General features: G+C 44.8%; 1 protein-coding gene and 1 pseudogene across 1 annotated transcript; both read left to right on the top strand.

Moving 5' to 3' along the window:
- The first annotated feature begins 46260 nt into the window (after nt 1-46260).
- Nucleotides 46261-47496, top strand: LOC149868703 (uncharacterized; annotated as a pseudogene).
- Nucleotides 47497-51523: 4027 nt separating this feature from the next.
- LOC149868704 (cysteine-rich protein 2-like) lies at nt 51524-93662 on the top strand. Its single transcript, XM_090037268.1, has 4 exons — nt 51524-51665; nt 80710-80804; nt 85807-85861; nt 92404-93662. The coding sequence occupies exons 1-4, from the start codon at nt 51524-51526 to the stop codon at nt 92484-92486; spliced, it is 375 nt and encodes a 124-aa protein (XP_089893394.1). The 3' UTR covers nt 92487-93662.
- Nucleotides 93663-144179: the final 50517 nt, after the last annotated feature.

Consider the following 144179-nt stretch of genomic DNA (forward strand, 5'->3'; position numbering starts at 1 on the left):
GCTAAACTGAGGGGGACATGGCCTCAGCAGGGCTCTAATTAGGGAAGGGTGTGAACCCCCACCTTGTCTGCAGTCCCAGGCTTTTCCCGACTTCCTGCTCAAGGGGCAGGAGTGTTGCCAGCCTGCAGCCCCAGGCTAGCACTCTGAGGCAAGGTGGGGTGTGCAGTGTGTGCAACTGTTGATGATACAGGGCTTTTCACTCTTCCCTGCCTGCTTCTGTATACTGTCTGCAGAAAATTGACAGGCAAGCAAGCCGGGGAGAAGGGGGAGGGGGGAGCTGATAACAGTGTTTATCACCCTTATCTCAGGGTTTGCTGCCCCATTAAGAAAACAGAGAGACCTTACCAGCTATCTGTTGATTCAGCACAGACCCAGCATGTGGTCTGCTGGCTATCAGAAATCTCTCAGCAAGGCAGAGGGAAGGGGGGAATTTGTGCTTAGCAGAGTGTGGTGAGGGGCAGGGAGGGGAGCAAACAGCTCTTCTCAAACAGCATTTCCAAGGGAGGACATTAAGCTACCTGATGATTAGTTCCAAAAAGCCTGTATGCCTTTGTCTCTCCCATAGCATAGACTGTAGCCAGCATGTGGTCTGCTAGCTAATGCTGAGGTGTCTGTGTAAAGCAGAGGGGTGAGGGGGGGTAATCTGTTTAGCATGGAGAAGCCAGGCAGACACAGAGGGGAGGGGCCAGCCCTGCTGCGGAGCAGAGAGTCACACCCAGCCCAAGAGCATGCCGGGATGCTGAGGACTCTGAATTATCTTAAACCAACAAGGGCTCTGGGACAGACATTGCTTGAAACTGGTTTGAACCAAAAAAGTTAACTGTGATACTACATTCAACCAGGTTTATCTCAAACTGGTTTCAGCCATTTTCAAACTGGTTTATGTGTACTGAACATCTGTTCTGTTACAGGTTTAAATCAGTTTCTGATCCCTTAGACTGGTTTATGTGTAATGTCTGTCCCTAGGCCAGAAGTTTGGTGCACATAAACCACTTTCAAGATATCCAAAACTGGTTTAAGACAAACCTGAATGGATGTAGTATCAGACTTACCTGATTTAGGCTAAATCAGTTTATTGAACTTCTGTCCCAGATCCCCTCCAGATTCCAATTAACTCACAGTCCCACAGCATCCCAAGATGCTTTGCACCTTTTCTGCAACCCCCCCACTCCTTGCAGGGTGGGTGGGCTAATCTTGGCCCAAGCTGTCTGCTTCAACTGAGCAGGGAGGTATGCTCTAGCACTCCCCCTCCCCACCAGCTTCTGGCTTGGGCCTTTGCAGACATATAGATCCATTTTTGGAATCAAAAGTGAATATCTGTTCTCATGCCTATTGGTTCAGTCTATGCAGCTAAGACTAACCTGCAAAGATTAAACTAATTCAGCCCTGGGCTTATTGACTGTCTGTACTTAGCTTGTGTGTGCTTACGATCAGCCGGTTGCCCTGGAGACCCCGTTTGCCATATTTGTCTTCACAAGCACTCATTCATTAAGGTCTGGGCTTCTGCCCTTGGAAAACAAGGTATATAGCAACTATTGAAATGATCTCCCATGCTGCATGTACTCTCATTGGCTCGGTCTGCTCTGGATTATAACAACACCAACATTCCAAATATGGCTACAAATGATGTCAAAAGCATCTGTGGCTTGGATGGAATTACAGGTCTGCAAATCATTGGATCATAGAAAATTAGGGTTGAAAGGGACCTCAGAAGGTCATTTAATTTAACCCGCTGCTTATAGCAGGAACATCACCAACTAGCTCATTCCAGCCAGGGCTTTGTTGAGCTGAGCCTTAAAAATCTCCAAGGATGGAGATTCTACCACCTCTCTAGGTAACCTGTTCCAATACTTCACCACCCTGCTAGTGAGAAAGTTTTTCTTAATATTTAACCTAAACTTCCCTTGCTGCAACTTGAGACCATTGCTCCTCATTCTGTCATCTGCCACCACTGAGAACAGTTTAGCTCTATCCTTTTTGTAACCACCCTTCAGCCTAAAGGCTGCTATCAAATCCCCCCTCAATCTCCTCTTCTGCAGACTAAATAAGCCCAGTTCCCTCAGCCTGTCCTCATAAGTTGTGCCTCAGCCCCCTAACCATTTTTGTAGCCCTCCACTGTACTCTCTTCAATTTGTCCACATCCTTTCTGCGGTGGGGGGGCCCAAAACTCGACACAGTACTCCAGATGTGGCCTCACCAGTGCAGAAGACAGGGAAATAATTACTTCCCTCGATCTGTTGGCAATGCTTCTACTAATGCAGTTCAGTATGCCCTTAGCCTTCTTGGAAACAAAGGCACACTGCTGACTTATTGTCCACTATAACCTCCAGGTCCTTTTCTACAAAGCTGCTGCTTAGCCAGTTGATCCTGAGCTGTAGTGGTGCATGGGATTCTTCCATCCTAAGTGCACTTAGGATTTTGCACTTGTCCTTATTGAACCACATGAGATTTCTTTTGGCCCAATCTTCCAGTTTGTCTAGGTCACTCTGAATCTTAGCCTTATCATTCAGCATATTTATTTCCCTCCCAGCTTGGTATCATCCACGGATTTGCTGAGCGTGCACTCCATCCCATCTTCCAGATTGTTAATGAACATATTGAACAAAACTGGCCCCAGGACTGACCCTTGGGACCCTCCACTTGATACCAGCTGCCAACTAGACATTGAGCCATTGATCACTACCCACTGAGTGCAATGATCCAGCCAGCATTTTATCTACCTTACAGTCCATTCATCCAACCCATACTGCCTCAGCTTGCTTGCAAGAATGCAGGGGGAGACTATATCAAAAGCTTTGCTAAATTCAAGGTATGTCACAACCCCCTGCTTTCCCTACATCCACAGAGCCAGTCGTCTCATCACAGAAGGCAATCGGATTGGCCAGTCATGGCTTGCCCTTGGCGAATCCATGCTGACTGTTCCTGATCACTTTCTTCTCCTCCAGGTGCTTAGAAATGTGGTAGTGTAGACAAGGTGTACAATAACATAATAGTACAGCTGGGGATTCAACTCTCGTAGTCAATATAAAGACTCCCATTGATAACAGGGGCTTTGGAACTGTACACAATGCTCACAATGGAGCATAGATTGTTTTTGTGACAAGTGAAAGAACTCTGTGAAATCACAGTTAATATTATTGTGAAAAATAGCTGTAGATAGAATACTCACAAGGAAGTTTAATCTACTAATGTCTGCGTGTCTGCATGTGCACATGTATACATTCATGTTAGTATTACAGCACCCACTTTATGCCCAGTTCACTGATCCCATGCCAGGTAGGAAGATTAAGCTCTTTTCTCAAGGGTGTTATGACTAATGGTATCACGGGGCAGGGTCCTAAGAGCGGCCGTGATCTCTCCTAGTGCCCCCTACCGTGCCAAGTGGGTGTCCATGCACCCTTGTTCTCGCCCACCACATCTTTGATGATAAGATTATTAAGGGAGGCTGCCTTTTTATCCTCCTTGACACGGTACCCCGACATACTCCAATCTGTGCCCCGTCTACAGTGACTCTGTGCACTCCTGCCTCAAGGACTACCCCTAATACCACACCCCAAGCCTCTCAGATGTACCAGACATTGTCAAGTCAATTACTGTTGCCCGCACCCTCGCAGACACCCTCTGGGCTTGTCTTCTCATCTATGCGCCCTCCCTGGGGCCTCTCTCATCTATGCACTTGGGGCTCAGGTGGCCATAGCCATGCCTGGCCCCCTTAATCCCCTCCTTGGGTCTGCACCTCCTATGGGGCTCAGGTGACCTCAACCTTACCTAGCCCCCACTGCACTGTGCCCCTTCCCAGGGCTGGGGTCAGTACCCCCTTAATGCTGTGCCCTCTCTGGCACCAGGGTCTCCACACCACTGTGGAGCCCCAAGAGGCCTCCTCCAACCCCTTATAGCCTCACCCGGTCCTTTGGTGTAACAACCAAAAGCAATAACATAAGCCAATCAGCTGCAACTCAAAGATAAGCCTTCTGGTTAAAATGCAAACTCTAAACCATCAGACAATTTATCAACCCAAATCCCTACCAGGGCTTCTTCCACCTCGTCTCCTCATATGGAAGCTGTTCTGGCCATTAGGCTTCTCTACCCTGCTTTCCTCAACAGAGCTCTAACTTCCTCAGCTACCAGAGAGAAACCAACTCTGGCCTCCGCCTGGCTTGTTTATATAGGCCAGGCCCTGCCCCCTCCTGGTCAGCTGACCAAACTGTGGTTGCCCCGGCGACCAGCACCTGTAACTCTTTCTAGGAGCAGGGCACTTCAATGCCCTGCGACACACGTCCCCCCTTCAACTTCGAGTCTCACTAGGAGCGGGGCACGGAAGTGCCCTGCGACAAATGGTTTCAGCTGCAGATGTTCTCAAGTCAAGAGAATGGCCACCATGTGAGCCCTGGGCTGCAGAAAACTCCAGGCTGATCATACTTCTGGAATCACCTTTGAAATTGCTCCTCCTTCACAACTGCTGTCTCCAGTTGGCTACCTCTGGTTGTGTGTTTTTCAATTTTGCCTTCTTAATGAAAGGATACAATTGACAAGGTTATTGGAATTTCTGTGTATTTATTCATGCTATTAAAATTTTGAAGGTATTTGAAATACAGACTTTCAGAAAGACCAGCATGAACACAGGTGAAAAAGGTTCTCTAGACACTTTTTTTTCCTATCAAAAGACTGGATTTTCAGTGTAAAGGATTTTTTCAGGAAAAATATCTGCTTCGCTGAAAAAGGGATTTTTCCATTGAAAAACAGAAACCCCAACCTCCTAGATTTTTGGCTGAAATCTGAAGTGGTCTCTATTTATTCAGCAAGCATTGACCAAAGGTTGATTTAAGTAGCTTTTAGCTTCACAAAATTGTATACATTTCAGTTGCTAAAAATTCCTCATAATTTTGTTTTTTGGCAGAGTCAAAATTTCCCCCAATAGATTCTGCAAAACAAAAATGCTTTGCTCTTGCTGAAGTGAAAACAAACAAACACAATACAAACAGCAAATCATGGCCACTTTTTATCCATCAAAAAAAAGAAAAGAAAAAAAAGAAATCCATTTTCTGACCAGGTACAGGGAGCCTAGGGTATGGGAAGTTTGAATGTTAGCCTCCTTGTGGGGCTAGATAAAGATTGATTTGATATTTAAAAGGGCTCATTTGTGGGTAGCAAATAGCTTTGGGTTCAGCCTTGTTTTAATATTGAGTGAAAACTGGTATTTGTGTATGGGATGGAATAATTGCATTCCAGATACAGACAACAGGATGATTGGCTAGGCTGCAGTACTGTAGAGAGAGACCGGGAGCCATAAGTTAAATATAAACCAATAGTGTGGTCTTGTTGCCAAAAAAGACAAACAAATAGTAGGCTATATTAACAGGAGCCTCTCTTGCAAATTAAGGGAAAAGATTATCCACTCTATTCACGACTGATGAAGCTTCACCTGGAGTACTGTGTCCAGTTTTGAGCCTCGCACTTCAAGAAGGACATGGACAGATTGGAAAGAGCACAGGGCAACAAAAATGATTAGGGGCCTGTGAAACAAGACTTAGGAGGAAGGGCTGAAAGAACTAGGGTTATTTAGTTTGGAGATGAGACTGGGGGGAGGGGATCTGATAACGATCTTCAAATAACTGAAAGGCAATTGTAAAGAGGACAGAGACTGACCATTCTCGATGTCCATAGGGGACAGGAGTAGGAGCAATGGTATCAGGTTGCAGCAGAATTTTAGTTATACATTAGGAAGCACTTCTATGAGGGTGATTAAACATGGGAAGAAACCAGCTAGAGAAGTTGTAGAATCTCCATCCTTGGAAATTTTCAAGAGCATATTAGGGGAGTGAAAAGCTCATTGGCCAAGTTCATGGATGATACTAAGTTATGGGGCAGTGTGGTCACGTCAGAAGATAGGTTGCAGATACAGGCAGACCTACACAGGCTCAAGACTTGGGCAGACCAGATCCAGATGAAGTTTAACATGTCCAAGCATAAGGTGCTCCATCTGGGGGCAAACAACCCTTAACATACATACAGGCTCAGTGGTGACAGCTTGACTTGTACCATGCCCCAAAAGGGACCTAGGGGTAATGATTGACCATCGCAGGAATATGAGCAGTAGGTGCGAGGCGGTGATCAGCAGGGCAAACAACACGCTGGCATGCATCAACTGATGCATATCATGTAAAACTAAGGAAGTGATACTCTTGCTGTACTCAGCACTGCTGAGACCACAGTTGGAGTATTGCATCCAGTTCTGGGCGCCACACTTCAATAAGGACGTGGAAAAACTTGGGAGGGTCCAGAGAAGAGCCACCTGTATGATCAGAGACTTGCAAGGCAAGCCATACGAGGAAGGGCTGAGAGACCTGGGCCTCTTCAGCCTAAAGAAGAGAAAGTTGAGAGGGGTCTTGATAGCAGCTTACCGCTATATCAGAGGAGTTCATCAGGAGCTCGGTGAACAACTGTTCACTAGGGCACCCACAGGGAAGACCAGGACCAATGGATACAAACTCCTGGAAGGCCGCTTCAGGCTTAATACCAGGAAAAACTCCTTCACAGTCAGGGTGTCCAGACTGTGGAATAAACTCCCTCCAGGTTTTCAACAGCAGACTGGATGGTCGCCTCACTGGGATCACTTGACCCCAGTTGTCTTCCTGCCTAGGGCAGGGGGGCTGGACCCAATGATCTGCAAGATCCCTTCCAGCCCCTAACAATTTATGAATCTATGAATCTATGAACCCTCCCATCCCCTGCCATACCCCCAAACACACCCACAAAATCCACATTTTTCTGTGACTTTTTCTGACTAAAATGAAACACATATATAGATATATAGATATATGTATGTGTGTGTGTATATATATATATACATATATATAAAAAAGTAACCCCATAGCCACATTTTTCTGTGATTAAACTGAAACATCACTAATATATATATATTAGTGGTGTTTCAGTTTAATCACAGAAAAATGTGGATTTGGGGTTACTTTTTAAATCTGAAAACTGGAGATTTTTTTTAATCAGAGAAAACCAGGAGCTTTATTCATAAGTCTTGCTTCCCAGACCCCTAAGCATTTTTGTTTTCTGAGCTGGATTCTCTTCAATCTGTCCACATCTTTCTCAAAGTGTGGGGCCCAAAACCGCACACAATACTCCAGGTCACTGCTGAATAGAGTGGAAAATCCAATCCCTTGATTTTCAAGTGACACTTCCATTAATATAGTCCAGTATGCTTTTGCCTTTTTTTTGCAATAAGAGCACGCTGTTGGCTCATATTCAGCTTATGGTTCACTGTAACTCTCAGTCCTTCTCTGCAGTACTGCAGCCTAGCCAGTCTGAATTTGTGCATGTAATGATTCTGTCCCAAGTGCAGGATTTTGTATTTGTCCTTGTTGACAGACCATTTCTCCAGTCTATCCTGGTCATTCTGGATCCTAGCCCTATCCTCTGGAGCATCTGCAATTCCATCCAACTTGGCATTGACTGCAAATTTACTAAGCATGCACTCGATCCCATCATTCAAATCATAATGAGCATATTAAAAAAAGACCCAGGACTGATCCCTGGGGAACCCAACTAGACACTGAGCCACTGATGAAAACTTGTTGAGTATGATGATCCAACCAGTTATGTATCCACCTTACTGTACTTTTGTCTAGTCTGTTTTCTTAGGTTGTTATTGAGAATGTCAGGGGAGACAGTGTCAGAAGCCTTGATAAAGACAAGGTATATCACATTCATTGACTTCCCTCATACACAGAGCCTGACACCTTTTTATAGGAGTAAATCAAGTTAAGCGTGGCTTGCTCTTGGAGTATCCATACTGGGTGTTCCTGATCATCTTGTTCTTCTCTAGGTGCTTCATAACAGATTCCTTGAGGACCTGGTCCATGATCTTTCCAGGTATTGAGGTCAGGCTGAATTGTCTGTATTTCCCTTCATCTTCTTTCTTCTCTTTCTTAAAGACTGGCATTATATTTGCCCTTTTCCAGTCATCTGGGATCTTATCCAACCTCCACACATTCTCAAGGAAGATAACCAGTAGCTCTGAAATGACCTCAGCCAATTCCTTCAGTACCCTGTGGTCCATCCAGCCCTGCTGACTTAAAAGCATCTAGCTTCTCTAAATAATCCCTAAACTGTTCTTCTATTACTCTAGGTTATTTGTCTCCTTCCCCATCTTTCTGCCAACTGCACTCACTATCTGGTAGCTGTTCCTATTTGTGAAAGCAGAAGTAAAAAAAAAAAAGGCAATAAATACTTAGATTTCTCTGTATCACCTGTAACTAGATATCCTTCTGCATTTCAGAAGGGACCTATAGTTTCTGTGGTCTTCCTCTTGTGACATACTTTTAGAATCCCTTTTTATTGCCTTTTATGTCCTTTGCCAGTAGCATCTCAAAGTGTGCCTTGAACTTCCTAAGTTTCTGTCTGCATGCCCACTCTTCCTAGTACTATGACTAAGTTTCCATTTTTTATAGGATTCCTTTTTGAGTTTCAACTCGTTTAAGAGATTGCTGGCTAACTAGGCTGCTCTCCTGTTGTACTTCCCACTGTTACCTTGCAGGGTAGCTTGCACCTGTGCCCCTAAGAAAGCCTCTTTACAGTACAGCCAGATCTCTTGAACGCCTTTCCCCCTCAGATTTTCTTCCCAGTATGTCTTGCCCATCACCTCTGTGAGTTTCTTGAGGTCTGCTTTTATGAAGTCCAGTGTCTTTTTTCTGCTGCTTTCCTTCCTTCCTCCCCTTGGGTTCTTGAACTCTATTGTGTCGTGGTCACTGTCACTTCAGTTACCTTCCACCTTCATATTCTCAACCAATTTCTCCTCGTTTGTGAGCAGTAAGTCAAGAAGAGCTTTCCCCCTAACTGGCCTCTCTACTATCTGTATCAGAAAATTATCTTCAACGCGCTCCATGAATTTGCTGGGCTGCTTGTGCACTGCTGTTTCCCTCTCAGCAGATGTCTCGATGATCAAAGTCTCCCATGAGAACCAGGTCCTGTGATTTGGAAGTTTCCGTTAGTTGCTTAAAGAACACCTCATTCACCTCTTTCTCCTGGTTTGGTGGCCTGTGGCAGACACCCACTATGATATCCTCCTGCTCCTCTCCCCTCTGACCTTTACCCAGACCGTTTCAACAGGTCTACTTCTGAACACATGTACACTGCAACATTTCCTCCTTTCCCCCCTTCCTGTTCCTCTTGAACAAATTATATTCAACCAAGTGCATATTCCAGCCATGTGAATTAACCCACCAAGTCTCTGTAGTCCCAATTACATCATAATTCTGTGCTTCTGCTAGGAACTTTAGTTCTTCCTGTTTGCTTCCTATACTACTCACATACACATTTCAAGTTCTGACTGTCCTAACCTCTCCCTGAGAACACTGCTGAGGATGTGCACGAGCTGTCTTCTCGCAGTACCATGCCACTCCTGGGCTTGGCTAAGAAGCAGTAGATGATGAGACAGGGTGGTGATTCAGCCCTAGGCAAACCAGAATAGCAGAGGCTGCTTTCCTAGAAACCTGTGCAGACTTCACCCTGGTGTCACAGCACCAGATGCCAAGGTAAAAATTCCTCTTAGGGTGGAAAAGCACATGGTCATTGTGTGTAGGAGCTTGCTGCCACCAGTTGTGACTTGTCAGTGCATATATTCACACCAAGTGAGTTAGCAACTTGTGGGGCTGTGGCCACAGAAGTATATGCTGCTATTATAAATGTGCTGAGGTTGTTGTAATGCCTGGCAGTGCAGCACACCAGGGGCCTTCACTACAAACAGCATTAACACCAGCTGAACTTAAAACTGGTGTAAACTTCTGAGTTGACACTCGTTTCCTATTAATAGCAACTTATTTTGGTTTATTTGAAATCTGTCCCTGAATCAAAAGCAAGGTTACACCACATGAAGAAGGGCTACAGTTGCAGAATGGCTACCACTTTCAGAGGCATGAGTATAAGCCCAGTTCTGGACTTATGCTAAAAGCTGGTCCCAATTGACCCTGTTGTTTGGCTTGGAGTTGAAGGGAGCTGCTATGTCTTAAGCTAGGGGCGCTCAACCCCTGCCCTGTTGGCCAGTACTAGTCCTTGGCACCTGCTGATGCAGCCAGCGGGGCCCCTCACAGGTCTGTGGGGAGCGCCATGGGCTGTGGCCCCGAATGCTAGATCGGGGAACTGTGGGGCCTAATCCCAGGGTGCTGGGGCTGGGTGGAGGCAGCACAAGGCCCTGGAGCCCCATCCCAGCATGTGAGGGCCAGGCAGAGGTGGCACAGGGCCCTGGATCCTGATCCCAGTACCCAGGGGCTAGATGGAGATGGTGTGTGTGGGGTAGGGTGCAGCACCATTAATTTGGCTCACAGGACCAAACCTTGAAAATCACTGTTTTAAGCAGATGAGCCCGGTGGTTTGCAAGGATCAAGAGAATCTTTTTCAAATTCAATTTCAATTTGTTAAGGATTCTGCCTGAAAGTCATGAATCTTTGTCAAATAAATTTGCAAGTTTCCATACTTAATCCATTTGAAATCACACCATCAGTCAGTGCAGTTTTACTTGTTGTCAAGCCTTTGGAGAAAAACTTCCTTCAGACCAAAGTTGTGTCTGGATAAGGAGCAATCTTAATTCTCTTTTCTCAAGAACATGCTACTCACAGTGGTAGCAGTGCAGTGGGATGTTATTACTGTAGCTATTGATGGATAAAAACTTGTAATCTCCTGATGTCATTTTGTAACTTTCATTTAAGCCTCCTCTATGGGCATTTGTAGACATGTGTGCAATGCAGCACCGGGCACTTTTGAAAAACTTGATGAATCAAGTCTGCTCTGATGCACTGGATCTCCGGTGCATCACAGCACAAAAAGGTATGTGTATAAATTCCCAATTTTAGATGTTGGAGCCAAGGGAATTGTATTGGAAGGAGAGGAACTTGCATGTGAAGCTAGTTAAATATGTTTCTTTCTGGGATTATCATTTGAGCACAAATGCATTTTCAGAAATGAAGACAAACTCATTAAAGCTTTTAATTAAAACTTAAAAGCTTTTAATTAAAAATGTAAATTATGGCAAACCATTTTAATTTAATTTGTCTCTTGGCATCTCTGTGAATTTTCTTTTGGCATAGTCTTATTGACCTGGAAGGTAACAAAGCACTGTAAACGATAGTCACACCTTTTAATTAGTACCATACATGGTTTGTTGTTGTGACTTAGAAGAAGCAGTGGCACCTTATTGAAAGGACACATGCAGTAACACTCTTAGCAGTCCCTTCACAATGTTATAGATAATGCAGAGTAATCAGGAGGTATCTTCAGTCACTGAAGTGTGTATATTATCTATTATACATGACTTACCCATTCCATGCTTTGTGCCCTCCATAAAATGCATTGAATTTCAGCAGAGTGGGTTCCCCCACAAGTAATATACTGAAGTAATTAACTACCTCTGAGAATAAATACTTCCCTTGCTTTAAGAAATATAGCATCCATCCAACCCAATTCTTTCTAAATACTGGACTAAAGTAGCTACATTATTCTTCAGTGAGATACATTTCCCATCAAACTGCTGATTCAGTATGAGTGCTGCATCACCCATTCACCATTGGGTTATGGTTATCCCACACAGAACAAAAGAACTGATTTAATTCCTGAATGTCAGGATTAGGCTGTTAGTAAAGCTGGGGGGGGGGATATTTTTCTCTCAGAAGTTTGATTTATCATTTTTTTCTGCCCTAAATTAGGACTAAAAGTCAAAATTTCAAAAGAATTTTCTGAACAGAAAACCCCCCAAAACAAGTCTACTGCAGCATATCTTATTTCAACAGTTTTGAGACATTTCAATTTAATTTTTGTCTACTTATATTTGTTTAAATTCAAAACAAAAATTGTACAGACAGAAAAAGAGTCTAATTTTTTTAAATATAAAAAATGTCCACAGGAGATTGACAAATCTATATTTCTCGATGAAGAAACATGCCATCTAATAATTCCCAGTTAACTCTGATTAGCGATTCATAACATCTCCCTTTTTAAGCACAAAATATTTGTACCAGTTCGGCCTTTCTATCTGTGGGCTATCCCAAGATCCATCTCTCTTGTCTACTGACTATGCTTAGCACTCAGGTTTTTCACAGATGCATTGGTATTTGAGCTATAATGTAGGAGGGTGCTTATCTATCATGTGACTTTCCTTGGCTACAGTTTCCAGATTTGGTCTCAGCCAGTATCTGCATACAGAGCCATGTATCTGCCCAGCTAGAGCACAGCCGACTGCACGGATTCAGCAGCTGTGTGAGTGCTGGCATGTTCATGCTGCATGTGGAACAGGATCACAAACTGTGTAGTCCCAAAAGTGGCATGTACACGGCTAGGTAATTGCCATTTAGGCACATGAAGTGAAATAGGATTTTGTGTTCATAATGTTTATGTCAGTGATAGAGTATGTACAGACAGCTGCAACTTCATTCCTGTGGATTGAAAATATCACATCATAGGGCGCTTGTACACATGACAATCATCACAAGGTTCACACAACAAAAATTTGCTTTGTGTGGCTTAATAGTGTCACACATTACACGTTCAGGAGGTTTGGGGGTTTCAAATGAGTTTGCAACACTGCAAACTAAATTACATCTGCATATAGTTTAGCTTTAACATTACTACTTGTAATGTTGCAGTCTTTAATCCGACAGCTTACTTCCCTGCCACAGGAGGTAGGCAGCCCCCCCACCCCAAAGGATCGGGCCCCTCGCCACTTCCCTTTTCAGCAGGTGCCTGCTGAAGGCAGAAGCTGCGAGGGGCCTGACCCTGTTTTTCGCCTGGAGCCTGCCCTCCACTCCTATGACCAGGGGGTGAGCTGCCAGTGGGTTGAGTGGCCCCTGAGTTGCGGAGAACCCCACAGCAGTGGTGCCCACCAGGTGGGCTGCTAGTAGACCAGGTGCTGCCCCAGCTTGGAGACAGCACCCGGCTGGCTCCAACTCTTTTCTGAACCTGCCAGGGTTTCCAGCACCCTGTGCACTGTCCCCACTGCCTTCCTGCTGCCTGAGACTGCATGGGAATGGGCTGGCTTGCCTCTGGGGCAGTCCAGGGAGGTGGCAGGAGGGCAGCTGGGATTGCTGGTGGCCAGAGAAAGCAGCAGGGATGGTGCATGGGGCACTGGAAGCCCAGGCAGACGTAGGGAAGCTTGGGCTTGGCACCCTCCCTGCCACTTTCTCTGGCTGCCAGAACACCAAGCCACCCTCCTGCTGCCTCCGTGTGCTGCCCTGGGGCATGCCAGCCTGTTCCTGGTTGGTCCTAGGTGGTGGGAAGGCAGGAGGGATAGTGCATGGGGTGTTGGAAGCCCTGTTGGGCTCAGGGAGAGTTGGATCTGGCCAGGTTCTGCCTCTGAGCTGGGGCAGCACTCAGCACACTAGCAGCCCATCTGGGGGGTGCCACTGCTGCAGAGGGAGGGACCAGAGCCCTTTGCAGCTTAGGGGCCACTCAGCCCACTGGCAGCTCATCCCCAGCCACAGGCAGGCTCCACTGGAAAAAAAAAAAGGATTGGGCCCCTTACCATAACAGTGATGGAAGCCTCTAAATTGAAAGAGTGGATTTCAGTTAAAAACCCACCGTTTCAATTTAGGGGGAATAGAATAAAACCCTGAGGACTAAACCCCTGTCACATGTACAAGCACCTATAATATCCATTTTCTGTGGCCCTCATTTTGATTTTTTGCCCCTCTCATTTTTCATGAATTCCAGGGTACCACAGAACATGTCATCCAGTGCAACATCTATATCAGTGCAGACAGACAATATTGTGGGTTTTAGGTTTACATACCCTTCCTATTGGTACATAAAACCAGATACAGTGAGAACTCATAACAACTTCAGATGTTAAAGATAGTAAAATATTTAAAGAAACAAATACCTGAGAAAATGGACTTACTACATTAACTGGTGAACTTGATACATCAACTGCTAAGCTACACCTACAGCTCGATGTTGTATATCAACATACCTCCTGTAAGCTGGGTAAAGTTATTGTCAGCCAGCAGTCAGCTGAAAACCAGGTCTCATGTGAAACAGCTATTTGTTAGGTCTTCTGACAAGGCTTCATACACAAGGTCACACAATGATCTTGGTCTCAGTCTAATTAGAATAAAGAAGGTGATGCTGGTTGTAAGTCATATATGAAAGCTGAGACACTCAATCTGAAGAATAATGAAAATGTACCTCTGTGCTGCATAATAGAATACAAGTGAATACAGAAAGGACATGGATGTGTACAAGCTGCTGGGCAACAGCACTTTCTCTGCTTTTCTTACTGTGTTCACCTAGTCCCAGCTAAAATATATGCAGGCCTTCTATTCACTAATGGATTAGGAGCTGTCATTTCACTGCACTCTACAGAAACCAGATGATACCTCCCTTGAGACTGCTGTTGCCCCTGCTTTCGCTTCTCATTCTAATAATTTATTACCCCCAGCATATCAAGGTTTCCTGTCTTCTCCCTGCAGTCATCTACTCATGTCCCCTTTGTAGCCATAGCCCTCGGCTGTTTTTACAGGAATTGGAATTTGAGTAGGCTTCGTATTTCCAACAATATTGGGGAAAAATCAAGAACTAAAATGGGTCAAAATGTTTTCAGCAGAAGAAAATACAAGTTTCAGAAACGTGTATAATATAAGTGTATAAATCTAGCCTAGTTCTACGAAATGCTGTGAATGTTATTGTTATGAGATTTTGGAATGAGGTGTGTGTGCGCATGTGTATGCATATCTGTGTGTGTGTGTGTGTGTGTACGTGCGCGTGCAGACATGCATGTGTATGGACCAGGTCAGACAGGAAAGAAACTGCACACATTAAGAAGACCAAATATTCCAGTAAAGCTTTGTAGAATGATTATTGTATTTAAGTCAGACATATGATTCTACTGGTTTAATTTATTCAGTTAGAAATATGGGAATTATTGAGTTTAATTGGGCTTTTCACTAGATGCCTTAAATTATTTTTAATGCTAAATATTTACTCACTATAAGAGCTTTGCATTTTGTACCAGTGCTAGATAGACCTCTTTGGAATGATGTTGTTTGTTACTAACCGTGTAAGTACATGGTAATTACTATGCGTTCACAGAGTAATTCATTATGTGGTTATTGCTGTCTTCTGAAGCACAGCATTATGAGATCTGAAAAATGCAAGATACATGGCAAATAATCTTTGATTTCCTTGGTAATGTAAATTATAATTGTAAAGTAAATTGCAGGGACAAGCAATTACTATGCATAGTATTTGCAATTCAGTTAAATAATTGTAGTGTGGTTATACGTATTTTATGTACTAAAGTGATCCTTAAATTTGTTAAAATCCTACAAAATAGTTACAACCTTTTTTGGCAATGTGTCGAACTCCTTAGATTGCTCCTGGTCTTGCCAGGGCATTACAGGATCCTCTGCATTCTTTTGCACTCCAGCAGGCAGAAATGCTGTCTGAAGGCAGTAACTTAGAGTTCAATTCAAAGCCAGCTGATGTTAATGGGAATCTTTCCATTCTAGCCAGCTGGGCATTAGTGAGGAGAAGCTGAAGTCTGTGTGGTGCAGATTGGATGCTTAGTAATTGGAATATTGTGCCAGAAGCATATAAGAACAAAGTTCTGAGCTCTGCATGGATTAATCTGGACACCTGGGTAAGGTTGAGGGTTCTAGGTTCAATCTTAAAACTATTAAATGACTTTAAACTTGCTTCTCTGAGACAAGCCTCTCTCCCCCTGTTGTTCCACCATACCTGAGAGCAGAAAAAAACATAAGCTGGAGCCTCATTGCTGAGAAGAAGCTGCCAGATGGGTGAACCCCACTTTGGCTTTTACATCTTCACTTGGACTGATGCATCTCCAGTCTGATGAATCTCAGGGCATGCAGCAAAGCCCCATTTCCCTCCAAGCACTTGGAAAGTGGAGCAGGCATGAGGATTGCAAATAATGAGTAAGGAAAGTATCAGTGGAGAGGAAGATTTGAGCACCTGGCGTACCCTGTGCCCAGCACTCAGGATGTGTGTGTTGGTTGTAGTACAAGAAACACATGGAGCGAGGTCCTTTACAACAAGTCTATCCATTACATGAAAAATAAAGTTAGTCTGTTTTCTTATTCTTGGCTTCACTCTTAATCCAGAAACAGAATATGCTTCAGTGATGTAAGCTGGGGTAAAGCAAGAGGAAAAGTACTATTAGAAAGTTGTCAGTCTGCAATCAGTTGTAAATCAAGTCTCATGTGAAATAGCTATTTGTGGGAAAGCAAAGTAGACCATGGCTGCCAGACCTTCCCAGAAGCACCAGATAACAGCAACAGCAATGGGACTGAGATACTGCACATCACAGAAGAGGTGGGTTACTAGCATGTAACACAGCCATCCCACATTACTGCCTCTTACACTCTCTTGCCTCATGGTTGCTGCCTTTTATCTTATCTGCTTGAAACTTTGATGGGGCCTCTACTAGCAGGTGCTGTGGAGTCCTGGAATAGTAGAAGACTATGGTATCATTGTGGCCATATTTACTTGAATACAAGTTGAGGTCCCCTCCCTCCCCCAAATCAGCATGGGGAAAAAAATCCTCGTCTTACATTCATATACAAGGGAACTGCATTAAATATACTGTCCACTGTGAACTGCTCGTAAAGCAGTATGTGCTCACTAGTAGGAACCAACTATGATGTTGATTAAATACAGCCAACACTGAGCATAACTATAAAACATATCTTTGACAAACTTGCTGATAGCAACCTTTTTCTTTTTGTTGGCCCTTAAAAAAATGGGCAGGTGTTCCCTCCACAGGGAACTGGAACCAGGCCTGGAGGTACTGCAACACCAGACTGACACTGGTAAGGCCAGAGCCAGCCTGACACCTTCCCCTTGGTGCCAAAAATGCTATATTTGATATGCTGATGGGAGCCTACTACAAAAATGGGTTAGTACAGCCCATCTGAATGAGATATAGGGCAGTGCCCATTGAACACAGTCCCCCTCAGCACCTATTCTTTTTCAAGTCTTGGTGAGCCACATATAGTTTGACCTCCTCTTCACTCCCACAGCTGATGTATGACTTTCTTTCTGATTTCCAATGACTCCTGTTTCTTTACTAGATTTAAATATCTGGCAAACATCACCAAACTGGGCCCGAAACAGTTAATCTAGAATCCCTCTGTTGGCCCTTCTCTCAGCCTGTCACATATGATTAATGTGGTCTCACCCTCCATGAGGTGAAGCCAGATCAGGGTTGCCCTTTGCCTCATGTGCATATAAATTTTTGGAGGATCCCAGGACTTGTGACAGGAACACCCAGCTCCATTCATGAGTGGGGGCTAATTAGCACATGGATCCATTGTGAGGGGTATCTGCGGTATACACACATACTGAGCAAAGTTGAGCTGTGGGGTCACCAAGGGTTGAAATGCTGTTGACCCTCCTGGGGCCCAGCTCACTGAATTATATGATAAATTATGAGCCTTTTGGCTTTGGACTAGTATCATTTCAAAGTACTAGTTAAAACTGTGTTTATAGAATACCAGTGCTAAAACTTGCAGCAGTTTTGTCAAAGATAAAATGTGTCAGTTTTGGATTAACTAAATCTGTGGGTAATATGCAAATTACTATAGCTGTGTTTATTTCAAGGGCAGTTTTTTCAGATTTGCTTCTCACTTCTATGTGCTCAGACAGAGCATGGTCTGACAGTGAGGAGAAGGGGAAAGGGGTGTAGGAGAAAGCACATGGAGGCAACAAGGCTACCTGACTGCCCCTCCCCCCCATTTATTTTCCCTGACGTAGTAGTGGGAGGGGGACAAATTCAAGACAAACCTCCAATAATTAAATTCTATACTTGGAAAATTATATCAAATTTATAAATTTTCCATATAGAGAATCTAATTAAGGGGCGGGGGTGTCATTTTATAATCAGAGCCATCTTATATTCAAGTAAATGAGGCTGGGGCACTAGGTAACACAGATAATGGTTCCTGCAAGAACTAAAGTCCATGGGGGAATAATGAATGAAAATCCCTAACATTGAAGCAATACAGTATTTTGATATTTTAGTGACACCTCCCCTTGGAAATAGCACACAGATAGGACTGACTTTGTTCAAAGGCTTTAAAACTCTCCAAAAGCCTTTCCCTGAATATGCTGAGACCTGAGACCATGACTAACAGAGACAAACCCTACAAGAGGACCTGAGGTACATTAGGCCTCTTAAGTTCTCCATGCACAAGATAGATGATTTCCTGGTAAGAGACCCATGTGTTTCCTTTGTTTATTGTTTTAAGGCTTGTTTTCTCTGAAATGTTTTACTACTTCTCTGAAGAGTACTTTACTGGGCATATCTACATAAGAAGCTTTACTGTGCAGTAGACTAATTTATTACGCAGTAAATCATCACCATCTACACATGCAGATGCTTACTGTATAATAAATTATTCTACTGTGTGGTTAGTTTGCTACCTGCAAATGTTGGCAGCTGCAGCCAGAGCCTGGAGCTCCCCCCAGTGATGGCAGAGGCCCATTGCAGAGCTGCAGGAAGTTTGGTGCTAAGAGCAGCAAGTCTGCTGCCTAGTCCCTGCATAGGAGCACTTAATCCACAGAAGTTTATTTGTGAGCAAACTGATCCTGGATCAAATGCATGTGTAGATGTGCCCAGTTACATAAGGATGTTTGTCAGTGCTTACTGAGGCACTTTTAGGATTTATACTCCTCCCAAAGTATTCTGAGTTTTAATTTCTTAAAACAATGATGACCCTATTTGTTTTTGTGGATGTTTCTTTTTACTTTAAATATTTTCACTATTTGAACCTGTGAAATCTGTAAGGCATATAAGATTGACTATTCCTCTATTGCACACCCTTGTTCTCCTAAAAGGAGAAAGGAAACATTATTATTTGCAACCAATTTGGAAGTCTTAACCAAACATTCAGAGTTAGCTCAATGCTTTTAGATACTCTTATTACTTACTAGCCACTCCAACCTTTTCTTTTGTTCCTGCTTATTTTTCAATTGTATAATTCATGTATTGTCTTACCTAGAAAGTTCTCTGATAACCAGAGGACTAGTATCAAGAGAATGAAAATGAATCACAGAATCATAGTGTCCCAGAAAGTGGGGTGACGCAGGATACTTACCTGCAGCCCAGAACGATGCTCTCGGGGAACAGCAGGTGGAATCCACGTGACTCATGAGCCACCTCTATGTGCAGCTACGGCCAGCCAGTGACATCAGCACCAGACACCAGCCAGTGAAGAGAAAAATGGTGGTGGCTGCGGTGGAGGGGGTGGATGGTTCTGGGACGGAGCTGCTGCAGATGCCGCAGGAGAAGCAAGTCCCAGAAGAGTATCCCGAGGGGGCTGGAGAGCCAGAGCGAGGAGCATCAGGGAGAGAGGCACCCTATTGGCATCCAGAATCAGGCTCCAGGGGAGTTAGTGCTGGCCTGGAGGAGGGAGAGTGGAGGCAGCCACGAGGACATCATGAGACGCAGGTGGAGGGTCGGGCCGGTGGGGAGTGGAGGACGGCATGCTGGGAGGCAAGAGCTTGGGAGGACCCAGATGAAGGGTTGTGATTGAGGCGGGGTCGCCGCCCAAGCCCAGGAGGGCAAGTGTGAATGGGCTTGTGCTCAGGGGATGACGGATAGGGTATAAAGTCCCTAGCCCCACTTAGGGGGCTAGGTGAAGCAAAATACATGAGGTTTGGTGGAGCAGCACAGCGTTTGGGGCTGCAGGCGATTCGCCCCACATTGGGGAAGTGAAAGCACCCGGGGTACCAGGCATAGGGAGGCCATAGAACCGGTCCTGGAGGTAGCTTCTTGGGGAGCAGGGTTAGGAGCGAGGCTTGATAGGAGCATACGCGACCGGACCCCACGAGGTGTCAGTATGCAAGTGGGGAGGGCAGGATCCACTAGGAAGGCCTCAAGACATTGCTGAGGTGGCCCAATGAAGGTGGCGTGAGGCCGGGGTGCAGGGGTGGTGGAGCCCTGTGAACAACTGCCAGGTCAGACCCAGGCGCCGAGGGACCCGTCAGACAACCCCGCCCATTGCGGAACATCAAGACGTGGCAGACAAGAGTGGGATCATTGACGTGGGAGGGTAGAGCTGCCTCGATGCTTCTAAAGGGCCCAGAAGTGGAGTAACATCTGGCAGGAAAATCGGAGCCACCTCCACGTGGATAGTGAAAGCCTGGCAGGCATACGTAGAAAACTAAGGCTGGAAAGGATTGTTTAGTACAAAGCAGGATCATCCCTATTGAAAATGATTCATTTGGGGATGTCCTGCATTTTTCTAAAAGCCTTAGCTCTCAGGGTCAGGTGATTAAATGAGACTTTCAGCTTCCAGGTAAAGTGAAAAGTAAGTTTCTGCCCTCCAGGACAGGAGAGTTTGGGCTCCCATAAACCAAAAGGCAAAGATGGTAGAATCTCCATCCTTGCAGATTTCTAAGGTAGGCCTGTGTGAAGCGATTAGTATCCACTTCGGATTCGGATGCGGCTGATTCAGGGGACAGTGATTTGATTCCGTGATTCATTTTGGCTGAATCTGATTCGGAGATTCGGTAGCAGCCGGATCTCCGAATCCCCAAATCAGCCAGGCCAGGCCCATCCCCTTTCCCTCTCCCAGCCCGGCAATGGCTGCCCCACCTGACCCAGCTCCCAGCACTTGGGGGGAAAAAAAGCCCCAGATCACCAGGTGCTGCTGGGTAAGGTGCGATCCGTGCTGCCCCCCACTGCATCACGCTGCTTGGGGGGCTCTGCACATGTACCCCTATGCACCCCCTACGCGTTGCCATTGTTTCAAAATGTTTTGAGTTTTGAAGCTGAAGCTGGGCTTGCCTGCAGGGAAACAGAAACTAAGGAGAGGGAGGGGGAAGAGTGGGGAAGGACTGCTCTGATATTGACTGTGTATCTGGCCAGTGACTGTGATCCTTCCCTGAGCGCCCTTCCAATCCTAGTGCTCTGGGGGAGGGATGGAAAAAGAGCATAAAAAGCAGCATTGTTTGAAATGGCCTGCTTTCTGCCTTGGGGTCAGTTGCTGAGCTGTCTTCTAGGAGCTCAGCAGCATCAGACAACAAAGGCTACCATTCATCTCCTACTTGCTATCCTAGCAAGTGGGTTTCAGTAATACCTGTTGTTTTCTATACCCTTTTATTTTATTATTATATTCATTGATTCCTTTCAATTTATTCCTCCCCCAAAATCCTCTTTTTGTTTTTGTTAGTCTATTCTGATTCTTTTTAAAACTGTGCTTTCTCTCACAGTGTGCATTTCATTCACTGTGCAAGGAAGCACAGCATAATTATATTCCATATTATAATATAGAATTTATATAGGAACACCCACATACATATATATTTATTGTATTTATTACATACATATAGTACATAACTACACATACATACAATTATTTTATCTACAAATATTACATAAATCAGATAACATTACAGAAGAAGACAGATTTTCCAGCACAACAAGGCAAAGACAAGGCACTATGAAACACACCATGAAGCGTGCTGGAAAGGCAGCTGGCAAGCCTTCAGGGAGGGGTGGAAGAGAAGGTAGAGGGAGAGGTCTAAGTTCCCACCCCCCCCCAACTGAGATTCAGCCTCTTTGCTACAACAAGCAGGCATGAGGCTTCCACTAGTACAGGCAGCAGGGAGAGGGGAGCAGTGCCAGTGCCACTGCCTGTGCCTGAGTCTGCATCCCCTCCAAGACCACCAGCCATAACCCACCCTCCCCACCATGACAACAAGCAGCAGCACTAGCACGACAGTCTCATCCACCCTCATTTCACTTCCCATGCTGAGTCTTCCAGTGCCAGAGGAAAAGCTGGAGCTGGATCTGAGGATTTCAAGGGAAATTCTGTGGAAGAAGGGGCAATCATCTGATTTCTTGCTCCATACCCCTCTAGTTTCCCCTAGAGTCAGGTCTCCTTCCCCAGAAGGCACTTTCGAGGAGGCTGAGGTAGAGCTTGTGGAAGCAAGCTGCTTAGCTGAATCCGCTCCTCCTGTTGCTGTGCCTCTGCCTGCTGAGGAGGGGGAAATTGCAGCATCCACACATGCACCTGCACCCCAGAAGTGAGTGGGTAGTGAGGTCTGGGATCATTTTGAGCTGGCAGATGATTCCACATATGCTATCTGCCTGCACTGCTGAGCCAAAACCAGCCAGGGCAAGGGAACAAAACACACAAGCACCACGGGGATGCTGATGAATCTCTGCAGGCATCACCCCCTTGCCTCCATTTCCATTTTCACTGACTGGCTTTCTTGTCTGCATTGCATGCCAGCCTGTGGCTTCTTTACTATTCCTTCCATCCAGGAACAGCACACACACACCAACTGCAGGTGCTTCCTCAGCCAGACAAAGGGTTTTTCAACCTGAAACCTTGTTAAGATATCTTTCTGTAGTTATTCAGATGGTCTACTAAAAGATACTAGAGTAGATTGACCCAAAGAACCTTGTCTGCTAGTGCCATGTCCTTAGACCAGCACCCCAGTCAGCTGACCGGAAGGATGCAGGGCCCTGGGCACATCTAAGCCCCAAGGCTGGGGCTGGCAGGGAGACTTCTCTGGAAGCTGCTGAAGAAGCTCTTGCAGGAGAGGAAAGAATGGCTCTGTGACAGTTTGGCTGCCTGAGATGCTGCTAGTGCTACTGTGCTGCTTACTAAGGTATTATTACCTGTTGTTATTTAAAGTGGTGGGCCGGACTGAGGCTGTAGGGAAGGAGAAGACCTCACTGGGGCACACTACCATGTCATGTAGAAGCCCCAGCACCAGTAAGGGCACGCCTTAACACACACACAGTCACACATCATGAATTTTGCTTGTCAGCAGCTTGAGGTGCAGTTTCCCAGAAACCCCTGCCCCTTTCTCCTTGAAACTTGGAAAGCTTTGTGGCCTCAGCAGGTGCTACCATGCCTGCTGTTTTCACCTCCCTGTGCCTTCACAAGTGACACAGGTTTTGTTTTCCAGACTTTGAGGTACAGTTTCTCAGAAACCCCTGCACTTATCTCCTTGAAACTTGGCAGCCTTCATGCCCTCAGAAGGCTGCCAAACACCATCCTTGCTGTTTTCATCCAAATGTGCCAAAAAATGACAAAGTTATAGCCTATGGGAAAATGTCAAAACAGTGTCAAAACAGCCAAACAATTTTGAGGAAACGAAATGAAACAGTGATTCAAAACGAAATGAAACTCGAATGAAACGCATGATGAACTGGAAGTCAAAACAAAATGGTGCTGTTTTGCACAGTTGTGCTATCTGAATCAGCCTGAGTGGACTCCCTGGTGTGTGACTCTAGGGCTTTGTGTGGCTCTGCAGCCCACTGGCAGCCCTGAGAGCTTTTCATGAGTTAGAGCATCTATAAGTAGGAATCTATGGAAATCATGAAATCTAGCATTGCCTGCAAACTCAGGAAATGTCTGCAAAATCTGAGGAAAAAAAATCTTACTGAAAATAAAATGCTGGGTCCCCACGAGGTAACCCAAAGGAACCAGGGGCTGCCAGCATGAAGGGAAGCCCAAGATGCCTTCCACCCCGTCCTCATCACTGATTGGCTGAGAGGGTTGCCTGTCATGTGGCCCTACCCCTCTCCCACTATCAGCAATGAGGGGCAGGATCACATGATGGGCAGCCCTCACAACCAGTCAGCATTGGGGTCAGGCCTGTATCTGTGATTTGTCTGTGATGCTGCACCTTTCAGGAGAATCAGCACAGCTGGGAGCATGAAGTTTAAAAGCTGCTTCTCAGGTGCACTCTGGCCACTGTTTTTCCCGGGTCACCATTTTAAGCTTGGTGTTCCTTTCAGATTCATCCCTTGGTACTGAATCCCCTGGGATATGCCTCCTGACAGGTTCATGCTCATGTTACGGGATCCAAAGGTATATGTTTACTGAATGATCCTATTAGAGGAACAAGATGCACAAACCTTCTTGAAAGGGTCAAGGAAAGCATCTCTTGGGTGACTACTGGATTTCCTAAACTGTGTGAAATGTAGATCATGTGCTACCTCCATTTTGTTGCAACAGTGCCTGGAGATGTCAAGAATGGGAACCTATTGGCTTGGACACTGTGAGAAGACAGACAGACAGAAGGGTGGGAATAGAGTCACCAGGGCATATAGTGATTTGTCCAATGTCTCAATGAAGGTGAGAGCTGAGGATATAATGTGGAACCTGTGGTGCAGTCCACTATCAGATCCCATTAACACTTCTGTTTCAATACCCCAGTGATGCCCAAAGACCCCTTTGTGCTATGTGCTGTATATACAATGAACAAAAAGATGGTCTCTGCCACAGCTTTCATTCTAGGAATAAGACAACTGGGAAGGGAGTTAGGAGGAGCACAAGAAAACAGTGAGACATTAAAAGAGAAAGAACCCTTTTGAGGCTCTTATGACCCAATTTAGTTGCATCATTGTAAAGAATTCAGATCTTCCCATTACAAGCGAGCAATTTTGAGACATAAGGGGAGACTCTTGGGACTGAAAGGACTTCCCTAATTGATCAGGTTTGCATGTGATTGATCTTCTTGCTTGAGCCTGGGGGGGAAGTTGTTTTGTTTTCTTTCTGCACTTGACAAGGAGATTCGTCTGCCTAGGAGGTGCCTTTGTAATTGGATTCAAACCAAGAGTCACACAGATCCACTCTAGCTTGCATTATTACCACTTACGTTTCCTATAGCTACAGACTGCTTTTGGTAGAAATTGCTTGTAGGTGAGCTGGTGTTGGCCCAGACGTGACATTTATGACATATGTGGCTATCAGAGAACTGAAGCAGTTGTGACATGTATGGCCCCCCGTGTACTCATAGATTGTTAGGGGCTGGAAGGGACCTTGTAGATCATCAGGTCCAGTCCCCCTGCACTAGACAGGAAAGACAACTGGGGTCAAGTGACTCCAGAGAGGTGACTGTCCAGTATCCTTTTGAAGATTTCCAGGGTAAGTGACTCCACCGCCACTGGAGGGAGTTTATTCTACAGCCTGTTCCACATTTTATTCCACAGTCAAGGCACCCTGACTGTGGAGGAGTTTTTCCTGGAATTGAACCTGAAGTGGCCTTCCAGGAGTTTGTATCCATTGTTCCTGGTCTTCCTCAAGAGTGCCCTGGTGAACAGCTGTTCACCGAGTTTTTGATGTACTCCCCTGATGTAGTGGTAAGCCACTATCAAATCTTATCTCAGCCTTCTCTTCTGTAGGCTGAAGAGGACCAAGTCCCTCAGCCTCTCCTTGTATGGCTTATCTTGCAAATCCATGATCATACGAGTGGCTCTTCTCTGGACCCTCTCAAGTTTTCCCACATCCTTGTTGAAGTGTGGCATCCAGAACTGGACGCAATACTCCAGCTGCGGTCTCATCAGTGCAGAGTACAATGGGAGTATCACTTCCTTAGTTTTGCATGAGATGCAACGGTTAATGCATGCCAGTGTGTTGTTTGCTCTCCTGGCCATAGCATCGCACTGCTGGCTCATGTTCATCTGATGGTCAATCACTACCCCTAGGTCCCTTTCAGCCATAGTGCAAGTCAAATTGTTACCACCGAGCCTGTAGGTATGTTGGGGATTGTTTGCCCCCAGATGGAGCACCTTACACTTCTGAGTGTTGAACTTCATCTGGTTCTGGTCCGCCCAATTCTCCAGCCTGTCCAGGTCTGCCTGTATCTGCAACCTATCTTCTGGCATGGCCATACTCCCCCATAACTTGATGTTATCCGCAAACTTGGCCAGTGAGCTTTTCACATTGATAAAGATGTCAAAAAGCACTGGTCCAAGCACAGACCCCTGAGGGGCACCACTGGCCACGTCTCACCAGGATGACACAGATCCATTCATGAGAACTCTCTGGGTCCTACCATGCAGCCAGTTTTCTACCCACTGAACTGTTGAGCAGTTAAGCCCACAATCTTCCAATTTTTCCTCAAGGATATTGTGGAATACTAGATCAAAAGCCTTTTGAAAGTCTAGGCATATAATGTCGAACTTCTCTCCCATGTACAGGTGGCGAGAGCTGTTCATAGAAGGAGATGAGATTGGTAAGACAAAATTTACTCAGGATGAAGCTGGCAGTTGTTCAGAATCTTACCCTCAATGAGTGTATCTCACACGGATTTTTTTAATGAGTATTTCCAGTATTTTTCCAGGGATGGAGGTTAGGCTGATTGGCCTATAGTGGCCCGGGTCCTCCCTTGTCCTCTTCTTGAAGATGGGCACAATGTTGGTCCTTTTCCAATCCTCAGGAGATTATAAATGTTTAGCTTTTCTAGTTGGTTTTGCACCAGCTCAGCATCCACAGTGGGAAGGCTATCATTCCCACCATGCCTCCTGTAATCCTTATCTCGCTTGTCTTTCCTCTTGGTCTGGTGAAATACCGAAGCAAAGTGGGCATTCAGGAGTTCAGTTTTTTTCTGAGTGTCCATTACCAGCTGTCCTGAGGTATTAAGCAACGGCCTCATGCTTCCATTTGTTTTCCTTCTGCTCCCTACATACCTAAAGAAGGACTTCTTATTGTCCTTGACTCCCTTGGCTAACTTAAACTCAGTTGCCAGCTTAGCTTTCCTAATCATTTCCCTACGAGTGCGGACCACCATTGTATAGTCCTCCTTGAGGACTGTCACTAGCTTCCACTGTGTGTATGCCTCTTTTTTCTTTTTCAAGAGAACTGTGATGTCCCTATTGAGCCAGGAGGGCTTGCCAGCCCTTCTACTACCTTTCCTTTTCATGGTAAAAGTTTTCTTTTGTGCTTCAAGGACCATTTCCTTGAGGAACGACCAATCTTTGTGCACCCCTTTCACCTTCCATCCCTGGTCTTGCCTTGCTCCCACTACTAATGCCCTGAACCTGTTGAACTCAGCATTTTTGAAGTCCAGGACTTCAGTCTTGCTAGTTGATTTGTCAACCTTGCCGTGGACAGTGAACCTGATGAGCTTATGGTTGCTGTCACCTAGGCTACCCTCAGTGTTCAAGCCACACACCAGATCATCTCCTCTGGCCAAGACCAAGTCTAGGAGAGTGCTACCTCCGGCTGGCCCTTGCAGTTCCTGCATCAGAAAGAGCTCCTCAATTAGAGTTAAGAAGCTACATGACTGATCTGACCTAGCCAAGTGTTCCTCCCAATCTATGTCCAGGTAATTGAAGTTGCTCATGACAACCAAGTCCCTTGCATGCACGGCCTCTGTCAGTTGTTGAAAGAACTCCAGATCAGGATCGTCCCCTTGGTTCGGTGGCCTACAGTAAACATCCACAGTTAGGTCTCTGTCACCTTCCCCCCCACCCATGCTTCAATCATTCAGGATGTCCCACCAGGTCTCCGTGATCCCTACCAGGTCATATTGCCCACTAGAAAGCAGGGGGTCTAGCTCCTCTTTCTTGTTCCCCATGCTCCTGTCATTGGTGTACAGACAGTTGAGGCCCCCAACTGACACCCTCAATTTCCTGAAATGCTATGGGAGAACTGTTCCATTAGCATTTTAAAAACAGTTATCTTAGTGTCCTCTATGTGGGAGCTTTCCTGTGTGTCAGTCCCCAGGCATGCTTCACTTGGAGTTTCCCCAGCCCCCAGCAAAGTCAGTTTAAAGCTCTGTTTAGTAGATCAGCCATTCTGGCTGAGAACAGGGACTTACTTCTCTACATGAGGTGGATGCCATCTTGTCCCAGGAGTCCTCTTTCCCTGAAGTACAAGCTGTGGTACAAGAAACCGAAGCCCTCATGGTAGCGCCATTGTCAGAGGTGTCTGTTTACTTCTTCCAGACAGCCTTCCCTCTTGGGTCTGCAGCCTGCAACAGGGAGCACAGAAGAAAAAACTACTTGAGCCCCCAGTCCTTTGAGCCCAGCCCCCAGACCTCTGTAGTCACTCATGACCTGGGCCAAATTACTCCTGGCTGTATCATTTGTGCCCACATGGATGAGGAGCATGAAGTAGTAGTCAGAGGGATGTATGAGCCTGGGGATCCTCTCCGCAACATCTGGGATGTGGGCCCCAGGAAGGCAGCAGACCCCTTGGGCTACGAGGTCTGGATGGCAGATAGGTCTCTCTGTTCCCCTCAGGAGAGAGTCCCCCACCACCACCCAGTGTTCTCTCCTAGGGGTGGGAGTACTTACTTCCTGAGAACTTACCTTCTCCTCTGGTGTCTCTGTTGGAGTCTCCTCATGCGTGATGAGGGGAGTGCACCTGTTATGCAGCATCAGGAGGGGAGTAGCCCTAGGTCTGCATGCTCTGGATTTGGAGACTACTGCTTTCCAGGTAGCTCCAGGAGGGTCTTTGTGGCCAGTCTTCTTCGTAGACAACAGCCTGGCCATGTCAAACTCTTCAAAATGGCCTATGGTTGTATAAGAAGGAACCATTTCCTTGTTACTGGGAGAAGGCTGTGGGACAAACAAAATCTGTGATGGCTCTTTCAGAGTAAGGTGATTGTGGCCCAAAGGGATAAGAATTCAGGAAAAGACAACACAGTAGAGAGGATAGACAAGAATGGCACTAGGAAAAGGCCCTCTGAGAGGCAGGCAGCAAAAAGGGGTATCAGCAATCCCCAATAGCCCTACCACAAGTGGACTGAACTAAGCAAGGCTACAAGGACTAATAAGAGAACTGTGTGCTTTGGCTGAGTGATAGGATGGGCTGGCCAGAAGGGAAGGGCTGGCCAGAAGGGAAAGGACTTACTGTTATAAAAGTCCTGTCCTCAGACCAACAGAAGCACTCTAGCCTTGGCTAGGGAAGAATGAGGAGCTCCCAGTCAGGTTGCTGTACAGCCTGGAGTCACAGTAAGGGGAGCTGTGGTATGCAAAGGGGAAAAAGCTTTCTTTTGAGTTCTGTGTTCACCCAAAGTGAGGATGATTTAAATTCAGATTGTTCTTTGTTTTCTAAGTACTCAGACAGATTGTGCTGTTTCTTGTGGTCAGGAGAGTGACTACCAGAGGTCCAGAACCAGCTGTGAGGGGAGGCTGTGTTGCAGGCACATTAAAGTGCCATGCAAAGTTTTAACCTCCTTTGAGACTAGAAGGCCAGGTGGGAGGGAGGGTAGTAAGAGCATTGCAAGGACCAGGAGAGCCCTAGTTGGAGAGGGTTTGGCTAGTGGGGACAGAGAGAGGGGAGTGGGCATTGGAAAAGCCAGGAAGATCCACAGACCAAAAGGGTTTAATCCCTTTTGAGGGCAGATGGCCAGAGGGAGAGGTTAATCTGGTGAGAGTCACAGGGCAGGGAAGGGAGATATGTACCACATAGGACCTGGGGGAGGGGAGGGCAGAAGGAACCTAGAGCAGTTGCTGCAATACGAGCCAAGGCCAGCAAAAGGAAGACTGCACTGAAGGCAGCAGCAAGAATAAATAGGCCAAAACCCATTGGGTTGATGCCTAGATAAATTAGGCTTATTGAGCCAGGTAGTTCTAAGAAAGGATTATGGCAGTTTGATATCTGGGAGGTATGGATGCCACCAAGGAAAGGATGAAAGCCACAAATAAAACCCTCAGGTGAGTTGGCACCAGCTTAGTTGTAGCTGGGGCTGGTTGAGTTTGCTGAAATTTTAACATTCTAGTAAAGTAGGCCTAGATCAAGGCATCATGAAAAAAAATACTGCTACATGGTTTTGGGCAACTCCTGCAGGACTATTTACTCCATCCAGGCATGGCAGGTGAGACACCAGGTAGTGGTATGGGACAGCTGGAGTGGGACAGGCTAGCCCAGCTGCTAGGAGCACTGCTACTGCCCACTGAGGCTAGGCCTGCCATAGTTGTCATCGTATAGAGCAGCTGCATTGAGCGCACCATCAGCAGAATAGAACCCCCTGGTCTGGAGTCCCTGCAGGGCAGAGAGTCCCCTTCTCTCTTGCTGTATTTGGCACTTACAGTTCAGGTTCAGGCACTGGCAGGATCCTGCTTACTGGGATACTGTCTTTGTCCAGTTCTGTGTATTGCAGGGCTTTGCTTGTCCCAGTGTGAGCAGACAGGGACAGCCAGGGGAAGCCAAGTAAGTTCAGTCAGCTTCACTGAACTCCACAAAAGGCTTTAACTCAATGATCTTCAAGCAAAGCAGCAGGCAGTAGCAGGGGGAAAGCAGCACCTATTGGCAGGAATATACCCATGGGTGGACCTAGAATTTTGAAAAGAGGGGGTGCAGATGGTGTATTGCATCATCACATATAACACAACATGTATTTTTTTCCAGTTAAAAGAAATTAGAAGATATACTAATATGTCAGGGGTCCAGTGCTATGTTATTTTGTTTAAGATCAATTTAAAAACGAAATATAACTATTTTAATGTGCTAGATTATATATTGTTTTAAAGTGACAAAAAACTAGGCAAAAATGGTCAAACTGTATAGTTTTATTATCCTTGTAGTCATTATAGTTAAATGCTCATCTCTTATTCAGATTGCCAAAACAAAGTCTAGCCTTCTTGAGAATCTTGACTGTACATCCAACACTTCACACATTAATGGAATGTAAGAACATTGAAAAGGAGAACATGCCATTAATACCTGTGGGGTGAAGAAAGATTAGCAGGAATCAGGTAGATTATAATGAACCATGAAGTCAATCAACTCCTTCAGCACTGCCTGAATAGAAATGCTGCTGCCCCTCCCAGGTATTTGGTTTTAAAGTTTGGGTGGAGCAAGAATCAAGGGGGTGGAACTGCACCACTGCATCTCTCCGGGATCTACCCCTAAGTATACCCCTCCACCCCCCCCCCAACTTAGTACATAATGAAATCCAGTTGCTGACAACAAGCTCTCAACTGCAAGGGCCTGAATACAACAAAAGCCAGGCGACTTCTGGCCTCAGTGCACTAATAGGCCTTTGTTACCGCTGATTGCTGGCAGGCTTCTGAGGGTCACCACCACACCACACCATTTCCTTCAACATATACACTGAGAAAACAGAAAATTAATCATATGAAATATCTGTATGACAAAAAGGTGGGGTGGGACTGGGGCCTATTTACTGGAATTGATGTAGGGAGACAGACATTCCCAGTCAATTTGCTTCTTATACCTAAATAATTAATACCTACTTTGTCTTACTAAGGCTATTAGAAGTTTGTGTTCGTGTGCTTAGAGGAAACTGGTCAACTGAGAGATGACTTCCATTGGCTGTTGTTTGTTAAAGAAGAAGGGCCTTAGGCCAAACTTGATGGCTGGCACTCTGAGTAGGTTAGTGCTGCAAAACTTGTGTTTGGGTTCATGTAGCTGCTGCAACAGCTCATGTGATATTCATGTATTAGGGAAAGGACAGCCCAAAACCTCACTAGCTTACCATGCAGATCCATCCAGATTGCCAGCTCACAGCTAGCTCAAGGATAGTTTCCCCATATGTATTTGGACTCTTGTCAACAGATGGACAGAATATTCCAGAACTATGGTTTTAATTACAGCATAGAGAAAGTGTACCTTTCTCAGACCAGCTGGTACAGCTGGGAATCTGACAGAGAGGGTTTCCAGTGCATGAGTGGATCAGGCATCCTAAAAAGAGGTACTGCAAGGCTAAAGATGCAAATGAAAGCTCCAGTAATATGTTTACTATATGCTCCTTCTCCACAGAACTCAAAAGGCTTGTCAGAGCTCTAGGCACAGAGCCAACTCTTTCCATGACTCCATGAGCTCAAGAGGGGATCCCAGCAGTACACTGTTGTCAGCCTGGATTGGCCCGCAGTTAACAAAAAACCGTCTACTGCTGTCCAGGTGGTTCAACCTTCTGGCCTGGAAGTATTCTCTGAGGATCTGATCATGCCTGACCAACCTGATTTCCTTCTCTGATAAGGTGACAGGCTCTGTATGTGATAGGATTGACAATCTAAGAAAATTCTGATGAAAATACTGTAACATGAATACATAACTGGTCGGATCATACTACTCAGTGAGTAGTCCTCAATAACTCAATGACTAGTTGGGAGGAAGTATCAAGTCGGATTTCCCAGGGGTCTGTTCTGGGTCTTGTATTGTTCAGTATTTTCATTAATGGCTGAGATTGATGGGATTGAGAGCACACTTACCAAATTTGTAGATGATATCAAGTTGGGTAGAGTTACGGATATTTTGGAGGGTAGAGATAGGATCCAGAATGACCTGGGTAGATTGGAGAAATGGTCTGCAATAAATCAGATGAGGTTCAATGAGGGCAAGTGGAAAGTCCTGCACTTGGAACAAAATAATTGCATGCACAAATACAGATTGGGGAATGACTGGCTAGACTGCAGTGCTGCAGAGGGGGATTTAGGGGTTATGGTGGACCATAAACAGACTATGAGCCAACAGCATATTCTTGTTGCAACCTCCTCTCCCCAAAAAAACAAAACAAAACTGTCAAAGAAAAATCTTTGGTTTCAGATGCCGATGGAAAAAGGTTAAAAGGCTAACATAACATATTTTGTCATTATAGTTCTGTATCCAACCCCCACCCCGCTTGAATGTAAAACACATGCACAATCAATCTCGCATAAAACCTAAGAACACACAGAGTCTGTTCACAGTCATGATTGGCAGTCCTATAATTATTCAAGTCTGGCATGTTGTAATAGGCTACCTGGTAAACTATAACTTTGGAAAGATTTCCGCCTTTTGCGGAGACCTCCACGCATGCCCAGGAGACATAGTCAGTGATCTGGCCAGTCACTGACCTCTCCCCACCTACGGCAAATGTTTTCAGGTGTATCCATTCTGTCAGCTTGTCAATTCTCATCAAGAGATCACGAAAATCTTCAGATCAAAGTTACCTGTATGCTTTGCTTAAAATCTGCACCACGCAGTTTGTAATCTGTGCAGTGAAAATATCTGCCTGCTGAACTGAATAGCTCAACTTCTCTTTCTACACCGTGCAACCACAACTTCCTCCCTATGCTGCAATCTCCTGTAGTGTAAGTAAAAATAAACTTTCTGTATAACCAAGACGTGTTAAACTTCCTGACTCCTCTCACTTACCCACCTGGCCAATTATCTACCCCACCCACGTCCAGCTGGTCATGCCGACCCAGGATCGCAGGTCAAGGGTACACCAGTCCTTGGACGCTACAAAAAACCCCCAAAAAACCCAACAGTATACTTAGTTGCATTAACAGGAGTATGTTTCACAAATCAAGGGAAGTTATTCCTTTATTCTTTTCAGCAAGGGTGAGGGCTTACCTGGAGTGTTGTGTCCAGTTTTGGGTTCCACATTTCAAGAAAGATGTGGACATATTGGAAAGAGTCCAGCATATACAGACAAAAATGATTAGTAGCCTGGGAAGCAAGACTTATGGGAAAGAGCTGAAAATAACTAGGCTTATTTAGTGCAGAGAAGAAAAAAAGGAGGAGCAGTTATAGAAAGGATGGAGATGGGCTTTTCTCTGTGGCCATAGACAACAGGACTATGAACAGTGGCCCAAAGCTGCAGTAGGGGAAATTTAGGTTGGATATTAGGAGGAACTTTCTGACAATAAGGGTGGTCAAGCATTTGAAAAGGCTACCTAGAGAAACTGTGGAATCTCCATTCCTGGAAATTTTCAAGAGCAGGTTAGACCACCCTTGGCTAGCATGGTTTAGTCAGGGAGGATCCTGCCTTGAGAAAAGCACTGGAGCTGGACTAGATGACCTTGTGAGGTCCCTTTCAGCCCTGTTTTCCTATGATTCCTATAGGTAGACTGTTTGGAAGTTGTATTGCCTGCAGTTCAAGTCACATATCCAAGAACAGCACCTATTACCTATGCATATAATCACTATAACTTGAACAGTGCCTAGAATTTCAATTTGATTCAGCATTAATATTTAAAAATCCAGTCTTAGTTCTGCTAATCCCTTGTCATCCCTGTATCAGAATCATAAATTTTATCACATCATGATCACTTCTTCTGAAGTTTCCTATCACCTTTGCATCCTTAACCAATTCTTCCATGTTGGTCAGGACAAGATCCAAAATAAAGGGTTTTCTAGTCATAGCCTCAACTTTGTAGAACTTTGCTCAACCTTCTGGCCCTACTGGTCAAATGTGTAGTGCAAGGCTGGTATGGAGGCTGAATCCTACATATAGTGTGAGTTCATGGATCTGATCCAGTGTGGGGTCAGTGTGCAGGGTTGGTTTGCAAGTACAATCTAGCATACCAGCCTGGCTGTGCATGCCAGATCCAGCCATGTGCACTGGCCTGATCTCATGTGAAACTCAACCCAGTGCACTGGATCTGGCCATGCACTAGCCTGACCCTGTGTGCTGGGTCTGACCAGATCAGACTGACCTCATGCACTAGATCCAGTTGCATGTGCCAGATCTAGCTGTGTATCAGCACAACTTGCACATTGGATTCTGCTGTAAAATGACCTCACGTGACAGCCCCACCACATGCTGGTGAAATCTAAGCACACAGGGCCATGTCATCCAGCCTGTGGGGCTTCCTGCAGGTCCAGAAATTTGGTAGCAGAGTAGCAGCAATTCATGAAGCTACCACTCCGCACCATCACATTTCCAGGGGATACCCGTGGACTGGATGACATGGTCTTGCAGGCTGGATCTGGCCCATGGGCTGAAAATTGAGCACCACTATTCTAGAACACAGAGTTGTCCTCCACATAGGAACTTGCTCAACATTATGTTTGGCTGCAATATTATGCCAGCAAATAACAGCAATAAATAATTATATCCAGAAAGCTTAAAACCCCCATCAGGACCATCTCATAATTTTTGGATCTTTTGCTATCTCCTTAAATACTGCCTCATCCACCCCTTCTTCCTGACTCGGTGTTCTGTAAGAACCTCCCACCATAATATCACCATGGCACTTTTCCACCTTTATCTTCACCCAAATAGATGCAGAACAGCTACCTTCTACGGCTGTGCAAAATTTCTCTGGCTATTTCGTTTCAACATTGTTTGTACTCATTTTGAGCTTGAAACAGTGAAATTGAAATGAAACAAAGGGCTTCAAAACAGCCTCAAAACAAAATGAGGGCAGGACACAGTCTGGCAATAATAATAAAACAACTTTCTGGCAATAATAAGTGCCTATGCCCCAACACTACATGCTTCCAAAGAAGAAGACTCAGTTTTACAGCCAGCTGAGTGACACTCTAAGAAACATACCCAATAATTATAAGATTCTACTATTGGGTGACTTCAGTGTACAAACTGGACACGACTACACCACTTGGAACTAAGTCATGGGGAAATTCAGACATTGGTCTTTAAACCCGGAGAATCACTTCTAACACTCTGCCTGGAGTTTGACCTTCCTGTTACAAACACCTTTTTCAAAATGCCATTTATGGTTTATGAAGAGCTAATACCTGTCCAGTTCTGTCCACTGACAGTACCACCCTCCTGACTGAACACAGTATGATATTAGAAAGATGGGAAGAACATTTGCAACCCTCCTCCATTGTGATCCGTGGATTAAATAGTAGACTCAATTAAGCAAAGACCAGTTTGATATCAATTTGAAGATCCACCACTCTAGAGGAGGCTAAGAATGCGTTTATGGAATTGGCATGTGAAAAGGCAGCTGCAGCTGATGAAATCCCAGCTGAAGTGCTTAATGGTGGTCCTACACTGCACAAAGCTTTGTTAGACCTATTTACTTTCTCCTGGGCAAACAAGGCTTTACCCCAGGATTTCAAAGATGCTGAAATTGTAACAATCTACAAGTGCAAAGAAGACAGACATGACTGGGGCAATTATTGTGGCATTTTACTCCTCTCCATTGCTAGTAAGATCCTTGGTAAGCTGTTGCTGAAAAGGCTCTAGGCTATTGCAGATGATGTACTCCCTGAATCCCAGGGTGGTTTTCATTCATTATGCGGCACTGCCGACATAATATTTACCATACACCAGTTACAGGAGAGAGCTGCCAAACAACAAATGCCCTGTGTGTTGCAACTGTTGATTATAGTAAGGCATTTGACTCTGTTGGACGCTCTGTCTCTGGTGCCTTCTTGCAAAGTTTGGCTGCACAGACAAACTAATTAACCTCATAGGCTGCTTCCATGCAACATGCAGGCCCATGTATCAGTGGGTGCTCACTCATCTGATGCCTTTCCTGTAGTCCATGGGGTTAAACAGGGCTGTGTGCTTGCCCCTACATTATTTACTCTGGTTTTAGCTGGAGTGCTAGAAGTCGCTGCATGTACTACCATTACAGGTGTCACCCTAGCAACACAATTTGATGGCAGACTTCTATACCTCCTCTGATCCAAGGCCAAAAGCAAATCCCAACAAAGTGAAGTAAATGATCTAGTGTATGCTAGTGGCTCAGCGTTTATCACCCTTTCTGAGAATGACCGGCAACATTTACTGAATTCCATTGCCCATGTTGCATCCCTTTTTGGCCTCTGTATTAATGTAAAGAAAACTGAAGTCCTGTACCAGCCACCTTCTGGCAGAAAGCTATCATCTCCATCACCACCAGAAATAAAATTGAATGGCAGCCAATGAAATAACATCAAGTCCTTTTGCTATCTAGGTAGCACAGTTACCAATTACACCAGCATTGACAAAGAACTTTCAGCATGCTTGAAGTCAGCTGGCTCAGCTTTCGGTTGCCTACAGAAAAGACTGTGGACAAGATGGGGGGGTCAAAATGTCTACAAAATGCCAAGCTTACAGAGTTGTTGTGCTCCCTTGTATTCTACACTCATTAGAGACCTGCCCTCTTTATCGTCAGCATATCAAAAAACTTAACTACCTGCAACAATGCCACCAATGCATAATAACGGGAATTAAATAGTCTGACAAAATCACCAACAATGAAGTATTATGATTAGCTGCCATGACAAGTGTGGAAGCCATGCCAGCACAAAGGCAAATGAGCTGGGTTGGCCACATCATACATATGGACAACTAACTGCCTAAGACAGTTCTGTAAAGTGAATTTGAAAAAGGCAATGGGAAGGTTGGCCATCCCAAACTCTGCTAAAAGGACTTTATTAAGCAGGACATAGTCTCCCTGGCTGAACTAAATGTCCTGGGAGGATATGGCTCATGATTGGTGAGCTTGGCACTCTGCTATGAAGGAAGCAGAATGAGCAACAGAACACTGTTGTACTACCTTGGCCATCCATAGGAGAGAACATAGACACCAACTTGTTGTGGCGCGTTTCCTGAACCCTACAGGTGGAAACTGATTTCCAGTTTAGTAGTAATCATACTTGAATACAAGTGACAATCATTATTAATGCCATCGTGTATATATAGCTCCTAAAGTCTTGAGGAGTAAGTGCTATTTGTAATGTATTCCCAAAAATGATGACCAGACATGGATGTTAGGGATTTTATTGATCCACAAAAAGTTTGAGCCCCAGCTTGAGTCTACAGCTTGTTGAAAGCTTAAAATCTAGCAAAAACTTGACTACTGGCAGGATCTGAAATGGACCCATTAATTGTTCAAAATGATTTTTGAAAATGATTGGAGTGAAGAAGTGAGAAAGAAGGAGAGAGGAAAACAGCAAACAAGGGCTAAATAAAAAATGTGTAGTGAAAAATGATGGGAAAAGATACATATTTTTAAAATTGGGAAAAACTGAAAATAGACAATTTTAAGGAAATTTATGATTTTGTAAAAGCTCCATATTTCAAAACAGAACATTTTACTTCCAAACTTTTCAACTAGCTCTACTTTCACCTCCAAATGCTGCAACTGCCAAAGAAAGCCAAAGATGGAGAGGCAGAAAAATGAATTCTTGACATTTCAGCTTAGGCAACAAACATCCGTATAAAAATATGAAGTTATGAACCAGGCTGGAAGTTTCATCAGTTTGCTCTTTGTCTTTGTTCTTTGTGGAAGAAATTAGAAATATCAAATCCAAAAGACAATTTGCTGCTCTATTCTGGCTGACTGTGGCACAGAAAGGGCTTAGGGCCTGATCCAAAGCAAGTGGCCTAGCCTAGCCACGTAGTAGGATCAAAGTCATAGAGAAATATGCGGTGGTAATTGGAAAGACAACAGTGAGTTTGCATTAAGAATGGAGATAATGAAATGGAATAATGAAACAGGTGTAGGCAGAAACAAAGAGTTGATATTTGTAAAGAGACCTGAATATTTATGGCACTGCAACAGGGGTCTTCGGATCCGTGTCTTAACTAGGTTATGAGGAGGGAGGATTAAAAGATGATAAAAAAAAGTCAGCCTCTCTGTGATATAGACCTGTGCTATATCTGACAGTCAGCAGGCTGTTCCATCTGCCCAATTTGCAGCCCAACCCATGAATTGACACTATCAATGTACATTCGATTAAAATTGATTATCTCATTGGAAAACAGTAGCAGTTCTGAATAACAAGAGAAGTGGGTTCCAGCTGAGGAAACATCAGCAACAGGTGAGCAATGGTAGATTAGAGAGGCTAGTGTAGTTGCCTCCTCTTCTCACTGCAATCAGAATTTGCAGAAGCCGAGCTTTCATTTTTACAAACTATGAAGGTGGAGCTTTCAGTATGACCAAGGGTGACTGAGGGTAGAAACAGATGGTGCCTTTTGTCACCTTTGTGCTGCCATCAAGAATGTTATGGCAGCACAAAGCAATGGCAAACAGTCATCTATACCTTTAGTCACAGCACAGTGTGGCTGCAAGAAAAGGTAAATAAATTGTGCTGCTTCTTTGCAGCAGATATCTATTTGCTTTATGACATGAGAGCGTGGGCAGCCCAGACCTGCCCACACTCATTTGTAACACTGGGCAGGTGTTCTCTGGGTTTGAAGGACCCAGTCCTGTGTGGCCTAGTGATTCCTATGCAGTATTGACCCCCTTGAGCTGGGGGAGTGCATGCCTGACTTTCCTTGGTTGCCAGAGGCTTGTCTCTGGAAAGGAGTAAAGCCAGGATGCTCCAGTGCCATCCTAGGGCTGGGGCCACCAATCAGCTGATTGGCAGCCCCAGTCCTAGGACATCATACTGCACCAGAGTGTTCTGCATTTCCCTGCTTTGAGAGACACACCTCTGGGACTTCCAGAACACATCTCTGGAAGCAGGGAGAATTGGTGTTCCCTGCTTGCAAAGCTGTGTCCCTGACAACCTCCAGAAACCCCAGAGATTGCCAGGGGTGGAATCTCTGGAAGCAGGCAGCATGTCTCCCATTGTCCCACAAGATCAATGGGTGGGACAAAAGGTGATGTGTTTCACCTAATTCAACAGATCAGCTCTGCTGGGACGTATCTTGGCACTGCTGTTCTGCTTCATTTGGTGACATCATCTTCTAGCCAGAGACATGCAATTCCCATTTAATTTGATGGGATTTTGTGTCCTGCCACCCTTAGGTCATTTAATAAATCTCCTCCTAGAAGTCTAACCCTTACCTATAAAGCCAATATAACCCATATAATCCCTTCTCTGCTGCCTGTGTCTGTAGAGATGTTGAAACAGAAGCTTGGTTGCTTTGACCATTTTAGGGAACTTTTTAGGCATTGTTATAGGTCCATTACAGTTAATACTGGGTTCATCTATATGAGACATTTACTGCAAAATCGCTTAATTAGCTCCGCAGTAAAGTCTCAGCATCTACACATGCCACCCTATTAGGCCTCAGGAAACAAATTAACTCCTCCTCATGTTAGCACTTGTAAACACAATTACTATCCTGCAGCAGCTTTATTTAGTGTGCTGCAATGCACATATAGACACTGATTGGACTGGCTGGGGCACAAGGGTGCCTGCTGGCTAGCCCCACACTGGAGCACCTTTGTGCCCCAGCCAGCCCCTCTGCAGCACATTTAGCTGTGGGGAGCAGTCCTGGGCTGGCAGACTGGACTCCCAGGCCCCCTGTCAGCTGGGGCTGCTCTGACCTGGCTCAACATACTGCGGTCCCAGGTGCACATGTAAATGTGGTGCCCAGGAGCAATAAACTCTGGCACAAAGCCTAATACAAATAGGATCCTAATCCATGAGCATGATGTAGTAGCAAAATCACTGGCAACTGGGGCACCCCACATAGCCCAGTCGCCAGTGATTTTGCTACTACATCATGCTCATGGATTAGGATCTTATTGTATTAGGCTTTCCACATCTGCACCAAAATGATGGTCCTTACTTCAGAGAGTTTACAGTCCAAAGGATTAAGCCTTCTTTGGAGTGTTATTCTTCCTTTGTTACAGAAAAAATCTTTAAAACATGTTAAGATTGATTTGTTGTTAGTGTCTTAAATCAAGTTTTAACTTACCTTTCAAAGCTTGGCAAATTTCAGTGGACTTTGCAGAGCATCCCTATCCTTTTTATTCTTCAAGTCTACAAAATTGCCTTTCAAAAGACTGCCTTTTTCTTTCCCTGCAGACAAGAAATTTTGCTCTGTTGTCCACATGATTCTTGGTTTTGGCTGGAATTTTTATAGTCTGCCAACATGGTTTATAATTTACAAAGGGATTGTTTGCAGTTTGGCCAGAATACATTTTTAATTATATTATTTTGAGAAGGGAAATAATTATTTGTTTGTCAGCATGGCTTTTTAGTTCAAACCTGAAAGTTTTGTTGTGTTCTATCTGCTTATTTTTATTTAATTTCATTTGTTTGTTTCCCCCCCTTGTCTTTGTTTTAAAATGAGAACAAGTTTAGCTTGCCAGTGGGCTTTTTCATTTTAAAAGAGATGCTGGCTATTGCCAACATGTTTGCTCATTTAACATTTGGAAGGCCAGACCGATAGAAAATGGAATAGGCGCTTAACACAACAGCTAGCATCTAACATATGATGCCATGTCTGAAACATAGGATATCATGCAGTTCACTGGCTTTTATGAAGATGCATCTGATTTACATATTAATCTGCATGCTCTCCCCTCCCCACACTGAAGAGATGAATGCTTGGCAGCTCTGAAAATCAGACCCCGGTGGTGGAGTCTAGGGCACTTTGGAAGTTAATGGCAAAACTCCCATCAACTTCAACAAGGCCAGAATTTAACCATACGTCTCTAATTGAAGGTGCCTAAAAATAGAAGCCAACAGGATTACAAGCCATTTTTGAACCTATATATTTGAATTAACTCCTTGGCTCTCTTTGCTACTAGACTGCAGGAGGCAAGAGCTCAGAGGCTGGTGCTGCTATCAATACTGAGAATTCAGATTCTATCCCACCTTGCCCCCTACATTCTGTAACAGCGAGGGCCAATTCCTGAATATATGCCTAGGCAACAGCCTACATACCTGGGCAATCACTACAAATCAATCACTAGGGGTGTACAAAATGGGCCATATTTCATTTGGATTTGGATTCGGCTCGAATCAGGACAGTGATTTGATTAATTGATTCAGATCACTGTCCTGATTCGATTTGGCTGAATCTGAATCTGAAGATTTGATGCTGCTTCGGAGAATCAGCGATTCGACCATAGACACAGCTTTAGATGTTTTTTCTACATACGTCAAGGTACCAGGTGTGGCTCATGAACTCTGCCATGGTAGGGTGGATGGAGCATTCCACAAAACTGTGGGGGGGGGCCCATGTGCTCAGCAGTGAGGCCAGAAGTCTGCCAGGGAGCATACCATGGCCCACCCTGTACCCCTGGCTCAGTGATCAGCCACGGGAGGGACCCTGAGTGCCACCCCAGACCCAGGAGGCACCAGTCGCCAAGTCGGGGAGGCACGAGGGTCTCCCCAAGCATGTTCCCTGGCAGACCCAGAAGTGGACCAGAAGTGCTTCAGGTCCACTTCCAGGTCTTCTGCTGAGTGCACTGGGCACCCCCCTGCACTCCTGTGGGACACTCCATCTACCCCACCATTGCAGCATTCACGAGCCACCTGCTACCTAGAGGTATGTAGAAAAACATTTAAAGCTGTCTCTATGTCCAAATTGCCAAATCTCTCTGAATCTCTCTAAATAGACTTGGAGGATTTTGGTTTGATTCAGAAAGATTAAAGGGTCTGCTAATTCGATTTGGATTTGGAGATTCGGCCACTGAATTGGGCCAAATCTCCACCGGATCGAATCAGTGACCAAAGCTTCGCACAGCCCTCCAAACTGTCAGCTCTTCACAGTTTTCCTAGGACTTTGGCCTTATCCTTGCAGGCACAGCCCTAACGAGGATGAAGCAAGCTGGAAGTGGCTATATTAGCAGTTGGAGCTTGGCCACTTGGACCAGTGTATTGCCTCCTACATTCCTGGCATTTCTTACAAAGAGCCAAGCCCAAATAAACGTTTTGTAAAAACCCACAAACATGAGGCCTTGCTACATATGCACACTCCTGCCCTGACTGTCTTCTAGTAGCTTCCACAACCAGAGAACTCAGTGAGCACCTTCGTGGACTCTCTTGCTATTACAAAAGTTAATATTCTGTATTAGTATGCTATAACTAGATAGTTTTCTTGGCATTCCTTCAAAGATGTTGCTGCTTTTTTCAGTCAAGCAGTCTGGAAGAACTAAGTACTGTGAGCTTACTCTATTGGCTTTGTCCTGTATTTCAGGGTTATTTATTTATCTCTCTGTAGTGCTGAGAGGCATAAAGTTATGATGGGCCTGATCCTCAGCTAGCATCAAGCAGTACCATTCAAGTCAGCAGAGCTGCCTGCTCTATACCTGCCAATGATCTTGCTTTTCATGTCCCTAGAGCATGTAGACTCTTTGATTGAGAGGCCTGACACTATATAATGACTAGTATTACTATTAACATATGTCAGAAGAAGATATGGAAGAGCAAGAGGAGAGATGCATGATAGCTGTCCCCCCATCCCCCACCCTAGACTGCTATTAACTAACTGTTTTTTTCAAGGGCTGGGGCAGAGGGACTTCTCCCTCAATATCCCTGCAGGTCCCAGGAGCCTATTAAGTCATTACATAGCAGGAGCTCAGTAAACATTATCTCCCTTAGTTCCTGGGAAGAAGCTGCTGCTTTGCAGGCCTTGAGCATCTCTGTTTAGCTATGTAGCAGCTCAACAAAGCAGGGAGTGCTGGAGGGATGGCCTGGTAGGAATAATGGCGATCACTTAAGAGGCCAGTAGATGCTTGTCTGAGCCTTGAGTCAGGTAGGAAGCTCAGGAATCCTAGAGCTAAGGGCTGCCAGTAATAGAAACAACAAAGGTAATGTTTCCAAGCAACAGCTTGTAAACTCTAAAGCAATAGGCTATTAGCTTTTCAGCTCAGCTGCAGACATCAATCAAGCCAGCATCCCAGGAGCAAAGGAGCTGTGGGCAGACAAAATATATTCAGCTTTTTTCTAAGAAAATATTTACCTGCTAAAATGCCACCTCTCTCTTTGATCTGTGTTCCAGGTTTGGATTCTTTGTAGGTAAGGACAGAGATGTGCCAGAGGCAGGACATCCCTTTACTGCAGCCAGCACGAGGTCAGTTGCATGCAAACATAGCTCTGCTGGCTCTCCACTGCTTAGATTCCTTTTTTGTGTCTCTGTGACAAAGTATTTAGCAGAATTTGCAGATTCACTGGAATCTAATAGACTGTGCTGGGAGCGCTTCTGCTGCAGTCTCAAACTTGTGACTTCTGGGCTGTCAACTGTGCACATTAGCCAACCCAGGTCTAATTAGCTCCACAGTAAAGTCTCAGCATCTACACATGCCACCCTAGGATGGCACTGGAGCATTAGTGCTCAGGTGATAATAGTAGGATTAAAGGATATTTCTTGTCTTCCAAATTAGCCACAATGGATGAACTGCAGACTATAGCCACTTGGCTAAAATGGTAATTTAGCGAGCTTGAAAGGCTTGACTGAATCTTAGGGAAGTGTGCACCGATAGCCAGTATGGATACTAAGAGATGCCCTCAAGCATCTCAAACCACAGGCCATTCCTGTCTACATCAGTACCTTGTAGCCCATTCTAAAGCCATCTCCATTGTGTTTCCTGTTTGCCCTTATAGTAAAAGCTCACTACTCTCCTCTTTGTTTATTCTAATTATGGGCAGTAGAGGAGAGGTGCAGAGGGGCTAGGAGCCACGAACAGGGAACTGTGGAATTGCTGCTAAAGGACTTCTGGCTCTTGAGGTCTGTACACTTGGGTAAGTTCCAAGCACAATGTGGGGAGGGGCAGCTGTGAAGATGAGTGGGGACAGAATTGACCAAAAACAATTCATCAGCACTCCTAGAATTAGTCTGGACAGGTACAGGCATTGAGCATGGGCTCAAGGATAGCCTTAAGGTAAACCTATCAAGCAGTGTGCACATTGCAATTAGTAAAACATGGACCCAGAAACTGTGGAATTCTTTACGTGAAATGATCTTATGTTTTACTACCAGCCATAATTTTCTTTTCTTTGCCTCTTCTTAGAAAGCATACAACAAGCACTTGTACATGATGGTTAGTTTGGGATGATCCTGCCTGGAGTAGGGGTTTGGATTAGGTGACTGCCTCACAGCCCTTCCAGATGTACTTTTCTATGATTCTGTGACAAAGACAATAGGCACATTTTATCCCGTCATCTTCCTAATCCAAACTCCAAACTAAATTTCATCAACATTTAAAGAATTAAATAAAAGTTTTCAAGAATAATTTAAAAACTAAATCAAATTTCCTTGTTTCAACATGTCTTTATTTTGAATAAAAAGAACAGAATTTGCATTTCAACAGAATCAATAACCATTTCACAAAAATTTTCTAACTTTCAACATTTTTGTTTAATGTTAGAATTAACATGAGATCAAGGTATAGAAAAATATTCTGAAATTGCCATTTAATTTTTCAATAAGTTGTACTCCGTAGTCAAGGATATAACTTTGAATTTAAAGTAATGTCAATGATAGAGAATTTTCGCACTAGGGCCTTGTCTATATTTAATATTTCATTCATTAAAATAAATCAGTTTTTTTACTCTCCCTGTATAAACACTCAATATGATTTTAAAAGATTTATAGTAATAAAACTTCATTCAATAACAAACCGAGTTATAGGAAAATGATATACTGAGTTAAAATAAATCCATATAAACTGTATTTAAATTGAATTAAATGTCTCCACATCGGTTTTGCACCAGCTTACTAAATCAATTTAAAATTACACCTTCATTTAAACAGGTGCAACTTTGAATATAGAATGTCCTGTGTTTCTTCTGCTGTTTTCAGAGGTGGATTTGGGGTGTGTGATGGGCATGTCTACATGAGGTGTGTTTATGTGCATTAGCCTAATTTTGGGCATTTATACTTTTTTGTTCTGTGATGTGCCAGAGATCCACTGCTTCGGAGCAAACTTGATTAATCAAGTCTGCTCTGCATGTGGGCTGGGGTGAATTGCACTGTACTACGTGCAGTTGTATAAGCAGTGAAATGCACATCAGCATGCAAAAAATAGTGGCGGTACACTTTTGAACTAAAGCACCTCTGATATGTTTTAGTTCAAAAGCGTACCACCACCATTTTCTCAGCACTGATGCACATTTAGCCACTTATACAACTGCAAGCGTCAGAGTGCTGGGTGATTTTCAAAGCGCCTGGTGCTGCGGCATTTCAATGTACAAAAATGCCCTTAATGTTCCATCTACATGTGTGTATCCATAATACGGATTTAAATGGCAAAATTAGGCATGATTAGTTAAAACACATTAACGCATGTGTAGATACCACCCAGCACTAACTTTATTGCTGGGTCTTCCCGGCCACTAGGGGTACATGGCAGGGCTGCAAGGGACTTGGCACTAAATTTAGTGCACTAACATTAGAGCCAAGTCCCTGCATGTGTAGATACCTGCCAAAAATTGCTTTTTTATGCCTGTTATGTCTTGGATAAAACTCAGTCTTTGGGCAATGAACAATTTTAGGATGGATTCAATGAAACATGATATTTCTTCCATTAGGCTTCCATGGTTGGAAATGATAGGTCTGCTGGGGTTTCCTTGTGTGTGGATTTCAGGGAGCAGGTAAAAAGTCCCTGGACTGGATAGTGGAGGGATCAGGGTCTGAAGTTTTTCTTGTAGTTTAGATGGAAATGATGTGATGGTGGTTTTGAGTTTTGAGTTGAAAAGGACAGTTGGATTTTTTTTTGTTGTTTTATAGTAGATAGTGACACAGAGTTGTCTTTTGGCTTCTTTTAAGTAGATAATAGTTAAGGATAATTACAGCTCCTTCTTTATCTGCTGGTTTAATTACTATTTGGTGGTTGGATCTTAGAGATTCTATGGCCCTTCTTTCTGAGAGGGAGAGGTTGTTATGCTAGTGTTTGTTGTTGAGTATTTCATTGTTCATTCTTTTTCTAATCGATGTTGTCACCTGATGAATTCGTGTTGAAAGTGGATTCCTTTTGGTTGTGGAAATATTCCTTCAGATGGAGGCATCGAAAAAATTCTTCTAGTTCTCCACATTTTAGTAGTTTATTTAGGTGTTTTTCTGGACAGAAATTGAGGCCTTTGGAAAGGACAGTTTTATCCAAGACACAACAGACTTCCTGCAAAAAACTCAGAAACATAGACTACCTTCCCAGCAATATTCTCCTTCATCCTCATACACAACAACTTCAGTTTCAACAACCAACACTTCCTCCAAACCATGGGCACAGTTATGGGCACCAAACTGGCTCCACAATATCCCAACCTTTTTTATGGCCCACCTGGAAGAAGAATTCCTCAAGAACTGCACCATCAAATACATGCTATACCTGAGATACATAGATGGCATCTTCATCATTTGGAAAGAAACCCTGCTGCCTCTTATTCACTTCCACCAAAAAATCAACAATCATCACCCCTCCATCAGACTATCACTTGAATACCCTAACACCAGTATTTCCTTTTTGGATACCATGATCAATATCCAAAATGATAAAATACAAACCACCATATACAAGAAACCCACGGACCAACATACATATCTACACAGAACCAGCAATCATCTTTAACACACCAAGAAAGCCTAGCTCTCAGATACCACTGAATTTGCACTGAGGAGAACACCTGTGATTACTATCTCACAAACCTCAAAAGGACCTTCACCCAACAAGGACACTCCTCCAGAGAGACACATAGCCTTTTTGAAAGAGCCACCCAGATACCATGTGAAGAATTCCTATAGTACAAAAAGAAAACCCCCACAAATCACACACCACTAGTTATGACATATCACCCTTCCCTGGCACCTACACAGAAAATCTTCAAACAATTGCAGCCCATACTAGAAGAAGACCCAATTCTTAAAGAGATCTTTCCAGAACCACCCATCCTAGCCTTTAAACAAGCACCCAACCTTGCTAACCTCATCACCAGAAGCAAACTCCCTATGACTCAAACCATACCGAATGGATCCAGACCATGCTAGGACAAGAAATGTAAAATCTGCCAACACATCTCCACCACCTCCACTATAACTACCCCCCACACCAGAACCATCACCATTCCTGGATCTTACAGCTGCACCTCCAGAAATATTATGTATGTCATCCAGTGCAACAAATGGCCTGAGGGAAAATATTTTGGAGAAACCAAACAACAATGGCATACCAGAATGAATGCACACAAAAAATCTATCAACGACAAGAATACCCAACTACCTGTGGGGGCACACCTCCCACAGGACAATCATTCCCTCTCCAATCTCTCAGTTCTACTCCTCAAAGGGAACTTACAAAACACATTTTGCAGCCAAGCCTATGAACTTCATAAATCTACTGGATACAAAAAAAATCATGGACTCAATACAGACATTGGATTTATGACACATCATAACCTGCTTGACATCTGATTCACCAGGTACCTGCCAGACCTGACATCTTACACTTCTCTTTTCCCCACTTCCTCTTGTGGTGGTGGGACCAGAAGTGCAGGGGGAAAGACCCCGACACTCCCAGAGGAAGGCCCAGGGACTGCGGTGCCACACAAAACTTACCTGAGAGGCAGGAATGGACAGAGAAGGAGCCGCATGAGCCGGCACTGCACCGGCTCTTCAAGCAGCTGTTGATTAAGCTGGGCAGTGGCCAGGAAATGACGTCAGCAGGGACCACTGCCATGGGAGATTTAAAAACCCTGGTAGAAGCCGGGTGCAGCGGGGGGGGAGCCAGTAGGTGAGATGCTGGGCACACCGAGATTCCACGTGCCAGATTAGACAGCCCCCATGACTCTGCCCTGCCACGAATGGGTGAGGGCAAGAGTTGGAAGCCGTCCAAGGCTTTGCAAACCTTGGCCCCTGAGATAGAGGTTCGTGGTTGGCAGTTCCTGACAGAAGACATGACCGGCCTAACTGACCCCAGCCCTAGGTATGTATCTTAAACCCAGGGCCAGTGTAGGGACAGAGGTGGACCAAGGAGAAAGAGAGGTGGGCAGGCTGAACTTCCAAGCCTGTGCTCCCAACCATGGTCGAGGAGGTGGAGGCTCCTCAGGGCAGTAGACGAGCCTAAGCCCAGAGTTGATGTGGTAACATGAAGAGCCACACGATTGGCGAGTGGAAAGGGTCTAGGGGAGGCAGAGCCCCAGAAGCAACTGCGGTGAGCCAGTGCATATCCTGTCTCCAGTTCGGGGAAAAGGAACACCACTGAACCTCTCCTTTCAGTTGTAATTACATCAAGTTGTGGCAGATGAGTCAGGACCCCAGACCACGGAGTGGGAGCATATTCACAACACTAGCAGGGGGTGCCACACCTCTCCTCTCCTCCCCTCCCCTCCCCTCCTTTTCTGCCCTTTGTCTTCCTAATTTCCAGCTATTTACTTTTTCACAGTTAGCTTCTTTTCTACCTTGAAAATCTACTACTGTAGAGTCTCCCTTACTCACCTTTGGCTTCTCCCTCACCTCATTTTTCCCCTCCCTTCTTTGCTCTACCTTTTGTTTTCCTAATTTCCATCTATTTACATTCTCACGGACATCCTTTCACATTTGTAGCATCTTTCATTCCTTGGAGTCTCAGAACAGCAGAGACTTCCTATGCCTGAAGAAAGGTGATTGAACCCAAAAGCTTGCAAAATACTTTTTTCCAGCTACTCAGCTGCTCTAAAAAAATATATCACATCTACCCAAAGAACCTTACCTGCCATTAAGCTAGTGTGCATTAAAATTAGGTGTGCCTAAATGCATGTGTAGACATGCCCAGAATATCATATTCAAAAGAAGGGAATGAGCTGACTATAAGAGAGATGGTGAAACTGTAAAAAGTCTGAGTCAATAATATAAAATGGAGATCTTTTTGATTCAGTCTACTCCTTTATGATAATCTTGGCTGATACTTGAGAGTGAACTGAAATTAATTCATTTTTTTAAGTTAATACCTCATAAAAATGTAGTTATGTCTGATCTTCAGATAGAGTAGCTTTATTATCAACAATAAGACTAAATTATTACAGCAACTAATAGTTGAATTTTTTACCATCATTCAATGATTACTTTACTAACCTATTGCAAAAGATATGGAGACTGTTTCTTCACTTGTGCTATCATTTATTCCTATGTAAAATGGGTATAAAATGTTACCATTTTGATTTGGTAGCATTTTTTGTTATCACATGAACATGAATCCAAAGAACTAAGCCTTCTGTTTCCAACTGCAGTACTGAAAGCTGGTGAAATTAGTAGCCATCTTCATGGCACTTATCTGTAGCATATGTTTAAGAAACTATTAAACTGTGAACTAAGACTGTTAAGAAGCAGATTGAAAATGCACTTCCTGTTACATGTTTTCCTGTCTTGCAAGCCCTGTGTGGACAGTTAGCCAAGCAGAACTAACAACTCTCAGTGTTTGAGAGTGAGAAGTTGATAGGAACCAACTGGGTGAAAGCTGGGCAACCTTGGGAACAACTGTTTTCTCAAATTTCCCCCAATTTTCATTGTATATGGTTCTGATCTATTTAAGATGACTATCTGCCCTTCCCACCCCCAGTGTATATGGTATCTGCAATGTAGGGTATTGCTCTTATCTCCATTGTGCTGATGTGGAACTGAGGCACAGAGGCATAAATGTATTTGTGTTTCTGAGTCCCGTTGAAATCAAATCACTTCACTACATTCTGTCCTACCTGCTGGTACAGAAGGATTCTCTGGCACAGCAGGGACTCAAAACCCAATTCTAGCTGACTGCTGTAAGCTGGACTGTTCTTTTCCTTGTACCCATGACTTTAATTTTATTCGTTTTTATAGCATTTTGAGAGTCTGCAAATGATTCTCATGGAAGGATGCAAACCTCAAGGAAATGCTGGCAGGGCATTCTCTGGACAGCCATTTCACCTGAAATGCCAGTGTTATGCCTGCATAGTGATTAATGAGGACAAACTCCTATACTGCGGTTTTTATTTACCAGGTAAGGAGACTGTGACACAACTTTCCTTTCATTAGCAAATTTATTGGGCTTTAGGAATTAGAATTCTAATACCATAGTTGGACAAAAGCACTACAACATGCTCACCACCCCAAAATCTAACTAGTGAGATGCCACTGGTTGATTAGGCCATAGGTCTTATCCAGGGATCTCAACTTCTGTGGCCTTATTCTGCATAGGGTGAGTCTTGGATCGATGACCAGATCCTTCAGGAGTAGGTTCCAAAGGGTGGCACTTTTCTTCTTTATTATATACCTTATAGCTACTGCATTTAATACATAATTAGTTTAAGCCTTCCTCCTAATACATAATCAATAAGCCTGCTTCTGTTTGCCAAATTTGGATTTGTTTGGAGTTTTAACTGTGATATTCCATTTTTAGGTGGGTATAGATCTTGCTCTGACAGCTCCTCTTTTCCCAGGTTATATTTACTTAATTTAGTTAGCCAACTTCCCAATATAATACTAACAGCCATTTGGTGATGCTATTGTGCAGAAACTCTGGTTACTGCACAGTCATTTAGTACTTGTGTATTCAAGTAATAAATGACTGTGCAGTAACAACTGTGCACTCAGCATCTTGGGTAAATGCAGCCAGTGATACTTACTAATGGAGGAGTTCTACAAATACACTGGGCTAGGCATCAGCCTACACATGATCAGCTAACACCAAGTTAATATGACTTCTACAAGTCACTTAATCACCCTGGGCCTCCATTTCGCCATCTGTAAAATGGCCGAAATATCAACCTAACTTGTGTTCAATAACATTGTACAGCACAATAGGTTAATTAGGTCAATCAATCACAGAGGAGGGACTGGAACTTGGATTTCATGGCCCTGAAATATGAATTTAGTCTACTGAACCATATATTTCCTGCTGTTGCCTGCCTCTGTCAGACTTCTAAAAATTCATAAATGATACTATTTTTATTTGGGGGAAGGATTTTTGTGGGTGGTAAATATTATTGGACTTTCTGCATGGTTGGGATAGTGTTTGACAAATGTTTGAATGCAAAGCATTCTTCTCACGTGTGCCTTCAACACTATTTTTGTTTGATTTTTTAACTTAAAAGAATCTGGATATTTGTAAAATCATTTCAATTCATGGCCATCCTGCAAATTTAAATGAAGAGAAAAAATAAATAGAAGAAACATTTTGTTATGAATATTGTATCTCCCTTTAGGAAAGCAAAACATTCTGTAAAGAGGCCAAGAGAGCACTTCAGTGCCTATAATAGATCCTTATAAAAACAGAATCTTATTTTGAATTCTGAGGATAGGATGGAAGGAGACATTCCCCAGCATTTCTTAGGTGCTGTTGGGGAAAAAAAGGTGGTTGAAAACTGTGATTTTGGTTTAAAAACCTAAATTATTTCTTTCAGTAATATTGTCCCTGAATTGAGCTTTTCATAGACAGTGCTCTCATTACATATGACCACAACATCCTGCTTCAAAAGTAAAACACGTCATGTTTTGCTGTTGGCTATGGTTTTCCTGTTGTTCAGTTGAAGAGAAGACTATTTTACAAGCTCTGCTGAATGTTGTGTTGTACTGCACTGTTCTGAAGATGATTTCATATTGCCTCATATGTGGAAAGCCTGTTTACTTTGGTAAGTGCCTTCTATTATACTAAATAATCTTATTATTGTATTTTATTTAAAAAAACCAGAAGGTGAAATTATCTACTTACAGTTCTGCTTCTGTTACATTTGCAATTAGTAAGCCTTCACTCACAATGGCACTTCACGAGACATCATTAGCTTGAAATCTAATCAAACAGCTAGCTCAAAGTAGTTTCAATAGTTACACCTGCTTCTGATTTCCTCCACTTACTTTTAGGCTTTTACAGTTGTATTTTCCTGGTCTTTAAAAGGTTTTTCTTCTTCTTGACCATGTGTGAAATATCCATAGAACAACATAGAAACTGACAACTGTTCAAACTATACAGGAAAAGCCATGAAGCTGACTATGCTACGGGCTGTCTAATGAACTAAAAAAAAAGCTGAATAAGGTTGGACAGTTGCAATTGAATAAAACAAATATTTTTAATGCCTAAAAAAGCGTTTTCAGACAGAAGTTTGATTTTTAAGTTGATAGTGTTTCTTTAAATGTCTTTACATATTATCTGTTCAGAATTAAGTGAATGTCTGGATAAAATATCTCAAGGTCATTCCTTCAAAAGTAAAAAGTATTGGTAAGAATTTCCTTTCAGATTTTTTAGAAAATAGCTTGGCAATGGTCATGGTAAGTTTACTTAAGTTGTTTCAACTGCATGATATGTTAACTGTCTTTATTAAATAAACAAAACAAGGCTACCCAAAGGCATAGTAACTGTACCTGAAACCTTAAAGTGAGTTATTGTGCTTCAGATCATATTTGCAATAATTTCGCTGATGTGTCTGTCACTTGGAACTCCTAACAATGCCATTCTGCTTTAATACTCTTTTATGAATTAGGTAGAATGCTTATGGCTCACTTGTCAGTTTAGTTAGATAAATGCATTTTTGGAAGTTGTCAGCAAGGATTCTTTGCGGTATTCAGTGAAAATGTTCACCAAGAACAACACATTCCACTAAAGGGGCATTTGATCCCCACACAGCTTCCATGATTTCACTACCAGTTTCTTAAAACTGCAGTTCCTGGAGTCCTATGACTGTCTGAGAATATGGCTTCCAAAACCAAAGAAACAGCTCCCCTTCCTCCTCCGCCACAACACACACGCCTTTTTTCATTTTCAGCCCTTGTAGTCGCAAAAATACCTGTAAATGGGATCTCTAAAATGCTAAAGGCAATTTAAAATAACTTCAACTTTCTTTTTTTTTTCCCCTTTTTTTCTACATCATTACATGACTTCTAAGCCAATTTCATCATCCTTTGAATACTTGGAATTGATCATAAGAAAACACTGTGTTCTTTTTTCACTTAATATGGAGATAACTTAGGCAGAGCAAATTCAGAAGGTCATATAGCTTTTGAATACATGTGGGCCTCCTGTGAAATAGCAATGTTACAGTGTTTTGAAATATGTCAGGAGGGGATCAACATGGATTGAAATAAGGTATTCTATCTTTTCAAGTTAACGATTGTAGCAAGAAGTTTATTGGAAGATTTTTGGCTTTCTTTTATTAGATCCCAGGCTGGTCAGCAGCTCAGCACTTGAACAGCATAGCAGAAGTAGAGGGCACATAGTAGTGGGCTGCTTATTAGCCCATCCATTTGGGAAACAAGGAGAGATGGAAAAGGAATGGGTGTCCCACTGAGGAGTCATGTAGCTTTCCAGGAAAAGAGTGGGAGAGTGTCTCTCATTTTATTTAGGTTAGTGCAATAAAACACAGAATCAGGTTCTTGTTTTTACCCTTTGCCTGTTGGCCTTCCCCCTCTTACCACTCCTACTTCCTGTGGTAACATTAGCCAATCTATATGGGCAGAGATCTGCACAGCACAGTTAGTTCCTTATTAGTGCTTCTTATTACATTAACTAAACTCTTTGATGTTCCAGCTGAGAATTAAGAGGTCACACAGGAGGCCAAATGGCAATTCTGTAGCACAGGTTATTTGATCCTTCTTTTCCTCTGTGGTCAAAGGCAGAGAAAGTTGGGTGAAGCCAGGTGGGGATGAAGTGCAGAAACAGCTACCTTGACAAATCTGCTCTTCTCCCATTGCCTATTGGAAGCCCCATGTGTGCCATGGGAACCTTTCCTGCTGGTTAGGATAAAGCTGGATAGGATCTAGAGGACGATGACCTGGGAGGAAGGATGATCCTCTCAAGAAAGTCCCCCCTATTCTATAATCTGGGAACACAGGAGCAGGTTTATGGTGTTTTACTCAGCATAAGCTCATTTGCCATGCCCACCTGTACTCTGAAACAGCTTTTGGGAGGGGCTGAATGAAGCCCTTTCTCAGACAATTCCACCTGAGCACAGCTTAAGCTCTGGTGTGCCTGCCAGAGAGCCAAGTGGCCCTGGGACCCAAAGTTTAAGAAACAGCACAGAAGTATCCAGTCTCTATCTAGCACTGGCCTACTGACGTCCTTGGGTGCTCTTTGGAAGTGCAGATACAAGTTACATTTTGTGTGTGATCAGGCCCCTGAGAGTATTCAACAGCTGTGCTGTGACACATGTGCATGGCTGCAGAGCACTTTTAAAGTGGCTGATCACATGAATAATTAACCCTCCCCAAATGAAGTATCAGATGAAGGCACTCTACTTTGGAGCACCGTAGGGAATTTGTGTTCCCCAGTGTTATTTTTTTGTGCAGTCAGGATTGGGTTGCATCAGTGAGCTGCTGGCTGTGGTTTGCCTGGCTGGGGTACTAGAGAAAGCATACCAGGACCCATGAGGTGGTGGGGGGGCTCTGATTCACCTTTCCCTTTTCAGCTCAGGCTTGGCAAACCCCAGCTAGCAGCTTGCTGCTGCTGGCTTCCTCCTGGGAGGGGGGAAGAAGGGGCAAGGCTAGGGAGAGGGGTGGCTCATTGGCTGGCTGCTTGTCTGGAGGTAGTCTCGATCCCTCCTCCACAACAGGCAAGCAACTGTTGGGTCGGGCGGAGGGTGCTGTAACTCATGGCACTTTGAGTAAAGCACCATGACTTAGAGCAGGGGCCTGCACACCTGTCAGTGTCCAAAAATTCCTTGAGTCAAGTTTCCTGCCAGTTCTTAAGAGGCTGGTTGAGAGAAAAAACTACAGCCCCACTATCAGGTAATACAAACAGAGATTTTGACAATGAGAATCAGATTTTCTGTCCTTTTTTAGGACAAAGCCCATGTCATATAAATGATTCATGAAAGTTATACCTGGAAAATGCAGTTTTCTGAATTTTCTGTGAACCTTGAGGGTGTTGGGAAGAGAGAGAGAATGTGTTTGCACACATCTGTTCACGCCTTTTTCTGCTTTGACAAGAAATTTCAGGAAGGTGGAGTTAAACTTTATAGTATATATTGGTAGTGGAAAGGTAAAATAAAATAACTTACAGGAATTTTGTAATACTTGTAAAAATTGGTATTATTACCTCATGGTAGATATAGTCATAGTCATGGTTAAATATAAAAGAAGTATGTGAACACATACGAGACCACAGTTAAGGCCCCAAACAAACATAACTCATCTCCTGCCAGAAATAAAGGTCAGACTTTAAGTCTGAAGAACTGAATGTTTGTAATTGAGGATGGTTGTATGCTGGCAGTAGTGGGGGAGCTAGCTGTAAAGTTGAGACTTCTGTGACTTTGTTTGGGCAGTGTAATATTTGGTGGAAAGACTTATGTAGTGAGGTTAATGGGAGGTGAATGTTTTCTTAACCGGTGATTTCCTTGATTTGCAATATTGTCCTTTGTAGGAAATGACCATTAGCTAATTACTTGCAATTTAAGGAAATTTGTGTGGGATGTATAACTTCCAAACATTATGCAAAATAGAAATGAACCCTTTTAGTCAATGGAACACTTTCATTGTAGTAGACTATTTCCTTGTGTTACTTACAGAAGAATTTGTTCTTGTATTGTGGTTTGCTATACAGAGCAAGTCTTAATTCAACAGCTTCATTATTTTCCTATTTTGAAAAGGTTTTTGATGGATTATTTAAAATGTCATGGTTTAATGCACAGGAACCGCACTATTTTATCAAAGCTCTTCTCTGTTAGCAGCTAATATATCTGTTTAAGTGCTTACAATAGTCTGCACTTGATTATAGTTCTACTTGCCAATAGAGTTCAGACTTTTTTACATTGTAAGCCCTGATTTTCATGAGTTTATAACTCAGTTATTAAAAAATTATATCAGGCTTAAATACTGAGCAATTATTAGGCTACTTTTTTCTGTTGTTATAAATAAGATGTGAACTGCAAAGTGTATGGCTCATTCATTTTAAGAAGAGTAGCATTCATTTGAAGTGATTTTTGGAAATATGCCTCTTATCCAAAAATGTGTTCATTTGTAAGCAATTTTGCACAGCCCACTTTCTATATTGTGAGCCTTTGTTATGTTGAAATAGTTGGTTATAATATTCACATTTTAAAAACAGTAGCACATATTCCCTTTCTGCCACTCATCATTTCATTATTTTAGTACAAGGCATTGTCCACACAAAGATATTGCATACATTTAACCTAAATCAGCTTTTAAAATAATTTAGTGAAACAGATTCAAGTCCTTATATAGAAATATTCCCATCAATTTTAAGCTGGTTATACTGGTTTGCTTTGCACCTGTAAATATACTGGTGAAAGCACAATGTGCAGATGCCAGGTTTAAATGAATATGAATGTTCACATGATTTTTGGATCAGTTTAACTAAATCAGTTCAAACATCATTGGTGATATCTTGCTTTTACTGAAGTCAGTCTCCTGTTGACTTCAACAGGGTTAGTATTTCACCCTATGTCTGTAATTAAACAAGTGTAGTTTTATGTGAAGATCAGTCCTACAGAGATGATTGTCATACTGATAGAATATAAAATATATATACACAGTTTTTATTTTCAGCTTGACTGCATTTTTCACATCCATAACAATGGCATTTTCCTTGTGTGTTGGTCCCAGTGTCAAATAACTGGGTGTGTCTACACAAGACACTTTACTGTGCAGCATACCAATTTTCTGCGCAGTAAAGTATCACCATCTAAATGTGCACAGCAATTTGGGTGCAGTAGAATTATTTACTAAGCTACTGAATAGTCTTATCAGATACAAGTGGTATCCAATAGCACAATAAATTACTGTGCTTAAATGCATGTGTACATAGTGACATCAGGATTGTTTTACTCCAGCTCAGATTGAGTCGGAGTATATTCAGTCACATTAATTGCATGTGTAGACGTACTCCCTGAAGCTTTCCTATACTGTCTCATTTTACACTGGGACTAAACGCCCACAGCATTAGAAGTGAATGTGCCAAAATATTGCAGAAAAGGCTGTTCACCTGCTATATCTTTTCCCAAAGCCTAATCCTGTTCTATGTATGTCAAGGGTATTTTCTCCCTTATTTTACAGTTTGGAGCAGGAATAGCTTATAATTTTGAACACATTAGAGCTAGTAAAAAGAAATGCATTGAAACTTTTTTGATAGAAAATGATTTTTTATGACATGATTTATAAAAAATATTTTGGTTGAAAGTCATTTTTTTTTTCAAACGAAACCATGAAAACAAAAATTTTAGGATGTTGACTGCAATTCCTGGGGGTATCTAGAAATGGTGGATAGTTTTTAAAGAAAAAGTTCAATAACAATTGGTGCATCTACATATGCATTTAGTCACAACTAGATTTACTGTGCAGTAAGCCACTGCACAGCAAGCAATTTTGTGCAGGGACCTGGCACTAAATTTCAATTCAATTTCAATTTATTAAGGATTCTGGCTAAATGCCATGCTCCCCAAAATGACTTAATACACATATGACCATAATATAAATAAGTTCAAACAAAGTAACCAAAGTATAAATATTTCTAAAAATAGAACCCACCAGCATAAAAACATTAAGATAAATATAGTAGTAAATCAAGACATGAATCTATAATATTGTTGTACATAGATCCACAATTAAGACAATAAAATCAAATCTAATGTTAAAATGTATCACTCATATCAGTAATAAAGTATATTTAAGTCTAATTGCCTCAGCCTTATAAGCAAAAATTGCAAGATGGTTTACTAAATTTGGATCTGTTTGCTGTAAAAGCCAGATTAATTTCTCTCTGTTTTAAAAAAGTATCAATTTCTGCAAGAACAGTAATAAATAGATTCTCCTTATGTCATTATATAAAGAACATTCTCAGACATAGTGGGTAGTATCTTCCAAAACTCCTAGACAGACTGGGCAACATCTTTTAGTCCTTGGAATGGAAAATCTACATCCAGCCAGAACAGGTGTGGGCATCTGCTCGGTCCTGAGTAGTCAAAAAGGATCGCCATTTATGATTGAGATCCCACTATAAATACCTTTCTCCCCCACAAATCTAACTTCCAAAGAGTATATAAAGGGGCAATCTGAGTAGACCTAGCCACCGCAAAATCATTCTGCCTGGCAAGATCTTGTATCCTCTGGAAAACCTGAACCTTTTCTATGGGGGAGAAAAATAGTATCCCATCCCAGAAAGTGCAAAAGGACAGGAAAGAAAAGCTAACTAGGGTAACTGGAAAGGAGGGGGATTATTAAAATCTTCTATGTAGCATAATTTAAGCATGCTCAAAAGTTGCTCTGTAATCCAATAGGAGTTCTTGACAGTATAACAGTGTCATCTGCACACATTAAAATAGGGATTGGGGAACTAATAGTTTTGGGGGAAGAAAATGTGCCCCCTGCATATTTCCAATAATGTCACTCATGTAAAGATTAAATAACAAAGGGACCAAAATACATCTTTGTTTAACCCCTTTTTATATGTGAATTTTTTGTGAAAGTTCACCCTTCAAGCCCCACTTAACTTGGGCCCATGTATCTTTATAATATTCTATCAAATGCAAAAGAGAAGGGTCAATCCCATAATTCATCATTTTCTCCCAAAATTTACTTCTATCTACACTGTCAAAAGCTCTTGACAAGTTTACAAATGCAACATACAGTGCTGATTTGCGCGTTTGTGTGTATTTATGTCTCAAAAATTGAAGAATAAATATGTTATCAATAGTTGAATATCTGTCCCTAGATTGGGTCTGATTTTCATATAATATGTTTTCCCCTTTTACCCATGCTGTGAGATGGTATAACAAATGGTGCCCAAAAATTTTAGCTGAAACGTCTATCAAACTTATAGGGCAATAAGATTATGGCTTATCTTTTAAAACTTTCTTGAAAATTGGTACAATAATACTCCCATTCCAGGAATCTGGGATTTGGCCCAACTCAGTTATAGAGTTATACCATTTTTTCAAGATCAGAATTGACCATTTGATGTTATCAATGTAAACTTCCCCTGGTATTCTGTCTGGGCCTGGGGCTTTATTCTTCCGTTGTACTTTGAGGAAATGTGCTATTTGATCCTTTGTTACCCGATACTTAATTGTATCAGTGAGGGGTTTATTCCCCACTAGATACTATTTATTTGTTCCACAGAAGAAGTAAACTGATTGGAAAAATATTCTACGCAACTGTCTGTGGTAATATTATTTTCAATGTTATAATTAAAATTAGCTGTTCTCTTTGATATAAGTAGCCAGAAGGTTTTACTATCTTTAGCAATATTTCCCAACCTCAATTTATCCCATTGCTGGTTATAATATTCTTTTTTCTTATTCTGGAGAAACGATTTATATGCTTTCCATAACTTTCGAATCTCACTCTGAAAAGTTGTTCCAGTATACCCAGTTTTCCTTAAATCCCTGGTTTTTCTATTTAATGATCTTTTCTGTTCTATACATTCTTTATCAAACCAGGAAGTGCCTCCTTCTGTAAATGTCTGTATAGGATGGGAGGTTAGAGGTACTGAGAGGAGTGGGTGGAGAAGATCTTTAATTTGTTGGCAGTGCTTTAAAACGTCCTCTGGGATTTGAGTGACTATTACCGAATTTTTTAAGAGGCACTACATTTAGTGTGCCAGGTCCCTCCAGCCCTGCCACGTGCCCCTGTGGCCACCAGGGGGAGCTCCAGCCTCCCGCTCCAGCTGCCAGCACTTGACAACCATGTTTGAAGCCAGCCCCAGCTGCTAGCACCTAGCAGCCATCTTTAAAACATAGCCCTGCTCTGTGCTCTCTGAGCAGCCAGTTCCTGTGCTCAGAGGAACAGCATGGCACATGCAGAGGCAGCATGTGGCAGCTATATTTGTGCCCCCTTTGCATTCCTGAGCAATGCCTGCCCCTGGCCCTGGCAGGAAGGGACAGGGTCTCTTGATCCTGCTGGCTGCTTTGGTCACCCTGCTGGCCTGTTGTGGTCATTGTCACCAAGCTTATGGCCATCTCGTGCCACCTGGCTCTCCAACTGCAGCAACCACCTGCCTGCCTGCTGCAAACTCTCCCAGGGCCCCTGCTGCCACACAGCTGCTGCCACAAGTGATTGATGAGGGGCTCCAAGAGGCCATCACTGGGGTCACCATGACCCTCCTGGGCCTCCAGTGCCACTGCCTCTGGGCCCGCTATGCCAGCAGGGGCTGGTGGCAGCACCTGGTGGAACAGGACTGGGATGATGAGCAGTGGGTCAATGCCTTTCAGCTGACCTGGGTAACCTTTGCTGACTTGCTGGCCAGCCATCTCCGGCCGCAGCTGGAGAACCAAGACATTGGCATATGCCTTGTCCTCCCCGCTGACACCTGCCTGGTCTGGGCGCTGCTCAAGCTGGCCAGCCACATCCACCAGCCTGTGGTATGTGGGGCATTTTTTTGGTGTGGTCCAGGCCACTGCTGGGGAGGCCATTCTGGAGGTGTGTGGTACCTTCCAGGACATGCTGGCAGATACCGTCTTCCATGTCTGTGACCCCTGCCCCCCGGTGGTGGTCACAGGGTTCTGTGCACTGGGGCTCCTCCAGTGTATTGGTGCCCTGGATGGCACCTACATCCCTGTGACCTGGCCACCCAATGGAGACCTGCCCTATTATAGCCACAGGGGGTATCATTTTGTGGTTCTGCAGGCAGTCGTGGATCACCAAGGCATGTTCACGCACATCAGTGCTAGCTGGGTGGGCAGCATGCATGACACCTGTGTGTTCAAAAACTCTGGACCAGCTGCACTGGTGGAAAGCAGGCACTTCACGCTGGGAGTGGAGGGCCTGCAGCTAGGCACCGTCATCATCCCACCTCTGCTTATCAGTGACCTAGTATATCCATTCCTGTCCTGGCTGATGCAGCCATACACTGGGCATCTGGACCCCTGCCAGGCCCACTTTAATCTGTGCCTGGGCCAGACCCACGTCCTTGTTGACTGTGCCTTCAGCTGCCTTAAAGGACACTGGCACTCTCTCATTTCCTGCCTCAAAAGTGGCTGAGAACAACCTCTGCCAGGTCATTGTCACAGCTTGTATGCTGCACAATATCTGTGAGGCCTGGGGAGAGTTGTTCTGTGAGGCCTGGGCAGAGGAAGCATAGTGGGCAGAGGCAGCCTGGGGCAGCAGTGGGAGCACAAGCTGTGGGGGCAGCAGTAGTGGCAGTGGCAGGTCCCCCCTGGTGAGGTCCCAGGTGAGCTGTGCACCTGCCAGTGGGGGACCAGGTCACTGGGTGCAGGCAGCTCTGGTGGACCACCTCATGAAGCACTCCCCCCTCTAGCCTACCTGCCTCATTGTCCACAGACCCCCTATCCCCTGCCCATCCCCAGCACCACTCTCATACCAGGCACCTGTTCAAACAAAAAAATCTTTATTCCCCTCGCCCACTCCTACCTCTTCCCCCCTTAACATACAGAGCGCCCTCACCCTGCCCTCCCCAATACACAGAGCCCTTTCCCTCCATCCTTCTCAACCAACAGAGCCTCCACCCAACTCTCTCCCCACCCGAACCCCTCCCCACCCGAACCCCTCCCCACCCACCAGTAATAAAAAAAACCCTCTTCTTAGTTTGAAAACTACTCACAAGAGTCCGTGTTGTTGTGTCCCAGAGTTGGGGGTGGGGCATAGGACATACACCCAGTATACCCTCCACACCCAGAAGTACCCCACTGATGTTGCTCAGGGGTGTCTCTTTGAGATAGCTCTTGTGTCCTTGGTCTCCAGAGCAGCCACTGGAGACAAGCCCAGAATGGCCTCACCACTGAACTTCTGTGGGCAAGAATGGGTGGGACATAGGTAGGGCATGCTTGAACCTATCTTTCTGCCACCATGGTGCAAACAAGTCCATTAAAGTCAAGGGAATCGTTGTAACTGACTTCCAAGAAGCCAGGATTTCACCCTTGTATTTTCTGAATCCTGGGTCAAACACTAACACTTTTGCGGGCTCATCAGGACTCCCTTGCTGTGGGGAATGGCAGTGGCTTATCTGCGTTCCAGATGGGAAAGTTTCATGACCAGTAGCAAAGTACACTTAACTTCTACTGCCTCTCACTTTAGAAGGTGGCTAAAAGGACATTTTCTGCACCTTTCTGCCCAGTTGCTAATTTGGGTTCTGTATTTGACATGCCTGCCAACTCAAAAGTTGCCTATGCAAATCAGATTCCTTTCTCTTTCCTAGACTATGGTTTTTGCAGGTGTCACAACTCAGATGGCCTCCTTCATGTAATGTCTTTCCTGGTTAAAAAAAAAAGACATAGAATGCACTGATGATGACTATGAAAGGGTTTCTTGATTTTGGCTACTGGCTGCAGAATGCCCCTGTTTTTCTTCTGAATCTAAAGAGCAGAGAACACCACTGGAGTTACCCACACACACAAAGTTAAGCATATGCTGAAGTACCTTGATAAAGGTATAGTGGGAGGTTGGGAAGGAAGTCATTGAAAAAACACTTTTCCCTGATTCTTGACCTGGTCCACAAAGTCAATGATGAGAGTTCCTTTGGTCACAATTCAACATCCCCAGTATTTGAGAGGACCTGTTTATAAAGTGACCATATTTCCCCTGTCACAAATACAGGATATTTTGCTCTGTCCCTGGTTTTTCTTCATGCTCAGCTGTCTCTGAGCTCTGATCTCAGTTAAGTGCATCAGAGAGGAGGGAGAGCAGAGGGAGTACAGAGTAGCAGAGAGCAGGAACTTTGGTCTTAGCTGACATGGGAGAACAGAGGGTGCGGAGCACTGAAGTGGGAGCAGAGGTACATACAGTCCCATTTTCAAACAAACTATGAGCTGTATGCAGAAAATACCAGTCCAGGCTTGGTGAGAATGCATTCCAGTGGGTGCATCTACACATGTAATTAGTGCACATGAATAAACTCTTGTGCTTGCTCCCGAGTGTGCCATTTGAATGTGTACTCAGGAGCAAAAAATCTCCACAGCATATTGCTCCAGAGTTTATTCGTGCACAGTACATGGAGCCCAGTCAGAGCAGCCCGGGCTAGAATGGGACCCGCGAGGTCAACCTGACATCCCAGGGCTGCTCCGACTAGGCTCCAGATGCTGCGAAGTGCCTGGCTGGGGCATGAGGGTACTTCAGCATGGGGGCTGCCTGCTGGCTAGCTCTGCACTAAAGCACCTAGTGTCCCAGTCAGCTGGGGCAGTGTCTACACATGCCTTGCTGTGCATGAAAAAACTCTGCAGCAGTGTAGTACTTGTATTTACAAGTACTACCCTGCTATGGAGTTTGTTAGTCTTGTGCACCCTAATAGGGGGTGCACCTGTAAATGCTGAGATGTTTATTGCACATCTAATTAGTCAACTATGCAGCAAATGTCTCGTGTAGATGTGCCCAGTGTGTACTGGCTGCTCAAAATACAGCATGCATATCTTCACTTGCAAGAACTCGGCTCTAGCATGTCTTGAGATGATTATTACACTATGCAATGGAATAAACGACTACACTTGCTTTGTGCAGGCCAGACCTTTCCGCTTTCACTAATTCCAGATTGGCATGTGTCAGGTCACTGGTTCATCATTCTGAAGGTTGCCGATGGTTACTACTGGGGTATCTTGGATCCAGGATAAAGGTGGAAGTTGGAGGGCAGAACAACCACTCCTTGAGGTTCCAACAAAGAAATAATTGGACCCAAATATGTACTAACAAAAGTTGCAAGCAACATGGGTGTTGCTATGCTAACAGGTTACATGGCAGATTAGCAGTAAGCTGGAGGGCTGCCAAGTAGTCTGTGCTCTAAGAGGTTTTCCTGGTGCAAATACAGGGACTTGGCTACCAGTTTGCAACCCATGCTTCCTGTAGACAGAGAAAGCCTGGAGAAGTTGAGAGTGGTCCTGAGAGGAAACAAAAGCATAGGGGTTACTGGGCTAATGACCAGGTTCAGGCACAGGGAAAACAGAAGGGATTGGGCAGGGCTGGTTGCTTTCAAGCAGTGCTGGGCTTGGCTGGGAGGCAGTACAGCTATGGTCCTCCACACAGATTTTACTTACATGGCTTGTGTTGCTCAGCTTCCATCCTTCTAACTAGCACCTGCTCTTTCTCCTGCTGGACAGCTGCAGGGAAGGTCTCTAGTTTTGTAGCAGATTCCTCCATTTTAGGGCGCATCTGTGGCCTCATTTCACTGCTGTCGATGTGCAAGTCCTGGTTCAGCTGAGCTGCTATAAACTGGTCACTTGCTAAATTAGCCTGAATGACTTTGCAGAAGTTTGGGTATGACAAGCATTCATCAGGTCTCTGCTAGGTCAGGCAGTGTCATACTTTTCCCTTCTCTTTCTAGTTCTTAACTGAGCCCAAGCCTGGACAAATAAGGACTAACTCTTAGTCTCATCAAGAATTTCCCTGTCAGAATGAAAATACGTTCTGAAAACTCAACATTTTTCATGAATCAGAATTCAGGAATAGTGAACCTTCTCAAAGCCAACCATGCCCCTTCCTCTGACCACAGTCTCACAGTCAGCTCCAGTGCCTGGAAGGAGCCTCAGGACCATCCCAGTTAATGAAGAGCAGGAGTTATACTGAGCAAGATTGCTAAGAAGAATTTGCTTCTCTCCCTGTTGGTAGCCCCAAAAGAATGGTTTACCATCTTCCCACAAACATGCCAGGTGAACGACAAAGATACTTTCTTGAAAAAATAAATGATCCAATTTCACATTATGATTCGCCTCTGTTGTTAGAGACCCCTGTTCAGTAAAGCCCCAGTGCACATGTTTTGTATCCTACTTTTTATAATTTTAGTTGCATTAAATTCAGGAACTGAATTCAGACCTGCTGTAAACATGTGCCACATCCATGGAAGTCAAAGCATGCACTTATGTCAATTTGTTAAATTTGGTTCAGACTTCAGTCCTCTAGATCACATCAAATGTTGTTTATTTTTATGTTGAGAAATCACGGTCTTCTATTTTTCCTGTGACAGCCATTTTCAGAGCAACCTGTTGTGATGTCTCAGAGGACTGTTGTAACTTCAGGTAGGGAATAAGAAACTGGAGCAAAGAGCGCTTGAAGATCAAATTAAGCAGATGTTCCTAGCAGTCTGTACAGAACTAAAAATAGGGAGAAGTGCTAGCTTGTCAAAATGCTTGAGGAGGCATCAGCAAGTCTTTGGGGAAGGTTTTCTTAGGATTTCAAGGATATGGTGAGATTAACTTTCTCTAGAACTGCTTTCACCTTTAAATGAAGACATAGAGATGTGACAGCATGATTGAAGACACACTGAAAAGCCAAGCAAAAGTTGGGCCTGGTTCTGAAAATAAGGACAGCTCCAGTGACTTCACTAGTTTGCACTAATTGAAGAGTTGACTTGAATATTTGATACATACGTGGGAAATCTAACAGCCTGGGATGCCTGGTGATTGATGCAGATCAAGAGAGAAATGTAAGTGAAAATGAGGACAAACAAGAAGGCAGCATGGTCCAGGGCTTGGATAGGACTCTCAAAGTTGGAAGACCTGTGTTCAGGTCTCTGCTCTGCCACAGCCTTCCTTTGTGACTTTGAACAAGTCACTTAGCTTCTCTGGGCACATCTACACTATGACAGCAGTGAATCCTGGGTGGGACAGCCCTGAAAGCAAACTGCCCACCTGTTCCTACTTCCATTTGCCAAACCCAGAAATGCCCTAATGTAGATGTGCTGGAGTCATTCCCAGAGGCTGCTTCCCAAGATTTCAAGAGTGGTTGCTGAGAGAGGACCTGGAATATCTTCACTAGCATATTTCCAGGCTTGGAGTAGATGGGCAAAGCATGTTCAGAGATATCCTGGCTAGGGCAGGGGGCCACTGCCATTGTGCCAACACACCTCTGTGCTTCATCTCACTGTCTGCAAATCAGGGGTAACAGCATTGCCCTACCTTTGAAGGTTGGGGTGAGGATAAAGATATTAAAGGTTGGGTGGTGCTCAATCCTTTGTTGGCAGGGAGCAAGCAAGGACCTGTGGTACAAAATGACAACTAAGAATTAAGCAGAAACCTCAGAGCAGATTTAAAAAATAGTCCCTATGCTACTTTAGGTTAGCAGTTCTCTCTGGACGCAGGGCAGATTCAGACCCAGATAAACAGGGCTAACAGGGTCAGCATTCAAACCTGCTAATGCTTTTGGCAAGAAACTCCAGTGCTTGCGTCCTGGTTAATAAGAAATGCCCAACTCTCCAGAGCAAAGCTCTCCCTGCCCGAGACTGCTCCTCAGACCATTTCTGTCTACAGACCCCTCTCTCACTCACTTGCTGCTTCTGCTTGTTTTTCAACAGCTGTTTCCAATCCAGGATAGTGGGCAGTGCATATATAAAGCCTGTGTATCATGAAGAACTGGCACAGATGCTGTGTAAACCACTGCTTCAGATAGAGAAGGGACATCTCAGCAATACCGTTCATTTTCCCATGTCTCTAGAATGTGTGGTGTCTTTCATTTAGCATGAGTGAAACCTATTGCTGGATTAAGGAGAAGTTATCCTGGAACAGCAGAAAGTGCTTTCTGCTGTAAATTTTTATGCCCACATCTCATGATATTTTATGTAGCACTTATTATGAGGATGGACTATAAAATACTTCCCAGATCCCCTCCCTGACCTGTCTGGTCATGTGCAGAGTGGCAGCGAAAACACTACTGTTTGCAACTGGCAGTATGACATCCTCTTTGCCCAGGGATTAATTGACTGCCCATGGCAGTGGAGAATCAGGTTCTGCCCTTAGAGTTCTCAGCAGTCTCTTGTAAGCTGTTTGACTGGATTGATGCTGATGTACACAGTGGGATATAGCAGTGATGAAGGAGCATGTTTGAGTAGGATTAGGGATTTTAATGAGGGTAGGGAGAAGAGATTTTTTATTTTTTTCCTTTGTTCAATGATCACCATATGCCCTGAATTATATTCTGAATGGCTAGGGTGTATGGAAAAGAGTAAGCATTTTTCTTGGGGATGAAACCTAGGGCTACCTGTTTCCACATCCCATCATACAATGCTGTGGAGCACTGCTGTGAAAACATTCCTTGATTGCTCATTCCCACTTTGCACATGCTGAGTGCTGAAAAAAATGTCACACAGCTGGTTTTTTGGCATCCACTTATGGCACCCCCAGTGCTACTCTCAATCTTGGGCATGCTCCTGACAACAGTGCTGAGTATTTCCAGTGCTCAGTAGCATAACTAAGTGGGGGGTGAGTCTGGCACCAGCCTCAAATGTCAACTTGGAGAGTGCAAAAATAGCATCCACCACTGCTGCCTGCCCAACAGTGGCAGTGACCCAACCACTGCCGTTGCCCTGTGTCCTGCTGCCACACTTGTCATTGAAATGGCCAGCTATGCTGCACTGATTTCTGTTATGACAGTGGCAACATGAGTCATGCAGCAGGCAGCACTTGCAGAGCAGGAGGGACTGAGAGAGGCATATGTTTAAGGCCATATACCCTTATGCCATCTGATGCAGAGGAGGTGATGCCACAAATTGCCCTTGGTAGTTCACGATCAGATTCACTAAGCCGGATTTTCATCCTCCTTATTCTGGCCAAATAATCGCTTACTTTGCTACTGAATGAGAATGGAAAAAGTGCTGGCCGGCACAAAGAATGGGATCAGAAACCAGCCCGCAGGCCTTCATTTGGGCCAAGTCTGTGGGAAAATCCTTGGTCACAAATATGTATGCAGCAGGCTCTTCTGCCTACTAAGATCACTGCCAGTTGCTGGGTCCTACAGGGGCAACAGTCTTACTGCCACAGGCAAACCACTTTGTAGGTGATTCTTGCCCTCTGAGGGTGGAAGCGACCTGTGGGGGTTCCCTAGGGCTGTGCAATGTACATTTAATGCAGCTCCTTGCTGGCCAGCCCCACCATTGCTTGACACAGCCTTCCCCGTTTGCTAAAGGAGAAGGAATAATGTCTGCTACAAGGAGGAAGGGACTGAGCAGCACAAGCTCTGAAGTAACCAAGTGCTGCAGAGGTGGTTTGGAAAAAGACAATAAGGATACTCAAAGTCCCATGCCAATATCTAGGCCTCTGTGCCAAGTGACATGTTTGATCAGGAAGCTTTAAAGTTCACCGTTTCTGTGTGTACTGAATATATTCCATTCAATGCTGGATTTTATTTGATAGAAAGTGGAGCCCTCTACAGACTCCTAATGCAAATGAGCTCCTGCTGAGGGACAGGATGACATGCTAATGCTTCACTGCACCAAGGGCACCCACATCCTCATGCTGTTCTGAACAGTTTCTCCTCTAAGGTTAGGATGTTCTGTGCTGAACACGGCTGCAGCATTCCTTGCAGTTTAGCAAGCCCAAAGGAAGACTTTTTTTGAAGTGTGCGATGCACTGTGCATTTAATAAGTTCCTTCCATGGCATGATGCTGACGGGAAAAGAAGGAACAGAGCCAGTAACAGATTTTTGCTATCACCAAACAGCTCTTTCATCAAGTGGCAGGTAACCACAAAAGGAAAACATGGGAAGATACAGAAGAGGGGTGAGGGGATACAGTGTTTTTCACTGCTTGGTGACCAATGATTCTAATTATGCTCACATCACAGGTGACTTGAAGTCGGGATGCAAAAGCTTTCACTTACATAAGTCAGGATAGATGCATTGACTTTGCTACTGATTTTCACCACCTGACCATTTGGCCCACTCTGTCTTTCTACATGGATCGTTGTTATATATATCTTAGGATATCACATGTACTAATGTATTTATCCCCACAACATCCCATGACATAGGACAAGCTATGTTGTCTCCATTTAATGGAGAGAACTAAGGCAAAGGTATACATTTACTTGACTGTGATCATACCAAGAATTTGGGCAGAGCTAGAACCTGAACAAAGGATACAAGGGATACTTTGTGGGGACGCGTTTTGGAAGTGGCAAGGGTGAGTGACAATTATGTTAAGACACATGGCTGCCTGAGTTAACACAGTGGCTAAGACACCTGAAGAGATTAATACCAGCAGTCTTCTGCTTGTTCCCAGAGTTGGGTCCAGATCTGACCTATGATGAGCCCCGTTGTCTGGGGGCCAAGTGAATGTGACACCCCTGCTTCCTGCTTGGTCCCCTATTATTTCCCACCTGCCAGGGGCTCCAGCCATACCTGAACTCTGCAGGGGACCAAGGTATGTGCAGCTGCAGGGAACCGGAGCTACTGGTAGGTGAGCTACACTTTTGAAGGGGGTGCAACTGCACCCACCTGGGTCTGCCCCAGGTGCTGTTAGCCTGTTATTCCCCTCCAGCAATTGGACCTCCCCCCTGAAATAATGAGGCTTGTAGATTATTCACAAAGTGGCTAGAAAGAAACTGGTCATGAAACAGATAAACATTAGATTCCCAGCTAAATCAGCAGATCCCATTTGTTTTAATCAAGATACACTTGCTGACACCAGTTTAAAATCAGGTTCATCTTGTTACAGGGCTTAAACACATGAAAAACCCTTTGCTCCTGTGACATGGTTCAGAAAAAAGAAGTTTACGTACAGGAACCTGGCTTAAAATGACTCTCAGGGAGGTGCTCACACCATCCAACTCCAAATAGATAAAGTTACAGAGAAGTTTTATGAAGTGGTTTCAAATCCTTTTTCTTGCTGATGATAGGTGGCAAGCACACTGCAATCATCTTGATTTTTTGTTTAGAGATAAGAATAATGACACAAACTCCCTCCTATTGGCAAAGTCATTATGGAGGGTCAGTAATCTGCAATTAAAACGCTGTATCAAATCGTTTACTAGAGAATACACATAATACAGATACTCTGTACAGACTTAAAGAGGATAGCATTTGTTGCAGAAATTCTAAAAGCTGGGTTTCAGAATATAATTATACAGAAATTGTTAAAAATCTTTTAGAAAAAAATTGACATTGCTATTGCTCAGTATATCCATTGCAGTGTAAATAAATAACACAGTACAAGAAATGTACACACTGTACTGTAGAAATGTATATATACTTTTAGACTATAAGTGCCCTATACATATAGTTTGCTCCATACCTGTACCATATAATGCAGATATATGTTCTAAAATACATATATGCTACATATTTGCTGTGCACTGCATATAATGTATCATGGCAATGCAGATCCTGTGTAACAGAAATGCTGCAATTCAGTTATACAAATATTGCATTAAAATACATCACATTTTCTGCATTGCTGTAATGCAGTATAAGCATGGCACAGTAAATGTGCACTGCCCTGTAAATGTATAGCACAGAATAAGTAATGCATACACTTTGCTCTATCAATGTTTGCAGTGTTATATATTTGTTGTGCAAACCATGTTCTAAATGTGCCAAGATGCGTTTTACAGTGAATGTATAATACTTTATATACACTGCACCGTAAATATGGCTTTTCTGTACCTCACATTTAATTAACTGGATAAACAGTAGTAGGCTAGTTTCTGCCACAGCAGAGCCAGAACACAGAGCCCCTTCCCTCTGCTTGCTTCTACTCCTGATCTCACTTATCCTCCTCTCCTGGCTGTGTAGCAGGCCTGCTTCAAGACCAAGGCTGAAGAGGGCTGGGGCAATGCCTAGTTCATTGCCTGGTGGTTAGAGCCCTCTGCTGGGAAGTGGGAAATGTAGATTCAAGCTCCCGCTGAGTGCTTATGGTCTGGGAGAAATGCAGATGTAAACAGACTCTGAACCATGTATAAGTGCTGCAAATTTCATTTGGACATCTATATAAATGTTCCTCATACCTGTAAAGCTGAACTAGGTTTTAACTTTATGCCCTACAACAGGGCTGTCCAACTTCTGAGTCTCTGGGTACTACATGATCCACAGGCTGCACCAGGGAGAGGGAGGCACAGGCCCCACAGGCTGCCCATCCACTGTATCATATGTACAGAAGGATAGGTGCCCTCCTCACTGCATCATGCACAGGTGCCCTGGCCTCACCTTCAGCTCCCAGTTGCATCAGGCTGCACAGGTGCAGGAGGAAGTGGTGACCCACCCACCTCCCACTGTCTCCTTCTGAATGCTTTCCCTTGCTTTCCTCACTGATGCCAGCAGAGGCATCAGCCATGGGGGGGCAAGCAGTGACTGCCCGCAGAAGCTGGCAGGGGTGGCAGCAGCAGCCAATCTCAGGGGGGGCATGTGCACCGCCACCCCTCCTACTAGTCACCTATGGGTTGGGGAGAGGGGTGGTGTGAGTGTGCACACAGGAGAAGCCATCCTGGTGAGGTAGGACAGTACAGAGGCCCACTTCCAGACTTCATCCCCCTTCCCCTCAGCTGCAGATGCAGCCAGCAGGTGCTAGATCCAGGCTCTGGTCAGGCTGGAGGAGTGGGAAGGGGGAATTGGACTTGCTATAGATCTCGGTGGGCTTATGCTCCTGCTGCTGCTCTGTTGCTGCTCTGCTGCCAGATCTGGCCTGTGTGTGGGAGCTTGTGAGTGTGTATGTGTATATGCATATATTTGTGTGTTTGGCACTCAACAGCTCACTAAAACTCATTATGTGGGCCTCCGGCCCAATTAATTGCCCACCCCTGTGCTAGCCCAAACTTTCCCCTGCCTCACCACCACAGGGGGAGCTGCTCCACTGCTGCTGTTGCCATATCTCACTGCTACCCTGCTGCTATCCTCACCTACTGGAGCCATTGCTCCACTGCTGCAAACCATCACCAGGGGTGCTGCTTCATTACTGCTACACGCTGTCACTGGGAGGCAGTGTGGATATTGACAGTGCATCCAACAGTTGGATGTTGGCAGTGCATCCAGTATTTCAACTATTGGCAAAGGACACTGTTCTGCTGCTTACTTCTGGCTGCAGAAGCAAACCAACTCTTTTAAACCTTGAGCAAATTCAAGGATTTCAGCTCTTTAGAAGCTAGCAGGCACAGGCTTCAACTTTACCCACTAGAGTTCCAAAAACTTCAGTTCTTTTCAAACATATAGATAGGCTATACCTAAATGATAAAACATAACACCACCTCCTTTTCCCTTCCTTTTCTTTTCTATTTTTCTTTCATACGCCTGCCTAGGCATACGTGTTGAAGGTCCTGGTGACCTCTCACTCATACACCATGATCCAGAGGGATTGATGATTGCCTACACTACACTATACTTGATTCTGCGTAGAACGTTTAGGTCATCTATGTAGGTGAGGGTCTTGACCTCTGCCCCACCACTACCCAGGCACCTGTATTCCCTGCATCCTGGAATCTCTTCTAAGCCACTGTGCCAGCAGCTCCATGACATAAATGAACAAAATCAGGAAGAGTGGGCAGCTGTACCAGACACATGATGTCACTCTGATCAGGGTGGTCAAATGGCCATTCACCAGCACTCTGCTGGTAATGTCCATATACAGTGTTTATTCAGTTCATAAAAGTTCAAGGAACATCTGCATACAGAGTCTTGATCCAGCCCATGGCGGGGGTGGGAGGGAACTCCCATCCACTGCAGGTTATAGACAGGAACTGGTGGGATACTCAGTTGTAGGCTTATTCCAGCCTTTTCCAGGTTGAGATTCAGCATGGCTATGTCCAGGTGTCTCTCCTAGCAGTACTGCAGCACATCCCAGAATTGCATCGGGGTCCATGGATCTATCACCCCTGTACCAGATGTGACTGATCCTCATGGATGATTGTGCCTATGACAGACTTAAAGCACTCAAGACACCGCTTTAGCCAACAATTTATAGTCAACATTTAGAAGCATTATTGGTCTCCAGTTTCATCCCTCGCTCCTTTCTTGCACAGAAGGAGTATTAGATTCTGGTCCATCCCTGCCCCACAGTTCCTTCTCCAGGTACTTCCCCAGGGTATCTTCTATCCACAGCTTAGCTTAAGCTTTCTCTAGGATGTCTGTGTTACACAATTTATCAATTGCTCAAATGACAAGCAAGACTTTATGAGGGGGATAAGGCAAGACATTATGTTTATTGATTAGAATATTCGAAAGAGCGCTCAGACATTCACACACACACTCACTCCCAATTACTCTGCAGATATTCATAGTTTCATAGTTTCTAGGGTCAGAAGGGACCTGATCAGATCATCAAGTCTGACCCCATGCCCTGCGCAGGAATTATAGTTACCAAAGTCTGTTGCTCAGTACAGCACTAGGTGGCCAGCCTAGGAGTATGAGAGGAGAAGCAGGACCTCGTCAGATGCATGCCTGTGCTTCAGTGAAGTATGCAGAGTGTTACCCAATTTCTTAATGCTAAGTCTTTCCCCTTTGTAAGGGGCATCAAGTTGGTGTTGGGTGACCGGTTCCACCTTTCCTAACTCTGTGCCTTCTTTGTTTGAATCTCAGTACTTTTCTATCCTGATGAGTGGTCAGGCTCACACATCACTGTCCCAGGTATTGATCCTCAAGCACTCTGTTTACCACATTCCTCCATTATCACTGGTGTAGGCTGTGTCAGGTGCAGATGAGGACTTCATGCTGGAAGGGCTGCAGACAGTGTCTTCAATCTTGTTTCTTCTGCTTATTGCATTCCTTGCCTGGTACAGACTAGATTTGGAATTGCATCTTCAGCCCTTTCTTAGTATAGTCCCCCATTTGGCAACCTGTTTATTAACACACAGCCTACCATACCTTTCCAGCCACTCACAACTCATTCATCCTTACATTCCAAATATCACAAAGAAATCTACATTTTGTTATACTTAATAACAAGCCTAATTCATAATAGCAAACTTTAAATATTTACATCTGAGCTGAGGATGCCTCCATCCTTAGACCTTCACAAAAGTCATGGTGAGCACTGATCCCTCAGCAACCTTTATCTAATTTTCTCTTACAGCATCAGTACCTTTATAAACTTCACAACTTTGGAAGACCAGACCAGTACAGACAAACCCAGTGCATCTCGCCCCTTATATTCAAACTGTTAAAAAGCGGTTAAATCATATTGTCAGAGTCAAAACAAGCACAAAAGGGTGTCCCACTTCCTGGAGCCTGCCTACCAATGGAGATTTGAAGATAAGGAACCGTATGTGCCTGTACATGAGCGTGGAGGCTGCTCCAACATGTTGTAATTACAGCGCATCAGAGCATATTCAATTAATCGTGTGGCAATTACCATTTTCCAGCAGCGTCCCATGTCTCGTGTATCCATGTCCCTGCACTTCAAAATGATGGCGAGGGCACTCGAACTAAAGATTATTAAATGAGTTTTAGTTCAAGCATTTCCACCCCCATTTAGAAGTGTGGGACACTGCTACATGAGATGCTGCCATGCTTTAATTAGAGAGGCTCTTGGAGCTGCTGTAATTAAAGTGCCACCCCCAAAGCACATGTAAAAATGCCCACACTTCCCAGTAATCCAACCATGCATCCCACTGGAGATATGCAAATAAGCATCAAAGAGAGGCTGTCATACAGAGCACAGATTTACTAACAGAGTTACACTTGCATTTATATCCCATTTAATCTGGCCTCTTTTAGAATATGAAACTAATGTGGTTTAATAAATCCCACTGAAGAATATTACAATTAAGACTGAATGACAAAGGGTTTCTTTTGTTTAAAAATTGGGGGGGGGCACAATTTTTTTCAAAATTTCTCATGACAATCTTTCATTTTCTAAGAATAGAAAAAAATCATTTTTGAAAAATATTTATATTAAAAATGTTGGTTGCCCAAAATGTTTTATTAAACTTTCTGACTGAAATCCAAATTGAAAACTGAATACTTTCCCCAAAATATTTCAATTTTTGGTAAAAATTACACACACACACACAGACACTTTTTACCAAAAATACACCCCCCCCATAACAAAAACAAATCAGACTGCTCTGTTTAAAATGGTACAGATGATACATGTTTCACATAGCCTTTCTTATACTAATGTGTAAGGAACAAATAATAGCCTGTCTTAAAGGGCTGAAAACTTAGGCTGTTTCCATGGTATCCTTCTAACCTTTAAAGGTGGTTTACAGGGTAAAGTTATAAACACAGGCTGATCTAGGGTTTGTAAAAGGGAGGGTACAGATGGTAGGGATGTACCATCACATATAAAACAAGGAATGTTTTTTAGTTAAAAAGAAACTAGGTGATTTGGTAATATTACAGGACCCAGGGCTATATTATTCAGTTTGAGATCAATGCAAAACAAAAGAACTTTATTGGAATATGCATTTATTAGATCTAAAAAACAAACTAGGAAAAAATAATCAAAAGGTGTTGTTTCAGTACTCCTACAGTCATTAAAATTAAATGGGCATCTCTTTTTTCAGACTCATAAATTCTAGCCTCCTTGAACACGTTGACAGTCCATCCAGTACTTCACATAAAGGTTTTCCATACATGAATTAATGGTTTTAGCCAGTGTTAAAGATAGTTTGTAGGGCTGTGAAATAGGAGCTACAATACCAGGAGCAGCTAATAGACAGCTGAATTGCAGAACAAAGGCTAGCTTAAGTAGTTGAACAAGACCAGTAAAAAGGAGAGAGGGCCATTAACACCTATGGAGTGAAGAGCTTAAAAGGAAAGATTATAGGTAACCATGAATTCAACTGACTTCCCCTCTGGTGCTTGAATAGAAATGCTGCTGCCATTGTCAGGCAGTTGGTTTTAACCTTTGGGTGGCCCAGGAATCAAATAGTGGGGGTTGGGGCAGGGGAACGCAACTGCACTGATACATACTCTCCCCCCCCCCAAGATCAACCCCTGGTTATGAACCTCTGTGTTTTTTTTGTTAGTTTCATTAATTTTATGGGAAACCTATTTCCTTGGAAATGGCTTTGATTCCTGTGAGGTTATATGTATTATTATTATTTTTAATCTATAATAAGAAGCCAGGCAGGAATGGGACTGGGAGAAGTGCTAGGAAGAACTTCTGTGGTGGAGCAGAGTGAGCACTGAAGCATCCCAGCCAGGCCATCGCCAAACATACTCTGCCTCCTTGTCCAGCCCTTCATCCATGACCTTCTCCCCTGCCCATGCACTCTAGCCCTAAAATTACACTGGTGAGGTCACTCCAGAGTCCTTCCTAAACTTCTCTCAGCTGTGGCAGAAACCAGTGTCTTGCCAGTGGGGACCCCTGGATAGTATCCCTTTACTGCTATACTTCTGGTTTTGGACCATGTCTGTGGATGGGGCATCCTCAGGAACATCCCAGCAGGGACACTGCTTGCTATAGATATGCCCAGAATGGCTTTTGGGCAAAGCTGTTTTCATCATGCATGCTAATAAAAGTCCTTATTCAATACCAAAAGAAAGCAGCCTTGTGATTCTTTACTGCTGTCACATGATGATTTCATTTCATTGATGAATTGTCCTCCCCTTTCTATGAACATATGCAAGTAGATGAGAAGGTTTTATTAGCGGTTTGTGATGCAAGAGGGCATTTAAGCCATATACATTTCCCTCTGGCTTAGTTATTTTTGTAACACTGGATTTATGTTGGGCAGTTTTTACCTGCAGACTTTGAACTCCTTACACAGACTACCTTTCTAGTGCTTGGCATATCGATTGGTTTTCCCACTCGTACACTCCCCCATAAATTGCTTGGTTGGAAATGGCAAGTGAATCAAATTGCAGATGAATGAAGAACTCAGAGCACTACATTTTCCAACTGTCAGGAGGTGCATTAAGCTATAAAAGTCTGATATTGTTCTCTTCAAATACAATACAGTACAGTGGATAATGGAGTCAAACACTGAAGCAAAGAAAATACTTGGTGGAGGAGGGGAGGGAAGCAGAGGAAGTGGTTATGCATATTCATTTGAATTCCAAATGAAATGTGGAGCTGACATGTTCATGACCCTATTATGTTCACTTTCCATAAACATGCATGCATTTGAGCTCAATTAGTGAGAATACTTGTGAAAATTGAATGTGAAGCTTGACTGCTCAAATACTCACTGAGAGCAAAATAAAGGTGTTTAATTCAGTTGAACTTCACCATTTGCATTGTTTTATTTAGCTAAATGTGCTATCAAATCAGGGAACAGAAACAATGCCACATGACTTACATAACCCAAACAGTACTAACTGCCAATTTTAATGGTCTGTAATGAACTATTCACCAACAGTGTACAAACCAAGAATTAGTGACTGAAGAAATTTGCGAAAATGTCACCGCTTGTTCAAAGAAATGTTGGGCACTATTTGGCAACCACTTCTTCACAAAAATACAGGCACTTTTTGTCAACAAAATTGTTTATTGTGAATTATCAATTTACTTCTGTGCAGTAGAGTTGCTGAAATTTAAAGGGGTTGGATACTTTCAAGCACTGTGATACTGACTGGTATTTGAACTGGCTGAACAATAGGAAAAATATCATGACAATTCTCCCCTGTTCTTTATCAACATGTTAGTGGAATAGTTCACTGAAATTGGCTAGTTGGCATCAAGTGTTAGCTACAGTCACCAGGTCCATACTTAGCCAGACATCTAAATGCATCCCTTTCTTAAAGTGCCTTTGAAGATTCATGACTTAGGGATATGCAAGGCATCCTCCTAAACTGGGATCCCATGGAAGATGTTCCCCTTGTTCCCATATTGAATTGTATCACTAAGTACCTACATTGTGGGTTTGGGGGTTGCACCTACTTTCCCCTGAAGCATCACATATTGGTCCACTATATGTAATCTGGTTCAGACTGGTAAATACCCTGCTTCCCAAATTGCATTTCCAGAATTATGAACACGTGCATCTTCTTTTGCTGTGAACAACAGAACCTGATGCCTTGGAGAGGTTACCACATGTCCCTGTTTCCCTGGTGTTAAAGAAAATCTTAGTAGAGGCACTGTTGTGAAGTTAATTGGATTTTTGTAAGAAGGCTCGAATTCTTCCTTTTGCTTTGGGTCAGGGGCAAGGCGGAGGGAGCTTTGAATGAACAGGCTTGCTGAAATGGCACTGATTACTGCAAAGGAAGGTGCAGGGTTGCTTCATTTGAACTTTTGAAGCCCTTGACTTATATTACAGCTTGACTTTAATGGCCATCCCACTGAAATACTAATTAATTTTTAAATATTTGGTCAGGAAGCACTTGTTTATTTCATGTTTGTACAAATATTTTCCCAGGTCTCTGGACAGGGATAGCCATGGAGAATGCAACTGGGGCAATTGGCTTGGGGTGTTTTGATGAGTATATTATAGCACCAAACCCCACAACCCCAGGAACTGGCACAGGGATCCAGCAAGGGAAATTCCCACATCTATATAGGCAGTTTTGGGGATTAGGGTCACAAGCCAATGGGCTAAGGAGAGGGGGACAGACATAGGTAAATAAACCTAAATATTAAGTTACATACACTTAGCATCTGGGCAACAGGAAGTAAACAGTGACACTCTGGTGAAACCATGCACGAACAATTAACCAGTAGAAAACACTAACACCATATAGTCTCCCCTTCTAGGGCACTGCTCCAAAAGGGATGAGAGTCAGGAATTAAAAATGAACATGCCAGAAAATGCAGCAATGAAATATAACTCATTATAAGCTTAATAGAGGCCCAACTAATAACAAGTGCTGAGGGACTGTGTGCATCGTGTCCAGCTGCAGCCTTGTTTCAGCTCATACCCTTGAACTGGTAGCATCAAACCTCAACCTAGTCAGAGCTCCAGTATAGCAGCTGAACTTGTGAGAGTCCCAAAAATCCCATGAACCATTCAGATCAGTTTGTGTCTATGGGCCCAATTCAGGTGTCATGGGGACAAGACCACACATGTGGGGTATGCCAGGGTGGAGTGGGGACATGTAGGGGGAAAAGGGGTAGTCTGCCAGAGAAGCAGGGATGTCCTGAGGGGTATAGGCTGTCCTGTGGCCTTCTTATTCCCCAACATCTCTGCAATAGCCTGTATCAGTCTTCCTGGCACTGAAGCCAGCTCCTGGTAGCTATGGAATAGAACTGCTTTGGATTTGGGCTGGACAGGGCCCCAAAATGCAAGGTCTAGGTTTAGAACCCAACTTTCCCCAAGCTCAGGCCACAAACCATATCCCATCATGAGTCCAACTCAGGCTCAGCAACTGATCAGCCAAAGCCACCAGGCTTGGATCAGAACACAACCCTCTCCAGTGTCAGAGGGAGTCTGGATCCAGGGGCAATGAAGCTACAGTTCTCCTCCTACATTTCTTGGGAGCCCCTAATGATTTATAGCTCTGTAGCAAGAAGAAAGACTATCCTGTGTAGTTACAATCAAGGGATGTCAGTGTCTTCAAATTTGGCAACTAAATGAAAAACAAATAAAAGTTGTTCCTGGTCTGCCCTTTGTGCCTGAGCCCCTGCTAATGATTGAAGGTTTAAATCACTTTCTTAGGTCTTCACTAGCTGCCTTCTCATCTATTTGCCACTGGGACTTTTGTCAGAAGCTGGGACGGCTCCATCACTGGACCATGTGCAGGCTTAGCTGGCACTGCTCATCCTCTTGGTGCCTGTGCCAGCAAAAGACTTGGTGCATTGGGGGCAGGAACCCAGGACTTAAAGCAGCCAACACTGTTTTGACACTGAAGTGCATCTGTATTGGCACTTTGCTTATGGCTGGCTGGCTGAGGACTTATGTCATTCCAGGAAGAGGTTTTGTGACCGAAAGGCTGGGTTTGGTCAGCATGGGCACATCCAGACGAGCGCACACGTGCAGTTTGCAGCACTGCAGACCCGTCTGTGATGCCACAAACTGCATGCGCCAGACATACAGGTGTTTGCCACACTGCTAATTAGCAGTGTGGTGGTTTTTTGACACCAGGAGATCCCAGTGTTAAAAAAAAAAATCTGCAGCAGAAAAAAGAGGGGCGGCACACATAGTGGCAGCATGCATCACCTGAAGCCAGAGCCTGGCTGGTCAGACCAATGCTCCGGCTGGTGGCCAGGCTTTGTGTGCCTGGATTGCTGCCGCTGGAGGCCCAGGAGGCCCCCAGGACTGCAAGTAAGGCTGCTGGAGCCAGCCCTGGTGCTGGCCCCAGCCTCCTCCACCCCACCTGGAGCAACTTGCTGCATGTCAGAGCACGAGTACACAGGTATTCCCTGGGGACAAGTAACAGCAGCACAACTGTGTGCCACTGGTATTTCCTTGGGGTAACACACGTGCACGCTCATCCAAATGTGCTCCATATGTTAAATGTATGTGGATACCTACAAACCTATGATGAAAAAAGACAACTTCTGCCACTGAGACTTTGCCATGCACAACAGGCAGTATTTTTGCAACATTTTCCTCCTGTGTTATGCAGTATATAGCGATAGATGAGCCTTGCTCCTTCCCACTAGAAGGTAAACATCAAGCACTGCATCCAGCAAAATGTTCAATGGTTATTGCTAATCACATTCTGTGCTATCCTTTTCCTTTGAGCAATTTCACTGCTAAGGATCAAATGCACAATTGCCTCAGAGTAAAACACTAAAAAATAAGTCAATCAGGTACCCAAACTGATTGTGTGAGGCGTCTCCTTGGGTGGGACTTTAATCTTAGCTCAAACCTATACCAAGAAAGCATCTGTACTAAACAGTGTGTGTGACCTGGGAAAGAACTCCTGCACAAGGTGGCCAAATCCCCTGTCCCATCCGACTGAAGTGAAAAAGAAAAGGAGGTTTTCTATCCTGGGTTGGTGAGAAATTTCCAGCGAGTAAAGTTTAAAAAAAGAGTAAACTTCAAATAGACAGAGGCACAGCAGTGCTGATGAAACCGACTCGCAGAACCCCCCCACCAAATTGTCCTCATATTAAAGATTCTACTGCTGCTTTGATTTGAGAAAAAAACATCCCCCGCCTCCTGTTTCTTGGCAAGTAATTCCATGGATCAAAGACCTGTTTCACATATGTTCCACTATTAATGAGGTGCTCAGAGTATAATTACTCATACCTTTTTCTTCTGTTAACAGCTGAGAGGAAACGTTCTCTAGGCAAAGACTACCATCCCCTTTGTCTGAAGTGTTACCACTGCAAACGGCAACTCAGCCCTGGCCAGCACGCAGAGGTAGGAAATAAAGTCTCTTTCCATCTGCCTGCCTCCATGAGTTAGTTACTCCAGCCCCTCAACAATCTGCCTCCTGATCCCGTTTCAAAGGGGTGACTTGCTCTGGGTTCAATTGAAGGCTGCATGCAACAGAAGTTTTTTCAATGTGGTAAATGGGGAAATAAGAGTTGAAAGAAAGTGGACAGAGGCTGTAAACAGCAGACACGTTCGAACTATTACTGTGCTAGGCTCCAACCATTACTTACTAAAAATACCCTGCTTGCAACAGCGATAAAGATGAACCATTGTGTGTCTGTCACACGCCAGTGCTAGGCAGAGAAGGGGGTGGGTATGCTGATGACAGCAATAGATTAGGTTGTACATGTGACTGTACACTCTCCTTGAACCAGTCAGGGATTTTTGATTAGATGTTTTTTACACCTTAAAATGCTGATTTGTTCAATCTGTGACTATTTTAATGAATGTTCATTTTGAAAAAAAACCAAAACTGTAAAGGGCTTTGAAATAACATTTTGAAATGAAAGATTCTGGGGAGTTTTCTTTTTTTTTTTTTTGAAGAGACTTTTCACTTGGAACTTTAAAAAAAACTTGAATTCAAAATGAAGTCTTAGAAATTACTGAAACAAAAGGTTTGAAATTATCTAAGTTCTTTTGTTCTCTCTATATATATAGAACAAAAGAACCTATATCTATATCGAGAGAGAGAGAGTTTTTCAGTTCATAAAGGTTAAAATTCTACCTTTTTGTCTTAAAGTATTGAACATTTTTCATGGAATCATAGCAAAGTAGGGCTGGAAGGGATCTCCAAAGGTCTTCTAGTCCAAACCCCTGTCTGAGGCAGAATCATCTTTCTCTAAATCATTTCATAAAAATCCTTGTCTAACCTATTTGGTAAAACTACACAATCAGCCCTGACATACAGCCACAAGGCACAGCACCCTAACCTGCCACAGGTAAAGAAGGGTGGCAGCAGTGGCTAGTGTCTTGCTACTGCAAAGGTTGTTAAGATTTGCTTGAGAGATCCAATACAGCAATGTCCTCCACTACAGAAGAAGGAGAAAATCTTCAAGGTCTGTACCAACCTGACCATGGAGTAAAATTCCTTCCTGACTACAAATATGGCAATCAGTTTTACTTTCAGTGGAGGACCAAGACCCTATAGCGAGGAACCTCTATATTTTAGTCCCAGCAGGAGCATTGGCACACCCCAGTCGAAATCCTCAGCCTTGGATGCAGTCAACAACCGATGCTTCTGAGGAAGGTGAACTCTTCCACCCCTAGCACTTGGCAACAGGAGGTGGAAGTGGGGGAATTCCTTTCCAGTCCCATGTGGAAACCAGCAAAGTCCAGAAACATGGGAAATAACCAAAGGAGAGCATAGGCAAAGCTATTCCCACATCATCCTTGACCAGTGCTTGTCCAATCTCCACATCAGCACCTCCAGTAACGTGGATTCTACAACTTCCCCAGGAAAATTAAAATTTAAAATTCCTCTGCCTCACTGCACTAACAGTGAAGAAGTTTTTCCTGATCTCCAGTCTCAACCTACTTCGCTGCAGCTTTAAGCCATTAGTCTGTGTACTGCTCTCTGCAGCTAGAGGGAAAAAGTAGTGTCCCTCTTCTTTATGGCAGCCCTCCAGATATGTGAAGACTGCTATCGAGTCCCCCTCTAAGCACCTAAGTTAGATATGCCGATTTACTTCCACATCTTCTTGTATGGCATGCCTCCAAGGCCCTTTATCATTTTGGCCACCTGCCTCTGGACCCTCTCTAGTTTCTCCGTGTCCTTTTTAAAACGTAGAGCCCAAAATGGCACACGCTACTCTAGATGAGGTCTAACCAGTGCGGAGTAAAGAGGTACTATAACCCCTTGTGTCTTGCACCTACGCTTCTGTTGATACAGTCCAAAACTACCTTTGCCTTTGGTGCGGCTACATTACACTGAACACTCATATTGAGCCAGGTATGATATTCTCCAGTAACTCCTGGATATTGAGGTGAGGCTTATCGGTCACAATTCCTCAGTTGTCTTTAAACAGGGGCAATATGTTGTCCCTTTTCCAGTCCTCTGGTACCTCGCCTGTTTCCCATGAGTTTTTAAATATTATTGCCAAGGGCTCTGAGATTTCTTCTGCCAGTTCCTTCAAGACCCTGGAATGAAGTTCATCAGGCCTTGCTGACCTAAATTCATTCAGACCCAACAAAAGCTGTTTGGCTGTCTTCTGTCATCTTGTCCCTCAGCTTGTCTGCTACCTTATCCAAATATTCCTTATGAGCTGTCTGGTTGCAACCTAATTTTTAAGGGAAGACTGATGCAAAACAGCTGTTGAACAGCTTCATCTTCTTTGCATCTTCTGTTAAGAGTTTGCCCTGGATATCTAACAGTGGAGCCACAGCTTCCTTGGTCTTTTTTTCTTGCCAACATATTTACAGAACCATTTTTTTTTTTTTTGCCTTTAACATCCCTTGCTAGGTGCTGATTATTTTTTAACCATTGCTTTCCTGATTTTGTCCCTGCATATTCTTGATGTTTCCTGATATGGCTCCATGCTGAGCTACCCATCTTTCCATTTCCTGTATGTTTTCTTTTTGCATTCAAGGAATCCTAGAAGCTCCATGTTCGACCACATTGGTCTCTGACCATTCTTAATGTGTTTCCATTGTGTCAAAACAGTTTCTTGTTGCTCCCTTTAGAAATTTCTAGCACCCCTGGGTGTAGGGTGGCCATCATAGAGGACACTCCGGTTTTCTGCTACTCTGTCCTCTATTGATATGAAACCCTATGTCTTTATGTCCCCTATTTTTCTCTTCAAGAGAAAAATAGAGAACATAAAGGTGTCCAGTTTCATATCAATAGAGCAGTGGTCTCCAAACTTTTTTGATCGTGCACCCCTATCAGTAAAAAATTTTTGAGTACGCACTCCCAACATATGTATATTTATATAAATATAAATAGAAGTTCTAATATTTTCTTCCCGCACCCCAATGAATCATCTTGCGCACACCCCACTTTGGAGACCACTGCAATAGAGGACAACCAGATTGTCCTCTATGATGGCCACCCTACCTGGCTGCCTGTATGCTTCAGTCTGTCTTCCCATGGCACCATGCCTGTTCACCCCTTGAGTTGTCAGGCTCACCTTTCTTATGAATGAGCACAGACATGGCTTTTTTCCAGGACCTGAGTGTATGGCACAATTCCTTGAACCAGTTGAAGAGCAGCAACAGCACAAGGCAGCCTGAATCCTAGATCTTCAGCAGGTTGTACCTGATGCTGTCTTTGCCTGGTGCAGTGTCTCTTGTCCTAGTTAGCTTGTCCTGGTCTCTACCTCACTCAGTGTGAAGTCACCGATGTGGGGCATTGGTTGAAGGTTTCAGACTCGGGGTTAAAGATGTCTCCGAAATAGGTGTAGAGTCTTTTGGAGGGCTAGCGTCATTCTACCAGATCCCAACAGAGACTCAAGCAATTGGCTTGGCCTAGACTATGGACATGGATATCACCGGGATCCAGGTTTTTCGTTTCCCATTGAAAAACAGAAAAACCCACAGATTTCCCCTTTTACCCAAGAAAAACAGATTTTTCATTTTAATGGAGAAACACAAAGGCTACATTTTTGCAAAGAGCTCTTTTTTTCTTTGTTTGGGGGCTGTGGGGGAGGAGAGGGGTTGGCCGTTTCTGAAGTGTTGGATGTACAGCTAAGAATTGTGACCAAGATGCACTGGTATTCCTGCTGGTAGTTAGAAGCCTCTCAGCTTCCTGGTTAAAGTGTCTTGCTCTTTTGCTTAGCGTCAAAACTAATCCCCTAGTTTAAGGCTAGGAAGGAGTTTTTCCCTTGGGTTAGATCACCTGTAGAGGTTCTGTAGGTGTTCTTGTCAACCTTTGTAACAGGGGGTGTGGTCCTTTTCCCAGGCTCATCTGAGCATATATTAACCAATTACTCAGCCATTTCAGTAGTAGGATATTAGCAATATCCTCATTTCTGTGTTTTCTTGTGGCACATTGCAAGATGCTTCTGGTTCAGCAATATGCTTGTGATGTAAGGGGCTGGAGCAGATGTTTTTTAGGACTCCGGATAAGTGACCACCTTCTGATGCAGAGGATTGGACTTGATGGCCCAAGAGGCCCCTTCTCATTCTATGGTCCTAGGTGCCTGGCTCCTGAAGTGGAATTCATAATGCCAAGTTAAGTGCTTAAGCTCTTTGTACAGTTTCTGGGAAGCATTAGGTGTCTAGGACTGGGATGCACACTAAGCAGAAAGACCACATAAGGTAGCCAATAAGCAACACTAAAAATGGAGCGTCTATGTTTATGCTTTGAAGCGAACACAAGTGATTCACAACTCCCAACCCTCCTTGATTAAGATGCCTATATCAACGCTTTGGGTATGGGTGACTGGCTTATGCTTTTCTTATAAAAGAAGGTGGTTTTTACAGACAACCCATTGGTTAAAGCACTTACCCAAACAGGAGGAGACCTATGTTTGTTTTCCTTGGTCCAAGAGCATTCAAGGGCACATCCACCACCATCCAGGAGATTGTTCTAGCCACTAGGACAGATGCAAGGCTGAGGTGGTGGAAAGCACACAGCCAACCTTACTCCAGGAAAGGAGTAATAAATATTTGAATTCTTGTACTGCAACCTGAACGTCAATAGACTTGGGCTCTATGTGGCTCAGGCATGAAGTAAAGCAGAGTCTAGAGCTGAAGAGCCTTCAAGGGAAACATCTTGTCACCATTCCTCTTTCTTTTATGTGGTGGAGTTCTAGGCTTGAACATCCCATTAAACCTGCTGAGGTAAGACAAGGAACGGTCTTTTGGAAACCTGAAAACCAAACCATACGAGGGGCTATCAGTCTGTACCTATGCTGTGTGCTGTATGGAGTGACTGGCTGAAAAGAAGATCCTGGAATAGATCCAGGATACCATCATAAATGCTACTTCAGGGGTGTAGGAAAAACAGGCCTTTATCATTACTAACCCTGTTTCTTTTCTTCTTCCACAGTATGACGATAAGCCGTACTGTAATCACTGCTACCTGCAGCACTTTGGACCCAGAGGTAACATTCTTACTTACTCTTGGTGCAGAATATTTTAAGTAAAGGGACTGATTTTGACAAAGGTAAATATTTTAAGTAAAGGGACTGATTTTGACAGGCAAAGCAACAAATAAACCATTTCAAGGAACTGTAGATTGGCTTTCTTGGCAGCAGCTGAAGGAAGCCCAAGTCTCCCTTTTTTTCCTGTACAGCAGTGAGGTGAGAGATGAGCCTAAAGTAAGTACCAATTCTACCTCCACTTATCAGTGCCAGCTGCTGAGTCTGCAAGGCCTGTGCCCAGCTCAAGCCATGTGAAACAGCTTATTTTACATGAGTTTTTTCACACACAGTTCTGGAGGAGGCCTTCACTGGTCTGCCAAGAAGAATTACATAATGTGACAGTTTTCAGAGAGGCAATCAGAGCTTTTTATGTTACTTTCAACCTGACATCCATCAGATGAAGCATCTTGAGCACTGTTCAGGCTGTTCTACACTTCAAACCTGTGCCTCTGGGAGGCACTTTGCATCTTTGCATGAGCTCAGAGGGAAAGGGGAGGGCAGGGGCAAGGGATGGAAGTTGGTTCCCATTTGTAACAGCATCCTACCTGAAGGCAGCTGTGGTACCCACTGGTGGTTGCACTAGTCCTGTCCTCTGCTTTCACTTCCCAGAGTACCCACTCTGTCCTCACTTGCCACACCAGACATTATGAAAGCTTGGGAGGCTGTGCTCAGAAATTAGAGTGAGCTTTGGGGTGCTCCACTTCATCCTACTCAATGGGCTACCTCGGTCTGATTTTCTTAGTTCAATTGTCTGAGTAAAGCATCTCACTTTCCCTGTCCTACGTGCTTCAGGCCACCAGATCCCTGAGCCCATAGGGCAAGTTATAGAGTGTCTCAATAGCAACTGTAGCCTCCTTTTAAGTCACTTCCAAGCCTCTCAGCTTCAACACAGTCAATGTAAACTATTTAACTCTGTGTGCAACTCAGCAAAGCTCCTTTCTTTTGGGGGACTGGAGACAGACTAAGCCTCTAGCCCTAGGCTCAGACATGAGTAGATCCAGGGTTTTAAACAAGGCAGGGCAAGTGTACAGAAGTAGCAACAGGTGCTGTAGTGGTGGCTGCACCCCTGCCCCCAGCCTTCCCCCCTGCAGTAAGCTAGGCCACAGGAGGCTTTTAAGTCCCCAAATCAAATAAGAATCCCCATACTAGTTCTCAGCACCCCTCCTCTTTCCCTCCTGCTGAGAGGCTTATTCCCCACCCCTCCTGTGTAGGATGTAGGAAGGGGTCAGGAAGACCCACCACTGCTGCTGTTTTGGCTGTCCTGCCCCACTTTAGCCTGGGCAGCTGCAAGGGGAGTTGAGCACAGTCAAGGACAGTGGTAGAGGTGGGCAAGTCCCTCCCTACACCTGGGCTGAACCTAGCTCCCCACAAAGCCCAGCTGGAATAGGGTAGGAGCAGTTCTTGATCCCCAACCATCCCCAGGTCAGTCAGCAGGTGGTTGTGGCGGGGAGGGAGGGAGAAGGGAAGGGGAGAGGAAAGAAGGTGCTGCTGAGTATGGAAAAAAGGGAGTGGGGAGCAAGGAAAGTCTTACTTGGACTAGGGACCCTACTCCTACTGCTCCTGCAGTGTGGTCCAGAAGGTAAGTACCACTATACCCTCTCTGGATCTGCCCCTTTATGCTTCTTCTACTCATCTGAGCTGCAACTCCTTTGCAACAGGACCCAAATGTGATTAAATATCTAAATCAGTTGCCTAGCCTTCTGCTGCCTTTAGGTTGCAGGCTACAGCCCTATAGCTCTTCAACTCTGCTGCTTGCATCTGCTGTTTTTTTTCAGCTAGCCTCCCTGCAAGCTGCCATTGTTCTGCTGGCTATGTCTCTGGGAAGCAGCGTCTCTCTCTGCATCACTTAAGTAACAGCAGTTATGGGCCCCCAAGATTGGTGCAAGGATTCTTGCAGCCCTAGGCAAATTAAAGTCTGCTACCCTCCCTTGTAATGTACCTAGGACCTGGCTGAGGCGGGCACCAGGCAGAGCCGCAGAGCAGTGGTTTCACAGCGCTGAAGGTGCCCTCCTTGCTTTTGCACATGCCCAGACTCCTGAGTGACCCCCAGTGAGAATGTGCAAGGGGTGTGCACACCATTTTTGCTGCCCCCTTCAATTTGCTGCCCTAGGTGGTAGGGTTGCCAATCCTCCCAGATTGGCTGGGAGTCTACCAGAATCAGTATTGATCTCCCAGTGACTATTGAAAGCAATCTGGAAGATTGATATTGTGAACAGGTTGAACAGTACAATTAATGACTAGAGGTGCACTGATAAATTGTTCCCATATAGGATTGGCACTGATATAAGGAAAATTGGCAGTATCAGCAATCAGCTTTTTTTGGCTGATGTGGCCAATAATGTCACCGATAAATGTCCCATGCATGCGCACAGCCACAGCACATCACACAGGCAGCCAGGAGCATAGCCTGGCAGTGTGGAGCACAGGTGAGTCTAGCTGGTAACTCTGTTACGAGGGAAAGGGCGTGGGGGGGTTGGGGCAGATCAAGGCCTCAGCAGTGAGGGAGAGAGTGGGACTGGGGCAGGCGCTGCCCAACTGGGGTGGGGGTGGTGCGTGAGACAGAGCTGGAGCTCATCCAGGAGGTGGGGGGGGTAGTGGCTCCCACCTCTGCATGCAACCCAGGAGGGCATGGGGGGGCGTGTGTCCCTGGATCTGCGCATGGGGCGAGGGCAGGCTGCTACTGCGAGTTGGGGCCGAGGCAGTGCAGGGCTTTTTCCGGCATGAGGGTTGGGCCTAGGCTGCACTCTGGGTGGGCAGCAGTGATGCTGGAATGGGGCTACAGTGAATTTTGGGGTGGCTGCAGCCTGCCCCATAGCCCCCTACCCAGCACTGCTGCCACTTGCCCCAAACACAGCCTGGCCTAGCCCCTCACCAAGAAGAGCCTGGCACCACACCAGCCCCAGCCTCAGCCCCAGCCTGCAGCAGCAGCCCACCCTCGCCCCACACACAGATCCAGGGCTACCCCCCCGTGCCTTCCTGGGATGCATGCAGCGGCAGGATCTGCACCCCCTCCCGGAAGAGCTGCAAATGGCTCCAACCTGTGCTCCACCCCAGCTGTGCAGCACCTTTCCCTGCCCCAGCCCCAGCCCCACTCCCGCTCCCTCCCTCACCGTGGGGGCCTCAATCTGCGCCACCCCACACCCTTTCCCTCCCCTCTCGCTTCTTGACCCCACAACAGACTTACCAGCTGGATGCTGTTCTCCAAGCTGCCCAGCTGCATATCGACAATCAGTAGCCAATATAGCTAGTTAAAAATTGGCCATCAGTATCAGCCCAAAAAATCTCTATTGGTGCATTTCTATTAATTACATTACATCATGTTGGGGGAAAAAAAATCTCCCAGAATAGCTTCAGTCAGAGTTTGCAACCCTTCTAAGTGACCACCTGTCCTACCTGGCCCTGGTGTTTTGTTGGCTCTGGGGACCCCCTGTTATGTTATATCTCACAGAAAGCCCCGTGGTAAAACTTTCTCTCTGCGAAAGGGGATGGCTTTTGGAATCAAGGAATTAACTGAGATGTTAACTTTGCTTTCAAAGCCACTGTATGTGGGCACCTTGCTGTTTTCTCAACACAACCTCTGTGAGAGAGAGTAGTGATATTTGCTCTGTGTTTTGGATGGGGGGCAATAAGACACAGGGCACCTATACATGTGATGGAAGAGCTTTAGTTAAAGTACCCCACTGCCATTTTGAAGGGCAATACACTGAATACACGTGTTGCTCTGAGAGCCACTCTAATTTAAGCACCCCTCCAGCCACACCACAGCACATATATAAACACCCAGAAAGACTAAGGGCCACATCCTATTCCACCGAGTAAGCATGTCTAACTGTGATACTATTCCACCTTGCTTAAGTCCCTGAAAAAAGTTAGGACATTTACTTTTATTACACATCATCCACTTAGCCTTAAGTATAAGTCTCAAAAAGCACCAAAGAGTAGGAGGACCCACCACTTTTGCAGGAATAGTTTTCCAGGGACTTAAGCAAGGTGGAATAGAATTGTAGAAAATTAAGGTTGGAAGGGAGCTCAGGAGGTCATCTAGTCAAACCCCCTGCTTAAAGCAGGACCATCCCCAACTAGGTCATTCAAGCCAGGCCATTGTTGAGCAAGGCCTTAAAAACCTGGATGGATGGAGATTCCACAGCCTCTTTGCATAACTTGTTCTAGTGCTTTACTACCCTCATAGGAAGAGAGATTTTCCTAATAGCTAACGTAAACTTACCTTGCTGCAACTTGAATCACACTTAGCTCAGTCCACTTACATATCTAATAGGTGGAATAGTATCTGGCCCCAAGTTATGTGCCACAGTTTGTGGCAGATTAGGAGACTGAATCCACTTTCAGGAGTCCTAGACTATAGGCTTAACAGAAACCGAACCAGCCTTTTCTCCAGTTAAGCAGCAGAGGGTCTAAGTCTGACTATGTACAAGAGCGGAAAGGAGAAATAACTTTAAGGTGCTAGTATTGCACATATGCATACTAGAAGACAGTCCCTGTTCTCAGAAGCCTTCTTTAACTAGACAAGACTGACAATGGGGTTTCAGGAGAGAAGACAGGATAGAAAGGGATATACAGCACAGAGAAATTAAGAGACTTTCCCAAGGTTCCACATTAAATTGGAAAGAGTTGGGGTGCATCATTTCATGGTAGCTAGGGTCAGGAGGGACCTGATCAGATCATCTAGCCTGACCCCCTGCCACAGGCAGGAATGAATGCTGGGTTCACAAGACCCCAGACAGGTGATCATCCAACCTCCTCTTGAATTTGCCCAAGGTAGGGGCAAGGACCAGTTCCCTGGGAAGTTGGTTCCAGATTTTGGCCACCCTAACTGTAAAATATTACCTTCTGATCTCTAACCTAAACCTATTCTCCATCAGCTTATTACCATTGTTCCTCGTCACCCCAGAAACACAATGGCCCCTTTCCACTGCAAGAGGAATTTCTCCCTGTTATCTCACTCACCCCAAGTCACCAAAACTGGGACTTGAATTCAGATCTCCCATGTGGTAGGCAGAAACTCTGCCACATAGCCACCAGTGCTACAGAGAAGCTGCAAGCCACAACTCCCTGATTTCTTCTATAGCACCTGGCATTCTTTGGTGTTTTCCCATCCAGATACTAGCTAGACCAGGAACTACTGAGCTTCCAATGTTAACCAATGTCCAGTATATTCAGTTTGGCATAGCCATGCACAGCTCAAAGCACTCATCTCAAAACTACTTGTAAGCATTTCTGTAGGACAAGAGACGCTGCACGAAATTGTCTGAATGTTTACATGGCTGGGCAGGGGTGCATTAGCAAACGTGTCCAGTGGAAATCTATTCATGACCTGCCCAGCTATTTTTAGACCTCATTTTCATAGGAGTCAACTTTACCCATAGTTGTACAATTAGTTGAACCTTATTCTTTTGGGACCTGTTTTTTTTACAGGCCTGGGCAACATGAGGCTTTTGACCAATACACCTTTTTGGGTTGTGGATGCAATTTTACTGGCCTAGCTAAATATACTCCCCTTATGCAAATCAGATACTTCAGTATATGCACATGTATACCAATGTCGCTGCATCCAAGTCTAAGGGGATTTACCACTTTAACTACACTGGTTAAAACCCCCGTTATAGAATGTTTTGGTATTTGTTATTCATGGAATAATTTACTGAAACTTTTGTCAGACATAGGCTTGTTTGTGAGATGATCACTTTGAGAATTAATTCTTGTTAATTATGTTGTATAGTTGCTCATCTAAGTCACATGGAAATATTTCTGGTACTCGAATATAATGTCTGAAACTTTAGAATCAAAAGAACAATGAACAATGATTGCTGGTATGAAGTTCTGGATAAAAGACTGCTCATGAAAAACTCTGAAAAGTTTACAATTCATTATTATTTTTGAAGACTATCTATTGGTTACCCAAATTACAAAAAAAAAAAAAAAAAGAAAGAAAAGAAATGTATGACTCCAGGAATCATTAAGAACCACTGTCAGTGTTTTTATGCCAAGAAATATTAGCAAGTCCGTTTTTTTCACTATTTGACCTGTTCCACCTGATTGACTCTGCATATGTTGTTTATGACATTGGACTAAATTCTCTAAATGAGAGCTATTGTATAGTACTTTTCTGTGCCAAAATAGCCCAAATAATTAAGACATTTAGCTTGCATGTCGAAGAGGATAAATGTTATTGGAGCTCATGTTTAGTTTCATTTCTCCTGAGACTGAGAAGTTCAGCTGAGTTCAGTTTTTAATTGAACAGCTTGCCAAAGCTTCTACAGCACTTAGGTTTAATTTTCCTCCAGTTCTTAATGGCAAGTGGGATCTTTGATGAGGTTTTCAAAGATGACAGCATTGCAGATTAGGTTTGAATACTGAATTTTACAGTACATTTCTGTATTTTAATTACCCATCCCCCTGAAATTTAACACGTTTCCTTTTGTTCCTCTCTATGGTCCTTCTGATTAATTTGGTCTCCTGACATTCTTGTTTTTGTTATTTTAAAGGGACAAGATGGCCGACTTTGTACTCATCTCTCAGGGCAGCTTCCTCTTCCAAGGTTCCACTGGAAAACCAGAATAGCTCCTAGACATCCCTTATTTAACATCAAAGCCTTGGAGGACCATTACTGGACAAAGATAAAGCAGCAAAATGCCATGAATTTTTATCCACAGAGTAAGAAAAAAGTGACTGAGAATGGCTAATAATCCAAAAAAATCTTAAACTGAAATTGCATTTACTGCAGATTAAAATTATGCCGTGATAAATGTATTTTAATGAGCTATGATGAATTTTAATAGGGTATACTCTTGTTACTGCACACATTCAGAATATCAATTTGTTTTTTAATAATTTGGAAATTGTTGTTTTACTCATTGGATATCTGAATTGGCAAGAGTGTGAATAATGTTCTTTGTATTGATACTTTGTGCTTCCAGGTGCAAACTTTTTCAGCACTGATCTGTCAGTGTTTCCTGTTCAGAAACACCTACAGGTATACACCTCTGGCTTTCAAATCTCTCTACACCACTGATTCCAGTATGATAAAAAGCTAGCCACTAAGGATCCATGAAAGCTGTGATTATTCAGATTTTTCCTGCTTCCTCTGATGATCTGTGACTATCTGACTGGCAGCTATGAAGAAGAGGTCCTGGTTATTCTGCTTGTAAAGAGGTCATCCCTATTATGATGCCATGGGTTTTCATGATTGCATGAGCTGGGCATAGGAACAGCAGCCCCAGCAGGGACAGCAATTCACACCTCTGCATGTGCCTAGTTATAGGGGCCTCTTAAGATCCCTCTAGCCCTAAGCTCCTATCCTTTTCTCATGGCAGAAACCCTGAACTTTAAACATGTGAGATGAAATACAGTAGATCAGGACCTGCATTCTTCTAAGTTTTTCATTTGTTTCCAACATCAAGTGCAATGCCTCATTATTGACTGATGAAAGATTGCAGACATCTTTTCAGTTAATAATATACATTCATTTAACTGGATTCATTTAACTGATCCTGCTTCCCTCATACTTCCATTGTGCTGAAAACATGGAGGAAATTCACGTCACTATGCACTTATATAAATGTAAGAAATACCAAATCGTCTGTTTGTTTGTTTGTTTTATATGAAAGCAGAGTAATTAACAGAAAAAGTAATGCAGACTAGCAAACATTGTCCTTGTCCTGAACTCACTCCCTGTAAAATAAGTGATAGATTTTTAACATGTGCTACAGATTTCAATAAGTTAAACTAGCTTGAAAATTCCCAATTCCAGGGCAAGGTGGGGGGTAGGAGGGGGGGAGGGGACGATGGGAGGGGGGGACAGGGTCACAATAGTTATCATTGTGAATAAGTGGTTGTAACATTTTGATATATGAAATAGAATTTTCTACAATTTGCAACATGGAGTTTCAAAATACATTTCACTATTATTACTGTTTTAGTGAACCTTCTCACTATTATTGTCCTAATATTGTAGGCGGTAGGTTCATATTGTACTTTGCATACAACATGTTTTAGAGTTACCTACTGCCCTTCTTGAATTTTGGCTACTGACACAAGCAAGCAGTGAACACACAAAAAAATTGTTGTTAGCAACTCAAGTTGTTAAACTGAGTTACAGAAACAGAAAACTTTTCCTTGTAGATTTTCTGACCCTAATTTTTCCAAAACCTCATGTCATTAATTACAGCCGGATGAGCACAGAAAATAAAAGACACAGCAGAACTGAGCACACAAGACTGCTGTGAGGCTCAGTTAATTAATACTGGCTGTTCAACTTTTCATTGGTTGAGGGCTGCACGCTATATGGGCCCTCACCACGCAGGCAGGATGGGTATTGTGACCCCTTGCCCCCACTGCCACATGGGCTGCAGCTTTCCTTGGCCTCTAACTAGGGTTAGGTGAAGGCCAATACCATCTGTGTAGGCATTCGCGGGAGTTAAATTCAACAAAAAAACAATAGGCCAGAGAAGATGAACTAATTTAGATTGGGAGCAGGTAAACCCAATATATCAAATGCCTCTATGCATTCCTCAGTCCCAGGGCTGTGCTCTGCAACACTGACAGCTATTCTGTTCTTAGTCCCTCAAGCCCTCGGTGGACAACCTTCCTGCAGACTCACCAACTCCCCCACCTCAGACCCGCCAATCCCCCCACCCCCCATCCTGCTAATCCCCATGGACCTGCTAGCCCTGTCATCCTGCCTGCTTCTCCCCTCCAGCCTTACTCTGGTTTCCCCATGCAGTTCCCGGGATTGGCAAATGGCTGTACATGCCAATCCCAGTCTATGTTCATGCAGCTCAAAGCAAGCTGCAGTGAATGCCTGTATGCACTCCTAGAAAGGTAAAGTTATTTCCTTCTGGAAATCTCATGCTAATTGACTCAAAGTGCTGGTTAAAGAAACATTTTACAAAATTAAGAAAAAGAAATAAAACTAAAATGGGTCCTGAAGATGCCAAAAACAGAGCATGTGACCCTATTCCCAATAGGCCAGTTGGAAAGCTAATCAATTTCTTGCCAAAAAAAAAAAAAATCTCCAGAAAACCAGAAAAGCTCGTTACTTCAAAAATATTTAAAATTTGCTTTTCAGTAAAAAAAATTCAAGTTCAACATTTTTGTTCAAACTGCAAGTGAAAACTGAAAAAGTTTTACTGAAAAGAAAAAAAAGAATTCATTAAAACATGGAAAATTTCCGCCACTTTAATGAAATTGTCATTATGTTCAGCAAGAGAATAAATTCCTCCTTATTCTGTGGCCTCAACATTATTTCCTGATATTACAAAAGCCTGATTCTTATTTTTTCCCTGTTTCTATTGGCATCTTTTTTTTAAATGTCATGCCCATCTTGCAAAGTTTTATATACTGCCAAATAATCACTGCTGTGACACCTTTGAAGATACCAGATTAAAAATCTTCATTTCCATTCCATTGAAATTCAGTGGTAGTTCAAAGGACGATTTTTTTTTCATAACTGATTAGGTTGTGGAATTCACTGTCACAGGAAATCATTGAGATTAAGGAATTAACAAAATGCAGAAAATAGATTGGATACTTATATGGATAAGAAGATCACATTTTTATGATAACTGATCACTACAAATATTTTGGAAGGGAGCTTTAATCCCATGGTTCAGGGTTTAAACCTATAAAAGAGGAATAGTTTGCATCACATTTGCTGAATGTAGCATTCTTCTTCTGAAGTACTGCCAGCCACTGCCAGCGACATGATACAGGACTAGCTTGATTGTGTAGTCCAGTTTGGGGGTGCCTATATGTCTATGAGTTGGGCACCTAACTTGCTTAGCCTACATCTACACTGCAGGTAAGGGTATGATAACAGCCTATGTGGACCCACCTGCACTATCTTTAGCTAGTTTGGTTACTGAAAACAGTGAAGCTACAGCAGCACATGTTTTACTGTGGGCTGTAAAACCTGGGTGCAATGGCAACCTCACCGCTCTTAGTGCCCATGGCAGCTAGATTACCTGGGCTGGATATGTCTTCACCTGCCATAGACCCAGCCTTCATAAATCCTGGCTTTAAAGTAGAAATGAGAGTGGTGAAGCCATTAGAAACTTTGGAAAGCATCCTGAAGCAGGTCAAGAGGAAAGTATTCCCATACTAACTCACAAAAGATCCCAAAATGGGTCAAACTCAGTTTCTCCTTATGCAATACCAGTGATTGAGACAACAAGGAGGTAGACACTGCTCTGTTGTGGGGAAAAGTCAGCAAATAAAATCAAAAGCATTATTTTCCTATTGTTGCTTTTACTTTCCTTCAGAACAGGGGGGAAGTGGGGAGTCAAGGTGGAGGAATTGCTAACCAGAAGCACTATGCCAGGGAGACACCATGTCACCAGCAATGCCTTAACCCACTTGCATGACAAAAGTGGGTACATAAAACTCTCCCCATGCTGTTCCATGCATTCCATCACAGCCATATTGCCCTCCAATCACAATCTCAGATGGTTAGGAGCACTAGGACCATCTGTAAGCTACTAAGGCCAATGTTTCCTTGGGGATCAGCAGGGAAAGAAAATCTGACAGAGAAAAAGCAAACCTATACAAATTGCTTGGCTCAGATGCAGTAGCAAGTTCAGTAAATGGTGCACAGAAAATAGCCTGAAAATAATCATTGTTCAGACAGTACAGGCTGCCTGGCCATAGCTTTGCCTTTCCAAGTAAGGGTCTGGGATGGGCAGGTGGGGCCAACTTCTCTTTGCTGAAGGCAATGAAGTTACACCAGTATGGTATCTGGCCCACAGGTTTCACCTTTCAAGAAGGATATGCAGTTTCACAAGCAGGTTTCCATTAGTACTTCTTTTGCCTGATTCTGCTATAACATGGATTTGCATCGGCCAGTTAGGATGGAGGGATGTTGTATACAGTTTTCCCCATTTCTATTCTGATTGGTTCTGGCTCTCTGGTTTGCAGAATCAGTGTATGGTTATTTCTCATTCACAGTGCAGTATGTAAATTCATGTACTCTGGCTGGATGAAAATCTTTACTAGCCAGGGTTTTCCATAATGACTGTATGGTCATTTTCCAACCATCCTACTGTGATTATGCAAGTTGTTCTATTTTGATTGGCTGCTATAATCCATCTGCTCTCCTTGGTCCCTGCATTCAGGATTTTCAAGCTGTTTGCCAGTAATAAAATTACCAAAGCAGAAAAACTCCCAAATGTATGTACATAAAAAATAAAAGCACCAACAAACAAAAAAACAGGGGCAAGGAAAGTATCCTCATTAGATTTATTTTTAATATGGTCATTGCTAGAAGGCTAGAGAAATATCTAGACCCCATTGTGCTATCTAACCAGATGAGAATCACTACCCCAGAGACCTTATAGTATAAATAAGAGTGGTAGAATGGGAAACGAAGAGGGATACTGACTTGCTCAGAGTCACCAAGCAGATCAGTGGCAGATGTGGGGAAAAACCCAAGTCTCTGAGACTCAGTCCCTGAGGCTGTTATAGATAATACCTTGTAAAACCCCGCCCCCCCCCCCCACGCCCCACTGCTTTTTTGGCCACCATTTTGCTTCCTTCAGGCCCAAACCTACTCCCAATTAACTGAAACAAGATCAAGCCTTTTACTGTATGTGCAGCAATGCCTAAAGGTTGTGTCAATGGATGTACACAAAGAAGGGAAACATACATACAAGACCATTAGAAGTACCACCCTAAAGCTAACCAGGGACTTGTGCCAGATTCACAGATTTTAAGGCCAGAAAGGGGAGCGAGCGTTAGGCAATTGGACAGTTAGGCAATGGGACAGTTTTCCAAGGAAGATCATGAGATGCTTCAACTAGAAGGATTCAAAAACTGACTTGACAAAACATTTACGGCACTTACCATTGGGAGGTCTACAACCCTTATCAGAAGATTAATGGAAGCCTGCCTAGTACTGATGCACAGTGATGTACCAAGGGCCTGACTCCAAGCCCACTCAGCTCAAGGAAAGTCACTTCAATAGCTTTGGACAAGGCCTCCAATGGCCTCTCTGCCTCTTCACAGTCCTATCACATAACAGGTTTGTAAAACAAACACTGACTTCACAAAGATACTTGTTGTTGAAGACCCAACATTTTTCAGCTGAAAAGGTTTCTTTTTTTTTCAGAGACCATGATTTTCTATAAAGGGAAAACTCATTTTCCCAGCAGCTCAAAACATGAGATTCAGTCTCAGTAGGTCCACCCTTGGCGTATTCTAAAGGTTCAGAAACCAGAAGGTAAATGTAGAAGTGTAAAATGTAAGGGTTTTTTGTTTGTTTAAAATATTTTTATGCCAGTTTCATGATTCTGGAAAGCTTGATATATGATTTTTTTAATGTTTCAAGTTCTGGATATTGCTAATAAATGTACTTAGCTCATACATAGCACTTGTATTCATAGGTGTCAGTGTGCTTAAAGTGGACATCAATATCATAATTTCAATTTTACATATCAAAGTTGAGGTGCAGTGATGATGATGATGATGATGTTGATGAAGCAAGTGTCGCCACACTCTGTTAGAAGTATAAGGGCCAGAAAGTCAGCAACAGGTAGGAAGGTCCATGTCAATAGGACCTTGTCAAGACATTGAGCACCTGAAGGAGGGCCATAATGGTATTCATAGATCATGTGGTTGGCCATCTGAGCTTGAGTACCGCAGTTGCAGCCAGCATCAATGGAGAGGCCCCAAGAGTGCATGCTTTCTGTAAACTGTCCAACATCTGCTCTGAGCGGTTAAGAGTAGTGTAGGCCCTGCGGGGCAGCTGCCAGCCTGAAGAGTGGAAGTTGGTGTTGGGGATGATGTTCTTTAGCTGCAGTGGGCTGCAACATATTGCCTGCTCCACTGATGGGAGGTCCATGCTGTAGGTGACATGCCATGCCATCTGCAGATTCAGTGAGCTTATTGGCTGACTGAAGAACAGGTTCTAAGATTTCAGGCAGTAATTGGTTTTCTGGCTTGTGGCTACTAGGCTGAAGTGCAAAGAATGGTCTGTATCTTGGGCTTTGAGGCCTAGAGCCAGGGTACTAGCTTGTCTTCAAATGTCAGGGGGGGAGAATGCCTGAGAGGACTGGTAAGCAGTCAACTGGAGTTGGCATAAAGTATCTGGTGATGGTCCTCATGATGCCGTTAAGGTTACAGTCCATTAACTTTGTGTGCATGCTTTGGCCCCATAATGGTGCACAGTACTAATCAGGACCATACGCAGGTGCCAAAGTGGAGGTGCAAAGTGTTTGGAAACTTGCACCCCAGGTGGTGCCAGGAAGGCACCACCTGATAAGAGCTCCTCTGCTATTAACCTTAGCCTGGACCCCTTCCAGATGCTGGTGATAGCTAAGGGTCTGGTCCAAGCTGACTCTTAGATAAGAGATGGTGTGACAATGTTCAAGTGTCCAGTTACCAATCTTAACTTTTATTTCTTTCTTTGCTTGGTTGTTATTTAGTTAGAAGGCTGTTGCAACTGTTTTAGGGATGCTGAGCTAGAGATGCCATTTGTGGAAGAAGTTGGCAAGGATGTTCATGTCTGATGTCAAAGTGGATTCAATGGCTTCCCATTGCTTGCTTGATTTGGTGACAGCCAGGTCATCAGTATAGCCATACTTCTTGGACTGAGTGTCAGGCAGGTTGACAATGTACACATTGAAAAGCAATGAAGAAAGTAATGAGCCTTGCAGGATGCCATTCTTGAGATTTCTAGGGAGGCTTTCCTGTCCATCATTGGGCTTGAGAGTGAAACCAACCTTCTCCTAAGGCAGCTGCAGATCAATTATAGGGTAGTCTTGGGTATGAATGAGGTATTTCAGCAGTTTATATGGAATGCACAGGTGGGAGATTGGTTCAACTGTGGCCTTTCTTCAAATTTGAGGGGTCTTGTTGCATTTGAGGCAGTTTGAGATGAACTCACAAAGACGAATGATTGTCATCTCTCCAGAGTCACAAAAAAATTCAGCATGTATGGCATTTTGCTCTGGTGATTTGGTGATCTATAAAAACTGCCTTAATTTCCTCAGCACTGAATTCTCCAGACAGGGGAGCACTGGGACCATGAATCTTCCAGAGCTGTCTGACTTCTTTATCTGCCTAGTGAATTCCTTGTCAGGTTTGATGTAATGGCGATTATGCACAAGTTGAGCTGCAATGGCATCAGCTTTGACTTCATACTTGCTAACGCTTTGTTATTTTTCCCAGTGAGCTGGTTTATCTGCTGCCAAGCCTTCTGGCTGGAGTGTAAGAAGTTAATTGACTCCAGTGTTTTTTCCTGCTGGGCTTTTCTGACATTGTCTAGATGGTTGATGAGCTCTGTGGCATCATTGGCAGCTTGCTTTGGTTTGGCTGAGATGCACTGAGAAACTGTGAGTTGCCTATAGTCACCCAGCAGGCCAATGGCAGAGCCAGAATCCTATTTCATTAGCTGGACAGTCAATTGGTAGAAAATACATAAATCTCAGGTACATGGGCAAAGGGGAGGTGCAATTCTACTTTTGCCCCAGGGGCTTGTAAGTGCCTCCATTATAAGCAGGGATCCAGGTTTCTGTTTCCCACAGAAAAATGAGAAAAAATGTGGATTTTCCCTTTTAACAGAGAAAAAAAGCAGATTTTTCATTTTTAACAGAGATACCCACAGATTTTCTACTTTTGCAAAAAGCTCTCTGCAGGTTGGCAGAGTTATGGCTTGCAAGAGCTTCAGAGGAAATGCCCTGGTGGACCTGGTCCTGGCCACAGGCAATGACCTGGTAAGGGGCCTCCAGGTTCTTGACCACCTGGGCGATAGCGATCATCGCTTGCTGGAATTCCCCATCCAGCGCAGGGTGTCAAGGACCTGCAGCAAGACGGTAGCCCTAGACTTTAGGAGGGCCAACTTCAAAACTTCAACAAGTTGAGGAGACTAGCGGGAGAGGCACTGGGGTCCTTGAGGGCAGGGGAACTCAGTGTCCAGGACGAGTGGTCGTTCCTTAAGGAAACGATACTCAGGGCCCAAGGGGTGTCCATCCCAACAAGAAGCAAGGGGGGCAAGAGTGCCCGAAACCCCCCTGGCTCACCAAGGGTGTCCGGGAATGCCTGATTGCCAAAAAGGCGGCATACACCCGGTGAAAGGGGGGTGCTATCTCCAAAGAGGAGTATACCTCCTCTGCTCGGGCCTGCAGGGGGGCTGTCAGGAAAGCTAAGGCAGACATAGAGCTAGGACGAGTGTCCAAGATCAAGGATAATAAAAAGTCCTTTTTCAAATACATAGGGAGGATGAAGAAAGCACCAGGTAATGTGGGGCCCCTGCAAAATATGCTGGGCAATCTGGTGGTTGCGCCAGAGGAGAAAGTGGACCTCTTTAACCAATTCTTCACCTCTGTTTTCTTGTGCAGGGTCCAGGACTTCCCCACTGTGATGCAAGATGGATTCAAGGGGAATGCCTCCAGACCTCAGGTTGGGGAGGACAGGGTTAGAGAGCTTCTGGAGGGGCTGGACATGTTCAAGTCAGCGGGTCCAGATGCTCTCCACCCCAGGGTGTTCAGGGAGCTGGCTGGGGTTATTGCAGGGCCCTTGGCACGGCTTTACGAGCGCTCATGGTGCTCCGGCCAGGTGCCAGATGGTTGGAAGATAGCTAACATGGTCCCCATCTTCAAAAAAGGGAAGAGAGAGGACCTGGGCAACTATAGGCCTGTCAGTCTTACCTCAATCCTAGGGAAACTCTTTGAGAAGATCCTCAAGGAGCACACCTGTGATGGGCCGGCTTCAGGGATGATGCTCAAGGGCAACCAGCACAGTTTCATTAAGAGCAGGTCATGTCAGACCAACCTGATTGCCTTTTATGATCAGGTCACAAAGGCAATGGATGCAGGTGTCGCTGTGGACATAGTCTTTCTAGACTTCAGCAAGGCCTTTGACACCGTCTCCCACCCCATCTTCATTAAAAAACTAGGTGACTGTGGCATTGATGCCTACACAGTCAGATGGATTGCAGATTGGCTCAAAGGCCATACTCAGAGGGTGGTGGTGGACGGGTCATATTTGACCTGAGGGGAAGTGGGCAGCGGAGTCCCCCAGGGCTCGGTCCTGGGGCCTGCGCTGTTCAATTTCTTCATCAGCGATTTGGACGATGGGGTGAAAAGCAACCTGTTTAAATTCGCTGATGATACCAAAATTTGGGGTGAGGCGAGCACGCTAGTAGGGAGGGAAAGATTGCAGCAAGATCTGGACAGGTTACAGGGGTGGACTAACAAACAGTATGCGTTTCGATACTGACAAGTGCAGGGTGCTGCACTTGGGCAGTAGAAACCAGCAGCACACTTATAGAATGGGAAACTCCCTTCTTGAGAGCATGGAGGCAGAAAGGGATCTTGGAGTCATTATTGACTCCAAGATGAACATGGGCTGACAATGCGAGGTCACAGTTGGCAGGGCTAACCGCACCTTGTTGTGCATCCACTGGTGCATCTCAAGTAGAGCCAGGGAGGTGATCCTTCCCCTCTATGCAACGCTGGTCAGGCCACAGCTGGAGTACTGTGTCCAGTTCTGTGCACCCCACTTCAAGAGGGATGTGGACAACATTGAAAGGGTCCAGAGGAGGGCCACCCGCATGATCCGGGGACAACAGGGCAGACCCTACAATGAAAGACTGTGGGACCTAAACCTGTTCAGCCTTCACAAGAGAAGGCTGATGGGGGACCTGGTGACTGTCTATAAACTCACTAGGGGGGGCCAGAAGGGTTTGGGAGAGACACTGTTTCCCCTAGCGCCCCCTGGCATAACAAGGAATAATGGACACAAGTTATTGGAGAGTAGGTTTAGATTAGACATCCGCAAGAACTACTTCACAGTTAGGATGGCTAGGAGCTGGAACCAGCTTCCAAGGGAAGTGGTGCTGGCTCCTACCCTGGGGTCTTTAAGAAGAGGCTTGATGCCTACCTGGCTGGACTCATTTGAGTCCAGTTTGTCTCCCGCCCAAGCAGGGGGTCGGACTTGAAGATCTACAAGGTCCCTTCCAACCCTACTTCTATGAACCTATGAACCTATGAAAAAAGGAAACCCTAAGCCCTGTCCCTGCAAGAGCTTCTTGAAAAAAGAAAACCCTAAGCCCTGTCCCAAGAGGGAGGGAAACAGGGAAATGGAAGGGCCTGAGACTCTCAGTGAGCCAGGGCTTGGTTCAGGCTTACTTTCCTGCCTGGAGCCTTTGAGGTAAGTGGGGTTTGCAGGGGCCTGGGGGCCAGCTGGGGGCCCCCTTTGGCAGGGCTGCAGGGGTGGTGGGGGGCTGCAGGTCGGGGATGAAAGGCACTGGCAGGGATGGGGGGAGGGGCTTTGGAGCAGGTGTGGGTGCAGGTGACTGCCAGGGCTGGGAGTGGGGGGGTTGGGGACTGTGGGAAGAGCCAGTGGGGTGGGTGGGGAGCAGGGCAGTGGTGTGGGGGGTGAGGTCTGAGTGAGTAGGGAAATGTCTATGGGAATCCCTATGTGGAAGGCTGGATAGCTCCTGGTCCATGTGCTACCAAGAGGGGCTTCCAGCACACCAGTGGGAAGTCACCCATGGAGGCATGGACCCTGCCGGGTCCGATGGTGCATGGCTCCTGCCTACAGTGCCATGAGTCCCACATGCTGGCATGGATCTGGTTTGGTCTGGTTTGACAGCATGCACCAGCAGACTGGTCTGGCTCTACACCAGCATGTGCAGGCCCTGGGACTCAGCCAGAGGTGCGCATCACCAGGGCCTATGCCTGCTGTGGCCATGAGCCCCGCAAGAGTCCACTGCCTGCTGCTGCTGAGCCTCCAACAGTGAGGGCTGTGCACCACAAACCCCACACCTGCCCACAAACCCCACATACTCCTATACTCAACCCCCCACAAACCCTACACCCCCAACACCCTTTCACAACACTCCCACAAACCCCATACCTGACCACAAACCCCACACACCTTCATACATCCCCCTCACATCCCAATCATACAAAGTACCTGCATATATTTCTAAAGATGGTTCAAATACTGTTCTATTTAGTTTAATTTGTAAAAAAAGGTAATTCATTTTACATAATTTTGAGTTTTCCTGCGCACAATATTGTATTTTTCTGTGCATAAGTCCCTGGGATATACAGAGTGGTCTCAGCAAGAGTTCTGATTTTCCATGATGAAAAACCCCAAATCAAATACCAAAATACATAGGTATTTAGAATTTATTTTATTATAGTGATTTAGGCACTGATAGGCTTTCAAATTGCTTTAGAAACTGTAAATATATCAACAAAAATTGTGTTTAACTGATACCTATATATACATATATATATATAGTGGCCTTTCATTTTAATCATGGATTTTTGGTTTTTAATCAGAGAATTTGTGATTTTTATCAGAGAATTTGCAACTTTTTATTGAGAAAACCAGAATTCCTGATTATAAGTAGGGACCTACCTAATTTCCAGTGGCTGTGCATTGATTGTAAGGGCAGAATGCAGGGCCCAGCAGTAATTTCACAGGTAGAGCACAGCAGGACCCCTGCCAATGTCTTTGATTAGCTGAGGAGCCCTGGTGGTCCACCCCTTGCTCCTAATTGGCTGTGAGGGCTGTCTGTCATGTAGCCCCATGCCTTGCTGCTGACTGGTGGAGAAGGGTGGGGCCACATGACAGGCAGCCCTCATAGACAATCAGCAGTGAGGGGTGTGGGTGGCAGCCATTTTATTGGCTGCCCTGTGAGTGGGCAGACCCTCCTTTCCCCTCCCAACCCAGGCCAACCACCACAGCACCTGGAGGATTGCTGGCTCCCTCTGAGGAGTGAGCATTTTAGTTTCTGTACTTTTTTTGTTTCTGTGTGGATTTTGCCCGCAAAATCCAGGCAATGCCAGATTTCATAGAATGCATGAAATCTGCAAAATCACAAATTCAGTGGCCCCTCATTATTAGCATAGGGAGATGTCGTCACATTTCCAGAGGGACATTCTTTTGCTTTTGCCCCACAAAGAGGTAAGTGGAAGTGCACCCATTCTGGGCAGCTCAACAGCCACCAGCGTGGTGCTTAGTGGTTGCATGGGCAATTTACTTGACTGCAGTGTAGCTGCATAAGGCATCTATATGAGTAAGTGCAATTCCACTGTGGCAAAAAAAAAAAAGGAAAGTTGAATTGCACTTAGATACACAGATGTACAATTGATACTTAGACACCAGGTCAGCAGATACTTTACAGAATAAGGATTCTGCCCCTTGTCTTCTGGGTCACAGTCTAGTGCCTTTACCCCAGTGGTTCTCAATCTTTTTAGACTTGAGGCACCCCTCACTGGACTCGAGACACTCTTCCATAACTTATGTAAACTGAGTAGCACCCAATTTCAAACACTAATTGATATATTATGGTGTTTACCCATTTGCAGAGGAGATGGGCACTGTGGGTGGGGGATCATTCAGGCAGGAACAAGCCTAAGCCTGTGCTTATCTTGGGGGGGTGGGGGAGATATGATCTGGGTTTTTTTTCTGGTTCTAAGATGGCAACCCCCACTCCCAAAAGGAGTATTTCAGGGCGGGGAGGGGCAAGGGGAGGGACTTCTGTGGCAAAGGTCAGTGGTTAGGGGGGTGGGACTTCCGGTCCCAAGGTAGAGACCAGGGGGCAGCGCACCTTTCAAGGTGGGGGATACCCATGCAGCCCTCGACATCTCACCAAAACTCATTAAGTGGTCCTCCATGCAAAATAATTGCCTGCCCCAGGCTTATCTCCTCACACCTCATGGCATGCTTCAAAGAATCTGGTGGCACTTTTCACCCTGGTTGAAAACCACTGCTCTGACACCACACTGCCTCTGGATTTTATATTGCTTTGTTCCCAGATGATCACTCACCTTTCTCTTTGTTATTGTTAGTCATTCAAGAAACTACTTAACTATACAGCTACAGCTGGTTACTAGTGTGAAGCAGGCCCTATTCGATTCGGATTCAGCCCAAATCAGGGACAGTGATTCAATTTGTTGATTCAGATCACTGTCCCAATTCAATTTGGCTGAATCCAAATCTGAAGATTTGATGCTGATTTGATGAATCAGCGATTCAGACATAGACACAGATTTAAATGTTTTTTCTACATACCTTGAGGTATCAGCGCAGCTCGTGACTGCTGCAATGCTGGGGCACGTGGAGTGTCCCACGGGAGTACAGGGTGGCCCTCTACATGCTCGGCAGTGAACCCAAAAGTGGACTGGAAGTACTTCCAGGTCTGCCGGAGTGCGCAGTGGGGGGGCCCCTGTGCCTCCCTGGATTAGCGCTCAGCTGCAGAGGGACCTCAGGTGTCCCCCCCAGACCCAGGAGGCACCAGTTGCTGAGCTGGGGAGGCATGGGCGAGCCCCCCCGGCATGCTCCCCAGCGGACCCGGAACTGGTCCAAAGCAAGCTTTGCTTCCAAGTCTTCTGCCTACCGTGCTGGGAGCCCCCCTGCACTTCCATGGGACACTCCATGCGCCCCAGCATCGCAGCACTCATGAGCTTCCTGCTACTTAGAAGTATGTAGAAAAAACACTTAAAGCTGTGTCTATGTCCGAATCTTTCCAAATCTCTACAAATTAATTTGGAGGGTTCTGATTCGATTCAAAGAAATTAAAGGGTCCTCTGATTTGATTCAGATTCAGAGATTCGGCCACCAAATCAGGCCGAATCTCCACTGAATCGAATCAGGGACTGAAGCTTCACACAGCTCTACCGGTTACCCGAGTCTTAGTATCTAAAATATTATTAGAGCTGGGCCCAGCCTCACTGAAACTGTGAGGTATAACCACTGCCACTGTGAGAAGCCATTAAACTCTTTTATGGGTTCATATTGCTGGAATTATAGTAACCGCCAAACAAATCACAGGCATGACAAACTGCTCAAAACAAAGCCACATGGGAGGCTATCCAGGGATTCAGACTGTGGGAGGAAGGTCTTTACAAGGTTTTGTTTTATTAGCTGCATGTGAGAAGCCAGTATTAAGAAACTACACAGAAGGAGACAAAAGAGGTAGCAGGGAAGCCTTGGAGACATTCACAGATGCCCTGGTAACACAACTCTGACAAAAAGCTAAGTGAATGATGTTTTGGGTATAATGCTGGCCTCTGGGGGCTTGGAGGTGTGCACAAAAAAAAATACTAACCCCTTTGGTTTGATTTCTCCTGAGTTCAGAAAAACAGGACTCTGAACTTTTGCAAACAAGCAGCACTGCATTGACAACCTAATTGCACATACCTTAGTCATCAGCAGGTGTGTCTACATGAGATAGTACAGCACACTGATTCCTGCACTTTTAATTAGTGTTTGTATACATGTAACCCTTTTTCTGAGCACCTGTCAGCAGCAATGAGGGCCAGGTTGAAGTTTGGGGTACTAAATATATTTTACCTTGGCTCAAGCCCCCACCCAGTCTACTGGGGAAACACTACTTAAATCACTAGGGTGGCCAATAAAACCAACCACCCTTCCCTCGCAAGCAGTATGAACACAAACCCCTGATTTATTACCAAGACGAACACCTGCACACAACATATGGTCAAGCAAAACAAACAAACAAAAAGGAAACGCTGCTGCTGTATCCCTTTTGGGGAGCCTTCAACCCCAGGCTCGGCAGTGTGAGACTGAGGGAGGCTTGACCCAAAAGAGGTTAGTCCTTGGTGATTTGGGTGCGACATCTCCCTCACTGTCACAGTCCACTGGGGGTGCTGGTTCCTTCTGCGTTGCAAAGGGCCTTTCAGTGAGTTGATGTAGCTCCACTGAGCTCCTGGGGAGCACTGATCTCTGCTCCTGCCCTGGATTCCTGTTGATGCGACTCCACAGGGCTGCTGCGGAGCACTGATCTCAGCTCCTGCCTGAGCAGCTGTGGGGGCTAGCTACTAGCTCCTGCTCTGGACTCCCAGTCCAAAACTCCACATGGCTACTGTACTTGGAAAACCCTGGCTCTGTATCACCTGGCCTCAGGCTCCAGCCAGGATTCCAGCCTTCCCCCTCCCCTCTCCAGGGGATCCAGAGGGAAAACAAAGAAAGAGCCCACCAGCTCAGGTGGCCTCAACCTTAAACAACTTTTCTGACCTCATGTAGGGCCCCAGCCAACAAGCAGTCTCAACTGAACACTGTCAGTGCAGACCAACCAATTCAAAGCAGGTCAGTAGCACTCCAGGATTTTGGGCAGCCACTCAACTGGTTCTACAGGTCCTGCTCAGGAATCTTAAGGTAATGGTCTGGCGGGGGATGCGACGTGGTCCTCGCCACTCCTAGAGGAAGCACAGTGTACAGCAATCACATAGAAAACATGATCATACTTTACAGCCAAACAGGATACACAGTGACATAAAACACACTTTGTAGCACAAAATGACTTGTACATTTTGGGTGTGCTACAGAAGCAAATACTACATGCATGAACTCTGGTTATGGGGCAGTAGCACTGGCAAATGCCTTTTAAGTGATGTTACTGTGCATTAGCCTAATACTACGGTTCAGTAGTGTCTTGGCACGGTTTTTGCCACGCACCACTACTGCGCAGTAGTATCAGGCTACTGTGCAGTCAGCATCTTGGGTTGAAGCACTCAGTTTTTCCTCTTAAAGAAAACAGTTTGCAGTACCAGTACATTTTGCCCCTGGGTAATGGATTCACTCCCTGGCTTTGGTACAGATTCCCTGTCTGAACCCGGGCAAGTCCCTTAACCTCATTTTACTTTACTTCCCCAGCTGCAAATTGGGGATAATGACACAATCTTCCTCACATCTTTTGTCTAAGTCCTCTTGGGGCAGGACATTTTTTACCAGGTGTATGAGCAGCACCCAGCATGAGAGAGCGTTGAACTCTTGCATTCCTTGAGCACCTCTAGAATACAAATAAGTGTTTTAACGATGCTGCTGGAATGACATGGAGCTGACAGTTAACTATTCCATATTATGCTAAAATTTGAACAAGCCTGGAACATTAAATTGGTGGTTTGGACATGGATGTTCCTTGAATGTGAAAGATTATTTATTAGAATGTTTAAAATTACAATTAAAAAAATACCATGAAGAATTTGAATTCCTTACTTATTTGAGCAAGATCGTCCAGGGAATTTCCCACAAGGATTATGAACAGAGATGTTTATGGTTTATATAGAAAGAAAAAAGAAAACCCCTTTTACAGTGAGATTTTGAGCATAGCTGTCTGAGCAACACTAGCATCAAAAAACCAGACGACAGGCCTCCTCCCTGGGAGGCCAGAGTTACTGCCTGTGGCAGAATTAAGCAACATTGAATGTTTTATTGAGAATTAAAAAAAAAAAAAAAATCCAAGCAAATAAGTTAACCCTTGGAGTTCCATATCAGCTTTTAACATGGCTTCACTCTTTCTGTATTGTAAAGCTATAGTGTTTAGGATTTTAACAAAACAGTCTCTTGAGTTAATGGCACAGTGTAGTTATATCCCCCAAACACTGCTGAAAATCTGCCCAAAACTGGTTACAACAAATAAGGTTGTCTTGTTATAGTGCCCCCTTGCAGCATAATTAGTATACTAAGCCCTGCAACTCCTGGAGTTGGCACAGGGAGCGAGCAAGGGATGCTGGGGATTAGAGTCTGTGGACATGGGAAGAGCAGTGGACATGATATATCTTGACTTTAGCAAGGCTTTTGATATGGTCCCCCGAGACATTCCTGCAAGCAAACTAAGGATGTACGGGTTGGATGAATAGCTTGTAGGGTGGATAAAAAACTGGATAGATTGTCAGGCTCAGAAGGTAGTAATAAATGGTTCAGTGTCTACTTGGCAGTCAATATCAAGTGGAGTGCCCCAGGGGTCAGTTGCTGGGGCCAGTTTTGTTCAAAATATTCATCAATGACCCGAAGATGGCATAGAGTACACCCTCAGAAAGTTTGCAGGTGATACCATGCTGGAGAGAATAGTAGATATGCTGAAGGATAGAGTGAGGATTCAGAGAGACCTAGAAAAATTAGAGAAATGGACCAAAAGAAAACTCATGAGATTCAATAAGGATACATGCAAATTTATGCACTTAAGACAGAACAATCCCATGCTCTGGTACAGTCTGGGGACTGACTGGCTAAGCAGAAGCTCTGCAGAAAGGGACCGGGGACTTAAAGTGGACAATAAGCTGGATATGAGCCAACAGTGTGCCCTTGTTCCCAAGAAGGCTAATAGCATACTGGGCAGGTCTACACATGTCTACATGTACACAGTTGTTATTGCATAGTCATGTAGTACTTGCTTAAGCTCATTGCTACTTTGCAGTAGCGTTGGTGTTGCTAGTAGATCGAGGGAAGTGATTCTTCCCCTCTACTCGGCATGGGTGAGGCCACATCTGGAGTATTGTGTCCAGTTTTGGGTCCCCCACTACAGAAAGGATGTGCACATATTGGAGAGAATCCAGCAGAGGGTAACAAAAATGTCTAGGGCATTGAGAAACACAAGTTATGAAGATAGTCTGAGGGAACTATACTTATTTGGTCTGGACAAGAGAAGACTAAGGGGGATTTAATAGTAGCCTTCAACTGCCTGAAGGGGGGTTCCAAAGAGGATGGAGCTAGATTGTTCTCAGTGGTGGCAGATGACACAACAAGGAGCAATGGTCTTAAGTTGCAGCCAGGAAAGTTTAGGTTAGATATTAGGAAGAACTTTCTCATGAGTAGGGTAGTGAGTAGGCTACTCAGAGAAGTTGTGGAATCTCCATCCTTAGAGGTTTTTAAGACCTGGTTAGACCAAGCCTTGGCTGGTATTATATAGTTGGGGATCATCCAGTAGAAGTCGGACTAGTATACCTCCTGAGGTCCCTTCCAACCCTAATATTTTGTGATTGTATGATTCTAACATGTAGGGAACACTAATACAGTGGTATATACACTTGAGAAATCTTACACCCTCCCATAACTCTGGAGAGATTCCCAACCAGCCTCTGGTCCCCAGAATGCTTAATTACCATCTTCCAGGGTTTGCACATCTGAACCCTGCTGCTGCAACTCCAGCCCTAGTTCTGCCCCTTCTTCCAAGTCTCCAGCCATGTGATTCTCTCAGCTGCAGCATCCTGCACTCCATTGCTGCTTTTCTTTTTCCTCCCATCCCCTGAAGCCTTCTGGGAATTGCACATTACTGTTCATTTCTCCAGTCCCCTGGAGGCTTCTAGGCACTGTAATTCATATTTACAACATTACAGCACATGGCACTCAACATCATAGTCCATTACATTAGCTCTATTCCAGTTTGTTCTGCCTGCTTCTAATATCAATATTTACTATTTTGTATGATTTTTAAAATGCTTAAAACAGTACTTGAACAGTTGGTCACATGAGTTATAGAAAAGCAGGGCTGGAAGGCATCCCATGGGGCCTAGTTCCAAGAAGAGAGGTGCTTCTCAAGCTCCTACTAGCTCAAGGGAGCATCAAAGGTGATGTGAGACCCATGAAGGACACATTCAGAGTTATGCTGGGTTAAGCCCACAGAAAGGATACTAACAAAGTAAGAAGTGAAATTATATGTGCTGCAACAGAACCTAGAAGCTCTAGCTGAAATCAGAACTTCTTTGTAAAGGCCACTGTACATACTGAGAACTCAAAGCTCCTGTGACTTCCAGGACCTTTCGGTGGAAATCGCCAGATCAGGAGAGGATGGGGAAGGCTGTTTGCCCCTGGTCATACTGAGAAGCTGTGGCAGAGCTCTCTGCAGAAATAGAGGCTGGGGCTGTTTTCCCTTTCGTTCTGAGCAGAATTAGTTCCTAGTTCTAGTGCCAGTCCTAAGCTCTACATCCCCAGTTTATCTTTCTTCTGATTCTCCCTAGCCTTCTTCCCTCCCCTCCCTGCCCAAAGGGCTGCCTGATGCAGTCAGCTATGACTGATTTTTGACTAAAAATGGCCAGAAATGCACATGTAAATCCACATACTCAGGGCACAGAGCTTCATTTCATAATTCAAAGACATTCCAGGATGTACTTGGTTAGAGCATGGTGCTAATAACACCAGGGTAGCAAGTTTGATCCCCAGGTTAGACTACATGACCCCTTGAGGTCCCTTCCAATCCTACTTTTCTATGAGTACTAAAAGGAAGAAGTGTGTTGTAAGCTGTAGGAAAAAGGTAAATAACACATCTTCCCAAACACTTATAATAGTTTTAAAAATGGATCCTTCAGGGAAATGGGAGTATTATCAGTGAACAAGCATAATAAGAAAATATTACAGCTTCATTGCTATCTCCTCTGTAACCATAATAGCTAAATCATGACATGCCATAACTTCTAAGGGGGAGTTCCAAGCATTCTTCTAATGTGCTGCTTCTTCAGAAGAGAAGCTATTAAGGTGACACGATAGTTTTCTGTGGGTAATTTAGTACAGTGATTAAATGACAGTAATTTATTTTATTATAGAATGTATTTTGGGGTTAGCCAAGCTGCAACACAGTCGAAGAATAAGTCAGTGCCTACAACAGCAAAGAGAAAAGGAGCACTGGTGATAAAGAAAAACAAAATCACAGCAAGTAAGGTCATCCCCACAACCTGTACCATTTAGGAAACTTTCTATGTGGGGTCAGCTAGCTTCTTTCTTATTACTCAGCTCTAATAGAGGAATGTGTATGAAATTATTTACCATAAAAGAGTTTTGGGGGAAAAATTATAGCATGTTCTCCCCTCAGTTTGGGTTTCAGGCATAAGGCATATGGGCCTTCACTTACTAGTTTCTGTGGAGGAAAGGATTTGTTCCAACCACAGAGCTAGTGCCCAGGGTCAAACGCTTTGTTTGAAGTGCACTCTGTTTGACAATTTTAATCTTGCTGTCATCAACAGTTGCTATCAAGATGGCATTATTGCCATAGTGTTATACTCAAGGAACTGCCATTTTCCCCCTTTCCATTATTCGTTGTACCTCCACCTGCTTAATGCCACCAACTAGCAGTGCTGTACCCAATTTCCTGTCCTTTAGACAGGTAAACTGACAAGAATGTCTTATTCTTGCCAGTTCACTTCCTGGTGCAGCCTCAGCTTCTGATTAAGATCCAGTTATCTCAATACCACGTCTCATACTGTGTCCAGTCACAGTTCTAGCAACTGGCAGGGAGACTGTAGCTCTTGCTCATGGGGTTGAACCCTAGAGAAAAGGAATGTTGCTTTTAGTAAAAGAGTGTTCTTTCTGTGCCCTCCTCTATGAGAAGTAGTGCAAGTGCAGACTGTAAGCATCTGGAGGAGGAAAGGCTGATCACAAGCAGCCAGCATGAATTTACTACAAACAAATCATGCTTAACAAACGTTATCGCCTTTCACAGAGTAACCAATTAGGTCAAGGAAGAGAATGCTGTGGATTTAAGATTCAGACAGAATAGCAGCTCCCTATTGTAAATCATGGTGCTTTGCAGGAAGCACCATGAGTTACAATGATTCCCTGGACTCAACAGGCATTTACTATTGGGCCCTGGGGGTTGGGAGATTGAGATGCTGTTTAGAGTGGCTGAGAGTCTGCAGTTGCTCTCCCCTAGCAATGCCCCTCCCCTCTACCAGCCCCACCACTCTTTTCAGAATGAGAGGGGGAAAGGGAGTGGAGAGAGCTCACTTTGAGGTTTTTTCATTAGGTGCTGCCTCACAATCCAGTACCTGCTGAAAAAAACTCAAACCAAGCTCCCTCCACTCCCTTCCCCCACTTCCACTCTGAAGACAGCGCCGGGAGCAGGGCTGAGCTGGGAATTCTGCCTCCCCCCCCCACTACCCGCAAACAATTTCTGCTACATGTGTCAGGTTGTTGTTTTTTTAAGCCTTCATTAAAGACACTGGGTATTGGTGGCAGCCAAGGCTGGGCTTTGACTGGGGATTGCCACTGCTTCTGCTGGTACTTAAAGCTGGAGGTTCATGGCTAGAGGGTTTTACTCCTCCACTCAGGGTCAGACTGATTGCCTTATTTGGGGTCAGGAAGGTATTTTACCCCATGGTCAGATTGGTACAGACTGTGGGGGCTTTTGTCTTCCTCAGTAGAGTGGGACATGGCCCTCTATCTGGGATCTCTTGACTGTATATTAACAACCTTTTACAGAAGCAAGATGTTGGCTGCCATGGTTCTCCGGCTTTACCTTTGGCAGGCTAGGGTTTTATGTCTTGTGCTAGGTCAGGGCTGATTATAGTTTTACTAAGAGGTTAGATTATGGATATATATAGGATGGTCTGGATACATATGAGCCTGCCTATGTAGACCCCAGGTTTCATTTGTTCTCTTTAAATGCTCTGTTGAGCATGCACAGCTGGGACAAGGCTGGGAAAAGCCTGGAAGGAATCAACTTTTGATGTCATGACCTACTTCTTGTTAAAGAGCATGCATATTTGATATCTGAGATGTGGCGGGAAAACCAGTGATTGACAGGTGAGTGGAGTGACATGCCTGAGGTAAAAGGTGCATGATTCCTGCCGCCTTCTCTGGCCACTAACACACCAAGCCACCCTCCTGCAATCTCCCTGCATTGCCCTAGGGGTAAGCTGGTCCTTTTGTAGTCAGCTCTAGGCATCCTGCCAGCTACAGGAGCCTGCCAAAGGCAGAAGCGGCAAGGAGCCTTATCCTTTTTTTCTGCGGAGCCTGCCTGCCTCTCTTACAGCTGGGGGGCAAGCTGACTAATGGCTGCAATGTTCCAAGTTGCAACATTTCAAACTGAAATACATCAGGATGCAGTTTAGTTTTCAATGATGCAAACTCATTTATAACCCCCAAAACTCACATACATGCAATGTGTGACACCATTAAACCAGACAAAGGGAAATTTTTGTCACGTGTACATTGTGACATCATCACTTGTACAAGCACCCACTGTGCTTTGGTGTCATATCTGTACAATGGACTTCATAGATTTTCGTGGGGAAGCCGTGATGTGCTTAGATAGTATGATAATTGGGCCTACTGGCAGTTCATGATTAAAACTCTAAGGGTGTGTACAGAAGTTGCTTTTTTGTCATTTAAAGCACTTTATTGCTGTGACTTAACAGAAGGGCACAGCTTTACAGAACATTAAAAATAGGTACAATACTTTAAATTAATCTTTGTTAAATGAAGTATAAATTTGAAATGCTGTATTTTACAACACTTTAAATAACTTGTACACTAGTCAAATTTCTGACTGTGGCGGAATGCCAGGCTTACGATTCCGGCACCTCTTGGGGAGCCGCGGGCTTTACGGAGCGGGCGAGTGCGCGGCTTGCGGGGCGGGATTGGAGGTAACTTTATAACCGCCTTCGAGGTTCGCCGAGCTGGCGCAAGTAGACGACTTAGAGTAAGTTGTTAGTTTTCTGTAATAAGTCTATAGGATGTCTGTTGGTTCACAGGGTTCCGGAGCAAGCCCTTGCTTTCCACCACTGGAACTAGTCCAATGATGGGTGCGGCTGCCGACTCCTTAAGTCCCAGAACTGGTCAACAGCTCATTGGGATGGGATGTTAGTAGTAGAAGTTATTACAGAGTAGATATAAAGCGAAGTAAAAATTTGTTTTATTCACTCACCTGGCTTCACCCTCTTACGAATAAGAGGGGAGGCCGGCTGGAATGAAGTTGCAGTAAATACAAGTATAGCGAGCGTAGATATGCTGTCTAAGCTACGAAGAGAGGCAGTCGAGAAGTGGAGTCTCCGATGTTTCTTCAGTTACAGTATGCCAGATACAAAGGGGGTCTGTTGGTTCACGGGGTTCGCTACTAAGCCCTTGCTTTCCACCACTGAAACTAGTCCAATGAGAGGTGCGGCTGCCCACTAGTTAGTCCTAGGGCTGGTCAACAGCTCATGGACAGGATGAAAAATAATAAAACTGTAACGCGGTGAATCGCTGTCGATTGTCGCATTTTCGAGGCCTTGGTTTTCGCTGGGATATGCCCAGGCTGGGAGGCTGAGGACTGGCTTACAGGGTGATCAATCCTGAAGGGTTGTCCAGTCGTCATCTCTGCTGTTTCCTGCTTCTTTCCCTCTTTATAGATGTTGGTTGGACTGCCTCTATGACACTAACTATGATATAAGCTAAGCATACAGGGATAGGATAGTTTCTTTTACACAATAGTTACTAGGTAGATTTTTTACATAGGTTTCATTTCTGCAGGTATGACACTTACAGATAAGAAAAGAAACTTATAAAAGGCGCATGTGTAGCTTGGTACAAGCATGGAAAACTACAAAGCTTTCATTTTGATTAACAGCCAAGACTACAAGGTCACATAAATGTGAGAATGCCGTGCGGCAGTTATACAGAAATGAAATAAGATTTTTACATTGACCAGTAGAGAAGCTCCAGGAAGCTATGGAGCACCCCTTGCCTCCTAGCCTGGAAAGTGCAGGGAGGCTCAGAGGCCCCTCCTCACCAAACACTGCACTTCTGTCATGTTTCAGAGTGCTGTAAATGTATAATGCTATAAAACGTGGTCTAAATTACAGTGCTGTAAAACATTCATGTAGCATTTCTGGACACACCCAATGATCACTGAATTTCAAACTTCAGTAAGCTCAGGTCACTAGTAGAGAATGTGCTGAGGGACCAGGGACCAAAGGTGAAAGGAGTGCATGAAGAGTGATTGTTCCTAAAGAACATGATCCTTTAAGCACAAAGGAAGTCCATTCCCATGCAGAGGGAATCTAGCAAAAGGGCTGGGAAGCCCTCTTAGTTAAACAGGGAAATCATGGTCCTCTTAAGAAAGTAGAGAAAGGTGTACAGTGAATGGAAGCTAGAGATAGCCTCCAAGGAGGACTATATAGGAATGGCCCTCAATTGTAGGTATCAGATCAGAAAAAGCTAAGGTGGCGACTGAACTAAAATTAACAATGGAATTAAGGACAACAAGAAGTCCTTCTTTAGGTACATAGGGAATGGGTGGAAAATGAATGGGAGTGTGGGGCCATTGCTCAACAACTCAGGACTGCTATCCACCGGCACTCAGGAGAAAACTGAACTCCTGAATGACTATTTTGCTTTGGTCTTTCACCGGGCCAAGGGGAAAATCACGCCAGCAAGGGTACACAAGGTTCAAATGACCATCTTCCTACTATTGCTGTAGAACAATAGATATGTGGGGAGCCGGAGGAAAAGCAAGGGCAATGTCGGACCCCTGCTAAACCAGATGGGGCAACTGACAACTGATGCCCAGGAAAAAGCCAACCGATTAAATAGGTACTTTGCGTCAATCTTTCATCAGTCCCATGGGACGCCCATGCCTGCTATGGGATAGGGAGATCCGGGTGATGGGGATCCCCTACCCTCCATAAATGCTGACCTCGTGAAGGAACAGCTTGAAAAGCTGGATACCTTCAAGTCAGCCGGCCCTGACAATCTGCACCCCAGGGTACTCAAGGAGCTGGCGAGCGTCATAGCCCAGCCCCTGGCACGGATCTTTGAAAACTCCTGGTGCTCTGGTGTAGTGCCTGAGGACTGGAAGAAGGCCAATGTGGTGCCGATCTTCAAGAAAGGGAGGAGAGTGGATCCGGCTAACTACAGGCCCATTAGCCTGACTTCTATCCTGGGGAAGATCTTAGAAAAGTTTATTAAGGAGGCCATCCTTGAGGGACTGGCCCAGGCTAACATTCTAAGGGATAGCCAGCACGGGTTTGTTGCGGGTAGGTCTTGTTTGACCAATCTCATTTCCTTCTATGACCAGGTGACCTATCACCTGGACAAGGGAGAAGAGATTGATGTCATATATCTTGACTTCAAAAAAGCTTTTGATCTGGTATCCCATGATCACCTCTTGGCCAAACTGGCCAGTTGTGGCCTTGGCTCCACCACGATCTGCTGGCTGGGAAACTGGCTCCGTGGTCGGACCCAGAGGGTTGTAATTGATGGCAGTCACTCATCGTGGTGCCCTGTGACCAGTGGGGTCCCTTAAGGCTCTGTCCTGGGACCCATCCTGTTCAACATCTTCATTAATGATGTGGACATTGGAGTCAGGAGTGGACTGGCCAAGTTCGCCGATGACACCAAACTTTGGGGCAAAGCATCCACGCCAGAAGATAGGCGGGTGATCCAGCCTGACCTGGACAAGCTCAGCAAATGGGCGGACAAGAACCTGATGGTGTTTAACACCGAAAAATGCAAGGTTCTCCACCTTGGGAGGAAAAACCTGCAGCTTCCTTATAGGGTCGGCAGTGCTACGCTGGATAGCAATACAGATGAAAGAGACTTGGGGGTCATCATTGACCACAAGATGAACATGAGCCTGCAATGCGATGCTGCGGCTAGTAAAGCGACCAAAACGCTGGCTTGCATCCATAGATGCTTCTCGAGCAAATCCCGGGACGTCATTCTCCCCTTGTACTCGGCCTTGGTGAGGCTGCAGCTGGAGTACTGCATCCAGTTTTGGGCTCCTCAATTCAAAAAGGATGTGGAGAAGCTTGAGAGAGTCCAGAGGAGAGCCACGCGCATAATCAGAGGTCAGGAAAACAGATCTTATGACAACAGGCTGAGAGACATGGGACTCTTTAGCCTGGAAAAGCGTAGGCTCAGGGGTGATCTGATAGCCACCTATAAGTTTATCAAGGGTGACCACCAGGATCTGGGGGAACGTTTGTTCACCAGAGCGCCCCAAGGGATGACGAGGTCGAATGGTCACAAACTCCTGCAAGACCGTTTCAGGCTGGACATAAGGAAGAATTTCTTTACTGTCCGAGCCCCCAAGGTCTGGAACAGTCTGCCAGCGGAGGTGGTTCAAGCACCTACATTGAACACCTTCAAGAGTAAATTGGATGCTTATCTTGCTGGGATCCTATGACCCCAGCTGACTTCGTGCCCTTTGGGCAGGGGGCTGGACTCGATGATCTCCCAAGGTCCCTTCCAGCCCTAATGTCTATGAAATCTATGAAACTGGTGTGTGATCAGTTAAAGAAATTGGATGTATGTAAGTCAGCAGGACTGGATGAACTTCATCCGAGAGTGCTGAAGGAGCTGCCCAAAGTCATTGTGGAACCCCTGGCAAAACTCTTCCAAAACTCATGGTACTCCGGGGAGGTCCATGAGGACTGGAAAAGTGTCAGTGTTGTGCCCATCTTCAAGAAGGGAAGGAGGGAGGACCCTGGTAACTATAGGTCAGTTAGCTTAACTTATATCTTAGGGAAAATCCTGGAAAAATTCATTAAGGAGGCTATGTGCAGTAGCCTTGCAGAAGGTAGGATTCTGAATGGCAGCTGGCATGGCTTCATCATGGGCAGATCTTGTCTTACCAACCTCATCTCCATTTATGATCAGGTGACATGCTACCTGGATAAGAGAGAGGAAATTGACATTATATACCTTGACTTCCAAAAAGCTTTCGATCTGGTCTCCCACAGTGTTCTCATGAGAAAATGGGAAGACTGTGGGCTTAACTGTGAGACAGTCAGGTGGGTAGCAAACTGGCTGTGGGGTAGGATCCAGAAAGTTCTAATGAAGAAATTTGTGTCATCCTGGCTAGAAGTGACCAGCAATGTCCCACAGGTGTTGGTGCTTGTTTCAGTACTTTTCAACATTTTCGTCGATGATTTGGATGCGAGTGTGAAGAGCTCACTGGCCAAGTTTGCAGACAATACCAAGTTATGGGGAAGCATGATCACACTTAAAGACAGACTACAGATACAGGTGGACCTAGACAGGCTTGCAAGTTGGGCGGACTGGAACCAGATGAAGTTCAATGTCAAGAAATGTAAAGTGCTCCACCTGGGGATGAATAATCCCCTGCACACCTACAGGCTTGGCAATGCCAACCTGACCAGCACTATGAATGAAACGGAACAGGGGGTAATAATGGACCACAGTATGAACATGAGCCAGCAGTGTGACACTGTCGCTAGCAGGGCTAACAATACCCTGGCATGCATCAATTGATGCATTTCCAGCAAAACCAAAGAAGTGATTCTCCCACTCTAGTCGGCACTGGTGAGATCACAGCTGGAGTACTGCATCCAGTTCTGGGAGCCGCACTTTAACAAGGATGTGCTAGTTCTTGAGAGAGTCCAGAGAAGGGCCAGCCATATGATCAGAGACTTGCACAGCAAGCAATTCAAGGAACGGCTGAAGGATCTGGGACTCTTCAGCCTGGAAAAAAGAAGGCTGAGAGGGGACTTGGTAGCAGCTTACCACTACATCAGAGGCATACATCAAGGGCTCAGTGAACAACTGTTCACCAGGGCACCCTGGGGAAAACCAGGAGTAATGGGGACAAATTCCTGGAAGACCATTTCAGGCCTAACATTAGGAAAAACTACTTTACAACTTGGGTGTCCAAACTGTGGAATAATCTCCCTCCAGAAGTGGTACAAACACCTACCCTGGATATCTTCAAGAGGAGATTGGATGATCAACTTGCTGGGGTCACCTGATCCCAGTTGTCTTTCCTGCTTGATGCAGGGGACTGGACCCAATGATCTTCTGAGGTCCCTTCCAGCCTTACTATCTATGAACCTATGAATTCATGAGATAGACCTTGGCTTGAGCTACCTAATTGTATTGGGAATAAATAATGGGTATGGATACGTGACCTCTCTATACTGGGGTAAAACGGAGCAGGTTTTTACTGTTCACCAGTTTCTCCATGTATGTGTACATGCACTTAACACCATGGGAAGAGGGTACTAAATCCTGGTAATTTATCCCTTTTTCGCTACAGGCTAAGCTACTTCAGTTTAGCTCACCGTGAGGTAAGAACATACACGCAGGTAGTTACAGAGGCATGGTAAGTTGTATGTCCATACCCTCTCAGAAGGGATGACAACACCATTTCATTCCACAATGAGTATTCTACTGTGGCAACATCTCTGAAATGCTATTAAGCTCCGTTTCCAAAGTGAACAGATTAGTGAGCTTGCAGTATATTTTTCACATTTGGGAAACTTGTCAGCTTTTCTCAAGAGCTCTGGTGTCTTCAGAGCTATGGAACTGCTCCTGTTCCTCCTACACAGTCAATATTTTTGTAGGGTAAAATCTCTTTGGAAACAAATTGGAAAGAAAACTTGGTACATTTTGGAAGCAAATTCTGAACAGCTGGACAGGGTAACAGAAGGTCAACCGCTCTTCCTTCTCTTCCTCCTCATTTCTTCTATGCCCTCTTTTTTCTGTTGTTACTTCACTCTCATTTCTTTCTTCCTCCATCTGGTCTGACTTTGGGGGGGGAGTTAAAATTAATATTCTCCTTTCCAAATAATAAATTGGTATTGCCCTGTTATTACTATGCTCCTCTCTTGCTAGCAGGCTAGAAAATCAGGCAAATAGTCACACCTGACCTGAGTCAGGAAAGGTACATACAGCTCTTAAAGCAATCTATCATCTTCCTTTGATTCAGGTTCCTTGAAGCCGCTTTCAGATGCACTGGCCTGGCCTGCTTGCTTGTTTAGTTTAAATGCTGTTGATGAAAAACCAGTTGTAGCCTAGAATTGTTTTAAAATCTGTTCATAGCTGAGTGCTCTGCTTTGCCAGAGAGTTAAGATACTGAGAGCTCCATTCTCATTGCTCTGCCATGGAAATAAAACAAATATATGTTCTGTTCAGGAGTGGCTGCAGTGTCATGAGTGCAAGATGAAAAGGCCTAATCACACTAGTAGCCATGGTGAGAACACTTCTCACTTGCTTAAAGTAGGTCTGTTCATAGGTGAAACTTTGTTTTCATGTTTAACCCTACCCATTTGAAGAGTGTTTGAAAAACATGTTACTATGGTGCCAGTGGATATAGAGATGATTTAAATCAAGAACAGTTTTTATGTGGATGATGCCAAGTGCCTTGTGCCTCTGCATGAGGTACTTTTGTTGCCGAGAAAAGCAGTTTTTCTTTTCCCCATAATCCCTTAACTCCCTTGGTAGTATGATATAATAACAATTCATGGCTCTTAAACAGAACTTATCAGTGTCTCCTAACCTTTTCCCTTCTTCTCGCAGCTCAATTCTCCAACAAGTTATACCATCCAGACTCCCAGAAGGCTATTTCTTCGGATTCTCTTGTGAAGAATTCCATCTGTTGAAGAGAGTCCATCCATGAGTACCTCCCCACAGTCAAACATCCCAAATTCTTTCACACAGGATGAGTCCTTAACCCCACTATTGATCTTCATTACTGTGGCCCCCTTTGCCCTGCAGGGACTGGAGGGACTCTGCTAATAATTACCTCATCTTCTTTACCTATCAGCCTCTTCCCTGGTCATCTCAGTCGGAATTCCTTCTACCCCCTCAACAGGGCAGAGGAAAATCAGTAATTTCTTCCTTGCTCCTCTCAAGATCCTTCTCAGCCCCTGGTCTGCATCTGATATCCTTGACCCCAAGGAGTTGAGTATGTGGGGGCCCTGAGGACTCTGGCCCCCTTTGGGAAGAGGGCTGCCACCTGAAATGTCTAAAACTTTCCACATGTCTATCATCCTAGGCTTCTCCAGGCAAAAATAAAAGGTGGCACCTATGTTTGATCCTGCTAGTTCTTCTAATAAAGAGGCCACATTCCAGACCTCAAATGTTTGTGTGACTCTCTAGGCCTCACTCTGCCATTTTGTCTCCTACCTTCTTTGATAAGTTCCCTTATTCCCCCTCGTAGGGGTCAGAGCAGGGTCACATATTCTTCTCCCAGGGGATTGTCTCCTCTTCCTTGCCACTCTGGGCATTTCTGATTTCTGCTTGTTTTTCTGTGCACAGGAGTAACAGAGAGCCACAAGATGGAGAGTAACAACTTCAAACAATTCAGTCATTATATTTACACAGATTCTTCTCTTAGACTTGTGAATACACTTGCAGAATTTCTGTTTTCACTGAAATAAATGCAATCACTTCCAGTTTCATGCAGTAGCATAAATAACTAAGGGAAGAACTGAGGGAATCATAGCCTTAAGGAGGGAGTGGTGAAAGTAAGTTTTAATAAAGGAAGGGGCCTCAACATACACCATGATGAGGATAACATTGGGTAAGTTCATGGGCCCACAAGCATAGGGTGACATGTAACCCACAAATCAATTGATCCTGGAGTGTGACTGACTTCAGCTGGCATGAAAATCCCAAGAATATGGGATCATCTATGGGGAAACAACCCTGCAGATCAGAGACAGCCCTATGACATGGGATAACATCGGAAGAACTGAAATGAATAGCCAGTGCTTTCCATCCTGGTCATTCAGTGCTGAGGAAGAGCTCTAGATAGTGAAGACTGTCTGTGATGTAAACATAATGGGCGTGTCCACACATGCAAGCACGTGCGCTTGCAGCAGCTCAAATAGAAGCAGTGCAAATTTGAGCCAGGGCTTTTTGCCTCAGCACACGTGCTTGGATATGCACTTTGGTGTGGAGCAAATTGTGCCACTTGGGGCAGAATAACCCTGCCTGGCTCCTCCCAGATCTGCAGGCAGGAAGAGCTAGAGCCTGGGGCCAGCACCTGTGCTATCCCCAGCAGTATAAGAAGCCACCCTGGCAAGTAACTCAGGGCTACTAGCTCTCAGGAGCTTCTGGGGCTCAACCAATTGGTACCTGGGGACACTACCCCTTGTGCCAGCTGGACTGCTGAAGCAGCCCTGAGAGTTCCCTGCACCCTCTACCTACTGCAGCAGTCTGGCAGTGGGGGCTGCTGCCTGGCTGTGACCTGCTGTGCACCTGCCAGACCCAGATAGGGACTGCATAGCCAGTGGAGGCATCTGCCCCTCTGGGCCAGCTGCCAGTGGACAGTGGTTGCAGGTTTGGCCTTTGTGTGCCCCCTGCCCAGCCATCTTGGCAGCTATGGCCTGGAAGATGTTCCGGGTGTGGTGGCCTGCTTTGAACTGCCAAAGTATGTTCTCCTGGCCCCATTTGGCCAGTAGGTCAGTGACGGCCAGCTGGGTCCAAAGTGCCACTGGCCTCCCTTGCACTAATTCTGGTGTTCCCTATTGGAAAACTGAAAAATCCCTTATAAAAAAAATCCCAAAGTCACTCTGTAAAATACCCCCAAATCCATGTTCCTCCACAAGTAAAACAAAAGACCACTAAAAAGAGAGAGATAGAGATAGAGACAGAGACAGAGACAGAGACAGAGACAGAGACAGAATTCAGTTGGACAATGTTTTATTGATATATCTTACAGTGTTAAAGCAGGTTTTATCATCATAATAAAATGAACTCTAAATATATGTTTCATGAATTCATGAATAAATATTTTGCTGCCCTCCCACAGGGGCGATGGCCCCCACACAGGGATTACGGCCCCCCAACAGGGGATTCAGCCCCGCAACAGAGGATTTGACACTCCAACAGGGGGTTTGGCTCCCACACAAGGGGTACAGTCCCCCAACAGGGACCAAATGGCCCCTCCAGGGGCTACCACCCCCCCTGAAAAGCCCACATGGCCCACCCCAGCACCCCGAGTGCTGCTCCACCCAGCCTCACCCCCTGACCTCCCCCATTGGCTGCCCCACCCAGCTTCACCCCCTGACTTGCACCCCCAGGCCCCCACAACCCTAGGCACTGTCACTTGAAAAAAAAAACCCACAGAAAAAAACAGGAAAAAAAATGGGGGGGAAAAAGCCTCTTTTTATCTTAGAAGTAGGGGTGGGAGGGGCTCCAGGACCTCCTGGCAGAGCCCCCCAGGCAGCACAGGACAACAGGGGTGCAGCAGGGCCCCAGCTGGGGCCACTGGGGCTGTCGCCCTGCCCTGCACTTTGCGGGCAGGGCCCCAGTCAGCCAGATGGCAGCCAGGCTGACGGTAAGTGCCGGGGAGGGGGGGTTGTTTTTTTTAAACTGGGGGGGGCAGGGATCAGGGGGATTTGGGGGCTGGGGGGGTGGGGCTGGCCAGGGCAGGGGTCAGGGGCCTCGGGGGGCTGGAGGGGGGAGGGGCCATCCAGGGCAGGGGTTGGGGGTACTGGGAGGAAGGACGACCCAGGAAACTACAGGCCAGTTAGTCTTACCTCAATCCTGGGTAAGCTTTTTGAGAAAATTATCCTGGCTAAGGGTTGGATGAATAGACTGTAAGGTGGATAGCAAACTGATTGGATCATCAGGCTCAGAAGGTAGTTGGAAGTCAGTATCAAGTGGAGCACCCCAGGGGTTGGTCCCAGGGCTGGGTTTGTTTAATATCTTCATCAATGACCTGGAGGTTGGCATAGAGTGCACCCTCAAAAAATGTTGCAGATGACACCAAGCTGGGGATAGTAGTAGATATGCTGGGGAATAGGGTTAGGATATAGAGAGACCTAGACAATTTGGATGATTGGACCAAAAGAAATCTCATGAGTGGACAAGTGCAAAGTCCTACACTTAGGACTGAACAATCCCATGCACAGTTACAGCCTGGGGGTTGACTGGCAGGGCAGAAGCTCTGCAGAAAAGGACCTGGGGTTTATAGTGGACAATAAGTTGAATATGAGCCAACCATGTACCACTGTTGCCAAGAAGGCTAAAACCATACTGGGCTTCATTGGTAGGAGCATTGCCAGCAAGATCAAAGGAAGTGATTATTCCTTTCTATTCAGCACTGGTGAAGCCACATCTGGAGTACTGTGTCCGGTTTTGGGTCCCCCACTACAGAAAGGATGTGCGCAAACCTAGTGGAGAGAACCTAGCAGAGAGCAATGAAAATGGTTAGGAGACTGGGGCACATGACTTATAACAAGAGGCTGAGGGAACTGGGCTTATTTAGTCTAGAGGAGAGAAGACTGAGGGGGGATTTAATTGCAGCCTTCAACTACCTGAAGGGTGGTTCCAAAGATGATTGAGCTGGACTGTTCTCAGCGGTGGCAGATGACAGAACAAGGAGCAATGGTCTCAAGTTGCAGCAAGGGAAGTTTAGGTTAGATATTAGGAAAAACTGTCTCACTAGGCGGGTAGTAAAACACTGGGACAGGTTACACAGAGAGGTTGTGAAATCTCCATCCTTGGGTGTTTTTAAGAACTTGCTAGGCAAAGCTTTGGCTTGGATGATCCAGTTTGGGATGGTCCTGCTTTGAGCTGGGGGTTGGGCTAGATGACTTCGTGAGCTCTCTTCCAACTCTAATTTTATATGATTCTATGATTTTATGATTCTATGACCTGTACCTGCCTGACCAGCTGCAGAAAAACCCAGATGGAAGCCAAAGGGATCTGGTGGGGCAAGAAGACTGTTTAAAAATGAAAGAACAACTTCAGCTCTAAGAAATTCACAGCCACCTACCAAGAACTGCCAGTCCTCAAACAGTGCTACAGCATCACCTCCATTATATGGCAGCAGCAATTTTAGTAGTTTCTCATCCCATATGACCTCACGTTGCCCAGGATGTGCACATGCTGGAAACAAATTGAGAGGAACTGGAAAACAGCTCAGCAGGGGGCTATCAGAGGAATCTGCGCAATGCTAGGAGAAAAGATGTGTTTATAAACTCACACATTCTGCAGCCTTGTGTAGGCAGGTTTTATTTTTCCATTTGTTGACTGGGAACCCCAGTTGGCAGGCTGTATCGCTACATGTTAAACCACAAATTGCCCTGTCTACGCTACTATCTTGAAGCATGCTAGTGAGCAAATTGTAAAAAGACACTTTTTGCCCTAGCATGGGCAGGCTTATGTAGGATGCTTCATCTTATCCCTTACTCCAAGCTGTTTTTGTTTCTGCATTACCCTGGAAGTACATCATCCTGTAAGTGGGTTACCTTGCCTGTAGGCTTCTCCAGGCAGGCTTTGCTCCCTGAGTAGTTCCTTAGATAAGCCACAGAAATACAATAGTCTTTAAACAAACCAAAAAAGCAAACAAAACTATAGTTCTGTCCCAAACACTGGGAGAGGATACCCATGGCTCTGGGCCTGAAACAGAAGTCTGACCCCTGTGTGAAAGAATGCCATCCCCGTATCTTCCCAGACTCTTTTATTAGGCTTTTCCTTGCCATTGTTTTTTCATCTGTCTGTCAATGTGGTTGCCATGGTTATGACAGAGGTGAGGAACTGCCTGTAGGAGGGTGTGAATTTAACCTCTCTATTGTGGTAGACCTCATGGCATGGGGACAGAGGCTCAAGCCCTGACCACTCTCTAGTGATGCTCTTTAAATTGACTGGGCTGCATCCAACAACACCTAGCCTTTATTGGCTCTCAAAGGTGATATCAAAAAGGCTATATAAGCTAATAATCCCAGAAAAAAGGGGCTTCAGCCATGTTAAGTCGCATACAGCAACAGGAACATATGCACCTCTTTTTCCCAGAATGCTGAAGTGAGTAAACTCCTTGAAACCTATCTAGATATATAGCTTACTATAATGTAGAAGCATATCAACCAGCTATTAAGCTGACACTTTGCTGTAAGGTTATTCTGTGATACTTATCTATCTTGTACCTTTCTCCAAGCCTACCCTCTTTAACCAATAAAGCTCTCCACTATTACAAGCATGGTGAACTTGTCGGGAGAGGGAGCCTGTACACTCCCTAAGTATGGATAACTAAGGGAAGCGACTTTCTGTGCTTCAGGCTAAAGGAAGCACCCCAAGTTCTTGCAGGGGGTCAAGCACCCTCAAGGTCTACAAGACCCATGTACTCCAGGGGGCATAGGGCCCAAATACAGACCAGCACCCCTGGGTGGTGGCAACAGTTACCCCAGGCCTGTGGGTGTGCTCCAGGAAGGGGGTCAGCTGGATGTGAGGTGCCCTGGGGAGGCACTCCAAGCTTGGTAGGTGGTCGGGCGCAGTTGGGTAGATGGCTCAGAGCAGGAGTTCCCCTCCATGTAGCCAGCAGTTCAGCACAGAGTTTACTTCTAGCCTACAACTGTTCCCTCAGTTTGCTGCCCTACTACTCTTCTATTTGGGATTTTAAGCTTCCAGTGAAACACTCCCTTATCAGCAGCCTCCCCACAGCTGCACTAGTCAACAGGGCTGGCTTCCCCCTCTTAAGGGGGCAGATGATCCTGTTGCACACCTTTTCCTCCCTCTGGCTCTGTAAGTCACACTCATTTTGAACACTCATGCCGTGACTCTTTCCTGCTGGGAAGCTTGTGCTGTCAGGAGAAAAGACAGACTGACCAGCCCTAGCTGGCCCTGACTACCTGAGCGGGCTGGTTGCCAGAAGACAAACTACATCCAGCTGGGCCCAATTACCTTCTCTGTTTATAAGCAGTAGTCTTTTTGACTGCCTGGATGGCTACTTAACAAGACAGATGCCTCTATATCTAGTTCTAGATTTCAGTTCCCTAGTTCTTGTCTGCTCTATTTCTTGCCTGAAGTAGCCATCCTGATCTGGTTGTGTTGTACTGGGAGTTGCACAAGGAAGAAGACTCGAGCCTGTGCTGAATTTACATCAGTACAACATGTATACACTAATTTGATCTAGCTATATCCAGGGATTCTCAAACAACTACATCAACTCTGACCAGCTGCTTCTTTGATCTAGTGGGTTTTCAATGAACTTCTTGTCATGAATCACACCACATTTTGAGGTGAAGCTCTGTCTTGAGACAAGGCTTCTTTCCAGGGAGTCCCATCTCCTTCCTGAAGGAGCCCCCCTGAAGCCAGCCTTGGCATGGCTTCTAGAGGGGCAAACCTTTTGGCTTCAGGACCCTGCCTCTTCTTTGTCCCTGGATTCTCCAGAGATCCGTAATATCCTCTGCCCCAGACAGTTAATCAGCTATGTGGAAGGAGGTTGGCCTCTTCAAAGTGGGTGTCCGAGTGCTGACAATCCAAACAGCAGAAGGCAGCTCCAGTTCAAGCACCCTCCCACCCTCATCCTCTCAATCCTCTACTTACAAAACTATTTACAGCAAAGCCTGCTTTCACTGAGCTCCCCAGAGTGTTCCCCATAAGAACTTCAGGCTGGAACTCAGTACACTTAGCCTCTGGTTACAAACAGATGTTTTTATGGCAGGATCAGCTGTGCCCAGATGTCTCCCAGCACATCTGATCCACTTGATTGGCAGGTACAGATATCACCCAGGGCTGTTGTCCTGCACGGTTGGGGCCCTGCTGCCCCTGGGGCTTCAGGGGTCTGATCCTGCAGGACAATGGCCCAGGGTGCCTGACCCTGACCTAGGGCACATGTCTGGAAGCTTAGGGAATCCCTCATGGAGTCCCCACTCTTCACTTGTAGGAGTGCACCTGGAGTTGGGGCCAGGCAGTGTGAAATGTGCACCCCAGGAATCCCTTGCAGGGGAACTCCCAGGACATGCATCTGCAAGCACAGAGAAAGTACCCCATGGGAGATTCCCCAAGTTTGTAGCTACTTGCCCCAGATTGGGACCGAGCAGCATGAAACACTCTGCAAATCCCATGCAGGGGAATTCCTGGGGTACATGTATCATGCCACAAGTGTACAGATATCTGCTGTGATAAAGTGGCAAAAATTATGACTAGGAATTGTCATGCAGCCTATTTTGGTATCTGCAACATGGTGCAAGGACATCTGTACATTCATGTTTTGTCCTGCCATAAAATGTTTTGTGATGGGACTGGGACAAGGGGCATGTCTTTTTTGCAGCCTCAGTGACACTTCTTAATGCAAAGAATAAACAAGATGGTAAAGTGAAAATATGGAGGGGTCAAACAGCACAGAGGTGAGGTGGCAGGAAGCTGCAAGGGCTAAGCAGGACAGTGGCCACTGACTTTTTTCCTCTGCTGAGGATTCCCTGTAGTTCTGCCCCTTCCTGTCAGAATCAAGGGTGTTTCTGCTCTATGCCAAATGGTCACTTGGCTTTGAGTCCCTGGTCGTGAAAAACTGCCATGGGACTTGCCTGTGCATCACCTTCTTCCAGAAGCAGAGATAATGGGTCTCATTTGGGTCATGTTGAGCACTGCTATGGGTCCAGTGGCATTGGTAAGAGTTATCCAGCTTTTCCTCACCCCCACTAGCTACTGAGGGGAAGGCCACCCTTTGCAGGTGTAGACACCGGACACTGTTATTATACCCACCTATAGAAGTGGGGGAACTGAGACAGAGAGCAAGGAAGCAACTTGCCTAAGGTCACCCAGAAAACTTGAGGTTAGAATCTGGGATTCCCAAATCCTAGGCTAGTAAGCTATCCACTAGCCCACATTGCTTCCAAGAAGCTGGGTAGCATTATGGCCCTTTCAGGTAGTAGTATCTTTGTGGGAAGGCTGATGATTTCCCTCCCTCCCTTTTGCACTGCTTTGCAGTGACAGGTGCTCAATGACATTATTTCACTCTCCAAAGGCAACACCAGCAGTAGCTGGAAGAAAAGATGTCTAGTATAGTGAGGTCCCGAAACTCTAGCAGCCTCTGAAAAGGATTGGTCAAGGCTGTGTCATGAGGCTTCTGACACAAAAGATAGATTTACAAAAGTTAGGGCACTGGATACAGAGGTGGGAGAATACTGGGAAATAGTGGGAATTCAGCTTGACCACTAATCTCCTGTCAAGCCTTGTCCCACCATCTCCTTCCCCCAATTATTTATTTTGCAAGTGAGACAGAGGTTTCCATTGTACATTTTCCTCAGCATTAGAAATGGGAATGTTTAATCTGAGGGACACTGTAGGAAGAAGTCGAGGATGCTGCCTGTCTTAACCAAACTTTCACCTAACCTCAGAACCAGTCTTTCATATAAGTTGGAAAGTATCTTCACTCAGACTCAGATGCAATAGGAAGTGGGGTGAGTCTTTCTTCAATGCAACTTCTGTCTTGTTCCTTAAATAGATCCTCATAGTATTGGGGCATCAGAGACACGGAAGAGGGAGAAAAGTGCTATTCATTCTCTTATGATCTCCACTTGTTCCTTGTCTGTGGCATTGGGCTCTCACTTCTCATGGCAGGACGTTCCTGCAATGGGGAACAGCCATGTGCAGCCCTGCCAGTCATTTGTGCATTCCATCTGTCTCTGCCATGTACCCTTCAAGATACAAGATGTTCAAAAGTTAGAACAATTTGCATGAAAGTGGCACATCACCATATCTATTATGAACCTGAAGAGTCCATTTCATGTGAACCCCCTGATCTTCTGGCTCTTTGCTGGTCTGATTTCCCTCACAAGCTATTTTTGACCTCAAACCTTGAAGTCTCACAGTTTGATAGCATAGGATTTCATGAATGATAAGGCCAGAAAGAACTTGATTACCTTGTCTGATCTCCTGTATAACTCAGACTGGAGAAGTTCACCCAGTTACTCCTGGACTGGGCCCAGTAACTTGTATTTGATTGAAGGGTAATCAGAAAGACATCCAGTTTTTCTTTAAAGACAGCAAGAGATGGAGAATCCACCACTTCCCAGCTATTATTTAATAGAAAGCGCAACACTTTCTACCACTCCACCAAATCCATGCAAGTGTCCATTTCCCTTTAGCTTGGAACTCCAGTCCTTTCATCAGCAGCTCAACACTGCTGAGACACTTACAGAGCAGACAGAAGAGACAACTTTTGCTAGATCTCGCCACGGAATGTGGTCTATAGCTATGACCAAACACAAATACACAGCTGCAGACCTCTGCAGAAATGACTGGGTGAAAATCTGAACCCTCAATGCATGAGAGTTCAGACGAAGACACTTCAAAACGCTGCCAGCCTGTCACTGTTCTCAGAACAGGACGAGAGGAAATGGAGCAGAGGGAATTCAGTCTGGGTTTTTTCAGCCTCCACTGGAAGGTGGGGTGGGTGTATTGAAGCCTCTCGTCCCAAGATGTAGGAATCTCCAATTCACCTACCTCCCCCTCCAGCACCAGCTGGGGAACTCCTAGAATGAGCTCCCTCTCCCACCTTTCCTCCCTCCCCTTCTGAAAATAGGGAGAGCCTGGGACAGAAGAGGGGCTATTGCTAGGGGAAACCAACTGCAGGCTCCAGCCAGCAGCTAGATTCTCCTCCTCCCTGGAACCAAGAGTGAACTTCTGTTTAGTCTAGGGGATTGCAGTAATTCAAAACACTTCCTACAAAGTGTTAGAAGTGCAGCGCTCTGCTGTAACTGAGATCTGCACCCTTACTCATAGCAGAAGGAAATTTCAGTATAAAAGGTTATTGTGCCTTTCTTGGCCTTGGCTATTCCTGCACTAACGTTCTTTATTGTTTCTCTTTCACTCTCTTATTTTGTCACAGACACCTCAGCCTTTTTTTTTTTCCCCATCTTCCATATCCTTTTCATAGTATTGCAAGTTCAAACCTCAATGAAGGCTCATTTGGGCCAGTAAAGTTATGTGGATTTACACTGCCCTGCCTTTGGATATTTACATATGTGGATTTGTTGCCTTTATTCTGTGCCAACATAGAGAAGGAGGAGGAAGCCATTATAAAGTAAACTTTCTTTGGCTCCCTGAGATGAGGACCTTACATTTAGTGATATATCTTCTCCATGAGAAATGTGCATAATGGGCAAGCAGCGAACAATTTATATAAAAATGTGACGGGTTTGTGGTGGGCCAGTAGGGGGCGCTCCTGCGTTGAGCCGCCCACCTCCCTGCGCCCGACCACCTTCCAGGCTCCGAATGCCTCCCTAGGGGCGCCTTATGTTTGGCCAACCCCTCTCCCAGAGCACACTCGCTAGTCTGGGGGTAATGTCGTCACCACCACCACCCCGAGAAGGGACTGTCTCGGCCCTGTGTCCTCGGAGAAACACAGGCCTAATAGTCCGACGGGTACTCGACCCAGTACAGGCACTTGGGGCACTTCCCCAAGTCAGGGGGCAAGAAGTAAAGTCTCCCTTAGTCCGCAGACCTAAGGGGTCTCTTAGGCATAATTTAGACCCACCCCTCAATAAGTCTCCCACACCAGTCAAAAAGGAGAACTTTATTGATTACAAGGGGTAGGGTAAACTAGGGTACAGGATTGAGCAATATCTTAGAAATCCTAAAGAGCAAACAGTCTAGCTGTTGATCACGCATCTGAGTTACTGCCAGCTAGATATCTAATCAGATTTTGAGTAGCTTACTCACAAGCATCTTCCAAAGGCCGGTGCCGTTTCCCTTTGGAGGCAGGCAGTTCCTTGCTCATGAGTTTTGGGGTGAGAGAGAGCTATTTTCAGATGGTAAGGCTTCTCTGTGTCCCCCCACATAGCTGCTACTTCACCTCATGGTCAAAGAGAGAGTCTACCTCCTTCCCACCTAACTTATATAGCCCCTGTGACCTCATTCACCTGGGCCAGTGGAGGTCAGCCCCAGCTGGCTGTCAGCCAACCAATTTGAAATACATCATCTGTTACCAGGCAGATTCCAGCTCCCCAGGTAGATGCCCCTCACCCAGGTAATTGATGCAAGTCAGGTAGGCAGAGGGAGCAGGTTCCCCCCCTCCCTCAGGAATGCAGCCAGCTCAAGTTACCTAAATAGACAGGCTGAGGGTGCCATCCCCTGTGTGCAGGACCCACCCTAATCAAATGGTTGCAGCCCAGAGATTTTAGTCACAGTGTCACAGGGCAGAGATTTTTGGGGAGAAACCAACGTGGCTTTCTGCCACTGGGTTCACTTGAAAGATCATTTGCCACTTCCAAACAGGCAAGCCTCAACACACAGCTTTCAGAAGCATCTGTTCCCAGCAGCTTTGGAAAGCTGATGTGATTTGGGCTGCTGCTTTAATCAGTGTTTTGTGCCTGATATTTAGAAACAAGTCTTGATTACCTGGCTGGCCAAAGGGTGTTTTCTTATGAGAAGATAGTGCAGGAATGGAAATCTTCAGTAGAAAGAAATGAACAAGAAAGCCACTTGCCATGAAGGAAACAAAGACTTTGCCCTCAACCAGACTGTCAATAAAATGAAAATTGATCTGTTTCTGGGAGAATAAACCTCAGTTCCTTGGTGGTTGCCATTTGCTTCATAAAGTCAGGTATGTTTACAAAATGTCATGTCTCCTACTACAGTATAACAAATGATGTCCCCAAGGCATGCTTCCTCACTCCTGTCAAAGGAGTAGAGGAAAAAGTGAAGAGTTTTCATTACAAACTCAAAGTAGCATATACTTTTATTTTGCCTGGTGCTCTAGGAACACAGGATTTGCCATAATGGATCAGCACAATGGGTTACAAAAATATGTTATTGTATAAATTACACGCAACTTCAGCTCTCTGGAAATTTTGGAGACGCGGAGAATAACATCTCTTTGTCTGTTGCTAATGGCTATTTTAGGCATGTAAGTGCCAGAGCTAACATAAGGCTTAATGGGACTGCTCAGGTCCTTTACTAGTTCTATGCTTTAATTAGGGTACAAGACATAAACACAAAGCAATGGAAAATGTGCATATTTTTTCACCCCGCCCCATTCTTGAACGCAATAAGAGAATATCCTTAATGTGATGCTCAAGGCAGCACCTAAAAGACAACAGCAGATTACTGCCAAAAAGAAAGCTGCAATCCATTCAAGCATAAATAATACAAGATTAACATAAGTGACATAATTATTATCCAGCCAGGCAGGGCTTCTTCTTCCAGCATCAGCAAATTTTTATTCAGCACAGAATGGCATAGGATGCTAAACAACAGGATCCAGCATGACTGTCGCTGCAAACAATTTAGAACAGAGCTCAAAATATTCTGTAATGACCAGCAATCACCTCAATGGAAGGTCTTACTGAACTGTAGTTCATAGTCAATCAGGAAAGAATGTACTTTATTTTGAGGATGTAAATGAGATCAGACATAGAGCTTTCCTTTAGTTTAGTGTAGTTCTTTATTTAGAAATGCAAGAAAAATTTAGGAAGCTACAGATAAGAGAGGGGAAATGTATGGTTGCACTATCCAAGAAGATTGAAATGGATGTATTTATTCAAATGCCTGAAGGGTAAAATTTTCGGCAATTGAGCTGAATGGTTGTGATACATACTTCACTAGTGAGAATTAATGCATTATCTTGCTGCTACCAACTATTCATACTTTTGCTTTATGCATGGGGTCAAACATGCAATGTGCAGGCCAGATCATGTTTGTAAAGCACATTGATGTGGCCCACAGCTCACACTCAATTTGAGCTGAATCCCAACTTCCTTCACACACACACACACACACGCACGCACACTTCTACCCTTTACAGGTGCAAAAAGAGACTTGCAAGTGTGAACTCAAGGTAACTCCTAAAAAGATGTCAGGAAAGACCCTAGAATAAAGACTCAGAAAAAGACTCAGAAAAACGAACTCTCCACACACCCATTAATCTGACTAGAATGGCAGTGTAACAAGACTGGCGCACCAGGGGCAGCCATCACACCTCTGGTGGTGACAGCTCCTGTGCTGCTGACTCTTTAAAATATTCTCCCTTTCTTCTTGCCCATTCTTTGTTCTTTGTCAATGCCCTGCCTTGATCGTGTTAATAAAACTTGGGAAGGGAGGCTGCCTAAGGGTCTTAGTGTGAGCTGTAGCCAGTCATCTTTACTCACGGATCCCCCTCAGACCCTGCTGTTCTCAATCAACTCTTCCTGCTGGGTGGGCCTTCTTGGTCCGTCTGTGCTCCCCAAGGGAACCTGTTGCCTTGGGGGCTAATCACAGCCCCTGAACCTCCTCTACAGCTACGCTTATGCCTTGCAGGTGCTAGGTAACATCACTCAAGTGTGACATTTGTCCCCAAAGCCACCACACCATTTCAGGCCTTAATTCCCTTATTTGAGTTTTGGCTTTCCTGGCTTCCGCTCCTCTACTCTGGCTGGTCCCTTTGGCCTCGACCCACTATACTGGGCCTGGCTCCTCAGGCTCCAGACTTGCCCTTGCCCTCTTGAGTTCTTACTTCTGCCCTTTCTGGGCTGTGCATCCCCTGGTCCCAATCTCTGCTCCTCTAGGTCTGCAGACTCACTGGTCCTTAGTTCTCACCTCTTTAGGCTGTGGGCTCTCTAGCCTTGTTTCCACCCCCTTAGGCAACTCTGGGCTCCCTGGCCCCTGTCTGTGTCTTAAGCCTGATCCGTGGCAGGGCTCAATGCAGTCACAAGTTCCCTGTGCACTAATGGGACTTCCAATCCACTAGTTCAAAACTCAGAAGGAAAAAGCACACTAGCTGCAACATAAACTTGACCCACTCCAGGTATCAAAAATGACAACAATAGCTCGCTGACTTGTAGCAAGGCTTCCCTTTATCCAGGGTTATGTTCCTCCATAAGGCACCAGTATTCTGCTGGTAGTCCTTAGAGTGGCTCTGAAGTCAGCCCAACATCCCCCTGCAGTCTTCCTGGCCAGGAGCTCTTCATCCAGTGGCTTGCAGTGCTAAATTGCATGGGTTGCCTCAGTCCCTTGCTTATATGCCACTCAAGCCCTGCTTACATTTGGTCAGGTGACCTATCAGCTGGCCTGACCACAGGGTTGTTCATTAACCTTGCTGGCTGCCTTTGTTTGGTTCACAAAAACTCTTCCTTTAAAGGGCCCATTCTGCTTCTCCATAATAGGTCAGGATTCCCTGTTACATGTGGCTATAAAGCCCAGTAATGATACTTAAATGTCAGCATTAACTGTTTCATTGCTATTCATTTTTCACCTCCAAATCACCAGGTTACCCTGAGCACTGTTTAAATCATGAGGAACCTTTGGAAGCCACTGGTCTCATAACTGAAAGCTAATGACTTCTTCACTTTTTCACTAATGAAAGCTGATGCCTCCCCTGCTGTCCTCTGGTCCCAGAGCCTCCCTTCAGGATGGAAGCTGAGGCTCCTAAGTGTCAAGGGATGTCTCAAAAAGCTTAGTCTGGATTTTCCATAGGGACCTAAAGGAGCCAATTGATAGAGCTGGTTGGAAGTGATTTTTTTTCCCTGTGGAAAATGTTAAGTTTGGGGGAAAAAGTTGAAAATCAAAATATTTTGATTATGAAATGTCACAGCAGGGCCTCATGAGGTTGCGGTTCAGCTTTCTCTGACCTTTTTTTCCTCCATAGGCCAAACTCTATAACTGGATTAGAACGGCCATATCATGTCGATATCTCTAGATGTTTAGGGTTGGGAATCAAGCTCCTTGATTGGGATACTGGAGCATACCCAATACAGATTTTCTCACCCTGAGCACATTCACACATGCAAGCATGTGCACTTGCAGTAGCTCAAATAGAAGTGGTGCAAACTTGAGCCAGGGCTTTTTGACTCAGCACACATACTCAGACATGCACTTTGGTGTGGAGCAAATTGCGTCCCTGTGTGCCGGGCCAGGCCAGGCAGCACAAGCTGCACAGTCCCCGGCATGAGGGGACCTTGTGGAGCCAAGCTGTGTCCTGCCAGCCCAGATGGCTCGTGTTCCCTGGCCCAGCCTGGCACACAGGGACTGTGCAGAGCCAAGCCAGGTTGTACCAGACCTGGGGCTGCTCATGTCACCTGCCAGCTGGGTGGAATGAGCAGCCCCAAGGCCAGCAGGACCTGGCTCGGTCCTCATGTGCTGGGCCAAGTCCTGCAGCTATAGGAAGGGCCCGGCTGTGGCAGGACCTGGCGCAGCATGAGAGAACCGCATGCTGTGCTGTCTCCTGTCAACATGGGCTGGGCCCTAGAGCCAGCTCCCACCTTTGCTCACTGTGCCTGTGGGGAGGTGAGGACCTGGCCCAGCCCCATGTGGCTCACTACTCTGGCCTTGCCTGGAGTGGGTCACAGGACTACAGGAGGTGTGACTCCTGTGTGTGCTTTCTGGAGTTGTGCGACCCACTCCAGTGCAAAGCCGGACTAGCAAGCCTCAGGGATCTGGGCCAGGTCCTCACCTCCCCCCCCTGCCCTACAGCCCCAGGGACATCCCTGCCCCCACCACTCTCCAACCTCCCCCCACACCCCCCTGCCACCACTCACCCCCCAACACCCTTAACCCCCCCCCCCCAACTTACCTTGGACAGTGCCAGGAGCATCAGGAACACAAAAGAGAAACTCTGGCCAAAACCAGAGCATCTCTTTTGGAGGACTGCCTCTAGGCACGGTCTTGAACCCTGCCTTGCTCTGCTCTATCGCGCAGCAGTTTTTTTAGACCCCTGGATATCCAGGGGTCTAATTTTCTCCCTGCGCTGCAAACTTTTCTGAGAGGGCAGGGTGCCCCAGGCATGAATGTGAAGTGTTAATGCATATGCACAAGCTGTTAATTATTTCTCTGCTGGTCAAAGGAATCAAATGATGAAGGTCTTCAGCATCTACTGTGAGTAGCATCTTAACTTGGTGCCATGAATGGATTGTACTTCAAAGATACCAGCATCCTTCCTCCCTGCCTATCTGACCCAAGTGAACAAAAGGCTGGAGGGGTGGGATGCAGCTATTGGGGAACCAAGTTCAAGGAGCCTACTTGATAGAGCATAGGCTACTGTTTCATTTGGGCATGTCAGGTAAGTAGGCCTGTTAGTCTTACCTTGGTCCTGTGTAAGCTTTTTGAGAGAATTATCCTGGCACATGTCCGCAAGGGGCCAGCAGGGAAATTATGCTTAGCGGCAACCAACATGGGTTCATTAGAGGCAGGTCCTGTCAGACCAACCTGGTGGCGTTCTATGACCAGGTCACAAAATCCTTGGACGCAGGTGTCACGGTGGATGTACTCTTTCTGGACTTTAGGAAGGCCTTCGACATGGTCCCTCACCCCATTCTCATTAAAAAACTAGGAGACTGTGGCATCAATACCTACACAGTCAGACTGGTCACTAATTGGCTGGAGGGCCGCACCCAGAGAGCAGTGGTGGATGGGTCTTATTTGACCTAGAGGGATGTGGGTAGTGGGGTTCTGCAGGGCTCAGTCCTCGGGCCCGCACTGTTCAACATCTTCATCAGCAACTTGGAAAAGGGGTAAAAAGCACCCTGCTCAAATTCACAGATGACACTAAGATGGGGGGAGAAGTGGGCATGCTAGAAGGGAGGAATAGGCTGCAATCAGACCTGGACAGGTTACAGGGGTGGACGGATAAGAACAGGATGAGTTTCAACACTGACAAGTGCAGGGTACTGCACCTGGGGAGGAAGAACCAGCAGCTTACCTACAGGCTGGGGAACTTCTTTCTCATCAGTGCAGAGGCAGAAAAGGATCCTGGAGTTATTATTGATGCCAAAATGAACATGAGTGACAGTGTGGGGACATGGTCAGGAAGGCCAACCATACCTTGCCATGCATCTACAGATGCATCTCAAGCAGGTCCAAGGAGGTGATCCTCCCCCTCTATCTGACACTGGTCAGGCCAAAGTTGGAGTACTACATCCAGTTCTGGGCACCGCACTTCAGGAGGGTTGTGGACAACATGGAGAGGATCCAGAGGAGAACCACTCGCATGATCAGGGGCAGTAGGACAGGCCCTACGAGGAGAGGCTAAGGGACCTGAACCTGTCCAGCCTCCACAAGAGAAGGCTGAGGGGGGGATCTAGTGGCCGTTTAAAAACTAGTTAGAGGGGACCAGCAGGTATTGGGAGAGTCCCTGTTCCCCTGAGCACTAGCAGGAGTGACAAGAAATAACCGTCACAAGCTGGCAGAGGGTAGTTTCAGGCTAGATATCAGGAGGCGCTACTTCACTGTCAGATTGGTTAGGATCTGGAACCAACTTCCAAGAGAAGTGGTGCTGGCTCCTATCCTGGGGGTCTTTAAAAGGAGGCTGGATAGACACCTTGCCGGGGTCGTTTGACCCCAGCACTCTTTCCTGCCATGCCACGGTGTTGGACTTGATGATCTGCTCAGATCCCTTCCGACCCTACCAACTATGAAACTATGAGAGTAAGAAAGCAGAGCTTGGGAGAATCCATTCATTCTTCCCACATGAGTGTTGGGGTACAAAGTGGACACTCCTCTCTGTCATTTGCTGCTGCTTTCATCTACTTAGTGATGGTGAGACTGGCTGCTGTGCCCTCTCTACTTGGAGTTTTTTCAGGGTTTCTTATAGGCTCACTGGTTTCTTTTCACTAGTTAGATTTCATTGGGTAGTTTCATACAAGAGTCTACATGTTAGTGGTACTTGTAGTGTATAGTCCAAATATACCCAGCACTCCCTTGTCAGTCAGGTAAGGATGAGTTTCTGAGTGTTGATTTCTCTGCTCTCTTCAGTGCTGATCCAATCCCCTTAATTTTTTATAGCCACTTGTTTTTGAATCTTGTGATTCAAAAACAAGATTGTGATTCAATCTTGTTTTTGTTTTTGACTCTAGCCATCTTATGATTCAGTAGCCACTTGTTTCTGAATCATGTGATTTGGTAGATTTTAAGCTCTTGCTTCCATAAGTTATAAATAAGTTAATGTTTCAGTTGAATATTCTGTTCTACCTTTTTATGTAGCTTCATTTTATTTAGTGTCAGTCTTTTTACACCGTTCATTTTAGCAAATACTGTGGATGGCTTTCCAATCTGATGTTATTTCCTTCTTCAGATCTCCTTTGGCTTGCATTCTACCTTCTTGATGTTTCTCCCATTTAATGTTAGAATGTTTATCTGTCACTTGGGCTTCAAGGTTGTATGTTTTGGCACAACTGATTCTGAGCCTTGTTTGACTTGCTATTTTCCTCTTTCTGTTTGTAGTTTTCCAGTAGCACTGTGTGTCTGACAAAGTCTAAGACTTTTAGGCATTTGTCATCTACTATTCTATGTCTACATTTGTGTTCCCCATAAAGTTTTTCCTTATGTCATTCACTGCAATACCAAATAGCAGTAAAGACAGGACCCCTGCAGGGAGTCCTGTAGGACAATGGCCCTTCATACTAAGTCAGGCATTCAGGGCAGCACCAGGCCTCATCCTGGCACAGAGGACCAGGCAGAGGTGGTACTGGACCCCAGAGCCTGGTCCCAGTGGGCAGAGGTGCTGTGGGGAACCTGGGCTCCAATCCTAGTGGGCACAGGTGGCACAGGCCCCAGGGCCTAATCCTGGACCATGGGGTTCTATCTGGCCTGCTGACTGACACCACACTCCTCATTTGGCTAAAAGGTTGAGCACCAATAGCCTTATGGGATCACTGTCCTGCAGGTTTATATTTTTAGCAGGGTCAAGCAGGCTGTCCATCTATCCATTACCCTGGAAGGGGAGTTACAGTTCACAGGTCTTAGATAACAATGAAACCTGCAGTGGTTGAACACATTGGTCTCCTGTTCCAGGGTGCTATGGCCCAATCTCATCATGCCTTTCCTTTTAAGAATGTATTCATACATTGCCCAGGGTGTTCTTTTGCTTTTCAAACTTTCCTGGTCTCATGTTGCCTAGAATAAAATGGCATAATTGTGCTGGAGCTAAATAATAGAAAATATATCATAAGCTAACTACAGTACCATGGCAAGTTAGAGGTATGGTGAAGGGGAAAAGGTAATTTTGGGGAAAACACATTGTTTCTTCTGAAGATAAAGAGATAAGGAAAGGGAAAATATTCTGTCTTTTTAATAAGTCACAGTTTATAATAAACCAGAGTATCCCAGGATCTCAAGGTAAACAAGCCTCTTTGTGTAAATCTGATATCTTTTATTAGACCAACTAAAATAGTTGGAAACATTCTTCTTTGCAAGATTTTGGGTACAGACACTCTGCTCTTCCTGGATGAGATAAAAAGCAGTATGTAAAAATGCAGGTCAGTGAAAATGCAAATGTGTGGCTGTGAGGATCAGAGAGGGTGAGAGACATGTGTGGATGTGGGAGAAAGAATGTAGCTGATAAATTTACCTCAGGTATCAGATGTTTGGCAGGTTATAATGTGCTAAAAATCCAATGTCTCTATTTAGTCCGTGATTTTTTGTATTCAGTAGGTATATGAAGTGAAGTTTGTAGGCTTATCTGTGAAAGGTGTTTTGTAAATTCCCTTTGAGGATTAGAACTGAGAGATTGGAAAGAGAGTGTTTTTTTTGTTTGAAATGTGCACCCACAGGTAATTGGTGTTTCTGTGTTTGATAGATTTTCAGTGTGTATTAATTCTGGTTCACAGTTGCTTGATTTCTCCTACATATTTTCTATCAGGACATTTGTGCACTGATGGAGATATTTTACAGGTTACAGGTTTTACATTTCTTGTCATGGCATGGTCTAGATCCATTAAGTGTGTTTTGGGCCTTTGGAAGTTTGCTTCTGGTGATGAGGTTGGCAAGGTTTGGTGCTTGCTTAAAGGCTAGGATGGGTGGTTCTAAGAAGATGTCTTTAAGAATTGGGTCTTCTTCTAGTATGGGTTGCAATTGTTTTCCATATAGGTTCCAGGGAAGGCTGGTATGTCATAACTAATGGTATGCAATTTGTGGGGATTTTCTTTTTATACTGCAGTAATTCTTCACATAGTATCTGGGTGGCTCTTTCAAAAGTGTGAGGAGAAGCAGTGCCCTTGCTGAGTGAAAATGCTTTTGAGATCTGTGAGGTGACAATCGCAGGTGTTTCCTTGGTGCAAATTTAGTGGTCTCGGAGGGCTTGGCTGTATATTACAGCTTTGTTGGAGTATTTAAGATGATTGCTGGTTCTGTGCAAATATGTATGTTGGTAAATACAAAGAATAGTGAAATACAAACCATCATACACAAGAAACCCATGGACCAACATACATACCTATACAGAACCAGTAATCACCCTAAACACACCAAGAAAACTGTATTTATCTCCACCACTCCCACAATAACTATACCCCATAACAGAACCATCACCATTCCTGGATCTTACACCTGCACTTCCAGACATGTAATATATCTCATCCAGAGCACTAAATGCCATGATAGAAAATATGTAGGAGAAACCAAACAACAACTGCATACAAGAATGAACACACATTGCAAATCTCTCATTTGCTTTTTCATTGACCTGCATTCTTACATACTGGCTTTTATCTCATCCAGGAAGAGCACAAAACGACTGCAGATGCTTCCTCTGCCTGAAGAAGGGCGTTTATACCTGAAAGCTTGCAAACAAGTATTTTTCCAACTATTTTAGTTGGTCTAATAAAAGATGTCAGATTTACCCAAAGAACTTTGTCTGCCTGCATCCTTAAACCAACACTGCTACAACCAACACCCCAGGATCTCAAAGCACTTTGCAGCCCAAGTTATATTATCAATCTTAATAATATGGGAGAGAGAATTGCTGTTTCTCTTATTACGCTAGTTGAAAAGTTCTATCAAAATACTTTAACTGAAATTTGGATATTTGACAAAATTACAATGCTTGTGGAAAGTTCATTTCCTTTATCATTTAAACTTTTTTATGAGAAGAAATGCTAGGGGAGGAGAATTTTTGGCTGAAAATGTTCATCTGGTATTTTTAATGGGAATCTGAAAATCCTGAAGGAAACAGAAACACTTTCTAAGCAAGTATCGTTCCTCTCCCTTATTTTTAACAGCTATACAAAATTAGGAAGGTAACTGGCTTGCTGAAGTCACACATCAAACTTTGTGACAGAACCTGGAATAGAACCTAAGCATTCTGTTTGCCAGTCTACTGATTTAATCCCACACAAAGCATTTTGTCTGCTTAAATGAGTAACTGAAGGATAGAGCAAACCAAAGAAAGGACAAGGGTTTACTTTTAGAAACCCAATGGAAGAAGCTGATATTTCCTACAAGGCACCTCTTCAGTTCTAAGCACATTGTACTTTAATTTAAAGCTACTGCCATTTATACTAGTTCCTATGAGACTGACCAAAAGCTGAAGAGGCAAATAAATAAAAAACAGGCTCCCTTGCACCTTGGAACTGACTGTAATCTTTTTTTTTTCATGACTTCTTTTTGAAAAATGTCTTTGTTGGTGCATATTAGCCAGGCCTACAAGGAATTTGGTGGATATATTAGATTAATTTACATGGAAATATGTGAGCTGAAATCCATCACTGGTCAAAGAAAGCAAATACAAATCAGAGAATACAGTCAGCAGAAGAAATGTGCATGCACATACTTGTGCCTGTCAAAGTGTGAAAATGGGAGGGTTTTTTCAATAGGTCCCACAAGATATTTTGTGAATTATCCTCCCAACCCTGAAGTCATTGCATGCCTTTTTTCTTCAGATACAATATGCTGGAGATCTTTCTCTGCTCATGTTCAGATATAAAGAAGCCCTGCTGTGTACTGCATTCCCATGGCAAAGGCACATAGAAACTGCCAAACTGGATCAGACCAGTGGTCCATCCAGTCCAATATTCTGGCTTTGACATTCACCAGTACCAATTACTTCAGAGGCACTTAGGAATGACCTGTACTCTGACAATGCTTCTTTCTAACCTTATTAATTAGAGATTTGCATACGTTATGATGAATGAAAAGAATTTGCTCATAGTGCTTAGAATCCTTCTGTGCCTACTCCCCATTCCCTTAGATCAGGGGTGAGCAAAATATGCCTGTGGGCTGGATCTGACCTGCCAGGTGACTGGATTCACCCTGCGGTGTTCCCCATGGAACCAAACCCCAGCCCGTTTGCTCCACTGAAAGGTGGCCAGGAGCTGAAGCCCGAGCCCCACACACTGGAGCAGGAACTGCCTGGCTGAAGCTTCTTGCTGGGAGCAGTGGAGTGCAGCAGGGGCAGGAGCCACCACTGGGGGCTGCAGCCACAACACAAGCAGCCCTGCTGGAAACTGCTCCTGATCTTGGCCCTACCATGCTGCACCACTCTGGGTAGGTGGGCAGCTTCAGCCAGGTGGCTCCTGCCCTAGCAATGGAGCTGTAGCTTCAGCTTTCTGGCCACCTTTCTGAGAACTGCAGCTGGAGCAGGAGCTTCCAAGGGAGGTGG

This window comes from Crocodylus siamensis, chromosome 3, assembly GCF_052110815.1.
Source record: "Crocodylus siamensis isolate JL-2025a chromosome 3, ASM5211081v1, whole genome shotgun sequence".
Classification (NCBI taxonomy): Eukaryota; Metazoa; Chordata; order Crocodylia; family Crocodylidae; genus Crocodylus; species Crocodylus siamensis.

Coding starts and splice junctions, on each gene's coding strand:
- LOC149868704 (XM_090037268.1), top strand. CDS start 51,524: ATGTTTTGCTGTTGGCTATGGTTTTCCTGTTGTTCAGTTGAAGAGAAG. Junction 51,666..80,709: donor TGGAAAGCCTGTTTACTTTG/GTAAGTGCCTTC, acceptor TTCTGTTAACAG/CTGAGAGGAAACGTTCTCTA. Junction 80,805..85,806: donor GCCCTGGCCAGCACGCAGAG/GTAGGAAATAAA, acceptor CTTCTTCCACAG/TATGACGATAAGCCGTACTG.